The sequence below is a fragment of the Triplophysa rosa genome, linkage group LG11, assembly GCF_024868665.1.
Source record: "Triplophysa rosa linkage group LG11, Trosa_1v2, whole genome shotgun sequence".
Lineage (NCBI taxonomy): Eukaryota > Metazoa > Chordata > Actinopteri > Cypriniformes > Nemacheilidae > Triplophysa > Triplophysa rosa.
In genome coordinates, this window is record NC_079900.1 from 12,481,607 (window position 1) to 12,622,549 (window position 140,943).

Below are 140,943 nucleotides of genomic sequence, written 5' to 3' on the forward strand. Positions count from 1 at the left end.
TTTGTGCTCCGGGGGGTGTTAAGAATGAAGAAATTTGACATATTTTCTGTTCTCAAACAGCTCATTGTGATAATTTGATATTCAGGTTTTTACATGGACCATTGCTTATGATAATAATAGTAAAAATTATGATGAAGATGACGTTTGGGAGACATTCGTTCCTGTCCCACTTGTTTGTTTGGATGCAGGTATAGTTTGTTGCTATTAGATCACCGGACAATGGACATCAAACTCCTTGTTTGTAGTGTTGCTGGGTAAACGATTCATAGCTGAGGTTTAAATTGATAAATCTTGTCAAATCCTTTGCTCCGATGAAGGATAATTGATATCATCGGTGGTGTTCTGGTTCTTCTGGTGATTATTTGCATTGTTACAGACAAGGAGTAAGAACACTTCCATGTGGATAGACTCCTGACCCTCCTACTATTGCAGCTGGACCTCAGGAATTCCACTAGTGATGTGAGAACCGGGGCTGAATATACCTGTTTTTATTTGTTGTGCAGATGGTCTATGAGGGAGTCGTGTCTGGGGGATATCAGGGGACGGGGCTCGTCCCCACCCGTTCCATAGCATTTCTAAATAGTTTACTTAGGGCTGAGACTGCGTTCCATTCGAGGAAAGGAGACGAGTTTTATCCTTGCCAGACCCTTTTCTTTGCAGAACGCTTCCGCTACCCCCAATACTGCTCCCTTCTCCTCGATCCGCTCGCTCGCCGCGATCGCACCCGCCCTCCGAACGACGAGAGTTTTGACGGGTTGGTGTGCTAGGTGGGCGAGACGAAATCCCATTCTTCTCATCTGAGAACACAGGAAAGAAGCAGCAGGGGATGAAGTCTAAACATGCTACAGAATTTGAGCCATTATTGAAATTTCGTCACTCTGTGAAGGAATTGGTTTTGGCACCTGCAAGCGCTTGCACAGAGGGCTGGTCGTGCGTACTGAGAAGCTGAGCTTGAATGGTCTCCACCACCCTCTTAAACCTGCGACTTGGGCCTGCAAAACAGACACAACAGTGTTTTATTGTCAAAAAAAATTCCAGAATGACTCTCTCTCTCTCGCAAAATACCTGATAAGAGGGTGAAGGTGACACTGTAGATGCCAGTCTCCCTCCTTCCTTCTCTCTCTCTGTCTCTCTCTTTCTCCCTCTCTCGCTCTCTCTCTCCCTCAGAGAAGGCAATGTCGACCTGAAATTTGACAGGCTTCTGGAAGACGGACGGACCTCCGGAGGACTTATACTCTGCCCGGAAACTTGTCTGAGAGATGACACTGTGACTCAGGGAGGGAATCTGTGAGGAAGAGAGGCAGGCGGTCAAAGTCTGAATGTTCGTAACAGAATGAACATCATGCAAAGCGTGACGAAAGGAAATGAAAGGAAGGATACGAACTGATAAAAAGGCGTGGACAATATCAGCCTTGATAGAGCTCAACGGTTTGTCTCTAATCACAACAAAGATCTGCTCTTCCCTCTCCAGACTGATGAAGTTTCCAAACCAGGATTTCTTGGCCAGCCTACAGCAAAAAATAAAGAGGCTTAAAGGCATAGTTCACCTAAACATTTTGTCATGAATTACTCACTCTCTAGTTGTTCCAAACCTGTATAAATGTCTTTGTTTCGGTTGAACACAGAGAAATATATTTGGACGAATGCTTGTAACCAAACAGTTCTTGGACCCCATTGACTACCGGTTTGCTTTAACTTTTGTGAATGCACACACAGAGATTAAAAACGTCCTCAAATAATGGATTTCTACACCAAACCTATTTGTGTGGTTTCAGGACACTTGAAATATATGGCATGAGTCGTGTGGAGTCACTTTATAAAGTTTTTGCGTTCTTTTAAAGCTTGAGAAGATGATCCCTATTCACTTCCATTGTAACCAGAAAACACAAAACACCACTTTAAAAAAATCTGTGCTTTGGATCCAAAGATCAAGGAAAGCCATAGATGGTTTAAACATGAGTAAATAATGACAAAATGGTCATTAGAGTGCTCAGTGGTCTTCATAAAGACCACTTATTTAACGAGTAATAACTAATTTAGCTATATACAACTATACATATAAACAAATATACACTTTAAAAGGGCTGTTCTCTTTAAAAACACAGAAGCTTACTCTGCAAGCACACAAATGCTGTTTTACACATTCAGAGAAAAAAGGCTAAGAAATGCTGAAAAATCCAAAACAAGCACACTGGATCATAGGAGCAGGTTGTTGTTGTTATAAAGGCACAACACAGAACTTTTGGTACAACACGTAACATGAATAAAATGCTTTGCAATCTGCAACCTTTCTGATGTCGTATAAACATTTTGAGTATTTTAAAAAACTACAGTCACCGTGTGAGGTCACATGCATCTTTTACAGCTATTTTTCTCTCATCACTTACTCAGGGCTGGACTCTGGTGTTAAACTTGACATGTCCTCTGATGTAGGAACTATTGAAACACAAAACCAGTATATTTATTAATACATTTCACTTAACAACAACAAGTCCTGTCATTGGTTCATGCCTCTCTCACCCTGTAGCCTTCGGCGGTGGAAGCGCGGTGAACCCAGAAGGTTGTTCTTGAAGGAATTGAGGCGTGTCCTCCAGTGGGCGGAGCTACTGGAAGCCATTCCACCACTCCCCCCAGGGCTGGAGGGTGGAGTTAGGGAGAGGGAACCACCACCCACACCACCACCCCCTTCAGCTCGTGAGGAGGAAGAAGAGGAGGAGGAGGAGGGCGGGGTGGGAGGGGGGTGCTGGGGATGGTGCACAGGGGTCCCCAGAGGGGTGGGGAGTGGGGAGCCCTGTGGGGTAACCTGCGACACATGGGCAGAGTTAGGATAGATGGTCTTAGTGACAGACTTCAGGACAGAAGGAGTGGGGAAGAAGAAGCGAGGGATGGGGGACAGGAGTGGAGAAGGGGAGGGAGACGGAGGAGTTTGCAGGGGGAGGGACTTCATAGACTGCAGGTGGGGGCGCTCGGAGGGGGTTTTGGATGGTAGGGTCTGGGTCTTTTGGTCAGGCACGCGTTGGGACACCCGGGGCGTTGTGGAACTTCCTGCTTTGGGGTCTTTGGACTGGGTGGCGGAAGCAGATGTGACTTCAGTTTGGCTGAAGGTGAAAACTGGGCTCTGACAGGTTGGAAGAAAAGGGACAGAAGGATGGAGAGGAAAAAGAGGAGGTGGAGAGATGGAGAGATGGACACAGCAATGGTAATGAAAGTTAATGAAAGCTATGGTATATGATTATTAACAGTCGTATTAAACCGAGAGAGTTAGGAAAGTGATGCACAGCTCTTAGAGAAGCTCGTGAAATCTAGTGTATATTAGTAAGTTGTGTTAATCAGTAGGTTATACAGTGCAAACTGCAGGTTAAACACGTGACCATTAAATATATACAGTTAATGTGTATGTGTGTGAGAGAAATCTTTGGTGTGAATAATGACTCCGGTATGAAGACAGTATGAGGTAGATGAACATAAAGCACCTAAACCCATTTCAGCTTTGCTGTTCGTACAACAGTGACAAAAACAGGCATATTACTTAAATATAGTAGTGTATTTTTCCACTGGAGATATTGGAGTACAGTAAACTTGAAAATGAAGGGTGTGGAGAAACTTACTCTGGGGCTGCTGAGGGGACTGGACGAGAGGCCGGTTGAAGCTCCGCTAACCGATCGAGATCTAGCAGAACACCGGGACATGTTAGTCAACCATGTCTTCATGCTTCATGACATCATAGATGCACAATGCTTTTCATTATGTTAACTTAACTTTACTTGGATATTGTTACAGTTCATAAGTGTGACTACTAGCAGCCTATCAACATTTTGTAAGAAATTGTTAACAAAATGTTTATTTTATTGAAAAGGCAAACAGAGGAAAAGTGTGGTCTGGCTTTAAGATGAAATCATTTTAAACAATGTGCATGTACCTCTGGCTATGTGCAGAGGTATCCAGTGCTCTGCGTGGAGGTGTCGGAGAGCCCTGCTCTGTTACACTCAGTACCTCTAGACTTTTTCTCTCCGGCCGACAGCGCCCGTGACGGGTCAACATGGGCGAGTCCACTCGCTTGCGAGGAGGATCTGATCACACAACACATAAACACCCACTGTAACACAAACATCTAATGTGCCCTCCTGGAAAAAACAATAGAAACCTGATAGAAACCATCACAGGGTTTCCAATAAAATACCATTATGAGCCATTAACCATTATTCCAATAAAACCATTACAAAATTCCTTTTTTTGGGGGGCATTATTCCAATAGGATTAATCTGCCACATACTGTAACACCCCAGAATCCATCACATAACCAGTATACCATTTTAGTTTCTATTAAAACCAATATAATTCCCATAACAACAATTAAATCTATGTTTTAGGCAGGGTAGGGTAGTTTATGAGCATATTGCACATGAAGCCTAACTATATCCAAAAAGAAATCTAAGGTTTTGCTTTACACACAAAACAATTCAAATGTCAGCACTGCTGCCAGGCTGACAACCTTTGATCTATTTCCTCTGAATACATTGGCAGGTCCAACTCTGATCGAACCTGTACCACCTGTTCTTCCACTCGCTACACCATCCTATTAACAATGAAGATCAACTCCCCTGTCAAGATGACGAATCTCCACCTTGAAATCCCTTTTTAGCCCAGGTTTGGTCCTGATCTGTTTATTTTGGGGAACAAGTCCTCAATATGTTACATTTACAAATCACTGAAGTTTGCCTTAGAGGCACACTGGAACCCTTTAAGGAAACTGGCTTACTTTCAGGCTTATAGGAGCGAGATGGTTGCTAGGTAACCAACATTTCTCATGGTATTCGGCTGAACGTGACAGTAATGTGCACAGGCCTGAACCGCGAAAACTCACCAACATCGTTTCTGGCTGGAAGATGTTCATCTTCGTAGCTGGGGTAACGCTCCTTCCTGTCCAACAGAAGATATTAGATCAACTTCTCCTGGTTTTCTCTGAAATGACAAAAAGAAGTTAAAACAATGCAGCACGCTTTCGTAAAAAAGATAAGATCTTACGATTTCATACAAGCCGTTTTATGTACAAATGTTGTTTATGTGTACTGTTCTTTTCAAAATACATGCTGAAATTCTTTGACTCACTCTTCGCACTGCAGGTCTCTGGTGAGTTTAACACGGTCTCTGAAGCAGCCCAGGGAATGCATGCTCTCCAGAACATCAGGGTCCAGATCGGTAAGAGACAGAATTCTCTTTACGCACACGCGTCTCGGGGGCGGCTGCTCTGGACACGGCTCATTCCTGCCCCCTCTGAGACAGTAAGACACAAATCGATGTGAAGACATGTAAGCATTAAATGCAACAAAAACTACAATAAAAGGAATATAACTTTTTGTTACACAATAAAATGTACACCTTTATGATACAGTATGTGTTTAACATATAATTCAAGTTATTATACACTAAAATATTCCCATCCACTGTAAAACATGGCCACCAGAAATCTTTTTAGATATCAATACTATAAAAAAGCTAAAGATTGAATATTAATGATCATAATCTATAGATGCAACATTTCATTTGAAATCTATAGCAGACGGCGGGACTTTCAATAAATACTGACTCAAATTTCACTCTGTTCATCACAAAGATCCTGTGTAGATTTAGAAGACACAGCAGAAGTCATATGGACTTATTTTATGTTACTTATCATGATGTTTCTGAAGCTTGGCAGATGTGACCACTATAATGTACATCACTATAAATCGAGTTGTGTATATAGAATACATGCTTAAACTAACATGAGGGTAAGTAGATAGCAAAATTTTCATTTTTGAGTGAATTGAGTGATTATCTTTTTCATTAGTCTGTAACTATAACTAAGTATTTAATTACAAAGTACATCAAAGAATACTTACTGATACCAGGCGTGCTTTTGTATTTCTTCCAACTAAGAAATAAAATAAGCAAACAACAACAATTATCATAAACACATATGTGGAATAACTGTAACTATTATTATCTATAATGTTTATATAAGATATATATAATATATGGATACATTAGTAGTGTGTATACACTTTATGGACAAAAGTATTGGGGTGCTTCATTCCAATGAACATGTTTGACTACTTTAGTCATTTCTGTGAGCACAAATCTTAAAGCTACAGCACTGAATGATATTCTAGAGAATTGTGTGTTCTAATTTTATAGCATCAGTTTGGGCAGGGCCCTTTTTATTCCAACATGACAATGACCTCGTGCACAAAGCAAGATGAAAAGAAATGAATGATTCATATGAAGGTATTTTTGGTGCAAAACAACTGGGCGCCTGTGAGAGTGGAACTTGTAGTTGTAGAGGTCGGCCACACATGTGTATCAGTAAATTTGAAGTCAAAATTTGAAGTTGAAAACTTGTAGATTTTTTTCCTCTCCTGCAAACACAACACAACAGTTACGCCTTCTTGAATCCTTCAGTGCAAGTGCACAAATCCAGTTCTACAAATCACAAACTAAGATACTCATGCACTCACATCTTTTGCTACGATTGCTGCAGTAAACATGGTGCAAAACACATTCACACACCTGCACCAAAAGCAAGCGTTCACAGATGAGTTTATGTGAATTCATGCAGTGAGAGCTGAATGCTTGTCAAATATTTTCTCACAAATTAAAGGTTTTATTCTTGGACATCTTTCTAACACAAACACAAGAACATAACTACAACTGCTTGAATCTGCTGCTGCGAGTCTCTGACACAAGTTCGCACACTCTCTCATTTTGCACCACATATCTGTGTGATGTATAGAGCAAAAGTGATTTGTGCTAGGGGTGTTCGGTTCCGGGGTTGCGAACCCAACTTTATGGAGATGCAGATTTCATTTTCCAACAGGACTTGGCACCTGCACACAGTGCCAAAGCTACCAGTACCTGGTTTAAGGACCATGGTATCCCTGTTCTTAATTGGCCAGCAAACTCGCCTGACCTTAACCCCATAGAAAATCTATGGGGTATTGTGAAGAGGAAGATGCGATATGCCAGACCCAACAATGCAGAAGAGCTGAAGGCCACTATCAGAGCAACCTGGGCTCTCATAACACCTGAGCAGTGCCACAGACTGATCCACTCCATGCCACGCCGCATTGCTGCAGTAATTCAGGCAAAAGGAGCCCCAACTAAGTATTGAGTGCTGTACATGCTCATACTTTTCATGTTCATACTTTTCAGTTGGCCAAGATTTCTAAAAATCCTTTCTTTGTATTGGTCTTAAGTAATATTCTAATTTTCTGAGATACTGAATTTGGGATTTTCATTAGTTGTCAGTTATAATCATCAAATTAAAAGAAATAAACATTTGAAATATATCAGTCTGTGTGTAATGAATGAATATAATATACAAGTTTCACTTTTTGAATGGAATTAGTGAAATAAATCAACTATTGATGATATTCTAATTATATGACCAGCACCTGTAATTATGTTTTGCATTTATCTCTTGTAGAGACATCCAACGATTCAGCAAGGTAATTCTTTACCTGAGTTGCAGCAATGTACCAACTGTTGCAGGAATTACCACTGTCCTTTTTGCTCGGCCAGTGTGTTTAAGCCAGCCAAACTGGTCAAATAAAAAATTGTAATTTTTATAATTTGTTTTACAGTATGTATGTTTGATTTAAATGATGTTTCTTTTAAAATAATGCTGCAGTTTTTTTAACCATAAAACAATAAAACTAATACAATCATACAAAATGACCTCAAGTGTGAAACATTGTTATTTCTAACACCATCAACAGGAACACAATAAGCGAATACAATGAAACACATTCATTATACAATAATTCTACACAAGATTGATGTTTTAAATGGCTTTTTGTACCATACATTAATGTATTATTATAACTCACACATGTAAGATCTGAAAAGCAGCCTTATTTAAGAATATGACGTTTTCGCGTGTAACAATAGCAAATCACACTCCAAGACTCTAGGTGGCGCGACTTTGTCTAAGAATGAAAGCTATTGGAATTGGAACGCGCGGAACTGAGGAATAAAAGGTTAAGTTTCTTAATTGTTTACTTTCGTTATTAAATAGAAAAACGACCGATCGAACGATACGGATCATTCCTCTTGAAACAAGTACCGTGTTGCTCTCAGGTAACTCAGTGCTCATTGCTCATCTAAATAAAACCAATATAAAACAAACGTAAAATGGTTTTACACACCTGCGAAGACACCCTGATCTGTCATTTTTCTATAAAGTTAGGCAGAAGAAAATACAAGGAATAGTTTAATATGACGGTGTCATTTAATATGAGACGATTGAATAGCAAACTTATCAGAGCAGGCGCTAGCTACCTTTTGTGAAATAATAATACCTAATTCAGAAACACTGATCCATTACGAATTCTTTTTTTATAAAAGAGTAAAACCATGTTTTGTAGCACTATTGGCAAAACCATGGTTTTACTACAGCAATTGGTTTAACTATGGTTTTTGAAAATCAGTTATTTTGTGGTAACCGTGGTTTTACTACAGTAACCATATTTTCTTGTTTTAACTGTAAGAAAAACGTGTTTTTTGTTTGTTTAACTGTAGTAAAACCATGTTTAATTTTCGTAAGGGATTGTCAATGTAGCTGACCAGCATACTTATTTAAACTAAACCAATGTATTCTATGACGATTAGTGATTTCAGAAAAAAAGCAGCTCGGGATGATTCTCACGGACTTTTCCATCACTTGCGCGTTAGGGCGCCACCTGCTGGGCGTCAAAATTAGCTGGTTTGGCCTCTGCAAGTGCACAAATTAGGGATGGGTAGTCGACTCTAAAAGAGTCGATTCCTCGACTCTTAATGTCCCTAAAGTCAGAATCGACTCCAAGACAGGAGTCGACTCCATAATTTTTAATGTTGTCATTGACTCAAATCGGTTAAATTGTCTTTGTGATTGGCGCAAAGCAACGAATAACATTTAAAAACCAATCAGGTAAAAGTCATACCTCCACTCTCTCTGATTGTACACGTTTACATCCGATCCAAAACACTGCACGAGCGACGCCTACTGGTTCTCTCACAAAAGGGCACGCAATATTTCCCATTCATTCTTCACCTTCAATCCGATCACATTAAATTCTCAAATTCTTATTAAAAACTCTCCCATATTTCGTCTGTCACTCTTCAAGCTTTTATTTCTCTAAACGACTGTTAAGACTTTGTAAGTTGCTTTAAATGAAAGCGAGACTGTGCGCATAACTGGACACAAATTAAAATCAAGTTTGTGGAAACAAATTATAAAGCGTTTCATCAAGCTTAAAAACGTAAAAAATCAGCAACAGCCAGGAAGTCACAAATCATATATTAAGTTCTTGTTGCTGGGTTATTATTATAGCATATTTGTTGGATTTAAAATGAAATGTTGATATTTTTAAATACTTTTTATTGTTAAATGCCCAACACAGAAAGGCAATGAGTTACATTAAGAAAAGAACACAAGGTAGGCTCAACGCCTTTTTTTAAAATGTGTTGAACTTAGCCTAAACGAAAATAAATAAATAAATGTTTTAGGCTTGTTTAGCGCACATTTACGGAGCCTCAATTCAAAATGATGAAACGCGGTGTCTTTAAGTACAAAACATATTCATTTGTGTAACTGTAACTCTCCAAAATCGATGCAATAAAAAATGATAAAAATAATAAAGGAAACGAAATGTCTGAGCTTTACCATAAGTGTACAGCTATGGTTAGATCTGGACCTTCATGTCCTTGTGCTGCGTGCTCTTGGAAAACCACATCGGTTTAGGACCAGAAAGGAGTAACTGGTCTGGTGATGGTGTTCTTTTCACAAATGCATGAGTATTTGACTTTGGAGATTGGTTGCCAGCCCAAAGTTCCCAAGCTGAAGTTCATTCATTTATTTTATATTCGTATTCCTGAGCCCATTTTGAATGACAATAAATGGAGTCGATGTGTCGATTCCATCGACTCCAAAAGTGGGAGTCGAGAATCGGAGTCGACTCCAAAAAACCCGGAACCGAACACCCCTAGCACAAATCACTTTTGCTCTATACATCACACAGATATGTGGTGCAAAATGAGAGAGTGTGCGAACTTGTGTCAGAGACTCGCAGCAGCAGATTCAAGCAGTTGTAGTTATGTTCTTGTGTTTGTGTTAGAAAGATGTCCAAGAATAAAACCTTTAATTTGTGAGAAAATATTTGACAAGCATTCAGCTCTCACTGCATGAATTCACATAAACTCATCTGTGAACGCTTGCTTTTGGTGCAGGTGTGTGAATGTGTTTTGCACCATGTTTACTGCAGCAATCGTAGCAAAAGATGTGAGTGCATGAGTACCTTAGTTTGTGATTTGTAGAACTGGATTTGTGCACTTGCACTGAAGGATTCAAGAAGGCGTAACTGTTGTGTTGTGTTTGCGGGAGAGGAAAAAAATCTTCAAGTTTGCAACTTCAAATTTTGACTTCAAATTTACTGATACACATGTGTGGCCGACCTCTACAACTACAAGTTCCACTCTCACAGGCGCTCAGTTGTTTTGCACCAAAAATACCTTCATATGAATCAGTCTAGTGTGGAAGGACTTGACTGGTCTGCATAGAACCAGACTTGAACCCAGCTGAACACCTTTGCTATGACTACCCAACAGGGGTACAGTTTCTTAAATTTAAATTTCTTAAATATGGTATAACATTAATATTGGATTTGAGTGGAATTAATGGAATAGATACACATGTTTATTAGAAGGGGACATCTCAATACTTTTGTCCATATAGTTTAAGTTTGGTATGATGGTTATATTTGACTTGTACATATAGTGTATGGTTATAAATGCATATGCATACCGTCAGGCGTTTCTCAGGGTTGACCTCAATCATGCCACGGAGGAGAGCCTGACAGTCTGGAGGAATGAAGTGAGGCATGTGAAACACTCCACTCTTCACCTTCTCCAGCAGTTGCCGCAGGTTGTCGTGGTCAAAGGGTAGCGCTCCCTGTGAGGTAAGACATTACACACACATTTCTGAGTGCAAGAGGCTATCAAACCACTCCAGCTGGTTCAGAACACAGCAGCACGCCTCGTCTTCCAACAGCCCAAAAGGGCTCATGTGACACCCCTTTTCATCTCTCTCCACTGGCTACCGGTTGAAGCCCGTATCAGATTCAAGTCACTAATGCTTGCCTAAAGGACTATCACTGGATCTGCACTGGCATACTTTCACACCCTCCTACAACCCATCAAGAACCCTGCGTTCAGCAAACGAGCGGCATCTTGTATTGCCTTCTTAAAAGGGCTCATTCTCCTTCACAACTCCTTCCTGGTGGTACATTCTTCCTAACTCAGTCCCAAACCCATCTCTTCTGTGAATACTTGACAGACAAATGAGAAAAACAGGTTCATTCTCTCAACAGGTATTGTTCTGGCTTTTGTTGAAACTAGTAACTTGGTATTAGGACCTAATGTTTTATTGCTCCTGTATGACATATCGCTTTATTGCTCCCTGAACTCTCTGCAAGTCGCTTTGGATAAAAGGTGAATTCATTCAGGTAAGTCTCAAGACTTTAATATACAGTAGCTGCATGCAGTTTTGAGACATTACACATACTGTATGTGCACCTTTCTCTTTAGACACTACTTTTCTTTAAATAAAATTAAAAAGTACGTAAAGAAGATACTGACATAAAACAAAATGTCACGCTTACCACCAGAAGAGCGAAAAGGATTACTCCACAGCTCCACACATCTGCCCTGCGTCCATCATATTTCTCACCCTATGGAAACAGTACAGATAAATACAGAAACATTTGTTGTTTTTGTGAGATCTAGTGTATGAGATCTATACATTAAAGCATGTGGTGTTTATCCCATAAAAACATACAGTATCACTTACCCTGATGACCTCAGGACATGCATAATGAGGTGATCTGCAGATACACATCACGGATCATTAATACTTCAGTAACACAGTATTACACACACATGAACACATAAACTACTGACCCACAACTGGTCTCCAGAAGACTGTCCCCAACCTGTAGGGAAGCCATACCAAAGTCAGCAATTCTGATGTTATTCTTCTCATCCAGCAGGAGGTTTTCAGGTTTAAGATCTCTGTGGCTGAAAAAAGACAAGTAGAGTGTTTTCATATGTGTACTTGGGAGACAAGGAGAATAAACTAAAAAGCAAACCTGGAGACAATATTTGGTTCAAAAAATCCATCAGACGATCAGTCCTGAATAATTATATACAAAAAAGGACATTTTTACACATCTTAAAGTTGCAATACATAGTGATACACTTTTATGCTGACCACGCAAAAATATTAGGGGAAAAATACCTAGAAAAAAATCTGTGTATGCAGCACACTGAAAAAAAATCTAAAAAGAAACGTTTACCATATAGAGTGACTGTGACAGAAGTCCAGAGCAGATATGATTTGTCTGAAGAATTTCCGAGCCTCTTTAGGGGTCAATCTGCCTTTCTTTACCAGGTAGTCAAATAGCTCCCCACCAGACACATGCTCCAGTACTAAATACCTAAAAGACGGACAGTGAAATATATTTATGAAAACGTGCACAAAGATGATCACAAACTCACAGGCACATCTCCAGAGAAGGCAGGATGTAAGTCTATACAAGACAAGGCCAGGCATGCTTCAGATGTGTGGAGAAACAGAAGAGTACTTACAGATATTTGTTATTCTCGTACACATCATACAGTTTAAGGACATGAGGGTGTTCTATTAGTTTAAGAATAGCTATCTCTCTCTCCACCTGCAGAAATGGGGAGAGCGAGGAACATTGAAGGAAAGTTGAAAAGAGAAAAGGAATGACTTTCTTTTTTGCAAAGATGATGAAGACCAAAGATCATTTTGAATTTAGAGCGAGTTAATAGAATCAATATATAAACAACAACAGTCTGACAATCAACAGTAGACAAAAATGATTTAGAAAGGAAAGACTAGTGTTTCTTTTAGCACAGATCAGACAGCATAAACTGTGGTTAATAAAGCAGTTTGGGATGTGCAGCTGTGTTATAGGAAAGCTACTGTACGTAAAATGCAGTGAAAGCAGGAAATGATGGAAACAACACATTTTTAAGAAGATTCAGTACGTGTAGTTTTGTGTCAGTGAGTACGCAAAACTTACTTTCATAAGAACAGACTCTGAAAGCTTTTCTCTGTTAACTATCTTTATGGCCACCTTCTGTCCTGTAATACAGTGAACTCCTAACTTCACCAGACCTGCAATACAACATGTACAGTCTTCAATAGACATGTTCCGAATTAGGCAATGTTCATATTAAAATGTGTACTCTGACCATGTGTTATTTGATGAAGTCACATGCGTACTTTAAGTCTTTCCATACTGACGATTCATGAGCAATTTGCCTATTTTTTATATTTTCACCACAATGATTCCAGAAATAATGTGTTTGAGGCATGAAATCAAAACACTTTCACAAGATCTTACAGGTCCAGACAGGACTAGATAAGCCCAGATGGGCCTGCACCAAGCGAAAGTGGATGTCAGGTTTGCAACACATGCACCATTTACTGAAATCAAGGTCCATTTACAACTTCACCAGAAAATAAATTTACAGCAGTACTTAATACTCGGCATATGAAGAACACTACTCAATAATACACGAAAATAAAGGAAATAGTAAAAACACACTGTTCATACACAATAAAGTCAATTATTAATGCACTGTCTCTTATATATACTGTATCTGAATCACTCTTGTGCATATTCCAGTTACCATTTATTGACAAACAGGTTCTCTGTGATCTTTATTCCTGAACAAACAACACACCATACGTTCAGACTCAGGACAAATAAATCACAAACACACTTATGACATTAAACATGGCAACATTGCCATTATATTGTTATATCGTTGAATTACTACTTTAATTCCTCCGCACTCACATTAAAAGATTAAATTGTTGCCAACGAAATCTTTCAACAGACCAATTATTGAACGGGACGCGTGAAATAGAACAAAATGTATTTTAATGCACTAAGTGAACCCTACTATCCCAAACAGGATATGCTCTTACCTGTTTGGCCCTTTCCCAGCGTCTTTTCCAGTCGATAGGGCCCGACATACTGAGCTGCCTGACTCCCCGACAACTCCTTACTGGACATTTCGTTCAAATGCGATTTTATGTCACAATGTAAGTGGGAAAAATCAGCGTGTTTTCAAATATGTCCTGATCACATAACAGCTCCGCCGTACAGACATCACAGACGGTGAGCGATGACACAGGGATGCTGATGCGTGATGTCAATGCCGTGGCCTACTCCCAAACATCTGCCGTCTCCTTAAAGTTGATCGAAATGCATCGGTAACCTTTTCCGTTTGTAAATATATAAAAATAAAATAACTTGGGTATGTGTCCAGCCGAGGCTATATGCTAAAACTACAGTTGTTGTTGCGATTTAAACGACCCGGGATATGTATATGATGAGGGAACACGGTAAGATCTGTCAGTATATGGGCCGATACCGTATCAGAAAAGCGTTCCGAACAACAGCAAACTAATTCTTGTTATTATTAGGCTATATGATTATTTAAGACAGCGAGAATATTAGACAGATGGTAAAGTCATCAGTGCATTTGCCGGTATGTTTTCTGTTAAAATATATTCATTTAGCCTACCGGTATTGTCAAACTGGAAGTGGCCTATTTATTAAAAACTTAGCCATATCCATCCTGCGAAACAACCGCACATTTGGTTTATGATACATTTATGCATTCTTGCTCCGATCTGAATGTAGTTTTTTCCTCATTTGTCAAAGATGCATCAAAGCTCCGTTGCATGACGTGTTTCGTCTTATTTGAATCAAATTCAGGACGAGAAAAATGAGCGTCCCGTGCCTGCGATAAACTACGATTTATCCCAGGCCTCACATCCGGAAATACAGGAGAATTGTCAGGGAGAAAACAGCCACCCTATCGCGAAGGAGAGCCCCGGTGTCTTCAGTAACATCCACCAACGAATCCACGGTGCACGTCCCGTGTGTACATTGCACTATTGTGAGCTATAGTGTTTGTGCAAAAATCTCTCGCTTTATTTTTACAGAAGACATTCCTGGTCAAAAAACAAGCATCTTTAACTAGCGTAGGAGACTCCTCTCCCCCTCCCTCCCTCCCTCGCTCTCTCCCTCCCTCCCTCTCGCGCTGGCTATGTGCATATCACAGCATCTTCTCGCTCTCCTCCCGTCGCCTCGGCTACCGCGAGTGGTGTCATCCTTTTAATCTCGCTTTCGGGTTACAGTCGTCGCAATGGCTTGTTCGGCTTTGGTCCACTCGGGTCGGTTGCCTTACGACCAAAGATTCGGTTCTGTAGAATTTCGCTCTCACTGTCAGCAGGGCCTTTCTCTGTTTTCTAGCTCTCTATATTTCTTCTCCCCATCCGACACGAGCAGCATCAGCATCCGGGTTCTGCGGTACAAGCGTCCCCTCCCTTACGCGATTCCCATCGAACATGCTCGTCATACCCCCACCCCCATTTCCGCCCGAGAACACGTTCCTCACATTATTGAGCTCGTTCAGTGTACGTTATTGATATTGAGCAATGCAGACAAAATGTTTGAGTGACAAAGGTGCAGCATTTGTCGTTTTTTATATTAATTGACAACCATCGATTATTATTGATTGTTGTCAATTGATTTGTTTTCATAATATTAATTGACATTCGCACGATATTCTGTCATCAGAAAAGATACAACAGAACAACTGTACAAAAAAAGAACATTTCAAAATACTCAAAATAAATTTCTCACTATTTCTTATTTCCCCATGCTCTATTCCTTCAGTATAGTGCTTGAACACAAGATGGCAGTGGAGATGTAGTCTTTATTTATTGTAGTAAAGCAATAAGCCCCAAGAAGCAGTGGGTAAGGCCATGAACACACTTGACGTCTTTTTTGAAAAGAAAAAGTTGACAAGAGCGCTTTTTTAGTAAAATGAAAAGCTGGCAGCGTTTGTGCATGAAGGCAGCTCAGCACACAGGATTCATATAGGCAGGGTAACGGAAGTCTATTTGAATTATAAACAGAGACCGTCTTTGCAAAAACCAACCACATATTTTAAAACTACAGTACTAATTTCTCGCTAGAAATGCAATCGAAAGTTATTAAAGGTGAAAAATAAACTTTAATTCATATAAAAATGTGTTCAAAGCAGCGCTTCGGCCACCATTTTATTTTTTAGAGAAGGATCCTGCTCGACCAATCACCTTCCTCGCATGTTGTTATGGAAACGACAGGTCTCGCTACTCGCTTGTCATTGGTTAGCTGGGGAAAACGATCTTGACGTAGGGCGTTTTTTTTTCAGAAAAGTTGAACTTTTTTCAACTTAAAAGACGCCATGGGCTGCAGAAAAAGACGCCGGAGCTGGCGTTTAAAAAAACGCTCAGGACGTTTTTTAAAAACACGGTTTAGTCCATAGGATTAATGTAAAACAGACGCTAGAAGCTTCGAAAAAGAAGTCAGGTCTGAACACGGCCTTCGCTGTTATAAAATGCACTGTAACCCACTGCTTCGCGGGGCTTATTGGTTTTATAAAACGGTTATTCCATATGCGTAGCAAGGTATCATAAAATAAAGTAAATAAAGTGATATTCAGGCTATGTAAGGCAGTCAGCCGTTATAAATCGGGGTATTTTATAAGGGCTTAGAACTCGGCTCAGCCAATCAGAATCAAGGACCAGAACTGACTGTTTTATAATGCGCATTTTACCTAGCCTATCTCACATTTTAAATCTTTTACCTCTGGTGGCTGTACCATTAGTGTTTTGAGGGGGTGTTTTACCAGCACCAAGCTCATATTCATAAAGTTGTTTTGTTCAAAGGGATAGTTCCTCCAAAAATATTTTATTTATGTTGTTTAATGTTGTTCAAAATTTGTATATGAACACAAAAGAAAATGTTTTGAGAAGTGTCTTCTTTTGTGTTCTGCAAAAGACAAGAACTCATACAGGTTTGGAGTGACATGAGGGAGAGTACATGATGACAGAATTTCCATTTTGGGGTGAACCTGTGGCTCAGTGGTTAGAGCATGGCGCTAGTAATGTCAAGGTCATGGGTTTGATCCCAGGGGATTGCACATAGTTAGCAACACATTTAATGCAATGAAATTCGCTTTGGATAAAAGCATCTGCCAAATGCGTAAATGCAGTCTTGTATAAAGTACTTGAAAGCGATACTTGAGTAAAAGTACAAGTATCTTACCAGAAAATGACTTTGGTAGAAGTTAAAGTCACCCTTTAAAATATTACTTGAGTAAAAGTCTTAAAGTACCTGACATTTAGTGTACTTATTAAGTATCAAAAGTAATTGTCTGATATAAAATGTACTTAAGTATTAAAAGTAAAAGTAAAGGTATTTTAAAAAAAGTGAATGGTTAGAATTTTGAGGTAATTAAATCAAAGCAAATCTCAAGTTCAACAAAATGCACGGTGCTTTTGAAGACGTGAGTAATCCTGAACGCTCCTCTGTAACCTGCCATTAATTAGCCTAATGTGGTCTAAAAAAAATCCCTCCACCGGTGTAACGCTAATTTACCTAGGAAATATTCGGCCGCCACTTAGGCTATACCAGAAACCGTTATTAACCATTTCAGTATGATGGACATGTCTTCAAGAGTTTTGTGTTGAATTACTTAGGAGGGAAAATCATTGGTGTTGTTAAATATCTGCACATTGGTTAATCAGAAAAGTTAACTAGCACACGTTAGTCTGGCCATCACGTTAGCCAGATATCTGAACAGGCTTATGATAACTAATTCATGTTAAATAATGTTGATGTAACGTTCATGTAAAATTAATTTAACCTACCTCGATGTGCTTCTTCAGGTTGGACGGGGAGTTTTTTAATGCCAATATTTCAGTGACTCGGTAGGCATAACAAGCCGGGTTTCCATCCAAAGTTGCCAATTTAGCTTATGCGCAAAATTGTAATATCGCATAAAACATTTGCGAATAAGCACCGTTTCCATCCAACTAGTCAACCGTCACTTCCTGATAAACTGGCACTAAATATCAGTAAGAAAAGTAAGAGAAGCCACTGAATATAATAGTTTTTGTCACGGTCCTGCCTTCTTGGTTCTGTATTTCTAGTCATGTGGCAGGATCGGGACGGAGCCCTTAGGTTTTATGTGAGAGAGCCATGAGTTGTTTACGTTTTCTACATCTCATGTGCTTTCTCGTGTCTTGTCATTGGCCCCGCCCCTCTCATTTCATGTATTGCTTCCCTGCCGTGTCTAATGTTTCCCACCTGCCCTGTGTCATTATCCCTCGTTTGTCTTGCCTTTATATTGCCTTCTTGTTTCATTGTCTTGTTGCTAGGTCATTGTTTAAAGATGTCTTTGGTTACCCCTCGTCTTGCCTTGTCCACCCTTACCTTGCCTGTTGATTTTGACGTTGTGTCGTAAGTTTGTTTTGTTATTTTTTCTAATTTTGCCCCATCGAGGGAAGCCTTGTTTGAGCTTTTGTTTTGTTACTGTGTCCGTTTTTCCCCATTGTGGATTTTTTGGTTTGTTTCTTTGTTAAATAAAATCTGTTTTGCTAACCCCTTCATCCCTGCTGCCTGCAATTGGGTTCTTCCACTCCACACCCGACCGTGAGAAGTTTTCATATATAATAATACTTGCCCAAGCAGACGATTAGGAAACAAGTTCTAAGAGGCAATTACAGAAATACTTGACGACTTTGGCGTTTAAGAATGACCATCACAACATTTCTGATGCTGTGTCACAAGATCATTACTCTGGTTAGTCAGGTTATGCCATCTCCTGCAGTTACGTGACTTTTTGGAGGAATTTATTCAGCAAATGCTTTTCCATCTCCCATTATTCGCATTAACCCTTTTTCGCAAAAATGAAAAACCACAAGCGAGCGTAAAAACTTTTTTGCGAATTAAGGGTTTTTAATTCGAAATTTGGCATTTCCATCACTCGTTTCTGATGCGAAACTTCAAAATGCGAATAAAACCAGAGTGATGGAAACCCGCTTACAGGCACTTAATCCGGTAGAAAGAATTTTTCACTCCAATGTACGAAAATATTTCTTGCAAATACGGCCACGGGTGTGTAATGTTATCTTCGTCACCACCACGGAGTTCACCAAGTTCGCCACTGTAGTCGAGATGCTTGTCATCTGCTACCGGGGTGGTAACGTTAGCAGCAGAGCCTGCAGCAGGTGCTTCCATGATGGCATCAATAATGTGACATGCCCGGACAAGCAGGACTTCTTCTTCTTTGTGCTTGGCGGTTGACATGACAACAAACAGGCATTACGTCACCAACTCAAATTTCTTCTGAAAATTCTTTAATTTGTAGTAACGAGTAACGAAGATGGTTAGGAGAAATGTATCGGAGTAAAAGTACACATTTTATTTAGGAAATGTAGTGGAGTAAAAGTGAAAGTTGTCAGAAATATAAATAACGAAGTAAAGTACAGATATGTGAAAATTCTACTTAAGTACAGTAACGAAGTATTTGTACTTCGTTACATTACAACACTGCGTAAATGTAATGTAAACTATCCCTTTAAGAGAGACAGTAAATTTATTTGCTACGTATTTACTATTGTGTACTTTTATAAGCATATAATTATTGTCACAGATGCCTTATGTGTTTCATTGAGATTGACAGATAGAACTGATATTTGCCTGCACTTTATACATATACTTTCATAACCTCCCTCACGTGGGGCTTCTCAATGTCAAGCAGTTGCTTTTTAAGTCATACACAGCATTCATTGGCCTCAGTCCATAACCAAATACCTTATGAGTATTGGTAAATTTATCCCTTCTTCCTGGCAGATCTCCAAGCAGTAGCACACCATCACCTTGAAACATGCTGACATGCACTTGATAATATCTCCATTCACAACAGGTTTATGTAAAAGAGCGAAAGAGTGAAGTTCTTGCTTCGTTTTCATTTTCAGATAGTTTCAAAACATTTTCTCACAACTCTGCTTATGCAAGCCAGATGCAGACTTGCATGACAGGGCATTTGCCTTTTTAACAAGCATGCATTTTTGTTTTTTCCAAACACCCAACCAGCCTTGTACTGTTTACATGTGTGAGCATCATCCAAACCCTAAGGACATTTTTTCGTGTTACAGAACAAGTCTTCACACTTCTAGCTTCCAAGTTTGCTAATAGATGAGCTCAAGCAGAAGCTTAAGTTGTGATTGATTGGCTGATGAGATGGGTTGTGGATTTGAGGAAGCATATTTGTGTGCTTCTTAGTGAGTGGAGGTGAGGAGTTTAGTGTATTAGTGACATTTGAAGGCCTAATCTCCCGTAGTTCACCTAAACCCATTACTAAAGCCCACATAATCCTTGCCTAAAATCTATTTCAATGCAGCCACCTGAAAGTTTATAAGTTAACACTAATCAGTAGATAAAACTGACTATTTGGTAATTTAGGATCTGCTGATAACTGCGTAAGAGCTTGCAATGACAGACAACCTCTGCAAGTCTTTTTTATCTAAGGCTCTTTGCTTAAAACCAGGACAATTAATACAAACTACACAACGCAGGAAAGACAGTTACAAATGTCGAACCACTTTAAAATCTTTATTCCATTTTGTAAGCATCTGAGACACAATTTACATCTCTTAAACGGTCTACAGACCAGATCAATACAATCAGCCATAAAAGGGGAAGGTAGATTGGTGGTTGGAGGAATCCATTCAAGCTTCACACAGGGGGTAGTGAAAGGAAGAGACACAAATAGTCTCTGCTGTCAAACCCCATTTCAATCATTTAGTCCAGTGCCATGAGCCGCAGGGAATGCTGGGAAGGTGGAGGACTCAGTAAACCTCTGATAAAAGACATAAGCACAAGCATGATAAGACAATAAAAATGACAAAAAATGCGGTCAATAGAATCCATGACTACATTTTTGAACAATTAAAATAATTCACTTTGTGTGATGCTATATATGGTCAGATGGTTCCACATTTAAAAAACAAGGTTAACTTAAACATGGTACACCTGCTGAGATGACATTAATAAAATATTGTTCTAACAATGTAAAGGGTAATGAAGACAGCAGGTGGATGTGCCTTACCTTTTCTGCATGTTGAGCTCCTCATGACGCTTCAGCATTGCTCTTCACACAGGCAGCAAATGCCTCCATCAGCTCCTTGCACGCTTCCCCACCCTTCTCCTTTACACTGAAACACACAAAACAGACGGTTACTTTCTCCAGCACATGAATGTGTCCATGCAGACATTTTTTAAAATAAAAAATACTTTAAATGATAAGACCTGCAGGTCTGACGGTATAAACTTTCTATTTCATGCACGTTTTTAGGGGGGTCTATTTGAGAAATCAATTGAAAAATAATAAATATATAAAACAAAAATCTTAGTATTAATGATAAAATGCATCTACGCTGCACTCTTGTTTTTTTATTGTTCTATTTTTAGCTAAAAAGCATAATTAAATATTTAGAAAATAAATTTGCAGTCATTTAAGGACATTTGGTTGCGTGTCAAATCACTTTGGGTTTTTGCTACATCATACTGTATATCCATTGACTATTTAATGATTGGACTCAGGACTGCATGAAACATTACGCGTGTGTTTGTGTGAGCGAGTTTGTGAGAATCTCTCCACACAAAAGCAAACACTGACACACTGCATTAGAGTGAGCGAAAGCGAGGGTTGGAACGACAGCAAGAAGGGGGATAAAAAGAGACAGAATGCGAGAGATAATCCATGTGAACAGGGGCTCAGAATCACATGATCAGGCAACCAAGCAGCTGCTGCAGACAGGTAATGGATAAGAGGCATGACCGCTGATGGAAGAGGATGATGTCGTGACCTAAAATGAAGATAGCTCCTCCCCATTTCAGAAAGCAGTCTTGGTCTCTCCCTCCCCCATATATCATCTGCTGCATCTCCAGCGCTGACATAACAGCGCTTTCTCTCTTTTCAGCGAACGGTGACGTAACACACAGCTGGTCAATTTAAATAGAAAGAGGTTTGTGCAGGCTGGTTGTAATGAGCCACGTGATGAAAGATGTAGCGGGTGATGTGGGGGCACTGCACTTGCCAAGGGCATTTCCTCTTCACAGGCAACCATTTTAATAGTTTAGAGGGAAGACATGCATCGTGAAGGGGGATCCACTGCGAAATTTGTTCATGTCAACACAACACTAATCAATTGAAAGACAAGCTGGCTTTCATAAGAGCGTAAATATGTGTTCATTTCTGTTCATAAACCAGTTCAGGGCATCACTGGTCTGGAAGAATGTTCAGTTTTAAAGGGATAGTTCACCCCAAGTGGAAATCCTATTCTTCATAATTTACTCACCCTTTGGTCATTTTAAACGTGTATGACTTTCGTTCTTCTGTTGAACAAAAAGGAAGATATTTTAAAAAATGTTGGTACCCGAACAAAGGTGGTACCTATTGACTTGCATTGCTTTGTGTCCATACAATAGAAGTGAATGGGTACCACCATTGTTCGGTAATCAATATTCTTCAAAATATCTTCTTTTGTGTTCTGCAAAAAAAGAAAGTCATACATGTTTGAGATCACACGGGGGCGAGTAAATGATTTTCCTTTTTTCTTTTTGAATTTTTCTTTTTGGGTGAACTATTACTTTAAGAGGGAGACATTGGTTTATAAATGTTCACAATCCTTGCAAGATATATGAGGTCATTTGAATTTGAGAGTCAAGAATCAATTGAAGACAAAAGGTAACACCCAAACAATGATCATTGTCCCCAAATAAAGATTGAATAATTTACATTGTGGCCCTTCCTTCACATACATAATGCAAAAAGAAAGAGGGCACGGCCCAGGAGTGCTCTAATCTTATACAGGAGTAGTTAGAAAGACCTTTTTAAAAGACTCCTTGACTGCTGTAGTGTTCAACAACAGATATAAAATTAATTTTAAATGTCAAGACAAGTCAAATTTTTTTGTGCATTGTAATTGTCCGGCTTCTGAAAAACTGCAATTATACATTCCAAACACCACAAGAACAGGCATGCAAACAAACAAGAGGAAAAGTGTAAAAGATTAAAAGAGAGTTTGTGTCTCATTATCATACTTGGAAGGACACCCTATAGGACACACAACTGCTTACATGTTTAAAGGTCCAGTGTATGAAATTTAGCAGCATCTGGTGGGGTTGTAAATTGCAACCAATGGCTCACTCCACCCCTCCCTTTAAAGCACTATGGTGGCTGACACAGGGCTAAAATGTCGCCAAGTTTTTGCTTCTTTGCCTAATGGCTGGAATACACTACAAGACTTTTGAAATTTGAACAGATTTTTTAAAACTAGACATCATGCACTTGCAGACTTTTTGAAAGTTTCAGATAGAAACACACTAACTGATAAAATCTGTAGACAGGCACAGACTTTCTGCAACAAGTCCAGACTGAAAATCTGGGCAAAATCTGACCAGAAGTCTTGTAGTGAATTTTAGCCTTAAGGAGATAACGTATTTACGAAACGCGCTCTGTAGAGCAGTTTGTCCGTTAAGGGCTACTGTAGAAACAACATGGTGAATTCCATGTAAGGGGACCCACGGTGTATGTAGACAGAAAAAGCTCTTTTTAAGGTAATAAAACAATAATGCTTCATTATCTAAAGTCTTTATACACCTCTGAAGACATAGTTATGTATATTATATTGCATTTCTGTCAATAGATCCTCCAAAAAATTACACACAGCACCTTTAAATGCAGACCTCACTGTATGACTGCTACCTTCTGAAGTCGTAACCGAAACCCTTGTGATATCAGATGTGATGGCCATGGTGGCATGTTTAGACCAGGTGTCAAGTGTACTTTACACTTCTGAATTTGACCCAGTGTACTGAACATGTCACACGAATGTGATCAATGACACACAGGCATCTATACATATCTATGCTATATCGGTGGTCAGCTTAGTTGGCATCAGTGTTGTAATGTAACAAAGTAAAAGTACTTAAGTATTTTTTGGGAGTATTTGTACTTTACTTGAGTCTTTATACTTTTACTCCACTACATTTCCTGAACAAAATGTATATTTTTACTCTGACACAGTTCCCCTAAGCATGTTCGTTACTACAAAATAAAAGCATAGAAACAGAACTTAAACCGACAAGTCGGCGATCCGCTCACCATACGCCCTTTTCACATGACGTCACGCATCTTCCGTTCTGCCGCGAAGCAGTGTATCATTACTTCCGCTAGCACTCCAGTTCATAAGGTGGCGATAATGCACCTATAAGCTGGTTTGCCAACTGCCAGTAAAACTCAAGAAGAAGTTACTTCCGCTAGCGCCTCAGAACTAGCGCCCAGTACAACGTTGTGACAAGCAGAGTGGGAGGAGAGAGATGCTCGACAAGATCAAAGCTAGAGAAAGGATACAAATTCTTCGTTGAACAGTACCTGTTTGCTTATGAAGGTGTTTTCTTTTCTTTTTGTGTTAGCGAAGGTGCTAGGATAAGTAGGAATACGTTTCTGTCAGTTTTTTTCTCACTATTGTTAAATTCCAGCACGACGGCAAAACGGAAGTTCTTGTTGTTGTTGTTGTTGTTGTTGTTTGTTGCAAGACGGATGTTATGATACACTGCTTTGCGAAAAGGCGGAAGTTAAGTGACGTCCTTGTGAAAAGGGCTTATTACGATGCTGAACCAATCATTGGTTAAAGCTCAATGTGCAAGTGCAAAAAGGTGCTCACCGCGGTTAATTTCAACACGAGGTTTTAATGTGCTGCTTCTTTTAAAGATAAACAGCAACATTTTCAGTTTCAATGAATTATCAAATGACTGGGTTGTTACTCTAAAGCAGGGCTAGTCAACCCGCGGGCCAAATACGGCCCGCCAATCATCTTTTCCTGGCCCGCCTTAACATTTCAAATAAGTGGAGACTTTAAGAACGGTGTGCTTTAATTGCACGTCCTCCTGAGACGCCACATCTTTAAAAGTCCAAAACGCTGCTACATACAAAACGAAAGTAATTCCCGCGGCTCATAATGTTTTACGTCTTATAAAGCGATTTGATCGGTCAGTCCAAGAAACTTAATGTTATTTACAACGTTATAATCAGCAATGCATTGCACAGCCACAGGTAATCGGTTTGCACACGCGATAGGTCGTGTTCTAAAACGCGTTTTGTGCCCTTGAAAGTAGGCTAACTGTAGGAAGGGTACACCACGTGAACGGTTGTCTCAGATAAGGGAAAACGGTGTTGTTTTTATTACTGCATTCATTATGTATAACGGCTATATTTACGAAAAACAGCTGTTCATCTCCCACAGAACTCGCACTATACAAAGGCTGAGGCTCTGCCCTATAAGTGCGTGGGGCACATGAATGCGATTGGATTCACCCGAAGATGTGATAATAGCGTTCAGTTTCTTGCACAGATCAATCGACTCGCTTTATAAGACGCTAATTTAACGTCACAAGGGGCAGGGATTACTTTTGTGTTGAATGTATTTGCGTTTTTTACTTTTATTGATTTAACTTTAATTAATTCAACCAAATATCCTCAGAAATATCTTCTTGAAAAAACAATGCCACCCACATCTCGATGTACTGGAGGACTGTGGGTGAATAAATTAGTAGCAATTTTTGGGTAAAGTAATGCATTAAGGAATATAAAATACAGTTAAAAAGACAATATCCCTTTTAATTTAATATCATGAAAAGGCACAAATACTGGATGCAATATTTGTGTGCATGTTTTAATCATGGCCTAAAGTAACAGCAAAAAAAACAGTATAAAAGGAACAAAATGCAATAAATAACAGAAGAAATGAGAATATGGTAAAAAACTGGCCCGCATCCTATTTATACTTTTGGAAGCTGGCCCTCAAAGAAAAGTAGTTGAAGACCCCTGCTCTAAGGGAAATGCAAGGAAAGAAACAAGTAAGGGCCAGACAGATTTGTTCTGATTTTGTTCCAAGTTGTTCTCTTAGAGGGATAATATTGGGGGTGGGAGGGAACTGTCCTTTTATGAAGTTATAAGTTATAAAGTAAAGTTATAAAGATGTGGTTTCTGAACTTGTCTTTTTATAGTTTAGCAATCTGGCAACATGTTTTTCTAGATAAAACTACTGAGCTTGAGACAGGGCTTTTTCAAAGTTGTAAATTTCTATGTAAGCACCATTTTTTATCTATATGCTAAAAATATAAACATTTTATCAACGTTTGCTTCAACTTTACTTTAAATACTTAAGTAGATTTCATATAAAAAAGGCCTTTTGATACTTAAGTACAATAGTTATCTGTTACTTTAAGACTTTTACTCGAGTCATATTCTAAAAGGCTACTTTGTCATTTTCTGGCAAGATATTTGTACTTTTACTCAAGTATTGCTTTTGGGTACTTTATACATCACTGGTTGGGATGTTAAACATCTAGCTAGTCAGCAGCACCGAGAATGCAGGTCTTCAGCCAGAACCTTCTCGAATGATCATATACAGGTCAAACTGGTCTTACAGTTTTATGCTTTCATGCATTTCATGCATATTATGCATTATTTAAACGTGCTGTCCAGGGTAAATTCTTTAACCCACACCCCTCCTATCTGGTCCTCACATACCAAAGGTCAGGGTATGTGCAACCTTATCTGGTTTCGCATACGGCCCAGACTTGTCTACACTACAAACACCAGAGGCAGCAAAAAGGCCCTTTTGGGTGTGTGGGTGTGGGGATTGTGCTCAAAATACTTCTTGAGTAATGGAGGTTGTCAATGGTCAGAAGAGTGCACTAGTACAGTGAAAAAGTGTAATTCAGAAATCCCAATATGAATTTGCGTGATATAAAATCTAAGCTAAATCCGCTAATGCGGAAAAGATTGGTGCGAGGGGAGGGAATAATGGAGGAAAGAGAAGGGAAAAGCATGATGTAGGCACATTCTCAACAGCCAATCAGCCGTGAGGAGGAATTGAAGTTGAAGAAATCCCAGAATCCCCTAAATGAGCGGCTTCGCTGATGCTGCCAACATGAATCAAACGGACACCAATCAAAGCATTTAAAAAACACACAAAACTTAATTGTATTAGAAAAAGACATCGCTGCAGAACCCTGGTCTTCCTCTCTACTCCCTCCATTTTGGATAGCCAACACAATGTGCCATTCAGATCCCATACTTTAACTTTAGCAAACATTATCCATGCAGAATGGATGGGAATAGGCTACATAGAATACACAGAATACTTTGTGTAATAAAATAATTTAACAAATCTTTATCAGATCCATACACCGCTTTAACAGTACATACTCCAATCACTTACCATTTGTCCAAATCTGCCTTGATGGCCACACAGGGTGCTGGGACGGGGGTCTCGGTAGAAGCTGCAGTCTCAGAGTCCGACATGGCGTTGGTGTGTATGTGTGAGCTTGAATTGTGTAGCCTATCTGCTACTGTGCATGTGCAAGTATACAAGGGAAAAAGAGAGAATGGAGAGTTACACTTTGCAAGTGGGAGGAGGAGTGTACATAGTACACAGGGGAGGGGGGAATGTGAGAGGGCACACATGTGTACATGAGCAAGAGATCAAAAGGTGCCCAGGTTCATCTTAACCTAGCATAGAAACCATTGCATTTCTCTTTTTATTTAAAGAGTATTGCTTCACATGAAAAACTCACCAGAGTCAAATTACTGTGGTACTTTGACATTTAGGCACATAATGAAGCACACTAGAGTAGAGCATACATGATTAGAAACTTGAAAAAGTGACAATTTTTCGTCGTGTTTTGTCATGGACTGTAAACGTGCGCCACCTACTGGCAGCGTGTTTTCATGACCTTTATTTGCAGGACTTTACTCGCGTATTTCAGTTGTGAGTTGCTTGCAAAATATATTAAGACCTATTGTTGTTTTTCCTTTGTTTTAAGTATAAATATAACAAAATTCGTGAGGTTAAAACAATGAAACAACTGTCATTAGGATCAAAATAATTCATTTTCTATAATCGTACAGAATTTTGCTTAAGTAGCTAGACTATATTTTGTTTGAATTAATTTTTAAATGCTTCCTCTTCAATATGTCCAGAAAGTATTTCAGTAAATTCACTAAATTTACTCGATCCCCCCAACATATTGTTATCATTTACTGACCCTCAAGTTGTTCCAAACCTGTATAAATTTCTTTGTTCTGATGAATACAAAGAAAGGTATTTGGAAAAATGTAAGCAACTGACATTTTGGGACATCATTGACTACCATAGTATGAAAAAATATTGTATTGTTTTTGTTGTTGTTCTGTTGAACACAAAATGAGATGTTTTGAAGAATTAAGGGAAGAAGGATATGAAGAATTTAATTTGATTACCATTATAATTTTTTCTACTATGGTGGTCAATGATGTCCCAAAATTGTCAGTTGTATGCAAGAAATGCATACAGGTTTGGAACAACTTAGTGGGAGTAATTCATGACACAATTTTCATTTTTGAATTTTACAATTGCGTTGTGTGTTCGTGAGGAAAAAACGAGATACAAAATATAGTTAAGTCTACAAAATTCCCGACTTGGGGATTCATGGAGCCTTCAGATAGTTCCAGGAAGTTATGTTTTCTCTTTAAATGCTTTATTTCTTTCATTTTTTATTCATTAAATGGCTTTCGTCTTTAAATGGTTAGAAGTTTACCTCAGTTGGTCTGTTTAGTCGCAGCTCCATGCTTAACTTCCGGGAACTATTGAGAGCCTCCATTGCTGTGAAAAAACTGTTCCATTGGAGTCAACGAAGTTGACGCGACTCTCTCTCTCAATGGCTCTGGTCAAGACTAAAGTCACATATGCTTTCAGCTATTAAGATTGTGTCTCTGTGTCTGACTTAATCAAAAGAGTAGCCTATGATGTAAACACTTTTTTTTCTTTGAACAAAAAAAATCAATTTATCTCTAATTGATGGTTGCACTTAAGTGTGACCTTTGAGGACTTGAGAACATCTTGTCTGGTGGTGAGCAAGCAATTTATTTGTACATTCATATGCATGTACACCGCCAACGAGCTAAAGTCCTTTTAATTAAATCAGCATGCATGTAATGTCGACAAAAAACTTACCTGGTTCTGCAGTCGTGACGTGACGCTGTCTGGATCTAGAGCTTTAAACTACTGTTCATTCAAGTTCCACTCCTCTTTCACCGGAGGCCTGGGGTGAATGTCCCTATGCAGTCAACACTTGTGCAATGGACATTGTAGTGTAGGGTGATTATTTGAAAGGGGTTATTTATTTATTGGCTTACTTGTTATTTAATACAGACGACTACAGGTATCTGTGAAACACTGATACACTAATTTGTCTGTGTTAATTTTACTGGTCAGTGTGTGAAATGTTTCATTTCTTTAAAACATTTGTTTTGAAAAAAGAAACAGTATAAAAGAATTGATATGATATTTCAGTCCTGTATGGTTTTCAAACAGTGTAACTCTGTGAATGAAATAAAAAATAAATGTTCAACATTAATAATAGTAATTGTTAGGTCGGGGTTTAAATCCTAGGAGAGCTAGAGGTGAGACTTTCTTAAGCAAGGGGAAATGAAATACGAGCTTTGCAGCAAACATTCAAGGGGTTTCTTTGTGTGTGTGTTCTGAACAAACGGTATTTAGGACCAGGTATTGACAAAGGAATTTCCTGACATCTGAATATATAGCACAAAGAGCAGGGTTTTTTTTACTACGGTTTGTAAACACGTTCAGAAATACTCTTTGATTTTACATCCCCATTTTCTTTGGCTTAAAACATTTGTCTCCTAAAATTGTATCAGGTACATGCACAGATCATCAAGCACAACTACATGAGCTCCATATTCAAACCAGTTTGACCCTCGGGTTGGTATGGAAAAGATGTTTAAATGGCACTTCCTCTGAGTGACCTCACATGGCCCTTGTGTATCTGGTCAAGCAGCTTAGCACTATTGACTAACCAAACCCTCAAAACAATGTTTTTCATTAGATTCAGGACTGAACTAGTTTAGGCGCAAAACACACCTGGAGTGTAAGACTGACTGCATATCCAAATGCAAGAATGAGGGAGACTATATAATGACAAGGAAACGAATGAGAGTGCAAGAGAGGAAAGCTGAAAGCGAAGATTTACGCAAGAGAAAAAAAGAAAAAAGTTCAAATGGAACGTCAAGGGTCTAAACTGTATTTTGCAGGTAAGTGTGCGTTGTGTATTGGTGGTGTATATTCAGATTGCCAGTGGTTTCACACTATTTATTTTTTACTTTCTGTTCATGTTTCATTTCTTTCTCCCTATTTGATAACGTTTTTTTATTGCTATTTGTTCTCTTTGTTTCTTTTCAGTGACTGTTTTGATGTGTGTCTTTGTCTCCATCAATGCTGTTGGTTTAAATGATTTACTGGAAAGAGCCTCTCAGCTTTCAGACAAGCTACACTCCCTCAGCACTTCTCTCACCAATGACCTGGTCAGTACCGAATGTTCTCTTTAATATGTAATTTCAGATTAATGTAAATATGCATTTATTCCTTAAAGGGATAGTTCGCCCAAAAATGAAAATTCTGTCATCATTTACTCACCCTCAGATTGTCCAAACCTGTATACATTTTTTTGTTCTGCTAAACACAAAGGAAGATATTCGGAAGAATGTCAGTAACTAAGCAGATCTCATCCCCCATTGACTGCCATAGTATTTATTTTCCCTACTATGGCAGTCAATCAGTTTGGTTACTGACATTCTTCCAAATATATTTCTCTGTGTTCATCAGAACAAAGAAATGTTTAAAGATTTGGAACAACTCGAGGGTAAATAAATTAACTTTCATTTTTGGGTGAACTGTCCCTTTAACATGAGATTGGTGTCTGAATGCAAGATTATTCCCTGGAAATATTGACTGGTTCTTGTTATTGATGCTGACACCTACAAATGTCTGTTTTCTTCCCAGGATTCTCATTTTCCTCCTGTTGGAAGGATGATGATGCCGCGTCCGTCCATGTGTCACACATCCTCCCTCCAAATTCCCAACGATAAAGATCAAGCCCTAAGAATTCCGGTACAAACACACTTTACTACAGTACACCTACTTTTCTATTTTTGCTTGTCCACAAACAGTGCATTTTATCATGTTTGTTATTGCGATCTAGTGGTCACTTTTGTGGTTACAGACCCAACAGAGGATACAAAAATTACAGAAAGTAGGCTAATACGGCAGGCTAGAAACATTATATCTACATTGTGAATTTAGCAAACACTGGGAATGATGTTTAATGTTTTGAATTGATAATCTTATAATCTTACATATAAAGGCATAGATGGTTTCATTTATAAGCTTTATGTTCTTGTTTCTGCAGGAGGACGAGTTATTGTCTTTGGCTCGCTCTCTACTGCTGGCGTGGTCCGATCCCCTCGCTCTTCTCTCTTCTGAGGCATCCAGCCTGGCACACCCAGAACGCAACACTATTAACAGCAAGACCCAAGAGCTGCAGGATAACATCAGAAGTCTGGGAACAGGTTTGGAGCATCTCGTTCATAAGGTGGGTCTCAATATATTCATACACATTCAATATCAAAAGAGGACAACATAAAGCAAATTTGAACAATAAAAAAATCAAATTTTATTTAAAAAAGGCTGATCTGATTTTCTTCCTAGATGTTCATCTTTCCTATTGTCCCTGTTTTCTTTCTCTTCAGATGGGCTCATCTTCAGATGACCTGCCCGATCTCCCTTTTTACACAAACAGTCTCGGTCAGGATAAAACCTCTCAGCTTGTGAACTTCCATTTCTTACTGTCCTGCTTCCGCAGGGACTCGCACAAAATTGACAGTTTCCTTAAAGTTCTTCGCTGCCGGGCAGCTAAGAGACCTGAGATGTGCTAAAGAGGCAGGCGCTGCACTGTCTCTGCCAGTCTCTTTCCATTATAAAGAGCCATCTGGAATGTTCTTTATCATGTACCAAAGCGGCACCTCTGTTTGTTTCTAAGCTGTAGATACTTGAATAACGTTCCTATATACTTGAATAAATAACCAGGCCAGTGGGAATGAAGATTTTTGTGTCCCTAAAGATTAAAAAACTAAATAAAGGCATTCAGATGAGTTAGATAGGAAGGACTTCAGGGATGCTGTATAAAAAAATATACAGAGAAACATCTCAGATAAGCATCTATGTTGAAATGTTTGACTATAGTTTGATGGGACATTTTTATATTGGGTAATGAAAATGTATTTATTGAGGATGTATTGAAAAGATGTAGGATCTTTCACAAGTTTATTTTAACATTTTAACTCTTCTGCAATGCAATATTTAAGCGTTTATTTTTTGCACCAACGTCAATAAATTTCTATCACGCAGATTTATGTTGTTTTATGAATACCCAATTTGACACACAATTCATGAACACCTTTCAATAACCGATATTATTTATAGTTTTGTCAGTTATTGCAGCACACGCACTCCGTGCAACAAAACTGTCTTGTAATAAGAAACAAGAATTTTATACTACTGTAGCAACATGGCCTTTTTACCGATAGCGACTACGCCACCCCAATGCAATGGAAAACAAGGAAAGGCAAGAGAGACGCGAGTTATCGTACAAACATAAATTGTTTTATTAGGCTGACATAATCTAGCCAAAATCTTTAAAAACTCACCAAATGACCACATCAACGGTGATTGGTGAAAACATGCATTACAAAAACAAGGAAAGGAAAAAGGAGGCTGGGGCTTCCTACACCAGGAGCAGGCTTGTAAAGTGACACCAATTTTACAAAGGTAAACCACCATCAAGGTCACGCAAAGTGCACAGCAATAAAAAGCCCTCAATAAAGGACCAAGCCCGTTTCTGAGGGTCCATGTAACGCTTTGCAGTTCTTTTTTCTATTTTCACCATCAAAATTAATCAAATGAAAATTGGTTTCAAACTTTCATTTTCAATTTTCACGAGTACATCACAAATGGATAATTATCTCTCAGTTTCATTTGTAATTATACGTGTTTGGGTAATTGCTTCAGAATTTCTGATTTTCGAACAAACACAAAAATTACTTGTTTTTCTAATTTTACATGTGCTTGCGCTTGCAGCTGGATCGTACCATTATCGCCGGTGGTAGGGGTGTAGTCTACAGCCGCCCACGGACCCACAGCGCTGTCGCGTTATGAAAGGCCTACGGTTAATCTAATCATATTTATCTCCCTTATGTATAACACATGTATTAAATATATTTTTACTAACACTACTGTCTGGTCTGTAATCATTCATCTATTCGACATCGGTTGCCGTTTTGGTTATAGTCAGTAGATGGCAATGCTGCGGACGTTGGGAACGGCCGGGCAGCAAGTGCAGTGAGTGCACACACAAAAAGTAGAAGTGATGGATAACTTGCATCAGTCGCAGCCCGAGTTATTACGTACGGTGGCGTTTGCTGCCACATACATTTTATTTTTCCACTCAATTGTCATAATAACGAGATCATATGTCGTTAAAACAATATATTTTCTCGTTTTGAACGAGTCCTTATTAAACAAAAAAAGTAATAAATCACGCGTTGCGCGTTTCTTCCCCACAGAAGTCCATTATAAGGAAACAGCTTTAACATAGCCTACCGAAACAACGACCACGTAAAACAGGTTTCTATTCGATTCAAATCAAAACCACGTGATTGAAAACAATCTTTCAGTGATGTTTTTTTAGAGTGTGCACGCGACGCGCGCATCGAAACAGGCAGACTCTCTGTGACACGAACGGGATTTTGAAAAGTGAGGGGGACATACATATGTCACCGCTGTCCCCAGTGGAAATGACGTCCCTGGGATAATATGGCATTTAAATGATATATTTTCTTGTTATAAAGGGATAATATGACGTCTCATAATAATTACACATTAACCGTGAAAGCGACATGTTTTCTAGATGGACATTCTACCAACCGACGGATCACACTTTATATGAATCAAGCGCACTCCACTCTCTCATTGTCCGGAGTCCAGACAATGTGGTTAACGTGCAAAGGTAACGGTGATCTGATATAAACACTAGTACGCACTGTAAACCCCTACCACCGGCGATAATGGTACGATCCAGCTGCAAGCGCAAGCACATAAATGTAAAATTAGAAAAACAAGTAATTTTTATGTTTGTTCGAAAATCAGAAATTCTGAAGCAATTACCCAAACACGTATAATTGAAAATGAAACTGAGAGACAATTATCCATTTGTGATGTACCCATGAAAATTGAAAATGAAAGTTTAAACCGATTTTCATTTGATTAATTTTGATGGTGAAAATTGAAAAAAGAACTGCAAAGCGTTACACGGATCTTCTGAGGGTCCGTGTACCTTCGGATAATTCATTTATTCGTTTTTGTTTTCAAAACAGAAAAACGAATAAACCGTTCATTTTTTACATATTCCACCGTATACGAGACTAATTTTTGGGTTGTTTTCCTCAATATTTCTTTAAGTGCATCAAATTAATATACAACAAAACCAAAACGAAACATCAAGTATTTTTCTTAACAAANGCGCATTTTAGTCCACCGGAAGTTCAGCTGCACTGCGCCTCTGGCGACGAGAGGTGGTAGCACAAGACCACTCTCTGAATTATACATGTTAGTGGTGTGTGCCACTAAATCCGTAAACACCATACAGACACATAGGTAGACATTTCTGTGCAATGTAGAAGTATACACGCAGTTAATGAAATAAAGAATGGACCTATATGGACGCGCACGCGCATGCGTCAATGCTCGTGGCAGCGATGTATCTGACAGCGGGGGAGGTCACCATAGCCACCGTTAAAATGGATAGTGAGAGAGGCGCGTCTTGCACTTTAATGTGTTCAAAAATTGCACTTAGTTTGCACTTTGTATGTAGAATGTTTTGTCTTTTATTTACTTTTTATGAACAGTGAAACATAAGTGCAATTTTATAAAATAAGATGAGTTAATAAAAAACCTGTACTTTTCATTGCACGTTACATTCTATTACAAAAACTCCGCCCAAAACACAATAGAAAATGTAATGGGTTTCCTTGTAAGTACCATTATGAACCTTTGGGTTTTTATGCATTAAAACCAAAACTAAATTCCTATTATAACTAATAAATCCATTACATTTTCTATTGTGTTTTGGGTAGGGTTCTATTGTTTTTTTATTCTTAATAAAATGTAGTGAGTGGTGTGTATGAGACATTACATGTTGATCAAGCAGACTGTATATTATAAAAACTATTTCTTCACTTTACTTCTTCTTTTATCATGGGTCACTATGACCGGTTAACCTTTACATTCGCATACCTGAATATGAATGAATGAATAGCTTTTATTGTCATTGCAGGCAAAGCAAACAACGAAATTCTTAGAGCACCGGTAACACAAAACATAAATAAATATTTGTAATATAATACACAAAAATGCCCTCTGGCCGGCGCTTCAGAGCACCAAACACCAGGACTTCCAGACACAGAAGCAGCTTCTACAGATAACTGCTCCTTAAGAGCAATATTCCACTTCCACTACTCCTATAGTGTGCACTATTGTGCCTTATTATATGTACATTTCATTTATACATGTATATAACATTACCTCTACTTACTACATGATCCATTTGCACAAGTGTACATACAATCTGTTAATATGTATATTCTACTATATACTACCCTGTACAATGTCTCTTATATGTTATTATCCCACATTTTCTGTACAATAGTCTTTATTTTATATATGCATATTTTAGAATCTTTTACACTGTAAATCTTATTATATTTGTATTGTCATTGTGTTGAATGTCTGTAGCTTCCAACATCAAAGAAAATTCCCTGTGTGTGAAAGCACACTTGGCAATAAATCTCTTCTGATTCTGATTCTGAAAAAAGTGCAAAAAATTGGAAAAACAGCATTTTGACTAATCACTGTAAAATGAGCAACAAGGTAATAGACCAGATAAGGGAGATCTTAAAGTGCAGTGAGATAGCAGAGTCACATTTGAACATTTACTGTAGATAACTGTTTAGGATATGTATTGTCCTGGGATAGAAACTGTCTCTAAATCGGCTAGTGTGTGTTTTGGCTGATCTGTAACGCCTGCCAGATGGCAACAGTTCAAACAGACCGTGACCAGAGTGAGAGCAGTCTCTGGTGATTCTCATTCCTACCAAACCTTTATTTTAGACACTCACTTTGCTTATTTGTACAATCTCTTAGTAGTTATAACTTTTTACCAAACTCAGCTAGCCTATAATGTAATATGCAATGATAAGGACAGGTTTTGATTAACTCAGCTTATTTTTGTAAACAGCTATCATACATGTAGAGTTGTATAGAAATGTTTAGTCTTTTATGTTTAACATTTTCATGAACTTAACATTTGACAACTTTCACATTTTTAGTGCAAACAAAGGTGCAAAATTGTTTCAGACGTGCAAAACGAGCTGCTCTCACTATGAATTTAAATGGGGGCTATGGTTAAACCTCCCTTGCTGTCAGCTTTGCAAGCATGTATGCGCCCGCGCACGCACACACACATTCTTTATTTTATCAGAATCAGTCGCAGTTTTAAGTGTTTTAACTGTTCACTTCCAGTTCACGCTTTAACTTGTCAATTTCATGCTTATGCGGAAACTGGCAACATTCTGTTATCAGAATCAGAAAGAGCTTTATTGCCAAGTATGTTTGCACTACAAGGAATTTGTTTTGGTGACAGGAGCATCCAGAACACAGAAACAGCAACAACAGTACACAGAGACCATAACACAATAGAATACAGTACACAATGATTAAATAAGGGCCTATGGGTATAAAAAATTTAAGAAATACAATTCAATAAACATAAGATAAAGCTATAGAGAGTAAAGCTATGCGTGTATGTAAATATGTACAAGTAAAAAATAAAAATAGACTATTATAGTACAAGGTATGTGCTATATACAGCAGAATGAATGAAATATAATTTACATGAAAAGTTGTATAAAAATAGATAGTGTATTATCTGGAGGATATAATTATTAATTGCACGTAAAACACCGTTTCATTAACTGCGTGTATACTTCTACATTGCACAGAAATGTCTACCTATGTGTCTGTATGGTTGTTTACGGATTTAGTGGCACACACCAACATATGTATAATTCAGAGAGTGGTCTTGTGCTACCACCTCTCGTCGCCAGAGGCGGCAGTGCAGCGAACTTCCGGTGGACTAAAATGCCTATTGTTAAGAAAAATACTTGATGTTTCGTTTTGTTTTGTTGTATATTAATTTGATGCACTTAAAGAAATATTGAGGAAAACAACCCAAAATTAGTCTCGTATACGGTGGAATATGTAAAAAATGAACGGTTTATTCGTTTTTCTGTTTTGAAAACAAAAACGAATAAATGAATTATCCGAAGGTACACGGACCTTCTGAGGCACCCAGCTCCTACAACAAAAAAACACAAGAAAAACAAAGCTATTCGATTAAACAAATACTAAAACAAACCAAAATGAAATCAAACAATACAAACAAAAGAAACAATTTCACTGTCACTGAAATATACTTAATATACAGAAGTCATAATTGCAAAATGACTAATCACAGGAACTGCGTATGATCAATACCATTAATAAACACTATCTTATCAGAGATCATCATATACCCCCATTACGTCTCAACCCATCATCACACGTCATGCTGCAATCCTTAAGGGTACAGCGTTTCGAGGACGTTGGCACATTTACGTGTTACACATCAATCGGGCCCCATATCCACTCCATTGCTATTAGCGATCCAGGAAGGGGTGGGTTTGCAAATCTGATTGGTTACATAGTTAATGCCTATAATCAAGCACTGCTACACTATTATAAATACATAACAAGGCTATATTATTTAACATCAATTTTGAATTAGTCCCCCAAAACTAGTTTTATTTCATTGGGATATTGGGGTGCTTTCACACAATTTGAAAATACAACTAGGAAACGACTACACTGTAAAAAAATTCCACAATTACAGCTGCCTTAAATCTTTAAAGAAATAAAATTAGCTTCGAGTCAATTTAACTTAATTATATTGAACAGACTTACATACAATTTTTTTTAAGTCTGTTCAATATAATTTAAGTAAAGCGGTTTAACTTAAGTTTTTTTTACAGTGTAGGAAATCCAAATAAAACAACTATATAAGCCACAAGCCTATAGAAAGCTTTACATGCATTTAGTGCCATGCCATGGACATTTTTATCTTTTTACTCCACCAGGTGGGACTAGAATTCAAATATTGGAACAAAGAATTTAAACTAGTCTTAAGCATGTTATGGTTACAAATCTGGACATTGGGTAGTAGACCAGCTAACAACTGTAGAGGACACAGTAGAGCACTTTTTCGATTCATAAAAATAATACAAAGGAAACCGGACAGCACATTCTGGGCACACAAGTTTCCCCACTATTAATGAAAAAGGACGAAAACTATCCCAAACACTGTGATCATCTGGAACATGTTCACATTTTAATAAAAACAAACCATGAACATTCAGATTTATTGTTTTTATTTCAAAAAAGAAAATTACATTACCTAGTGGACAAATGCCTGACTGGTAATAACCCGTGCTAAACACAACATGTGATCTTAAAAAAAAAACACTATAGTACACAGAAACATGAAAAAGAAGGAATGACATTGGCCAATGTTAAGTTACTCAAACAGCGAAAGTTACATCATTCACCTAAAGGGTAATTTTATTCTGCAGATTTTCTAAGTGGATCTGATTCGTGGACGCACGGAACGCATTTTGAGTGCGCACACGCTCACTGAGCGAGAGGAGAGAAAATTCATAAGAGAGCAGCGTATAGTTGAAAGCGCGCGTCCAGTTTTGTGCACGAGCAAAGGAAATCGGCGTGCGAGCGGAGAGATTCGCGCGCTCGTATGACAAGAATGCGCTCTCGCCTTGTAATAATGCGCTCGCGACATTTGTCATTATAATAACGCCATAGGGGGTGTAGTCTACAGCCGCCCACGGACCCACAGCGCTCTCGCGTTATGAAAGGCCTACGGTTAATCTAATCATATTTATCTCCCTTATGTATAACACATGTATTAAATATATTTTTACTAACACTACTGTCTGGTCTGTAATCATTCATCTATTCGACATCGGTTGCCGTTTTGGTTATAGTCAGTAGATGGCAATGCTGCGGATTGGGAACGGCCGGGCAGCAAGTGCAGTGAGTGCACGCACAAAAAGTAGAAGTGATGGATAACTTGCATCAGTCGCAGCCCGAGTTATTACGTACGGTGGCGTTTGCTGCCACATACATTTTATTTTTCCACTCAATTGTCATAATAACGAGATCATATGTCGTTAAAACAATATATTTTCTCGTTTTGACGGGATAATACAAGGGTGTAACTTTGGTTTGAGAAGTGGAGGGGGGACAAAATGGGAGAAATGTTTTTTATTTGAATCCTATCACAAATTCAAAATACCTATGTTTTTGATTGTTCAAATTGATTAAACCAAAATGTGTTTTTATTGTGTAGCAAAAGTGGATGTTCATGAAGGGGGAAATGCGAGTATTGACTGAGAAACGGAGGAAAACTGGGCTTGTAAACCTGAATCTGCGGTCGAAAGGAGACGAGGATGACTTTCTAAAATGCTTAACGAGGTTTAACGTACCTAAACAACGACCAGGGAAGCCCACGTTTCTGTCAATTGTCATAAACACTAACTGCTGTTAAAAGAACGAGTCCTTATTAAACAAAAAAAGTAATAAATCACGCGTTGCGCGTTTCTTCCCCACAGAAGTCCATTATAAGGAAACAGCTTTAACATAGCCTACCGAAACAACGACCACGTAAAACAGGTTTCTATTCAATTCAAATCAAAACCACGTGATTGAAAACAATCTTTCAGTGATGTTTTTTTAGAGTGTGCACGCGACGCGCGCATCGACACAGGCAGACTCTCTGTGACACGAACGGGATTTTGAAAAGTGAGGGGGACATACATATGTCACCGCTGTCCCCAGTGGAAATGACGTCCCTGTGATAATATGGCATTTAAATGATATATTTTCTTGTTATAAAGGGATAATATGACGTCTCATAATAATTACACATTAACCGTGAAAGCGACATATTTTCTAGATGGACATTCTACCAACCGACGGATCACACTTTCATATGAATCAAGCGCACTCCACTCTCTCATTGTCCAGACAATGTGGTTAACGTGCAAAGGTAACGGTGATCTGATATAAACACTAGTACGCACTGTAAACCCCTACCACCGGCGATAATGGTACGATCCAGCTGCAAGCACAAGCACATAAATGTAAAATTAGAAAAACAAGTAATTTTTATGTTTGTTCGAAAATCAGAAATTCTGAAGCAATTACCCAAACACGTATAATTGAAAATGAAACTGAGAGACAATTATCCATTTGTGATGTACCCATGAAAATTGAAAATGAAAGTTTAAACCGATTTTCATTTGATTAATTTTGATGGTGAAAATTGAAAAAAGAACTGCAAAGCGTTACACGGATCTTCTGAGGCACCCAGCTCCTACAACAAAAAAACACAAGAAAAACAAAGCTATTCGATTAAACAAATACTAAAACAAACCAAAATGAAATCAAACAATACAAACATAAGAAACAATTTCACTGTCACTGAAATATACTTAATATACAGAAGTCATAATTGCAAAATGACTAATCACAGGAACTGCGTATGATCAATACCATTAATAAACACTATCTTATCAGAGATCATCATATACCCCCATTACGTCTCAACCCATCATCACACGTCATGCTGCAATCCAAGCCTTAAGGGTACAGCGTTTCGAGGACGTTGGCACATTTACGTGTTACACATCAATCGGGCCCCATATCCACTCCATTGCTATTAGCGATCCAGGAAGGGGTGGGTTTGCAAATCTGATTGGTTACATAGTTAATGCCTATAATCAAGCACTGCTACACTATTATAAATATATAACAAGGCTATATTATTTAACATCAATTTTGAATTAGTCCCCCAAAACTAGTTTTATTTCATTGGGATATTGGGGTGCTTTCACACAATTTGAAAATACAACTAGGAAACGACTACACTGTAAAAAAATTCCACAATTACAGCTGCCTTAAATCTTTAAAGAAATAAAATTAGCTTCGAGTCAATTTAACTTAATTATATTGAACAGACTTACATACAATTTTTTTTAAGTCTGTTCAATATAATTTAAGTAAAGCGGTTTAACTTAAGTTTTTTTTACAGTGTAGGAAATCCAAATAAAACAACTATATAAGCCACAAGCCTATAGAAAGCTTTACATGCATTTAGTGCCATGCCATGGACATTTTTTTCTTTTTACTCCACCAGGTGGGACTAGAATTCAAATATTGGAACAAAGAATTTAAACTAGTCTTAAGCATGTTATGGTTACAAATCTGGACATTGGGTAGTAGACCAGCTAACAACTGTAGAGGACACAGTAGAGCACTTTTTCGATTCATAAAAATAATACAAAGGAAACCGGACAGCACATTCTGGGCACACAAGTTTCCCCACTATTAATGAAAAAGGACGAAAACTATCCCAAACACTGTGATCATCTGGAACATGTTCACATTTTAATAAAAACAAACCATGAACATTCAGATTTATTGTTTTTATTTCAAAAAAGAAAATTACATTACCTAGTGGACAAATGCCTGACTGGTAATAACCCGTGCTAAACACAACATGTGATCTTAAAAAAAAAACACTATAGTACACAGAAACATGAAAAAGAAGGAATGACATTGGCCAATGTTAAGTTACTCAAACAGCGAAAGTTACATCATTCACCTAAAGGGTAATTTTATTCTGCAGATTTTCTAAGTGGATCTGGGTCTGAGCAACTTGGTTCTAGGTGCTTACAGTGCAAAAGAGCAGCAGATAAGCTTCAACCAAACAAGTAATTGATTGAAAAGTTGTGATATTAAAAAGGTCATCAGATTTAAAACAGTGCTCATTAACATCACCTATACAAGAGGTTACTAGGCTTCCTCATCCATAATACAGTTTTATGATCATGACAAGGTATGATCATATCACTGCCACTGATGTATAAAAAAATGCATGTATATAAATGGAACAGATGAGGACACAGAAGCAATTGCCGAATTAAAACATTACTCCACAAAAGACAAAAACAGTGATTTATGAAGGTGTCCTCAACTGACGGTCTAAAAGAACGGTTTCAGTATTCTCCACAACTGATGCAAATGTACACACCAGAACTACAAAATGATATGGGCCCATTCAAATAAACCAAAGGGCTTCTATTCACAGAAAAAAAACAAGATACATACAAGATGCTGGCTTCAACAGATGGAATTACAAAAACAAACACCTTTACATATATCTTACATTGACAAACACAGAACACATGTTCGCATAGCAGGGAAACTGACACAGCAGACATTTGTGATTCATATGACATGGAGAAAAAACCTGCACACACAGAACTTGGATGGCATGTCATCATACACGCACAACTTAGACGCTGACCTGGGACAGACAGACAGGCAAAAGAGAGCAGCTGTATGTGTGCGTACTGACGGAGCATATCCAAGACAAATTGCACACCTAAAATTTGGAAAAAGGGCCAAGACTGTGCAAATAAAAAAAAATTGCACAATAAAAAATTGCCATGGTGAGTCACCACTGGTGCATTCATAGCATACAAAAAATTAAGGTTTATTAAAAAAATGGTCAAGAACTCAGAAATACTCCACCTCAGACAATTCCACAAAATAGACGATCTGTCGTGGAAAACAGTCCTGGTCACCCACAAACATCAGCTGCTCTCAAAGTTGCCTCAAAACCACAAATGGATGTAAATTAAATCTAACGCATTCGGTATTCTGATGTCTTGGACACCTCACAGAGCTGACCCTTGAAGTCAATGTCGACATTAAAGTCAAGGTCCCTCTGAAAAACAAAACGAAACCAAATCATGAATTATGGTTAGGAATATGGACCATTTGAAGGCAGCAAACCACCACAAACCCTTTTCCTAAATGCAGAAAATTGTAAGCATAAATTAATAAAACATCTCTGCTTGGACAAGGAGCACAAAACTCAAATGTAGGAATATCAAAAATCGATATGGAATACTGAACTAATATACTGAATATTGAATTCAATAAGTTAAGACCAAAACACATGTATGTCTTACATTATTCTTGACATTGGGTTTCATGCTGATGGTACCAAAGATCTCCTCTCCGGTTTTCACCGTCAGATAGTCATTAAGGTAGAACACAGTCTGCTTCCAATGAGTGTAAGGAGACTCTGGGCCTACGAGAAAACTAGTTCACTCTCTTGTTCAACTGGACTATTTGTATGCAAATGAAATATGCGAGGCAAGCAAAGACACTGAACTAAAAAGTAAAAGAGACTCACTAGTGGAGAAGCCAGTCCTCTTGTGGCAGCGAGTGAACTCAATGTTGAAGTAAGTTACCAGAGCGTGAATGTAGTCATTCCTTTTCACCTGGAGGCAAAAGGGGGACGTAAAGGACAGGTCGTCTATCTTCACCGTGTAGATGTCCACCTCCTAATGCAAAAAATGGGTTTAATGAAAAATCAGGGGGTTATGTGACAATTTACATTTATTCATTTGGCAGACGCTTTTATCCAAAGCGACTTTCAAGTAGGGTGCAGTGGGCAGTTATCACTGCAGAGCAAATGGGGTAAGGTGCCTTGCTCAAGGGCACTTCAGTCATTTCCTGGTGGCACTGAGAATTGAACCAGCGACCTTCTGGCTACGAGTCCAACTCTCTAACCACTAGGCCCTATATCAGACCCCAATTGATTCTTAAATTGACATGCACCAAAACATTGACTTACAAATATATATATAAAAGACAGAAAACAAACCTTGATGAGGCAGGCAGTACTAACAAGTTGTTTGGGGTCAACAACATCCACTAGTGGCTCCTTAATGGCCACTTCCTTTATACATGACATGTCAAAGCCATAAACATTCTCCCACCCTGGAACAAAACAAAAAACATTAGGGGAAGAAAACAAATAGTCATGTCAGAAACATCTACAGAGGCTTTGAGCATGTAATGTAGGAATCGTTCACATGTACAGTGAATTTTGTAGTCCTTGTATTGTCTGTCCTCGATAGCAGTGACATAAAGTGTGGCTCTGTCAGGGAAAATCAGACCATCGGGTTTCTGAAAGAGAGTCACCAAGCAACATTCAGAACTACAGCTGAATGAAGGTCGTAATGTGCAATGTTAAGATTACATCGATACCCAAGATTTCAAAACATTAGCAAACACCCACCAGCCATTTGTCCCTTGCGTAAATGACGGTGTTAAGCATGGACTCGTAGAACAGACAATAGCCCATCCACTCAGAGATGATAATGTCTACATTCTCCACTGGAAGCTCAACCTCCTCCACCTTTCCTTTAATGATGGTAACAACTGGACAGAAAAAGAGGTTTATGGTTCATGCCGTGCAATACAACAAATTAAGATACTTTACTAGCAAATCAAAATTTCCCCATGTTTTACTCAGCCTCAAGGCATCCTAACTGAATATGGTTTTCTTCTTAAATAATAATGCAGTCGGAGTTATAATACCACGTATCATTTTTACTTCTAAGCGGTATAATGGGAGTGAATGGGTGTTGACTTTTTGAAGCTCCAAAAAGTGCATCCATCAATCAAAGACCTGCTCGACAAGGCCCCGTGGTCTTAACAAAGGTCTTCTGAAGCGAATCAATGCGTTTGTTTAAGAGAAATATCCATATTGACAGCGCTATTAATGTTTGTCTAGCTTCAGTCATCTCTCGAATGCGCGTGAACCAGTTCTTTGATCGATGGATGCAGTTTTTGGAGCTTCAAAAAGTCATCACCCATTCTACCGCATGGAAGTAACTCCAACTGCATTATTCTTCAAGAAAATATTCAGTTAGGATGCCCTGAGGGTGAGTTAAACATGGGGAAATTTTTGATTTGCTAGTGAAGTATCCCTTTAAAGACTAGCTAAATCAGTCCAGCTAATAAAACAGATGAGATGCTTTTGTATGCTTGTGTTAATGACCCCCCCAACAATCTGGAAGGAGTTTCTTACTGTGATCCAACTTGTTGGCCTTCACGATCTTCACAGCATAGTCTGATATACTGCTGCACTCAATCTGAAAAGAAAATGACCAAAATGAATCTAAATTGCAGGGAATATTACAAAAGCCCAGCATGATCAGGTATGGGCAGGTACCTCATTCACACCAAACGATCTATTATCCATATGAAAACTCAACTGTGGTTTAGGACAAAGGGCTGACATTTACATGCACATAATGCCCACACTCACCCCAATGACTTTCTTTGCTCCAGCTTTGGCTGCAAACATACAAAGGATGCCAGTTCCACTTCCCACATCCAGTACTACCTTATCCTTGAAGAGATGCTTGTTATGGAACATGGAGTTTCTATATGTCAGAGTACGAACTTCATCCTTCAGCATCTCCTGTGGTCACAAAGTGTTTTCATAGTTATAAAGTGAACTCAACTCAAACCTCTCACAAAAATTGTAGGGTGAGCAATATTCATTGGGCACAACTATCCAAAAAAGCTGTACCTCATGAATACCGAAGTGTGCATAGGAATCAAAGTAGTAGTCTTTGGATGTCATGTCTTCTGCTGCAGGTTTCACTGAGCTTTCTCCCTGGGACACCTTTAGAGGGAAAGAGAGAGAGGGGGGAAAGAGAGAGAGAGGGGGGAAAGAGAGAGAGAGAGAGAGAGAGGGGGGAAAGAGAGAGAGAGGGAGGGAAAAAGACAAGTGAGCACAATAAAAGAAGCCCGAAATAAGCCAATATTATTGTGTTGTTTTAACAAACCTGTTTTCCTACTAAGTTACATATGCAGTTTTGGCATTTCCAGGATTAATTTGCATTTTATTTTAATTTACTTATTAACACCCAACGATTCACCACCCCAATAAAAACCCTACTCCGACTAATGTCAAATTAAAACTAGGCCTAACATATTTGGGCAGCAAATCAAACTTTTTTTTTAAACTACATTGGTCAACAAAAAGTTCACACTGCTTGGGTCTGTAAGTTACCAGAACAGTATTGCCCTCAAACCAGTTATAAAATCTGTAAGACTTTTGTTTAATAGGATATTAAAACAGTAACAACAACAACAACATTTATTAACACTCTAAACCAGCTCAAAGACTCTATAATGTGGTAGCACGAGGAAATGTGGCTATAATGTGGTAGCACGAGGAAAAAAACTTGGCCATACCGCCAAATCAAGCAAGCAGTATTATGGCAAATAATTGATTAAGCTAAATGTGTTGGGTTTGCTAAACTGTAACAACTAAGAAAAGACTAGTCTATTTCCATGAATGTGCGATGTGGTGTTCAGTCCCATGCGGTCTCTAACAATAAGTCATTCAATCCCAATTATTTTATCACTCAGCCAGCGTGCTTTCTTAATGACCCTCGTGGAAACTTATCATGGAGCTAACGTTACCTAACATGATTTAGACAATACGATCCTATACCGAATGTTAAAACTAACATTTATAACTCCCAACTAATTTCCTTTTAGCCGTTTAGCACTAGCACACACGTGGTTAAGAATGAATGAATTATCAGCGGCAGGCTAAAATGGATGCTCAAGTTGAGTCTGCGACTGTGCGCACATTTTTGCCACTTGACTATAACTGCGTACGCAGCAAGCAAATCAGTTCAACGCATTCAAGTCTCATAACCAGGACCTCACAAACAAATTCGCCTTACGATTCCCCGCATATAACTCGTCTATTGATGGTTGCGCTATCATGGGCCAAATAGTCTTGTATTGCGCCAGCTTACCTCCATTCTGTCCGTGGTCTCCGCCATTTCGACGATAAACTAGATTCCGCACGACTGCAGCACGTCTCATGTAAAACACGCTTGTTGTGTTCCCGCCTCTTTTGTGCTGCTTGATTATCTGATTGGGCCACAATCACGTGGTTTTTAAGGCACCGCCCTTCTCATGAAACTCTCCGTTATAGGCTTAACTTTACTGCATTTTAACACTGTTTTGAAACGTGACTTTCATTGGACAAAAATATTACATGTTAAACGTTTAATAATAGGGACGCTCAAATATGACGTATTTTTGTATGCAAAACCCGGAAGTGAGTTAGCATTTTTTTGAATGGGTTTTTGGTAAATCGCCCGAAATACGGGCTGTGGTAAACAAAACCTCTAAATATTTCCACGTTTTATTCTATGACATAAAACACCAAATATAACTCGCTTGTGATTTTTTAAAGCCTTGTTGTGTCTTGAAAATGGCGGTTGCTAACAAGTTGCTAAAAGTGACTACTTACTTTGGCGGCGACCTTAGACGTCATTGCTCATATAAAGCTCACAAATAATGCAACATGGGTTGATATCTATCCATCTGGAGAGTTTCTAAGGATTAGATTTAATCTTGAAACGATATATTGTAATTTTTGTTATTTACTACCAGAAAATACAGAACATATTTTCTTTAAATGCAAATATTCTAGTGCATTCTGGGAAAATTTTCAATTATGGTTAAAGGAGAAAATGTGGTTGAAGTGAGTCTTTCTTTTATGGATATTAAGTATGGAAACTATGAAGAAGATGGTCAAAAATGTTTTTTGATTAACAATTTACTTTTGCTAGCAAAAAAATGTTATTCACAAATGTAGGTTTTTTAAATCCCCCCCCCGTTTGTTGTATTTAAAAATTATTTAAGACAATACATAAAATATCTGCCAAAAACAAAGAATAAAAAAGCTTCATTCACGGAGTAATTCCTTTCCAGGGAACACATTTTTAATAAAGTTTGAAAGAGTTGTTGGAGGCTTAGTGGTGGTGACGTTGATATCGAGCGACCTTGAGTGTAATCTGTTTATAGCATCGTGTTAGCTTTTTACTTCTGCCGATTGTATTTCGGCTTCAAAAGTAACAAATGTGGTGTTCATTTGTAAAGATTATTTTGATAGACAAAACGTGTAAACATCATAAACCGTTGTTAATCACAGAGCTTATTTTTTGCGATCTTCCAAAAGTCTTTGGAAAAAATGCACAAGCTGTGTCCCAAATGACATACTATGCACTATGCACTTAAAATGCACTATGCACTCAACCATGTAGTGTATGAAGTTTAGAAGGGTAGTATCGTCCCAAATGGAATACTAAACGGTTTTATACTAACCGGAAGCATAACCCCCAACCCAATCACAACACGAGGGTAGCAAAATTCTATGGGTAGCATAAATTGACAGAACACCGGCCCAAGGCATAAGCGAACTAAGCGGCTGCTTAGGGCCCTCGTGGCCACCAGGGGGCCCCCAAGACTCTAAAAAATAAAAACAATGTGATTTCATGTACTCTTGGGCAATTGCTTGACATCGTTTTTTACATATATATATATAAACACAATAGGCTTAGCCTAGTTAGCAAACTATATTGCAAGCTAAAGTTAGCTGGCTAGTTAATTAAGCAAGCAAGAGAGTATGTTTAATTAAACATCCGCAAATAGCTTTGCAATCTTAATATATTATAATACACAACATATTACTTAGCTGGTTTTAAAAATAACTTTCCTGGATTATATTTCTGTAATCCATGGCTCAAGAAAGACTGACTGGAATTGCACTAAGTATTAATAACAAAATTGCCCGTCAGATATCTTATAGTGATATCATAAACGACTTTGCCTCCAGAAAAGCCAGGAAACACAAATTCTAAGGAGGAAAGTGGAATATTGAGGTGGTATATAAAGTTGAGTAAGTTTGTCTAAAATAAAGTGTTTATTTTAGAAACCTTTTTTCATTGTAATTGTATTTATTTTTCATATAAGAAGATCCTGTTTGTATTTGATTTTATTTGTAGATGATTGGTATTCAGCTTTATATTTTATTCTTGAACCACCTTGTTACAGATTCATCTGATCTGTTCGATTTGTTATTATTTTATTATTTAGTTTAATATTGTCCATTTAAATTAAATTTTTTATATAAAAAGATACCATTTATCTTAAGTAATTTTAATTGTAGTTGATTGTATTGCACTATTTGCACGTTGCTAATTTTTCTAACCAAAAGTAATTGAAGTGGTTAACATGTTTACAGTAAATGCATTGTCTACATTACACTTTACATTCATGCATTTGGCAGAGGCTTTTATCCAAAGCGACTTACATTGCATTGTATTATACATTTTTGTTTCTGACTATGTGCAATCCCCTGGGATCAAACCCATGGCCTTGGCATTGCTAGTGCCATGCTCTAACCACTGAGCCACAGGAAAGTCTACTGGTTTATTTAGCTAATTTTCAGTACACCACATTAAGTATGCCAATTGGTACTACAAGACTTTGAATGTTAAAGTGCAAATGAACACCTGACCACTCCTGTGGGTTTGCTACTGTTACATGTAAAATCTGTAGAAGGGTAAAAACATTGGTATGATGTAAGCAAGCTACAACAAATAAAATTGACAATGGGTGTTTTAGATTTATAGTGTCCGAATAATCAAGGATTGACAATAATTAGTCATATTGGTGGCACAGAGGGGATCTCCCAAATAAAATTCTGCTTAGGCCCCCTGAAGGCTTGGGCCAGCCCTGGGTTTCCCAGATGAGTGCAAATGACGTCAATCGCACGGCACAATGCGTGTGAATAAAAATCAACTTGAACATTGTACAACTAATGTAGTTTTCATCTGTTTTGCCCAGCATTACTTTAGTCATCATCAGATTGAAGCGTTATCACTCTGCAGGAGAGTTTTGCTCGAGCAGCGTCTGATAGCCCCGCCTCCCTTCCGCTACGTAAGCGAAACTGCGACTGGTTGAGTGCGTGAAGTGTCCACAGTTCCACACTTAATATTTTCGGTTGAAAAGTGCATCATCCGGGTACTTAAAGTGCACTTATTTTTTGAGGATTTTAAATGTGAACGCACTACTCACACTATTTATACTACAAAATGGCATAGAATAGTGCACAAGTGTGCGATTTGGGACGCACCTATAGGCTTTTGCTCGAGGGAACCAGCGCGGCGCTTACTTCCGGGTTAGCCCATAAAATAAGGCATTCTGAGGTACTGGATTGTTAATTGTTAAAATAAACTAATTTCGGTACTATACATATTTATCATACTTAAATATGAAATTACTATTTTATGCAAACAAATCTAAATGTTAAGTTGTAACATGCAAATTAAACAAGTATTTAAGAAAACTAAAGATGCACTGTCTGTAAATATCCCTTGGTCCTCAGTTATATGTCCTAAGTATTTAACCACGTCACATACTTTAAGGACAGTACCAGAAGGAGAGAAATCGGGAAATAACAATTTCCCATCCTCTTTAGTTTTAACATTCATAATAAAGTGCCTTTCATATATTTCTGAACTTGGACGGCTGTTTAAAGCTGTTGACAGTTATTAAAGATCTATTTTCGACAGGCAAATGAAACACCTCGTCTGTATTATAAACTGCGAATAAACTCTCGCTCGTGTTAAAATCAATGAAACGCCCACCGTTCTCGTGATCTGGCAGATTAATGCTTTTGGAATTATGCCCAAAACACTACAATTTTGTAATGGTTTTAATGCAAAAAGCTAATGGTTCACAATGGTATTTTAATGGAAACCATTAATTTCTGTGATGGTTTATTTTGGGTTTCTTTTGTTTTTATCAGCAGGGTTGTTACATTTATAATCTGATCTCTTGAGATCAATCTGTCATATACAGGTTTTTACACATTATCTTATCTATCCTCAATACAGTATGGGGTGGTGGAGCGGGGGCGCCAGTTCTTTAAATGGGTATACATCCTCTATTATTTAACTTGTAAAACAGTTTTTCATGATTTACACGATCAGAGGCTTTGGAAGCATCAATAAAACACATAAAAATTGTGGAATTATGCCTGTTATACAAATCTACCATCCCCTTTAAACAAAAATACACAAATCTGTGCCATGTTTCGGCTTAAAACCAAACTGGTTATCAAAAGTCAGGACAAACTGTTGTAACATATTCAATAACGTCCTCTCAATAACCTTGGATAAAATACTGGTAATTGTCCATACTGTTCATTTCACCAGCTCTGTGTTTAATAATAGGCACCAACATAACAGATAAAATAGCATCAGGTAAAATACCATGGACTAAAAACCCAGTAAAACAAATAGCAAGCAAAAGACAAAGTTTTCTACTTGCAAATGTTAAATGTTCACCAGTTTGCTTTGAACTGGTGTCTTAAAATTATCTCCTCTCCTTTGATTTTAAACCTAACTGCACTTTTATACTTTCAACGTTGTCGATCTTGTTTTTAAGCCAATTAAATTTGTTATAAAATGCAACTGTCGTATAAATGAACAAATTATATAGTAAATGGCGAAGACAGACGTGCAAGTTCCCAATCAGATTAGGAGAAATGGGCAGAAGGCGGGTCATGTTGGGAGGAAGCGCTAGAACGTGCCAGTGCAGTTCTGTCACGAGCTCCGTCCGGCTACACCGACCGAACGTAAAGTCTCGTACGCTATTGACGACTTTATATAACAAATAGTTATATTTTCTCGAGAAACAGATCTGTCAGTTTGGCTCGTCAGCAAGCAGGATTTCCTGTTGTGGCCATTTGGGTGATGTATTCTAACATTTGATAGAGCTAGCCAGCTCGCTAGCTGTTTGGCTAGCTTGCCGTGCGTGACTCGCAGTCAGAGAGATATCAATTTCTATTTTAACGCAGTCGACATTTAGGTGTTTAACCATATATTACCACAAATACGTACTTTTTTATTTAGTGCCGCAACTAAAGCGTATGACTGTCCCTCCCATTGAAGAGAGTTGATGGGATTGAATGAATTAGCGAGCGGAAACACCAATCGTTCTGACTAACGTTACCGAGCTTCACTCTTCACCACTGCATTCAACGCTCATATTATAACCACACAAATTTGCTAAATTATTAGCGTTAAAACTCAAAACTAAATTCATAGCTTTGCCAGCTAGTGTCCGTGTTAGTTAGCCCGCTAGCTCGGTGTGTTTGAACTCTCCCACCGCCTAATAAACCTGCACCTCTGACCATCTGCAAGTAATTTGTTTCGTGTTGAGGCCGGTTTGAAGAAAAAACCCTGCAAACATGCCGGCTGTGTCGAAGGGAGACGGAATGCGAGGATTAGCGGTGTTCATTTCGGACATCCGAAATTGTAAGTATCCTTTCCCCATCACTAAATCACGTTAGTAATTTTCTTACGCGAAAAGCCATCTTCATACGCCACCAACTGAACGATAGATACACATCTATTCGGAATTGATCTGTGCTTGGTTGAAAGCAAAATATGGGGTACATCTCGCAAGCACTTAAGTCAGATCAGTGGCGGCTCTTGATCTGAAGAAGGGGGGGTCATTTGGCTGCAAGTGATCGCGCCGTTTCCTCCCCGTGGCAGCCGATCAGGCCCCGTTAGCTTTAGCGCTGTTGATGGAGTGTTGCCCGCTAGGCCGCCGCCGAAGATCGTGTGTTTCAGTGCAGACAATCTATCCTGAATGTCTTGTCTCTGTAGCGCTCGTTACTTTCACTTGCTGGGAAGCGGTTGCTATCGCTTCTTGCCATAAGGTCACGATTCAGATGTGTTTTTCACGATAATCCAGTTATCAAGCTGTCGCCTTGAGCAAGCGTTGTAGGAGGGACATTTTGTTAGGATGTGTCTTTACTTTTCTGTGTCTGCCTCTAAATCGTTACTCCAGAATTGTTTCGTTAAAAAGGACATTGCAATATAAGGTACCTTGTTTAATAATGTTATTGTGATTTATTTTTCCAGAACCTCCAATTGCATTTGTTTTCATTCATTGTTTTCATGTTCAATGCATTAACATTCTTTAAGATCTATATATTAAAGCACACAACAACGAATGCATAGAAATGTCAATAGGGAAATGTATACTACCATGTGAATGGTGCAGGTATTTTCTAATGCATGTATCCAAGATGAGAGTGAATTGGTACACATGCAAGTTAGGCGACTCTGATGTTATCTTGACCAGAATATTGTAGTTTGTCTTATCATTGGGCACTACATAGATAGTTCCAGGTATGCCAAGAGAAGCTCTTTTTTCTGGCATAGTAACATACTGTTATATCAGTACATAAATTCTCATAACCACATATTATTCTTGGTCTTGGATGCACAAACTGTGTCCACAAACATCTATGAAGAAGTTGACCCGTGTCACCTTTGTTATATGCTCTCCTACTTGTAAGTCGCTTTGGATAAAAGCGTCTGCCAAATGAATAAATGTAAGCTTTTATGCAGTGACTCTAACAGTAGTGATTGTTGCTATTTTTATTGCCTTTCTCTGTCCAAGAGTTTGGACATACCAAGTGATTGGTATTGGTTTTCATTACACACAGCCTGTTGATCCACAGTTAAATAAAATAATGGGTTGACCCATGTCACCTTTGTCAGCTTTGTTGCTTTACTTTCGTGGAATGAGATTCGCCTCTGATGATGAAAGCTTTTTCTGCTGTCTGCAGTGTTGCCATTGAAAACAGAAGAAACCGTAACACGAGAATCACAATATATTAAACTGCTGATTGCTGCAAATGATATTTCGCTCGAAATGCTATTTCATCTTTTTCCTTTGCCACTGCATTCGCCAAAACTGTTGTCAGTAGAAGTGTGCGCGTGTTCAAAAGTTTGCGTGACCTTGTGCATAGGAAATTAAAGGCTGTTTTGTTTGTTCATGACATATGAGGCTCCTGTTATTGGATCAGGATACTCATCAGGATGATGCCACTACCAGAAAAGAATACCAGGAGCGCAGTGTCACAAACACCAATACTGCGCCAGTAGACCAATATCAATACTAGTATACACAGTTTTATGTTCCTTGTTGTCAATATAACGATATAACATTTGGTAGCAGTTGGGGTTCTGATGTCATCAGATCTTTTCTTGAATTGTTCAAGGCCAAGTAAATTTATCCATTGTACACAAGTAGCATGATGCGAATAACACCATGTTTTGTTTGCTCATGAGTAGATGGTGAACAGGCACGTTGATGATCTAGTATTGGTAGACTAGATTAAGGTGGGGTAGTGTTAAATGGACTGTAAGCTATAAAACGCATGGCAAGTCTTTCTTGGAGCAACATGTTGTTGATCAAGAACATGAGCACTTAAATGCATGTGATTTAAAAGTGCAAATCATGTGAAAAGGTGTGGCTGATGTTATGTGGAAGCTGCAACTTGTACATCTCACTTTCACCTAATCTTTGCTAAAACATTATCCTGTTGAACTCTATAGCCTCCCACACATTTGTAGCCACTTCCTGTCTTTCCTGGTTTCCTGTCCCCTTTATTTACCACTAGGTCATCTGCTCTTTTGGAGTCCCTCTTATTTCAATACACCAACTGGCATATGATTGGTGATCATACAGTCTTATCTTTTTGTACACCTGACAGGGATTCATGGTAATCGAGAAAGCCATTCAATGTGATGTCTTTTTCTCATTTAAATGTAGTATTTTACATGTAAATACATTAAGATTACATTGCAGTGATCTACTAAATTTAACTAAGCTGGAAACAATTCAATTCGATTTTGTTTATATAGCGCTTTTCACAATGTGCATTGTTCCAAGGCTGCTTTACAGGAGAAAATAAGAAAAACACAAAAATGGTAAAACACAGCACAGTGCATGGTGTTTATAGATCAAGCAAGATCATTCTAGTAAATAATATATCTAATAAATGCAGTCTCCCGGTGGTTTATTTAGCATATTATGCATTAAGTGAATGCTTGGCTGAAAAGACATGTCTTTAATCTAGATTTAAATTGGGATAGTGTGTCTGACCCTCGAATAGTATCGGGAAGGCTATTCCAGAGTTTAGGTGCTACGTATGAGAAAGCTCCACCCCCTTTGGTGGATTTAGTTATTCTAGGTGTTATCAAAAGTCTGGAGTTTTGAGATCTTAGAGAGCGTGATGGGTTGTAGTGTGGTATAAGCTCTGTTATGTAGGTAGGGGCTAAACCGTTTAGGGCTTTATAAGTAGTTAAAAGAACTTTAAAGTCAATACGATACTTAATGGGTAACCAGTGAAGGGTTGATAACATTGGGGTTATGTGATTGTATTTTCTGGACCTGGTTAGAACTCTGGCAGCTGCATTCTGAATTAACTGTAGTTTGTTTATTGATGATGCAGGACAACCAATAAGCAGTGCATTACAGTAGTCAAGTCTTGAGGTCACAAATGCACGAATAAGCTTTACTGCATCAACAACACATAGAATATTTCGTAATTTGGCAACATGTTTTTGAAACATCCTCAATTGAAATTTCTGATTCTCTGTTTCTCTCCTCAGGTAAGAGTAAGGAAGCTGAGATCAAGCGCATAAATAAAGAGTTAGCCAACATCCGCTCAAAGTTTAAAGGGGACAAAGCTTTGGATGGATACAGCAAGAAGAAATATGTGTGCAAGCTGCTCTTCATCTTCCTCCTGGGCCATGACATTGACTTCGGCCACATGGAGGCTGTCAACCTGCTCAGCTCCAACAAGTACACAGAGAAACAGATTGTGAGTGGAACCGTCTCAATATCTCTTGCGCTTACTTTGTGGTGACTGTTTTATTGGCCTTTCTTGTACACTCAAAAAATAAGTTGTTGGATTAACTTAATTTTATTATGACACCCATTTCCACACAATTTAATTGGTTTATCTGAATTTAAACTGGGTGAATTGTACAGACATGTAAATCTTAATTTCATCTACTTATTTAATTTAATTTCAGAAGAATGTAATTCATTTGTGTTCAGCCAAATAAATGTGAGTGCTTCAGTGTGATACTTTTTTAAAAATAAACATATTTTTACCACATGTAAGGTATGGTGCTAACAGGGAGCACCAGAGGGTTTACTGCATTTGCAGAGTATTTATTCACTGAGTAAAGCTGGATACATGCAGTAATGGCATAAATGTGCTCGTCCCCAACCTAAGTAAAACCTTTACTCTTCACCACTATGGTAACCCCCCAAAAAAATCACAGACAACAGAAAATCTTCTGAATTTTAACATTACAGAACAGTAAACACTAACAAGTGTCCTCATCTGCACAAAAACACAAATACAATAGCACTTTAACTATTTTAAAATCTAAATCCAGTCATAAGAGCAAAGCATGCTGGGAACTCAATCCGCTGTGTAGTTGTCCTGTTAGTCAATGAGAATGATTCATGTTGTCCCAACACAAATGGACTGTTATGTCAAAGAGTTGCCTATTTATGTCACTATTACACAAATTGAAATTGTGCTTGAACAAGAAACCAATACAAATGTGTTATCAAACTATATTGATTAAGTAAAACAAACAACCTTTAAAAAACATTTTTTTGAGTGTATGGTGATATGTGTTTTTAATGTTAAAATACTTTTCGTCCCACTTAAAGATGACTGGTAAACTGTTTGTAGATTTTTTTCTCATGTATAACAAACACTGTGGCACTATCAAAAACTGATCTGCTTGTTTGAGAGTTCAGGCCAGTACAACGCCAATTCTTTGAATTCATTTTTACAAATAAATAATTCTTATGCTGGTAGGGGAACTCGGATTAGAAACTTGGGGTGTGCATCTGTGTGTGTGTGTTTGGCAAGTTACCGTACTTCACACTTTACTGCTTCATTGCTGCGTTTTGACCAATTAAGTGGTCAAAGGTACAAAGTCATGTCTAATATGACAACTGGACGGGAAATACTGACGCATATCTTTTGTCACGTTATTTTTGCTTGACAATACAATGAAAAATGTACACTTGTAATACAAGAATGCATAGTTTACATATAAACATAGTTTATGTTAACGCAGTTTAGTAAGTTATTAACAGTGCAGTGCATGGTTATGAAGTTGGTGATCTTATTGAACGTTTGTTTGCTGTCATCAGACCGAGATCGGATGTTCCTCTATATTATTTTAGGAAGATCTATCAAATTTACGGGAAAGCGTGAATCTATTAATTAATTCATTGTTGTTTTCAGTACTGCTTGAGAGAGTGCTATAATTTGAGTGAGTGTGCATACTGTCTAATGATCGGGGCTCGAATCGAGTAAGAGTTATCAGCCGATGTGTTTTTAGCTTGTCAGAGAGGCTTAGTGACCGTCTGTGCCATGTAGACCCACCGTGAGGTCTAATTATCTCCTGCCGATCCAACACCCATGTTTGTAGCCGCATTCCCATCAGCTAAGCACCTCTCCACAGGCTAACACTGACAGAAGCCAGTTCTGGGCATCAGAGAACATTTCGGTACAGAAGAACAACTGACTGAGTCGGCTTATCTATTTCCTTGAAAGGGAGGGACAATGAAATGACATTTACAATGCAAACTAGATCATGTTTTTGTCACCAAACTACAAGGCATTTGTTGTTAGATGATACTGTATACATTCAAATGGAGGATATTTACATGCCATTATTGAAGTGGAGAGATTGCTAAACACACAGTATTTTTTGTTCTGACAAGAAATAAGATCTCAAATGAGGAAATTAAAGCTCAAATATCTTGGTAGTATTGTGTAGAAGGCCTTTTCACTGCAAGACGTATAGTGTAATGCTGAGGAATGTGATGATGTCATCATGTTTTGAGCTACTCCTCCCATGTGAGTCAAATAGATTCAATACCCATTTCCCAAGTGGCCAGACCAAAAAGTCAGCTATGCATGAAAAATTCAAACCAGTTCACTACAACTGTGGTCCTCAAAATAAGACTTATAAGCACATTAAAACGTTGGATTCCAAACCTGATTTACGTCGCCAAGCTGTCTGCTGTGTAGTAAGATTTGGTGTTCCAAACCGTGCAATGAGTCAGTCTCTCTAACTAACCATTTCAACACTGTAAAACACAGCCACTCTTCTGATACATGATCTTTAATTCAGCCAATACTTCTTGGGTGCACGTCTTGATAAATTCAATGCAACCTTTTTGCATTACACAGAAATTTTGGGGTTTTTTTTGCAGATAGTCAGTGGAGCAAATGATTGAATCTTGGTAGGTGTAAATTGTGTGATTCAGATGAGCTAATCCTGGTTTTATATACAATATATTCCTCTACACCTGACAGTCATTTCCATATATACCGACTTTACGTTTTTACGGGGATAAAAGATCACGATTCAAGTGTGCTTTAGCCAGTGAGCGAGGCGCATTAGCTCAGTGGGGAGGAAAATCTCTCTCTCGTGGTTAAGTTCTTATCCGCAGAGCTTTCAGGACTGCCCCTCGAAGCCTGTTTGAAGATGACAATCCCTCAGAAATGTTGGCTTCATTGAAACTGTACACTCGCTCACCCCTGGATTGAATGATGCTTCACAGATGTCTGACTTTTTTATGTGTGCGTGCAGAACAGGGAAAGCACTTGTGTGTACAGCCGTCAGCATATTTCTGTTTCTTCCCTTTTCATTCCCTTCCTCTTTGTCTGTACTCCAGGGTTATCTGTTCATCTCTGTGCTGGTGAACAGCAACAGCGAACTGATTCGGCTGATTAACAATGCCATCAAGAATGACCTGTCCAGCAGAAACCCCACCTTCATGTGTCTGGCTCTGCACTGTATCGCCAACGTGGGCAGCAGAGAGATGGCTGAGGCCTTCGCCGGAGAGATCCCACGCATCCTTGTGGCTGGGTGAGTGCCATGGACCCTGAAGGGTGGAGCTAGAGAAGAGACAGACGAAAAATTAGACACTTGAGCAGAGAGATGTAGAGTAAAAATGCCACATTGAAGAAACTGAACAACAAAACCAGGAAATTGTTTGTGTTGTCCAGTGTAAGACAAATGAAATGAAAGGTTATTTAGGATTATTAATAAGATTATTGGTAACACTTTACAATAGCATGTAGCAAGGTTCATTTAACGGTCCATTTTTGTCATTTTTTTAGAGGATCTATTGACAGAAATGCAATATAATACACAACTGTGTTCAGAGGTGTATAAAGACCTTACACGATGAAGCGTTATGTTTTTCTTACCTTAGAATGAGCTATTTCTACACCTGTCCCTTTACATGAAATTCACCATGTTGTTTCTACAGTAGCCCTAAACTGACAAACAGCTCTACAGAGCGCGTTTCGTAAATACGTTATCTCCTTCAACAAAGCAGTGAAAACGTGACGACATCTTAGTCCTGTGTCAGCCACCGTAGTGTTTCGAAGGGGAGAAGTGGAGTGAGCCGTTGGTTGCAATTCGCAACCTCACCACTAGATGCTGCTTAATTTCATACACTGGACCTTCAAAGTGTTACCATATTATTTTGTGATTTTAATTTTGTAATAATGCATTGTTTTATTAGATTTTACTTGTTAAGTATTCTAGATGGTTAATTAAATGGCCTAATATTTCCTAATGACAGGGACACAATGGATAGCGTGAAGCAGTCGGCAGCTCTGTGTCTGCTCCGCCTGTATAAGACCTCCCCAGATCTTGTGCTCATGGGAGAATGGACCTCTAGAGTTGTGCACCTGCTGAACGACCAGCACATGGTGAGTCTGACACACGGACAACCACATGAATCATCACTTTGTCAAGGGATTCTCATTTTTCTGCTTTTCCTCCCTCAGGGTGTGGTCACTGCTGCAATCTCCTTGATCACCTGTCTCAGCCAGAAGAACCCTGATGAGTTCAAGACCTGCGTGTCACTCGCTGTGTCTCGTCTCAGCAGGGTGAGTGTGCTTCTAGAACATACAGATTGTCTGATTAATTCAATGTTTATACACTTGATATTTCAACTTTTGGTAACACGTGCTTCTCCTGTCTCAGATTGTGTCCTCAGCCTCCACTGACCTGCAGGACTACACCTATTACTTTGTTCCTGCACCGTGGTTGTCCTGCAAGCTGCTTCGGCTGCTGCAGTGCTACCCGCCACCCGAGGATGGCGCTGTGAAGGGACGACTTGTGGAGTGTTTGGAGACCATCCTTAACAAAGCCCAAGAGCCACCTAAGTCCAAGAAGGTTCAGCACTCCAACGCCAAGAACGCCATCCTGTTTGAAGCCATCTCTCTCATCATTCACTATGACAGGTGTGAATAGTTTTCACATTTTTTGTTGTTTTATCTGTTTTAACTGTTTTTATATCGACTAGGGGTGTAACGATACACTCAGCTCATGATTCGGTACATATGTCGATGCTGGGTTCACGATACGATACACATCTCAATATTTTGAACAAAATTAAAAATTCAAATAACATTAATTTTCAAAATATTAACAATTTCAGTAACTTATTTTGTTGCACATACAACTTAATAAAGAATTTTAAGTCTTAACTGAAATTAGAAATCTACATTATATTAGTCTACTAAAATCTATCTGGATTAACTCATTTAATTGCTGTAATTAAATGTTCCATACAAATATTTAACTGTTTCGACATAATTTACTTTACCTTGGAATTAAATTAAACCAGGTCATTACCTTTATTTTTCAGAAAAGTTGAGTAACTACTGGATATGCATTGTTGTAACACAGAGAATATTAGACCATGAACGACATGTAGCAGTTCATTCAGTCTCATTTTGACTCAATTGACTTGTTCGTTCAGTGAAGGGCGTGTTCATTCAGTACATTCAACCAATGAAACGCTGTGACAGCGCTCACGCTCAAGCGCTATTGGCTCGTGTCTCTTTGAAGCTGCGCTGTCTTTGCTTGAGACAGTAATGAATGAGAAAAATCTTTCAAAAAGACATATTACATAAACTGTATTACATTTCTTCAATCATGCAGATCACATACTTGTTTTTTAGCATGTCATTCAATCTTTTAATATACAGTACGACTCACTTCATCGCTTCTCTGATCGGAACAGTGCTGGTTTCTTTTGGCTTACTTTATGTTGCATATCACGTTATGCAGCAGCTCACGTTAGCGGATAAACTAACATTGGCATTTAAAAACGTTTGTGCTGCCTTTGTAATGAGTTTCGGGGGGTGACTCGCCTGCAGTCACGCTTTACGTTTGCTGTGTTTTAACGGCGATTGTGAAGGAAAATATGACGCTTTGTAAACCACTTGGAGACACAGATTATGTCTTGTGCTTCCCCTTCTCACAGAGACTTCTCTCTCTACCGCATGTGAGATAAGCATACGTGATGGGCTGGCGCAGAGTAGGTAGCGTCTTGACCGCTCAACGAATAGAATTTAACATATCATAAAATATCCCCATCTCTCTACGATGCGCATCGTAACATTTTTGCATCGCAAAATATCGCAATACGAAGTATCGTTACACCCCTAATATCGACCAAATGATACTCGATTGGTTTTGTCTGTAGTTAAAGTGATAGTTCAACCAAAAATGAAAAGTCTGTCTGCATTTACTCACCCTCTTGTCATTTCATACCTGTATGACTTTCTTTCGTCTGAAGAACACAAAAGAGCATATTTTGAATAACTTGCTGTAATTGTCCATGCAATAGAAGTGAATGGGTGCTGGCGCTGTTCGGTTAATAACTTTCTTCAAAATATCTTCTTTTGTGTTCTGCATAAGAAAGTCATACAGGTTTGAAATGACAAGAGAGTGAGGAAATGTTGACGGTATTTTTGGGTGAACTGTCCCTTTAAGGGCTTATCTAAATTTTTTTACCAACGTTTCTCTACAGTGAGCCGAATCTTCTTGTGCGGGCGTGTAATCAGCTGGGGCAGTTCTTACAGCACAGAGAGACTAACCTGCGCTACCTGGCCTTGGAAAGCATGTGCACACTTGCCAGCTCTGAGTTTTCCCATGAGGCAGTCAAAACACACATTGAGACAGTCATTAATGCTTTGAAGGTAAATCCATAGATTCTTTGCATTTCTTCATTTATAGAGCAACTCCATTCTTCTTTCCAACTGCGATTCCAAATGTCAATTTATAACCATTTATTCATTCGGCAGACTGAGAGAGACGTCAGCGTGCGCCAGAGAGCTGCTGACCTCCTCTATGCCATGTGCGACCGCAGCAACGCCAAGCAGATCGTGGCAGAGATGCTGAGTTACCTGGATACGGCTGACTACTCTATTAGGGAGGAGATGGTGTGTGTCTACCTCTCTGAGAGCAAATTGTAATCTTTTTAAGTCACAGGTTTTTGTGATAACTGATGACTGCTGTGTATGCAGGTGCTGAAAGTTGCAATCTTGGCAGAGAAATATGCAGTAGACTATTCCTGGTATGTGGACACCATTCTGAACCTAATCCGCATTGCTGGGGATTACGTCAGCGAAGAAGTGTGGTACCGTGTCATCCAGATTGTCATCAACCGCGATGATGTGCAGGGCTATGCCGCCAAGACAGTCTTTGAGGTACATGATGTCATATATTCCAGTCATCGGACTTTCCAAACCTGCTGATGAACCTCCTTTGTGTTTTTGTTTAACGCTAACTGACACTGTTACTATAGGCTTTGCAGGCTCCGGCGTGTCATGAAAATATGGTGAAAGTTGGAGGATACATCCTGGGAGAATTTGGTAACCTGATTGCTGGAGATCCTCGTTCCAGGTGGGTTCATTTGCCATTCACATTTGCAATTTATTGCTGTGTTTTAAAATCATGTTGCTGTACTAAAATTGTCCTCCTGTTCTTTTCCGTCTCTTTATTCCATTTTTCAACCTTTTTATTCTCTTGCTCCCACTCCCCTTCCATCTTAATAGTCCTCTGGTTCAGTTTAACCTGCTCCACTCCAAGTTTCACCTGTGTTCCGTTCCCACGCGTGCCCTGCTGCTTTCTGCCTATATTAAGTTCATTAATCTGTTCCCGGAGACCAAAAGCACCATTCAGGAAGTGCTGCGCTCTGACAGCCAGATCAGGAACAGTGATGTGGAGCTACAACAGAGAGCTGTGGAGTATCTCAAGCTGTCCTCTATCGCCAGCACCGACGTACTGGTGAGACCACATGCATTAGGACACGCTTTTGCATTCACAGCCATTACCAGTCATGTCGTATGATCTCATGTGTATGTCTGTGCTTAGGCCACAGTGCTGGAGGAGATGCCTCCATTCCCAGAGAGAGAGTCGTCCATTCTAGCCAAGCTGAAAAAGAAAAAGGGTCCAGGGGCTGTTTCTGTGAATGAGCTGGAGGAGGGAAAAAGAGAGGGAGGAGAACTCAATGGAGGGGGAGAGAGAGGCGGAGACAACTCTGCTATTGCCGCATCGAATGCTGTGAGAATGCTGATCATATTGACACATAAATAAATGCTTATGCCTTGATATTATCCTTTAAAATCTTTAACATTTTTACATAAGGCGTGAGTTCGTGTTCACTTTTTAGCTTTTTCTTGCCAAGAACCCCCACCTAGACATAACTACTTGTGGATCTGTTTATCTAAAATAGTTGAACTTGATTAATGAGTAGATTAGTCAAATAATTGCAAAGCAGCATCAGGCTGTTACTGGCGGTGTTTACATTAGCCTGTTGTCTGATGCTGTTTTGGAACGAAAACGATCCTTGTTTATACTGCCGTTTCAACATGTGTTTAAAAAAATCTGCGTTTACATTACACTACTGAAAACGCATGTCACATTCAGACACGCTGGGCATGCGCAAACAAATGTAAACAGTTGTATGGGCATACAAAAGTTGGAGTTGGTTGTTGATGACAGATGGTTACTAGTCACAGACCGACCAGTACAAAATTTACATGATGGCGAGGAAAAGCAAGGCTGGTCATTGTCCTCTTCAGGTAGCGTAATGGCTCATATGACAGGGGCTTTACGAATCAGGGAAGCAAACGCAATGATACCGATGACCCAATCAGTAAGCGAACGTGGTCAACCGTGCCTGCGTATTCTAAAGTCTCCGTTTTTGCCCGTTTACATAGACACACATCCCCAGAGTTTTCAAACTGAAACGGGGTCTGCAGCATTTCCAAAAGTCTCCGTTTTCGGGGGTCGAAAACTCCTGAGTAGTGTAAACGCCAGGCGTAACCGTAGCAAGAGTTTTGCGTTTTTAAAGGAAAACGCAGTAGTATAAACGCTGCAAAACGTACACATTTTTGCCATCGCTAGTTTCATACACATGAAACATCATACACATAAAAGCATATATTTAAGAAAAATATAAACATTTATATATAATTTAAATTATTTGTAAAAAGTGTTGTTTATGTTTCCTTAATATGAATACATGTATGTGTTTATAAATGCACAAACTTGTCTTGTATATTGTGAACACACACATTGTTTCTAGATAGATTATTGCATTGCCCACTTTTTTGCAATATCCATCATGTGGTCGATGAATGAACTGTGGGTGGTCCATGGGTGTGTCATGTGAAGCTGAGAGTAATACACACAGGTACAGTCAAACACATGCTTGTTTGCATTGTACAGGGACGCGAGTCAGCACTTATAAAACTATCCCTGCAAAACAAACACACCCAATATACACATACTCATTCAAATACTGTTTCCTGTGAGTGACTTTTGTATTACACACAACAAGACCTACAGGTACAGTGCATGCACTAAACTCAGAAAACATGGGAAGTTTTTCACACTCCCTGCCACTTATGTTTGTCAATATTTTGACTGATTTGAGCATTTTTTCAAAACGGCCAAAGTAAATCAAAGTCTAGTTGACTTGGAATTAGGGCTGCTCGATTATGACAAAAATCATAATCACGATTATTTGGGCCAATATTGAGATCCCGATTATTTAACACGATTACTCACTAAGTTTTAAAACAACATAGAAAAATAAAAAAACTTGGCTTTTAAACTGTGAATTCAACTGAAAAATAAATGTAAAGAAATAGCACAGCTGAACCACTGTAAAGGAAAGGGGTGCGCTGTGGATTTATACCACAAGAAAAGAGATGATCCTTGCAAAATGGAATGCGGCACAATAATCGTTTTACGTCGATTATTTTGTTTTTGTAATTGTTGAAGGCCAAAATTGACGATTACAATTATTTTCGATTAATTGCACAGCCCTACTTGGAATTCAAATGTTTCATGATGATCTTTCTTTCTCTCAGTCCACTCCGTCCCCATCTGCCGATCTTCTGGGGCTCCGCACGGGTCTACCTGTGAGTGCTGCTCCTCCCAGTGCTGGCAGCTTATTGGTCGATGTTTTCTCAGAGGCCGGCGTCAATGATGACGGTTTCCTGAGGTAAGAAAGAATCTCGTGATTGACTTGGCACACTGTTTTCAGTCTGCTGCACGTGCTTTAATTAACCTAAGTGAAGATCACTAATATTTTAACTTGGAGGTCGTATCTGTCCGTCAGGCTTTCTGCTCTTCTGTCTTGTCGCGTATGTGACTGTCTTTCTCTTTTCTTGCTTTTTCTCTTTCCCTCCCCTTTCATCTCCCTCATCTGGGGTGTGTATGCGCTCTCGTTTGTCTGTTGCGTGAACGTGTGTGCGTCTCACGTCCTTGCTTTTCGTTGGACGATGGCAGAGATCTGGAACCTCCCACTGAAAGCTCTGACTCCCTATTGGCTGAGGGTCCTGGTGACTCTGAGTAAGGAGCCAGTGGTAGACTACAGTGTCAACAAAACATTTCGCCTCGATAGTTACACACAAACACTTTTAATTGTTTATAGATGTTGTTGTGTGTAAATGTGTTCTTTGCTGTTTGTGTTTGGTGTAGTTTATATTTGTAAGCTGAGGTGTGCTGTGATGTCTGATGGTAATGTGAAGAACTAGTATAGGTGCTGTTTTGTTTGCCTGCAGATGTAATGGCATTACTAACCTCTGCTTTTTCTCTCTCTCCTCTGTCTTGCTTCCTTGCTTTGGCTTCACTCGAAACCTCTTTCTTCTCTTTTTACTGGCTCACCACTTACTCTAACAATCTATTTGAACCACCTTAATGCTTTACACCCCTCTCTTCATCTCGGGGTCTCTGCATCCTTCCGTCTCTCAGCTCTACACCTCCTCCTCCCCCTTCTGTGGTGTCTGAAGAACCTGCTCCTCCTCTGCCTGAGTCAGATGAACTGCTCAACAAGTAAGCGCTCACTCGATCCCTGAACTCTCTTCATCGGTCACCAGACCAGTTCCCAACGTCCTCACTCATGTTGTGCCCCCCTCTCCAATTTGGAAGCATAATACAAACTGATTCAAGTGATCCATTCTAGATAAATGTATTTAAACCACGATGGGAGACTGATGCATCACAACCTGATACCTGATTGACTGCATGATAAGCTACATTTTTGAACTAATCCAGGTGCCTTAGCATGTACAGAACTAATTGTATCTTATTAATGCATGGGGTGGGTTTAAATGTGAATCCTCCAGGCATCAAAACCAATACCACTGTTGGCTCACGGCAGCACTGTGAATGATTTATTCAAAAGTCAGATGATCCTGCTTGTTTCTCCTCCTCATTCTAGTCTCTTGCCCTTAGGTTTGTGTGCAAGAACAATGGAGTTCTGTTTGAGAATCAGTTGCTACAGATCGGCATTAAGTCTGAATATCGCCAGAACCTGGGTGAGTCATAACATCTGCGCATTGGAGATTGCATCATATGGAAGTGGATGTCAGCTGACTTATGGACTGTGTCTTCAGGTTTATTGGAGTTTATCCCGCGTTTACAAGAGACTGCAGTTTGAACGCCTTTCTTTTTGTGTTAACACTGTAACTTGAGAGTGATAATGTGGCTGGGTTGATATTGGATTTATTATTCAAATGCTTGTGTTGGCTCTCCTCGCAGGGCGGATGTATCTGTTCTACGGCAATAAGACATCAGTGCAGTTTTTGACATTCACTACCACAGTAACCTGCCCTGGAGAGCTACAGTCTCATATCCTTCACATTTACACATGCATTATACAAGTTGAAATTTTGTTATAGATGAGAGTGAGTTAAATAATCCGTTTAAATATCAAGATTGTATGTGGCACGTGCTGATTTGTTGGTTTGTAGCTCCTTAACTGATCCCACAGCTCAATGTTCAGGCTAAACCCGTGGAGCCTCTCATAGAAGGAGGTGCTCAGGTGCAGCAGGTCATCAACATCGAGAGTCTAACGGACTTCTGTGATGCACCGCTCCTCAACATCAAGTTCAGGTGACAGATACAAGCATTCATACACTTTAAAACGCAGCGTTTGTGGTGTTACTTGTGAAGTTTACTTGGCTGTTGCTCTTACTCAGGTATGGTGGAGCTCTCCAGAATCTCACTCTCAAGTTGCCGGTTACCATAAACAAGTTCTTCCAGCCCACAGAGATGGCATCACATGACTTCTTTCAGCGCTGGAAACAGCTCAGCCAGTGAGTCTGACAATTTGATAAATTACCATATACGTTGATCATAAACAGTGTGAGTGAGTGAGTAATTTTGTCCGTTTACAAAAATGTTTTATTCCTCTCACAGGCCTCAGCAAGAAGCACAGAAGATCTTCAAGGCCAACAATGCCATGGACACCGAAGTACTCAAAGCTAAGGTGTGTGTTTTCACTCAAAGCATATATATGCAAGAATAGTTAGGTTAGTATGGATATTAGAGGTACACCGATTGACCGGCCAGAGGCCGGAATCGGACGGTTTTTCTTATGATCGGCCGGACTGGTGACCGGCCGGTCAGTCTCACGTCTCGCCGATTCCAAGCCGATCTTCTGTTGCCCGTGATGCGGGCAAGAACGTCACAGCCGTCAGTACACTCAAAGCCGCGAGTAAACATGTAAACGTGCGTGCGCACAGCCTGTCTTTCACCGCTCATTTATACAGTACTCGCATGTGTGTCCACTGGACCGCGAGTCTCTGCTGACTGACGCGCATCTCTCATGTCTGCTGACTGCATGCGCGTGCACACGCATCATGTACTGTACAGACAAAAAGGTGCACTGTAGTTCATCTCTTGCTGCTCCGTCTACATGGGGTATGTATGCTAACAGTGATGCTAAACTCTGACACATGCTAAACTCATGTAGAAGTCGTTCACTCTGTGTAAAACAAACGTAAATTCCATTCAACCTGATTGCTTGTCGTACGTTAAAACTGGTAATTTCACCTAGGTAAAATGACATTCAACACGACTTCTACTTGTTTTTAAAAATATTAAAAAAATGAATAAATCACCCAATATATGTGATTGAGTTCTTTACTAACACAAAACACTGCAAATACATATGTCTTAAGAGTAGAATTCACTCGAGATTTTTAACTTTTTTATTTAAGTTGTAGCAAAAATCAACCCACTTCTTTTAATACTACAGACCCAAGATAAAGACAATTTATTTTACATTTCAGAAAAAATGAAATAAAGCAATGTTAGTTTCATAAACAGAAACAGACGAGAATAAAGTTGAAGTATTTTATTGTTATCTTAGACTTTTGTGAGATGAGTACAAAAATTAAAAAGGTAAATTAAGTGGCATGTTTAGTTATATTTTATTATTTGTACTTCTTTTCAGTCACAGAGTGCTTCAATAGAGTTGTTTGGGAAAGAGAAGATTCTGTAATTTATTGCAGCTTGGAGAACTGCATTTGGGGAAATTGTAATGTTCAATCATTTATGTAATGAAAATAAAACAAAATGTGCATTGAAGAAAAGTTAATATGGTTTTATATACAGTATACTGTCAATTATAGTTTGTGGATAGAAAATGCTTCTGAACATATAATTTCAGTTTGGGGTGATATTATTCAGAGATTTCCGTGACAGATGTTCATTGATAAACTGCTGAAGATTTTATCTATCTTTGGTAGTTGCTGGGATTGGGCATGGCTCTCTTGGAGAACGTAGATCCAAACCCGGAGAACTTTGTGTGTGCTGGAGTGATCCAATCCAAGGCCCAGCAAGTTGGTTCCCTGCTGAGACTCGAGCCCAATGCACATGCTCAGGTATGAACAAAAGCACTCACCCAGTCATGAACATTCAAACGCAATGCGCACATCGTTACAAACGTGTATCCATATTACACACCTTGACGAAAGGTTAACAAAAGAAAGAAATGCCACAATCATCAAAGGTCTCTGCAAGGCTATAGAAGTGTTGCTGCATTGGCATCTCTTGTAAAAACCAACACAGTTCAATCTCAGAGTCCCACTATGGTGCACTAGCCACCGTTTTTGTTGCAACTTACTGTTGTCTGTGTGTCTCTGTTGCCTGCTGATGCGACTCAAGTCTGGGGAGCAGGTAACACATTCACCCTGAGCCCACAGCCATATTAACCCAAATATATCTCCCTCTCTGTTTTGTTGTTCACTTGATGTCTGGTAGTAAAACTCAGTCCTCTATGTATCTTTGTTTTCTTGTGGAATTTCCTCTGTTCATCATGCAAGTTGTCATTTAGTCTGTGTATTGACGTAAGAATCAGACACATTCGGACAGCAGAATGAGCATCTACCTGCAGAGTTAAAGGAACAGTTCACCTAAAAATGAAAGTTGTCTTATTTACTCACCCTCAAGTTGTTCCAAATCTGTATACATTTCTTTATTCTGATGAACACAAAGGTATTTGGAAAAATGCTTGTATCCAAAATGTTCTTGGCTACCATTGACTACCATAAAATTGCTTTGTAAATTTATTTGTTCTGTTGAACACAAAAGAAGATATTTTGAAGAATGTAGGAAAGCAAACAGTTCTGGGGCACTTTTGACTACCCATTGCCATTTTTCCTACTATGGTAGTCAATGGTGACCAAGAACTGTTTGGTTACAGGCATTCTTCCAAATATCAAAGACATTTATACAGATTTGGAACAACTCGAGGGTGAGTAAAATGTGAGAATTTGTATTTTTGGGTGAACTGTCCCTTTAATGTGTCTTCTCTGTTGTGTCCGCACGTGTGTTTACGTTTCATAACTTTCTCTGGGCTTTCTCTCAGATGTACCGGTTGACCGTGCGCAGCAGTAAGGACACAGTCTCCAAGCGTCTTTGTGAGCTGCTGGCGGAACAGTTCTAGAAAATGAGACCGGCGCCATCTAGAACCGACACCCAGACCAGCGTTTCACTCAAAAGACCCCAGAATAAAGATTCAACGAAAGCATTCATGCATAAGGGAAAAAGTAGCTGTCAGCCTTTGGCAGCCCTATTACTGTCCTTCTGATCAATATTATTACTGTTGTTATCATCAGCGCTGCCCTTGTTTTTAATTGGTGTTTACCTGTGTGTAAGCAGTGGAATGAAAGGAAGCGCGTGTGTGTTTTTTCGTACGTGTGTGTGAAAGTGTCATGGTGATAGTTCTGTTCTCTGTCCTGCCTGTTAAACGATCAGTTCCTGTGCTTGTGTTGACAGCTGGTATGTGTTGTGGGGTACAGAAGATGATAGAAGTGGAGAAAGTCTTCCCTCTCTCCTGTTTTATCCATGAAATTTCAACCCTGAGGCATTCGTAAAAATTAGTCTGCACATTAGCTGTTTCTTTGGAACATTCCCTGTTAGCCAGTTATTGAGTGTACTGCGTAAGGCTATTAGCAGGACAGAAAAACACAATCTTAAATACACTAAAGCAGTGGCACTTCCTTAAGAGGCCAGAATCACTAATCCCTTCCCTTTAGCTGTCATGTTCCTCTACTAAAATTAGTCAGATCCTGTAATCCAAAGCCATTGGTGTACATAGAAAAATAAAAGAATATATTTCAGAAGTATCCAACAAGCATTTCCAATGTATTCCACCAAGTTTCTTCTGATGGCCAGTGCACTTTAAGAGGCTTTGAGAGGAAAGGCTTTTATAGTCCCAACCCTGCCCCCTTTCTTGTTCTTGTCCTATGTATTCAGTACTCGTCCTGACCCCGGAGACAATGTTTATTGAAAAAATCTCTCTATATATAAATATATATATAAACAATGTAAATGATTACCCTTAATGGTTGCATTTGTATGTCTCTTTATTGTTTTTGATAGTAGTATATTTTCAGTGTGTTTGTATGCTTAAGAGTTTGTGCTCTTATTTTTTTGGACATTCCATTCTGTGCTATGAGTGAGTGGGCTTAATGTTTCAGGTTTGTCGTGCAGTGTTAAATAAGGTGGGAACTAGAATAAGAGAGAAAGTGAGGCAGGGGGTCTGCAGGTGTGCGTGTATGTGTATCTGCACATGAAGAGTGCAACATCAGTGGATCTACATTTACATGCATTTTTTGTAATATCTTAAAATGTGTAAAAAGTCCTCCAATACAGTTATTGACTGAATTGAATATTAGATGGTGGTTACCTCATTACTAAATCCTTTCACAATACACACAACTAACTTGTTGAGTGGTGTGTGGCCACCACTGGAGATCCATGTTTCTTTTCGCAGCAATTAAACCTGGGAAAGCACTTGGTTTGTGAGACAGAGAAATTTGTCGCATGCACACAGTTGTACACACACCCACACATTTTTAGGCTTAAGAGGACGGGGGCTTAGGGGCTCAATGGACCAAAGCAGCTGCCAACTGTCAATCACATACAGGGATCTTAATGATTTTGGTCAGCATTGTTTGGTGAGCGAATGTGTGATCCATGTAAAAAATATGAAATTTATGGGACACTGTCATTAGATATGGGGTCATGCTGCCCTCAGTGCAGTATGGGGACATTGTCGTTGTAGTTGAGTAGAGTCAGTCATGGTGTGTGTGTTTCTCTGTGGGAGCGTGTGTGTATATGCAATATCCGCTAGCTAATGCAGCCCCAGTGTATCGCTGTTCAACCTGTCAGATACCCGTGTTAGATTCAATTTACTCTGTACTGAATAATGTGAAAGTAAAATTATGCCATATACTCGAACCAGGTGTTTTCATTGTGTGTGTTACTTGGGCACTGAGATCAAGTGGACTGGCAGATATAAAGCACAAATTAACAACTTGTGTAAAATGTAAGTTATTGTACACTGTATAAAATAATGCAACGTTTTAAATAACCTGTATTGGATGAACAATGTAAAAAGTGTAGGGTCAATGCATTGTGCACTTTTTTGCAGCTAAAAAGTGAAGTAAAAATGTGCATTTGGATCAGCTAACCATACAACCAAATACAATAAATTAACAAAAATGTATACAATGTAATTATAATACTGGTTTTCATCGCAAAGTACATGTAGCCTAATTCAATATTGCACACAAATGAACTACGCGTTTTGAATCATATATTTTGCTTACGAGTGAAAGAAATGGGACATTTGATGGACGTCTATAGAATTAATGGGAAGTCTCATCTGCATTGCACTCTGTTTGCAATCGTTGCATGTTTATCTGTCTGAAGAGCCACAGAGAGATGACGGCTCGCTGAATTAAAACACGATGCATCACAATAAAAATGCCGAGGTCTTCAAGACAAATTGATGATGGCGAACAAATAGAGCGTGCCCGCGCGCGCGTCACAGCGCAACCCTGCACGCCGATTGGCTGAAAATGACATCACACAGAATTGTACTATTCTTAGCTTGTGGAAACGGGATGACCTCATCTTTTTCCTCCCTCGCGCAGGTATAGACATACAACAACAAATAATGTTAGAGGCGCAGACACAGCGGAGATGAACACTGGAGCACAGCTCGGACGAGGAGAGATAAATTAACTATTTATAATTGAATATATGTAGATTTCTCAATACGTGCGTTGTTTCACTTCTCTTTTGTGCTGTTTACACATTCGTCCAACCGCTTCGTGGGACTTTTACAAAAAAAATATTATTTCTGCGGACTCTGCTGATTGAATACATTATCAGTGTATCTGGTGAGTATGCGCTTATAGTTTACTTTAAGCTTGGCATTGTGAAATGTTCCATCAAAACAAACGTTGAAGTAAAATTAATGCACTACTTTAAAGATCCTGAATGTGATTGTTAAATACGTCAATCACTTAGACATGTTTTTGTGTTCTTTCACTGTAGGTTTTCAGATTCATCAAACCGAATAAAGAAAAACAATAAGGAGATGGTGTACTACAGGAATAGTGAGTCCGAGCGACCACCGGTGTCGCGTATTCTGCCGCATCTCTACCTTGGTGCAGAGACTGACGTAACGCAGGTAGCCTATTTTATTTTTCTCATTATTTATCTGCATTCCTCATCAACCCTTCTTAAAATGATATGCCAAATGTGTGTAATCTATGTTTCCTGTTCATTATGTTGTTTTCTCACATTTTATAACAGGATGGATTATCGGACCGAGGCATCTCATACGTACTAAGCGTAAGCCGATGTTGTCCACAGCCTTCATTTCTACCCCAGTCCCAGTACCTCCGTATCCCAATAGACGACTCCCTCAGGGATGACCTGCTTCCATGGATCCCTCGGGCGTTGCACTTCATTGGTAAGGAACACGGAATCCCAGTGCTTACATCATCTTACATTTGCATCGCAAACGCATTGCATCATTAATACGAACATGTACCCTATAGAAAAAGCTTTGATTGGTTTGTTGCATGAGATTATGTTCTGAGTTAAATTAAAACATTATGCTGCACAAGTAGTTTTTAAATAAGACATACAATATATTTGCATTAAATAAATGAACTGTTTCAGATGGGGCGATGTCACTTGGCTGCTCAGTCCTGGTCCACTGTGCAGCAGGAATCTCTCGGTCTCCAGCGCTCGCTGTTGCATATGTTATGTATAGCATGAAAATGGACCTTGATCACGCATACAGGTAATGCATTTATGTTGTTTTTTGTCACAATTATATTATTTCCTATCTAGTATGCAGAGGGCTTTTGCGTTAAAATAAAAATAACCGTGAAAGAACTAAAATGATGACATTTGTGACATTAATTTAATCTTATCAACATAAATGCCACGATTTACTTGATCTCGAAAGGAGTAAATTATCCCTATATGATCAATCCTAATGATCTCTGCTTCGCTTCCTCTCTGTAGGTTTGTAAAAGAACGTAGACCTACAATTTCACCGAACTTTAATTTCCTGGGACAGCTGCAGTTGTTCCAGGAAACACTTCCTTTGAAGAACAACACAAACTTCACTCAGCAGTCAGCGAAACCTTTGGATAATTGCCTACAGGCCACCAACGAAGAAAACCTGAACAGTTCTGCAGCACCACTGTTAACCAACTTGAACCTTCAAAGCAACAACTGCATCATTTATAGACAGACTGACGATGTGAACTGTGAGAATAGGAACAACCAATTAGAAAATATTCACAGCCAACACCATGAAATGATAAAGCCAGAGTTGACCTTATCTCTTTCCGACAAACTTGGATCTCTCACTCTCCACACAAATTCTGATGAAGTACAAAGACCAATCATCCCATGTCAGACACAGCAGGGAGCACCAAAGTCCATCCCACCAAAACCCACCTGCTTACAAATTCCGTCTGCTCGCATTTCTCTAGCAGAGAAACGCAAATGTCTCACTCTTTCCCTGACACCAGTGAGTGCGGGTCCTCAGGCTCACCACAAGGTGTCAACAGCAAACAGTAGTGATCTGAAGCAGAGCTCGACATGCAGTTCTTCTTTTGATCAAAAGGGGGCGTTTGGCGGCCTGGGTAGAGCCAACAAGGAGCGGCCTGCTGCAGAAACAAGAACAGAACCAAAGGAAGCAAACAAGAGCCGCAGGGAGGCCTCAGCTAGACACAGCTGCTCAAGATCGCATAAGAAAAAGAGTAAATTAAACGGCAGCAGAGCTAAGGAGGAGCTACCAAAAGCAAAAACAAACCTATTGAAACCCGAGGACATTTCAAGCACCAGATCACAAAGGCAGATCCAGGGGGGCGTCACGACTCCCCCTCAGGAGGTTTTAGAGAGGGAAGTGACTGGTGGTGTAGAAGCAGTGGAGAGTATGGATGGAAACCAGAGCCCCTTGTCTCCAGTCAGCCTAACGGTCAACAAAATCCTAGACTGGGGTGAGCGAATGCTGCTCGGTGTCCTGCTTGGTCCCCGTATTAAAATGGGACAGGCTGCTTTGCCGTACAGATGTTGAGGAAGGACTGGTTGTATGCAATGCGCTGTTTAAAGATACAGAACTGTGGAACTGTTCTGTACCTTTGAGCAAAAGGGAACTTAAATGAAGAAGTTGACATTATAGCTGAAAAAGCATATATAAGTTATTTATTTGATTAAATCGCATGTTCATTCACTACATGACAGACACAGACGAGCTGATCTGTCAGCTTGACTCTTCAGTGATGTGTTTAGTTACCAAATGACTTGCAGTTTGTTCTGTTACAATGCACAGCTTGCTGTGAATTTATTTATTAAAATACATTGAATCTTGCTATTTATAAAGGAGTATTTTGTGGATGGAATTTTAACACGATGTATTGACAACAAGTGTTCATTAAAGGCTATTTTACTTTCTCCATGTGTCTTTGAGTTTTCTCAATTCAAATTTTTTCTCACAATTTAAAGCCTTAAAAATGTTTATTCTGTCTAATAAACGAGATAAATTGAACATTCAACAAAACATGTGGGACAAATAAACCTCAAACTAACAATAAAGATGAATCTCTCTTATGCTATGTTATATTATAAATATAAATACTAATAATATATTAATTAATACATATGAATACATTTTTGCTGTCATAGCATAGGACACATGGTATAGTTTATTTGTCAACAACCCATGTCCAGCACCATGATGTAATAACATAACTTTGGTGTTTTGCTTATGTGGATTTGAGAGCCAGTTATTTTATTCGTTTCTTTCTTTCATAAAACAGTATTAGTTAGCAGTATTGGCTTATTTTTTTCCATTAGATATGCTACTTTTAGACTGCATATAGACACTTAAACCACAACATTTCAACTTATGGTGTTCCTATTTCACCATTTTTGCCCTTTTTGTATCGTTCAAACTGGCTCCGGGATTAAAAACGGACAAACAATACCTAACTAACAGTCTGTCTAAACACTTACTGTAACGCAGACAAACCAGGCCTTTGGCCAAATATGGGAAAGACGACACACCTCTTATACATTTATCATGTAGACTTCTATTGCGGAAATGCAAACGCAACATTGGCGTAGTAACAGTAGAATCGTTCATCGAATAATTCGCCTCAGCCAATGAGAGACCTCGAAGACTCACCGATTCGTTCGGTGAGAAAAACAACGACACGCCCATTTTAGACGTACGTAAGAGACTGGAGACGAAAAAAGTTGCCTCTGGTCATGAAAAGAAGGCTATCGGAAGCTGGGATCTAGAAATCACCAAGAAAACCACAGAGCGGGTGTTCATTTAAGTCTGTGATTCGCTTTTTATTTTCTCAAGCAAGATGATTTTGTCGTTTGTACAACGGCAGTATTTGTGAGCTAAATCTCGCGGCTAAAATCAATTGAAGCGTTCGTTGCTTTTGCGGTGGACTAAGTTGTCTGACTTTCGAGGCACAAACTTGGCACCAGTAAATTAGGCTAATTTACCAAAGGCGGCTGCGGAAGAAAGGTAATCCACCTCCAATGCTAACATGAGAACGGCATTTCTGTTTCCTTTTTACATTCATCCATCTGTAAATGTTGTTGTTTTAGATACTAAACAATAGGGATTGGATAATAAAACACACTTTCCCTGAAACTGCAACATTGTGTTGTAGAGGTTTATAAAATATGCCAGGCCCTAGAGAGGCGAATGATCTTGGCCTTAAATCTTCTCGATGGATCGATACATTTCCGACTTTTTAAGCACTAGATTTAGAGGACGTGGGGGTTTTTTTAGTTTTGTTTTTAACCTTTTGATTCGTATTTGTAGGACCATGTCAACGGAAGAAAGATATAAGTTAGTGGTCGTGGGCGGTGGAGGTGTTGGGAAAAGCGCACTCACTATTCAGTTCATTCAGGTAAGTGTAAGAAAAGTTTTCGAGTAGTTTGAGTGTACATTGTTTGACCTAAATATTTTTTCTTCGCGTATGGGTCAAGTATAGTTTTATAACTGTTCCTGTGGGTGTGATGTTTAGGCTACAGTGGGGGTTTTCTCTGCATGTTCTTTCTTGTCAAAGCCCAAACGTTGCCAGTCAGAAAACATTCAATCTAACCAGTCCTCTCTTTCTTTTCTTTGACAGTCATACTTTGTGTCTGACTATGACCCAACCATTGAAGACTCGTACACTAAAATCTGCACAGTGGATGGAAAGGAGACACGATTAGACAGTATGTTGATAATACTATAAACTTGCTTAGATGGAACGAATGAGTGTTCAAAGTCTTCATAGGTTCCCTGAGCAGGGAGATTTTTGTTAAAATATTGCATCATTATGATTCATTGTTGACCACGGGTTCCTGCCCAGATTTTGTTTTGACTTGCTGTGTCACTAATACATCCTAACAGATGTGTTTAAAGCAATATTTGTGCGCTTGAATTACAAGCATACGTGTTTTTGAAAATATATTTTTGTCAAAATTAACAATGTAACTGTTACATTTTTAGTACTCGACACAGCAGGACAAGAAGAGTTTGGCGCAATGAGAGAGCAATACATGCGCTCTGGAGAGGGTTTCTTACTGGTGTTCGCTTTAAATGACAGTGGCAGGTAAGTGTTGTCCTGAGTGGGTTTGTGTCTGTCTATGACAAAAAATGGAACAGATGATTTTCATTTCTAGCCTTTTTGTATGAATGCTGAGACAGGAACAGGCAGTGTGTTTGTGTCTGTGTGTTTTAAGGTGAAATTCACACAAAAGAAACGAAAGGGAAGAATATGAGTGTTCATGCTACCAGGTGCAAAGAGCTTAATTGAATCAATTGAGCCTATTTGTGTATTTTAAATATAGAGGTTTCACATATAGAAAAATAATCCTCACAGATGTCATGTGGACTTGTTTACCACGTGCTTAGTCAACATTATGTTTCAACTATCAGAATAAGAGCTCATAGGATTTCCCAAGCAACAATAAGCAGTTCTAATTAACTTTTGTCATCTCTCTTTCAGTTATAATGAAATTCAGAAATTTCACACTCAGATTTTGCGGGTAAAGGATCGAGATGACTTTCCCATGGTTCTTGTTGCCAACAAATCCGATCTTGAGCAGCAGAGAGCGGTAATGTTACCATGTTACACTAATGCATTCATTTTACTGACAAATCCTAAATGGGCTTGCGTTTGTTGAGACGGGTATATTTTTGTAGGTCTCAAAGGAGGACGCCATTGCATTTGCCTGAGAAAACAGAATTCACTATATGGAATCGTCAGCAAAGAACCGCCACAATGTGGATGAAGCCTTCCTGGAGGTTGTGCGAGCAATAAGGTATTTCAAATAAAGAGAAGCATGCTGATCACATTGAAAATGTAGCATGTTGTCATGACCTTGCATTACCTCATTCTAGAAAGTTTCAGGAGACTGAGAGTCCACCGCTCCCCACTAATCATGCTGGGAAGCAGAAGAGTGGTGGCTGTCCCTGCACCCTACTCTGACTGCCCCTTTGCACTGTTGCCTAGGAGACTGAAGCCCTTTCTCTCATTCCTGGTGCCTTATGTGTCTACACAGTGTGCGTGTGCGTGTGTGTTTTGTGTCGTGGATGTGTGTGCGTGGCTGTATGCATCAGTGTTCAGTGGCTTTTGCAGTGTATGTGTATAAATGGGTTTCTAAAGAGAAACTATATCAAATTAGAGAGATTTTCTTGGATAGGGAGACCTTGGTTTTCATTTCAATCCACACATTTCTAGTGAATTGTACAATTTGAGGTCTCTCTTGGTTTTAGGTTTAAGCACAGTATTTGTTAATTTCCAGCCTATAGTATAAGGTTTCCAAAAGATGGAGTGCCAAGAAAGAGGGAGCAATGAACATAAATAATGTATGAATATCCCAACACATACGTGATCATGGTTTAAACATTTTTAATGAGTTGGGTTAAAGTATTAGGTTATTTACTCGAAAAAGCAGAAAACATTGTATTGACTCAGACCTTTGTCCAGTCTGTGCCATCCCTGTGTGTTCATTTAAGACAGTGTGGTGACACAAAAATGGCTGCTCTGGTGTCTGCCTTGTTTTCTCTCTTGAACCATCATTGACAAGAATTTTGTTTTAGAGAATTTTTTTTTTATTCATCTCACCTGATTAAAATAATTGGGGAGACTGTAGAGATGAGGATGGTTTTATAACATGATGTGGTTTTAAAAAAAAAATGTATTTCTTTATGAAAGATAGTTCGCAGTACCATTACAACAGTGGGTCCAGTATTTGTGTAATGCTTATATTCATACAAACCAAAGGCCATGCTGTATATGTTTGCACACCTTTGTATTTGTGAATTATGTAGTTTAACACTAAAATGGTTTCATTTGGGGGGATGTTTGGATCTGTTTTTGTTTTTATCCAAAGAAGTTTCATTTTGATGTTTCGAAGGTACTTTTTGTTGGTCATATGCAGAATAAGTCTGTCACCAGATTCACATGCTATTGTATATGATTTACTTCATATTTTTCACCTTCATTAGTAGAGGGCAATAAAAAAGTGATCCAGAAAAGTGCAAAAATGAATTAACTAACAAAATATGATATTAATTAGTGTTGAGAGGGAATTAGTTATTTTGTCTGTACACATGTGAAAGGCATTCGGGTGGGTTGAGAATGAGGAAAAATGAAACTGTGCTTTTCCTTGTCATGCTACAGTTTTGAAATTTTACACAAGGGAGTGCTACGCTCATTTTATGAGAGACTTTTTAATCCAAACTTTGTAATAGCCCTGGTTTACCAGCTGCAGATAAAGAACAAAGCACTATACTTTTTTAGAATGTAAGGTGGAAAATATGCAATACACATTGTAATATTATCAGTCATGCCATGATGTTTTAAGTCTTTCAGTCATTTTAATTTAAGATGTTTTCTTAATTGCTCTGAGATGACAAGCAATTTGTCTTCCATGGAAAAAGTTTAAATTTGTATACATCAAACAATATTCTTTTGTACACAATTAAAATGTTTACTTAAGCTGTTGTTTAAGATTCCTGATTTATAGGTAAGCAGTATGTTGTTTCAGGTGTTTCACTTGAATGCTACACTCCTAAATAGGTGCTACAGAAGGCATACGAATGCCATAGAAGAATAGATTTTTGTTCCCCCAAAGAACCATTTAGTCGAAGGTTTTTATGAAAACTGTCTTTTTTATAATACAAATAATCTTTTGTAAAACAGAAGGTTCTTCCGATGTTAAAGGTTCTTTATGGAACCATTTAACAGAAAATGATTCTATGGCATCATGAAGTGTGTAATTCACAGTTTTCACATATACTATACAGGTACATCTAAAAAAATTTGAATATCATGAAAAGGTCAATATTTTTTGTCACTCATTTCAGTGAAACCCATATAGATTCATTACAGTGATATTTCAAGCCTTTATTTCTTGAAATTTTGATGATTATGGCTTACAGATAATGAAAACCCAAAATTCAGTGTCTCAGAAAATTAGAATATTACATAAGATCAATAAAAAAGGATATTTTAAACAGAAATGTCAGGCTTCTGAAAAGTATGTTCATTTCTAGCACAGTACCACCATAGTCATTGAACCAGCTTTTGGTACCTTTGGCAGTGTGGGCAGGTGCCAAGTCCTGCTGGAAAATGAAATCAGCATCTCCATAAAGCTTGTCAGCAGAAGGAAGCATGAAGTGCTCTAAAATGTCCTGGTAGATGGCTGCGTTGACTGTGGACTTCAGAAAACACAGTGGACCAACACCAGCAGATGACATGGCAGCCCAAATCATCACTGACTGTGGAAACTTCACACTGGACTTCACGCAACATGGATTCTGTGCCTCACCACTCTCCAGACTCTGGGACCTTGATTTCCAAATGAAATGCAAAATTTACTTTCAGTAAGAGGACTTTGGTCCACTGTGTTTTCTGAAGTCCAGTCAACACAGCCATCTACCAGGAAATGTTAGAGCACTTCATGCTTTCTTCTGCTGACAAACTTTATGGAGATGCTGATTTCATTTTCCAGCAGGACTTGGCACCTGCCCACACTGCCAAAGGTACCAAAAGCTGGTTCAATGACTATGGTGGTACTGTGCTTGATTGGCCAGCAAACCCGCCTGACCTGAACCCCATAGATTGTATTGTCAAGAGGAAGATGAGAGACACCAGACCCAACAATGCAGATGACCTGAAGGCCGCTATCAAAGCAACCTGGGCTTCCATTACACCTGAGCAGTGCCACAGGCTGATTGCCTCCATACCACGCCACATTGATGCAGTAATGCATGCAAAAGGAGTCATGCATGCAATGATGCAGTAATGCATGCAAAAGGAGGCCCAACCAAATATTGAGTGCATAGATTAAAGAAAAGCCTGACATTTCTGTTTAAAATATCCTTTTTTTATTGATCTTATGTAATATTCTAATTTTCTGAGACACTGAATTTTGGGTTTTCATTATCTGTTAGCCATAATCATCAAAATTTCAAGAAATAAAGGCTTGAAATATTTCACTCTATGTGTAATGAATCTATAGAATATAAGGGTTTCACTTTCTGATATGAGTGACGAAAAATAATTGACCTTTTTCCACGATATTCAATTTTTTTTAGATGTACCTGTAGCCTATAGCTTGTACATTGGGGAAATGCACAAGTGACCTCATTTATGTATTAAAATAAAAGGGTGAATTAAATTTAGGTTCAAAGGTGATCCAGTCTAACTAAAAGAATCCCACGTTTACTTATTTGGATCATTTTTACTGGTCCACAGTTTTTAGTATAGCTAAAACAGATCTAGTTTAAATGGATCCACACGTGACGATTGGATCCGAAAAACGGCCTTTTCATAACTTAAAGTGAGCTTGATCCAATCAGGACAATCGTCTATCGAAACCGGAAGCTGTCAAATATAAAAATAGGCGTTTTTGTTCTGTTTGTTTTGATGACGGGTGATGGATTTTATTGTTGAGGCGACCTTATTCTAATACTATTTTTTACAGTAATAATTTTTAGTTTATATTTTGTAATTAACTTGACAAATTCTTCGGCACTTTATTTATGTTCAGGTAAGTCCTCGAAACTAGCCACTCCCATAAGCGCTCGAGGCCGTGAGGCATGTTGTCAAACTGGTATGTCTCGTACGTGATGATGAGCCAGCGTACGTACTTTTTGCTGTAACACAGGTGATTATGAGTGCATTTTCAGCGCAGTATGAAGTTTTCGAATATGTAATTGGTTTGTTTCTCTGTTGGTAGTTTAGTCATTATAATTTACAGCAACAGGAGAGGACATCCACGGAGAAATTTGAAAGCGTTTTTCCATGTAAAACAGTTTCCTTGTACGGCACACAATAGCGCGTGGAGGTGAGCGTGCGTCTACCTTTTTTAGTTCTTAAGATCCAAGTGGTTTTACTTTCTTTTCTGCTTTCATTCTGTAGCCACTGCGTTTTGTTATAAGTTGCATCTTGTTTTCATCTGCACTGTATGGTTATTTACCAAACAAAATGTAAATACAATTTCCCATTATTGCCACTCCTCCTTTGTCATTTTATCGGTGTTTTGCTGCAGTATTACAAGTAGAATCATGCTAGTTAATTTACTTTAAGGTTTAAAATGAAAAGTTTCCTTATAAATACGTGTAATGACCGATAGAGGACGACATTGTAAAATTCTTTTTCGTCTAATTGTTGAGCATATAGCATTTTTTTTGTGACACTCTTTACGGTGAGATAGAGGTCCCCCAGGGGTCTCGTTTTGTTATGGCCTTATAAAAATAAAACGTATTAACCAACGGATATTTTAATTTGATCAGGTACAATGCCAGGCTATAAGGAGATATGCTTCAGCGTGCTATCCCTGCTGTATCTTGTTAAGGGCAGAATAATCAACAATGGAAATGATGGTAATAATTAAAACATGAACACCTCTTTATTAGTCCAATGCAGATCTTTTATAGTTTATTACTGCTAGTGACTATTTGAAGTACACTGTGTTTTTGTTTTTCTAGTTCTTATCTCATTTGCACTATATTCACATGTATGCACTTGGCAGACTTCAACCAAAAGTGACCAGGGCATTTTAAGCTACACTTTCTTTTTAAGTACATGCATTGCAATTGAACTACACAACAACTTTACTGACTTAGATGTACCACATCTAAATCAATGTTTGTTGTAACTGATTTCTAATATGGTTTATATTCTCGTGTTATTCAGTGTTCTTAGAAGAGAAGGCAGCAGGCTCGTTTCTCTCTCGTACACTGCTGTATAACAGTTGGGACTTAGAGCTAGTGGTGCCTGGCAATCTAGAGAGAGAATGCCTTGAGGAATTGTGCTCGTATGAAGAGGCAAGAGAGGTGTATGAAGATGACACAAAGACGGTAAGAAATAGTTTTTTATTTACATATGAGAGCACGATATAACACAAAGCATGATAAAACGGGCCAAAAAAAGTTGATACAAAAATTTGTTTTTGCATCGTGTCAGTTAGTGCTGTTCTTTTGTCCCCCAAACAGGCTGCTTTTTGGAAGGACTATGTCAACAGTCATGGTAAAAAAATTTAGGGATGGTTTGATATTTAATAGATGTTTTTGAAGATTTGCTCATTGAAGGTACTTAAGGTGCAAATGGAAAAAGTTTACTTATAAATTAAAGTAAGAAATAATTTTGGTGAAAAATATATAATTAACTTCATCCAAATGGCCAATGGATTTGATTCTGCTGGCCCTATGCTGTCAACAAACAATTTTAAGTTGTATTTATTGACATTGCTATATGGATTGATTTCAGAGTCTTTTACCCGAGTGGATGTGTCCGGTCTGGTGGCCGGCATTTTGGCTATTGTAATAACAGCAATTATAGCCACTGTGCTTGGCATTTATTGCTACAAAAACAGAGGAAAAACTCAGAGAAGAGGGGGCAGGTATGTGTGTAACTGTATTATTTTAACTGTTGTAAGCCTTTTATGTGGTATCCCTCTAATGGACGTTACAATTTTACAGTGTTCCTGTACGAATGCCAGTCGATGGACGTTCAGCGCCTGAATCTGTTCCCTTGACTAATATCGCGGCCCCGGGTCTCCCCTCTTACAATGAGGCTCTGGCCCACAGTGGCCAGCATGACGCACCACCACCTCCTTACTCAGGGTAGGCAGTCTATTGTTAGAGCTTGTTTGTATATGTGAAATCATTTTCTTTAACACTTTCATGCATAGAGATCACTACAGTGGACAGCTATAAAATGCTTTTTCTTGCTTTTGCATGGGTTTTGATGGCATAGTTGTGCACCAACCACTCCAGTGGACACTGTTATTTCTTACAATGTCCTCTCAAGTGGAAAATAAAAATGAAAGTGTTAAAGTGTTTCTCGCCTTTAAAGCAATAAATATACAGAAAACTATTCCTGGCTAAGGTTATCTTAATTTATGCATGATATGGTTGAAAATAACTATTACAGCATCAGCTTTCATAATTTCAAGTTGCATTGTTATGTTTCTTACTCTGATTTTTCCCTTTAATTTCTCTTTCTTTACAGTGGGGGTCCATCTGAGCAACCAAATACTCAAGATGCATAGTGATTAGATTCTGTTGCTTTGAAACTGGGGAATAAGGAATTGCAAGCTGGTGATGGTCATGTGTCATGGAGAAAGAAAGGGCTGTCAACAGCCAAGTTTAGTTTATTAATTAGGTAATTTATTATATTAATGCCAACACAATTTGTGTGTTAGTGTTTTATTATTTTTAAATATTTTGCCAATATTATGGAGTATAATCCTGTATAAGGTAATTTATTATATTAATGCCAACACAATATGTGTGTTAGCGTTTTATTATTTTTAAATATTTTGCCAATATTATGGAGTATAATCCTGTATTAGCGTAAACTGTCAATATTTTTGTAAATCAGTCTTTTTTAAGAGTTTGTCATTGTTCAACTGAATTTAAACTGAGTTGTTTTATCAAAGTTTCATTAATAAAACATGACTAATTTGAATATGTTTTCATTTGGCGCCAGCGCAAAACAACCAGAATGTGCTGGAAGCCTTAACGTTTTGCCATTACACGCTGTTGTCACTCATCATCGCCTATATAAATGTCCTAATATCAGTGCGCACCGCCACAGAGCTTAAGTAGAGAAGTGGTCGACACCGTCCAATCCTCGGCAGTGCCTCTGTGCTGTAACAAGGCGGCAGTACGCACGAGACTTCTAGACAGACTGCGTATGTGTGAGAGAGTGTGACAAGCGAGTCGGCAGAGCAGAGGGGGAGTGTTTGTGAGCGCGCGCTTGCGTGTATGAGCGAGCCTTTGAGTCCTTTCTTGAAAATGGCGTCGTCTTGACTAAATAACTGGAAATATTCGGTTTTTTTTATCGCGAGCGTTTTTAGCGTTTATGCAAAGATTTGAGGCGTTGCGTTAGACCGTTACGTGTTTTTTAAGGAACTTTACGAATTTTAAAAGCCAACAACCACTTTTGTTTCTGGCGAGGATGTTACACCCTATGTTTTTATGCGTTTTCGGGACGCAACAGCTGACTAAAACCAAGCGCTTCGTAGACTGCTATTTATAGATTCCTACTATCTCACCTTTTTGTGGCAATGCAGTACGTGAACAGAACGTGAAGAGGAAACGGTACAATCAGCACGTGTCGTATGTCTCATGGGTGTAATAGGGAAAGGCATCAGAATTCGACGTGCAGTGTGTCTACGAGCATAAGCCTCGTTGCTGTTTCTGCTACGAAGGACAATAGACATCGAGAGAGATATATATATAAGAGGGCAAAAGAGGGGAGGGGAGGAAGAAACCGGATTTTTTTGTGGTGGCGGTGGTTGGTGTAATACTTCACCCCCCTCCATATCTACCCCCGCCTCCCCTCTGTATCCTCCATCTCCCCCTCCTCCTTCTCCTCCCTCCTCCTTCTCCTCCCTCCATTCCTCTCCCCCTCTGTGCTGGTCCTATTCTTGAGGACTTGCTTGTGAAACGGGAGAGATAAACAGACATTGAGCGCAGAGGAAAGGACACGGGGAGAGATAGTGTGTTAGAATTTAGAAAATACCTCCCTCCCCTTTCCCCTGTCTATCTCTCCATCTTCATCCCTTGTCTCTTCTTTAATGGATAGAAATTATCCTGGCACAGGATTCGGTGATCTGGGCGCTGGAACGGGATGGAGTTACGAGAGATCGGCGAAGGCAAGGTAAGGCGCCCCTGCACGTATACTTCCATAGATGCATAAATATGCTTAGCTGGCTGTAACAATGCCCGTGCCGACGGACGCAACGCAGTGCATGTTTCCACTCTCGCTCCCTGTGCCGTGTTCATTCAAATACATTTATTATATTGTCGGCGGTTCCACGTATAGCCATCAGTTTTGTCATTTCGGAGGGAGGAGGGGGTGTCTTGAAAATGCAAGGAATGCGATTGAGAGTTAATGCGTGATACGGAAGGTAGACCAAGACTGAAAAAAGGGGGAGAGGGGCGAAAAGAGGGGGATGGGATGATGTTGCTTGCTAGCTAGCTTGCTAGCGTATTATCAAAAATGAAAAATCAAGCCTTGTACCTTAGAGCGCACCAAATCGAACGTTGCATGCTAGCGTTATATACATGCTAATTCGACGTAGTGAGTAATACATGACACAAAATGCACGTTGACAAAGCGTTATTCTGGAGGCAACCAATTACAAGCAATCCCATAAATTCAGGAATGAAATGGTTGCTAGCTACTGTATGCAGCTTGTCGTTGTGGCTAACGCTATTGGTCTGCAGAATGAAACGGGCTTTTTCCTGAACATTTTGCGTGGCGATACCTTTTGTGGCCCAAAGATTAAGAAAAGGAAAACCTTTATGCGAATGTTAGACGGCTAAATGCCTAGTTGTAGATCTTTACATCCATGTTTTAATCCGTTACAAATGTCACACCATTGGCTATATTTTAACGCTATGTGAACAACCACGACTGGCCACTAATCTCATGCCTAGCCTCATGCATATTTTTAAATTTTAAAATAAATACAAACTTTGCATATCATGCTTGTAAGTGTTAGGTAAAATACATTCTCTGATGGTTGCACAGTAGTATGTTAAACGTACTATAGTTTTAGTGGTCACCTGGCAACGTACCAAAATTGCGTGTAATGTCCCTTAGTGGAATTACAGCGTGACCGAGATGTGCAGGCTGTAAACATAAACGTAATACGCAGACCAAACGTATTTTCAACTATAAACACTTTACATACAGAAATATGCGTTTTAATGCTCATTTTATTGTATCAATAGAAAAGAGACTATACAAGAGGATTAGGAGGGGTAAACTAAATAATAAAATGACTAGTATTTTTTTGTTTTAAATCTGACTACCCGTTACAGCTCTGCAGCAAAATTAAGGCAAGCTCGAAAGTTAAAAATATCGGATAGGTTCGGTTAAAGCGTCTTTATAACGTAAGAATAGCGTAAAACTGTCTATTTTGACCGGGAAACGTGACTATGCTAATGGTGTGGTGTCGCTGTGTTCAAGCGCGTTCAACTGTGCCCGTGTGTTCCACTATTTTCGCGGCCTACTTACAGTTCAAAGGCGCCCGGCTACTTACATTATCAGTCGCTGTGACAACCAAATCAATTTTAGCAGCTTACAGCGTGCGCATACAATCATTCTTGGTGGCGTTAATGTCTCGCATTGCATGTAGGGAGTGAGCCGTTTACTTGGGTGCATACATGCAGCATACCTTAACCTTTTGTTGCTGGTGCACGAGTAAAAACGCAATGATTAATAATTTGGCATGATTCTGATTATAATGTAGGTGTATTCTGAACATGCCAAACAAAGCTATTCATTGGCTGTGCATACTTTATATTTTTCATTTAATTTATCATGCATCTCACCTTGTGGTAGTTTTTTATTCAGACAGGCACAATCACAACACCTGGAGTCATCATGCATCCCATAATGTGTTAAAAAGACTCGCCGTTTGTGCATTGTAACAAATGTTACATTTGGAGTGGGTCCTTTTTTACGTGACAGCATAACAATAGGGCTATTTTTTAGGGGCTATCATCTTTTGATGTTCGAATGTCCCTTGTGTACATTCGGGATAGTACGAATCGGGAATTCCATTCAAATTAAGCAGACCTTTAAGGTTATGAATAAGTATTTGTATTTCATTGTAAACCCTGAGGTTGATGTTTCAGGTAGCGAACCCATAATGTTCTGTCATGTGAACGTGTCCCGTCATTTCTCATAGCAGGTCTCTCCTGTGCCATCTTATCGGTCGCCAATAAGAATGGCTGTCTTGCTGTTGGATTCTTGTATTTTTGATTTGAGAACATCTCTGTAGTCTCATAGGCAGATTGATAGAATCCAGAATCTTAATGAGGAATTCAGGCTTATGATGATGGACAAGCTTCAGTGCTGCTGTGGAGCCCGAAAGCATTCTCTGGATTAGATGAAATGAAATGCCTTGTTTTGAATCTTGTCTATTTTAGTTAAAAATTGCTTTGGCTTTTGAATGAATATTAGATAGCAAGGGTACTGTTTTGGGATTTTGGAAGCAAACCCGTTATGCAGTGATGAAACGCAGAGTATTAAATTAGGATAAAATAAAACTAAATAAAAACAGGGTCTGTGTAGGACACTATGTTCAACATTATTCTATTCATGATTCTAATAATAAAATATTTTGTTTCATGTGCTCAAAATAATTGTAGTGAGAATAGATAAAATGACCACCCTAATGCCTGGTAGGCCATCTTGGATATGAAGCCATGAGGTACTACTCTTTGAAGGCAGGACCTTGTGTTCTTATGGCACTGCCACATGCTAACACCTCTGCACGGTTCTAATGGAGATTAATGATCATTACTCAGTTTCCCATCAGCCTGTAAACATTTTGCACCTGTTGGGAGGGACTATGGTGAATTGCTTCCTATATAATTAGGACCAGTCCTGTAAAGTGGATTTAATAGAGCTTCCTAAATTAACATTTCCTTTTGTGTGTTTCGCTTTCACATATTTTCTCTATTCAATTATTTTTTACTTTTTCGGTTTTCTCTGTTACTCATCTCTTACAATGGCGGAAGTGTAACAGATTGGATTGAGTGGCTTGAAGGTGTTAGCCAAACAAGGAACAAGAGTAAGAGAAGAAAGATTAATAATACAAGAATAACAAAAGGTAGGTTGTAGAGTATATATATATAAGAACCCTAATTCCCTTGTTCTGATGTTGGTTATCTGTGCCCAATTGTCTCTGAACTGCTTCTTTGGGATTAAGAACCAATTATGGTTTAATTCATATCAAACCTTACATCAATCTAACTAAATCTGATTACATGACAACCCTTTTTCTCACCTAAAAGTGAAACTCATGCTTTGGTTGTAGGGAGAAGTTATTGTTTCAATATGGATACCCACGTTTATGAGAATGTACTGACATTATGATGCATTATTTATTTAAGTGAAGCCATTCCTTCACAGGAGGAACATCTACCTGATCTTGTTGTCTGTTGTGCTTATGTTAAAATGGTGATTCACAGCCAGTTTATCAACCAAAAACTTTAATCAGATGCTATTTCTTTTTCTTTATTTATTGATGCTTCTCCCTTGCATGGCACCATGACTAATACGTTTTTGAAGCAGTGACTCAGCTTCTCTTTTCTCTTTGCTTGCCTTATTCTATGCAAGCTGATCACAAATTGTACATTAAACATATCTAGCAATGTATCAAAACATCATGAGGACATTTTTGTCATGGCACAGTGAGTTTCGTATCATGCCAGAGGTGCAGACAGTGAGGCGGTTGGCAGCAGAGAAGTGCGCTGTCACTCGTGCATTTAAATGTTTAGCCCAGTTCATTAGAGCCTTTTTTTCCAATTAATTACTTGTCCTCTGCCTTCAAAATTCGTGTGTTTTTGAAAGAAATGGGTGCACTCCGATGGAACCCTCTCTGGATGGACCCTTCCAGGATGGACAACAAATCTTGTCATACATATTTCACCCAAAAATGAAAATTCCTTCATCATTTACTCAGCCTTATGTCATTCCAAACCTGTGTGAATTTTGTTCTTCTGCAGAACACAAAAGAAGATATTTTTAAGAATGTGGTAACCAAACCACATCAGCCTTCCATTGATTTTTATTGTATGAACAAAAATTCCATTGTATGTGTTACAATGTCTTACACGTATATGAGGGTGAATAAATGATGACAGATTTTTTTATGTGTACTATCCCTTTAAGGTCTGTTGGCGGACATCTTATAACAGTGACCATATTGAACCCATGAGTCTGTTTGATGGCAAAAGACAATACACTCAATTTAGATGCAATTACACTAACAAGTGTATTGGTTATTCATTGAATGCTACACTAGTAGACATACATTTGAATTATGTCCTTATTTAATAGATTTCAAAATAGATTTTCTGATCTACTTCAATGCTTCTGTTGAATGACACCCACCCCCTCACCACGCGCTCACTCAGTATGTGGTGTCTGTGGCTTCCCACTCTGGTCTCGGAGCGAGAGGGATCTAGACTATCTGAGCTTTACGCACACTAAGAGCCTGTTGAGGATGCAGGGGAGGGGGGTAACCAAGGCAATTCAGTCAGTGGAGAGCTTTTATCAATGAGCGCTCTGTGTCTTACCTCAGCAACATCCTAACCGCCATTGTCAACTGAACTGGCCACTCTCTATGAAAGAGAACAACAGAGACTATCTGCGAAGACTGCAAAAGACAGTTGATTGGCTGGCAACAGCTGGTGTAGCCAATCAGAATGTTGAGTGACACTCAGTTTCATTGCACATCAAGGAGCATAGCAATATTAAAAATATATATAAATATTGATACGTACAAATTTAGAAAAACACTACATATTATTATCATTAGTATTTATTAGTCACCAGTTTTGCCAATTTTTATGTAGAGCGGGTAATATAGGTAGCTGTAGCACATTTTCTACCAATAATTTATTAATATTAATTAATATATACCGGGATGTGAGAATATAAATGGTTGAAGGTAGATCCTGGAAATGATTTGGAGGGAGGGAGGGAGGGAGGGAGGATGTGGAAGTGAGTAGGCTGATTAAAGAGCTAATCTTTGTGTGTAGCAGTGGTGTGAGAAGGATAATGCCAAGCTGGGTCAACTGAAGGGATTTAGTATACGTCTGGAGCCCAAAAGACCTCCTCACTGTCCTAGAAGGGTGGTGCATGAAAACCAATGTCACATTGCAGGTTTTATCGTCACCTTGTTTGAAGTGCAAGTGTACTTAAATGAGCATTTAAAAAGTTTGAGAAAAGATAAAGAAAATATTGTTTACATTAATTCATTAACCAAAGTGACCGTGCATTCAAGCTATATATTTCATTTATTAGTATGTGTGTTTTCTGACATTGAACCCATGATCATTGCATTGCTAATATAATGGTCTACCTCTTTCATGAGAAAAGCATTAAAATATTTGATAATGTCTGATCCATTTAATAGTAAATAAATTGAGTTGTTAAGAGGTTTTGTGTGTATGTGTGCTTTATTGTTTTGAAGCAATTAATGGTTCGTTTTGTTAATGATTGTTAATATATATTGTGCAAAGAAAATGATTCAACCATAGAAATTTGTATTCATTTTTGTTTTCTTTTTTTTAATTTCAAACAGAAAGAATCTTCCCAAACACCATATTACAGTTTTAGTCTTTGAACACTGATTGGTGCACTAAACTAATTTTTTATTAATAGTTTAATTAATTATCTATCTCTATTATTTTTTTGCAAACAATAATTATTATTCTGCACGTGGCTGTATCATTTCCTCTCTCGATCTTGTTTTTTAGTTTGGTTTATGGGAGCTCCAGATCCTCCCATCCAGACTCAGAACTCCTCCACCGGCAACCTTACGCCACACCGCACCCCCTGCAGGGATATGCAACAAATCATCATCCTGGAAGTTCTGGACAGGGTGGGGCATGGGGTGCAGGAAGGAGCTTAGGTAAGGTCTATAAAATTTGTTTGTCAAATTGCAGAGTCCTTGAGTGTGTATTATGGTGACATTGAAATGAAATATATACCGAGATGTTTTTAGAAATTATTTATCAGTTATATGACCTTTCAGTTTTCAGATCAGATTCAATTCAATTTAACTTTTATTGTCAGGATAGCCTCTCATGACATACTCTGTCTCACATACAGTATATACACCACAATCAACCTCAAAACCACACAAATACATAAAACATGCATAGATTCCCAATTACATAGATCTACAATACATTATTGTGACAGTCCTTTGACCTTTCTTAGCCCTTGAGGCCTACTTTGACCCCCAGCTCTGATTTAATAATTTAACAGCAACTGGTTTGATATATATGCATATGCAATTCTTCTATTAGAGGTCAAAAACTAAAATTTCTCATATCCCTATTACCTGTATACTGTAGAAAAGAACCTGTAAACAGGTTGTACATTTTGTCATAACAATTATCATCTCTTTTAGGGCTCTCAGGCTTGTTTGATACTGGGCTACATCATGCCAGTCCCTCAGGACCAGATGCTTCAGTTATGAATTTGATCTCTGCTTTGGAGTCCCGAGGTGCTCAGCCACCTCCCTCTGCCTCCTCCCTTCTCTCCCAGTTTCGCACCCCCTCATGGCAAACTGGTAATTATTGTGGGTTATTAAATATAGAATGATCTTATGTTGAACACTGAAATATATCATAAAAATAAGGACAATGAATTGTGAGAACCATATTATTAACTGCTGAATTATTTTTATCTTTTGCGTTTTTCTTGTAGCAATGCATACTCCAGCCCCTGCAGAGCTATTCATTTCTGGTGCATTACCTGGCTCTGGCTCATTTCCCTCTTCCTCTGCTCTGTCGGCATATCAGCACCCTGCATCCTTCTCGGGGCGCTCCTTCCCTGGAGTGACCCCATCGTTATCTCTGCAGGACACACCTACCTTCAGTCCTACTTCTAATGGTCTCCTGTCACCCCATGATCCGTTGCTACACATCAAGACCCCTTCACAGTCAAGTCTTGGCTTTGACCGTCTTTTGTCCTCACAGAGTGGGGCTGCTTCTTATAGAGGGTCACAAGAGCCTAGTGGTCCCCCACCACAGGCACCTGCATCCTCTTCGACACGCCATTTACCACCCCCTCAGTTTAACTTGCTTTCCTCACAGCTTCAAGATCAATCCTCCCAGCTCTATAATTCCTCTGTATTTTCTTCCGCACCCCCACAACCTCCACAGTCCCAGGAAAGAGCAATTCCCAGGCAAGACAGTGTAATCAAGCATTACCAGCGACCTTCTGCACAATCTCAACTTTCTTCTTCCACACCTCATCCGCTACAGCATTACCTTAGTTGCAGTGCATCAGGATACCAGCAGATAGCCCATCATCGGCATGCAGGAGTAAACTGTAGCCCACTGGGTGAGCAGAGTCCATCGGCTGACCCCAAACCCTCTCCCAGATCAGAACAAATTTACCGACCTATCATCCAGCCCCCGTACACCTCGTCCTCAGTGTCCTCAGCTGTTTCAGGTGGTGGTATTGGGAAAACCGGAAAGAGTTCCAGCTCAAGTAGCGGCTATTCTTCCTCCAGCTCTTCCTCATCAAGAACCCCTCACACTCCACCTTCAGCTTCTTCTACATCCTCTTCCTCGTCCTCAGCTTCTAATGCTAATGTCTCATCCAGTACCTCCTCAGCACCCTCAAGGCAGCAGCCACCGCCTCAGTCAGCACCTCCACCCCCGCCACCTCCACCACCCGCAGTGTCATCCTCTGCTACACAGCAGCAGCCACCCAAACCTTGCTTATCTGCATATGGTTCTCCTGTTCCTCCTGTTAAACCAACAGCTGGACTTTCTGGTCAAACTCCACCACAACAACAGTCCTATTCACCAAGCCAACCACCCCCTTCTCACCTGCCCCAGCCATATGGAGGATTCAGTTCTCCACAGGCCCAGGATCTTGGTTCCAGCCTTGGGGGATCTGGAAAAGCGTATGGCAGTCTTGGAGCAACAGGGCGTTCATTTTCAGCAGAGGTTGTCTATGGCTCTGATTCAGGATATGGCTCTTTGCCACCATCTCTTGGAGGGGCAGGAAGTCCTTCACTAGGCTATGGTGGGACAGGACATTCACCCGCACTAATGGTTTCTGTAGGTGGTACCGGTACAACAAGCAGTACCACTGGTTCAGGGACGGGTAGTTCTGGGAGTGTGGGTGGTGGTTCAGGGGGTGGTGGTGGTGGAGGTAGTAGTAGTGTACCAAGTGGTGGTGGAGCATCATACCACCTCCCAGATTCCAGCCCTTCGCCCTCAAGTAATTCTGGAATAATCCGCCCAGGACTGCACTCCCCTGCCCCGACTCGTCCTGCACAATCACCTGGAGGAAATGGTGGGAACAAGTACCTATCCTCAGTTCTCTCCCCAGCATTCCTGGCTTCTCCACAAGGATACTCAGACACGAGGGTACCACCCCAACAGCAATCACAGTCTTATCATACAACACCACCAAAACCCAAGTCTGATTCTGATATGCTTGGGGTAGAACGACCTCAAGAGGAAGATGAAGAAGATGAAGATGATTTTTTGATCCAGCACTTACTGCACTCACAGAGTCCAGCCCCGAACCCCTCGCAGCACCATTCTCAACAATCTCAGCAGGTAACTGCACAACAACAGCAGTCTCAGTCCATTCCTCAGAGTAGAGATGGAGGAAAGGGTCTATCCGCCTATGAACTGAAGGCATCTGAAGAACGATACCATCTGCAGAGTGTAATTCGAACCAATAATACCACTAACAACGTGGCTTCAGTTGCTGCCGCCTCTTGTGGTCCAGGCACAGGTTTGGAAAACCAGTTAGAGATGTCTCTGAAAAAACAGCAACAGACTAAGACTGACAGAGTGCACTCTGGAGCTGGTGCAAGTGGTGGTCGAAGTGCAGTTGAGTCACTGTCACACACTCACTCACACAGTCAACACCCAAACCAACATGACTCCCTTAGTTCAGTTGTCCATTATGGTAGAGGAGATCATTACACTCATCAGACACATCAACATCACCCTTCACACCCATCACACTCACAACATCCTCAACATTCCCAGCACCCTCATCCCCATCCAATGTCTCACTCGCATATGGATCTTAAGAAAGCTCAGGATCCTTCAGAATTAGCCTACATGCGAAAGACACCAGACTTGCAGCAGAGACAGACCCAGTCCTCTCTTGGTTTAATGGATTCTCCACCTGACCAGTCTCAGCAAACCTCTCAAGCTCACCTTCTCCAATCTGTCCTTTCTCATACCACTCGAAACAAAATGGACAACCAACAGGCTTCTTCACAGCAACAACAACAACACTCAATGAGTCAACAGGCAATGATTGGAGCAACTGGAGGATTAGGTGCGGGCGGCTCTGGGGCAGTAGACACTCAGCCACAGACCTCTCAGCTTCAACTCCAGCTCCAGTCCCAAACTATGGATGCCCACTATGGACGAGAGTCTCAGCGAAACCAAAACCAGACAAGTCAGAATTCGGTTTCACCTCTAGACATGCTAGAGAGAACTCTCTCCAGGACAAATAGTCGAGAAGGGGCGGCGTCTTCTGAGAGAGTTGGTGGTGGAGATGGGAGCACTAATGATCATCACAGACAACAACAACATAGGATGTCCTCACACCATCAGCCTCACCACCCTCAACAATCAGCACCAGAGCTTCATGACTTCTTGTCTGAGCCTGATATGAGCATGTCAACCCCCTCTCATTTGCACCATATGAGCTCACACCATCCACCCCCTCATGCCCACCATCAGCCTCACCACCAACATCCTCACCAGCACTCCCACCACATGCAACCATCTTCTGGACCTTCACAGTCCCAGACCCAGCCTAGGGAACAAGAACCACAGCTGGATCAACTTAAAGATCATCAATTTGACACAAGCAGTCCTGTGGGCAAAACGGCTCAGAACCAAGGGCAGAGCCAAGAGCAGCAACAGCGGTTTGTGCCACTGACCTCCATTTGTTTCCCAGATTCTCTACTCCAAGATGAAGATCGATCCTTTTTCCCAGGAATGGAGGATATGTTTTGTTCTGAAGATTATAAGACGAGCTGCGCTGGAGGAGGTGGAAGTTCAGCTCAAGGAGGTCAGGAAGGTGTGTCAGAGCAACGTGGATCTGTACAAGATGGAATGGATGCAGTTAAAACTACAGGTGGTGGAGGAGGTTCTTATGATATTATGGGTCACCATGGTGATCAGGGTTATGGGCAGTATTGTCACAATTTGTCTGAATCTGGCAATGGTACTATGCACTTAGATCTGGACCCCTTGAAATCCCACGAGCTCCCTTCCACTGTAAACACAGAACAGCTGGGCTTAATCCAGTCTCAGGGTCCAGGTCTTGGAATGGCCAGCACGGGACATGGCGTGGATGGAACTGGGAACAAAATGATGGGATCTGTGGGGGCAAGTGGTGGTCCTGGAGCAGGCGGACTCACCTCACCCATATTTTGCTCCTCTAGACCTAAAAAGCTCTTGAAGACGAGCTCATTTCACCTCCTTAAACAGCGTAAAGATCCTAATGCCCAGTCACAGGCTAAGAAGAATTATGCCCAGGAGTACGAGTTTGAGGATGATGAGGATAAAGCAGATGTTCCAGCCGACATCCGCCTAAACAGCAGACGTCTCCCCGACCTGCTTCCTGATCTTGTGTCCAGCTGCAGAAAGTCTGGAGGTGGTTCAGGAGTTGGAGGTTTGAGCCCATTAATGGGCGATTTAGATTTCTGCCACCCATCAGGGTACCAATCCCTTGGACCTCCACCACAGCTTCTCCCTCACGATGGCCCAAAGAAAAGAGGGAGGAAACCCACCAAACCTAAACGTGAGGGTCCACCAAGACCCAGGGGTAGACCCCGAATTCGGCCTCTGCCTGAGCCTCCATATTGCAGGAACGTGATGGTACCTGCAGGAGAGAGTAAGAGGGGCCGTGGTCGAGGAAGAGGGCGTGGAAGAAAAGATGATCCTATGCTTGAGATGCACAGAGACATGAACAAGGGGCAGAACTATCAACAAGCATCGCATCTCCAGCATCAACCACAGATGCAACAGCATATGCACCACCATCTACAACAGCAGCAGCACCAACCACAGCCACAACACATGCAGCACCAACAACAGCACCTACACGTTCAACAACTGCAACAGCAACACCATCAACAGCAACATCAACAACTCACACAACATCAGCCTCAATATCAAGAGCCGATCAAACCAATTAAGGTAAACGAAGACTTGAGTGACGTGTGTTTAATTCATGTAATGCATTTTATGTAAATACATAATTATTTTTCTCCTAGATCAAGCTTCCTATTCCTTCCATGCCCTCGTCTGACTCCCTCCTGAGGACAGACTCCCTGTCTAGTACAGATCCAGTTTTGTCTGATGGTTCGGTAGGATCTGCACCATCTATTGGTTTGAGCCCAGGGCCCACTACCAGTGCGGATATGAACAGAATTGACATAAATCGAAATGACATGAACTGTGGTCAGGAAAAGATGAAGCAAAAATCCCAAGAGGTGAGTCTAAGATACCTTCTCAGTTTGCAGATGTTGAAATCAAAAAGAAAATGTTTAAATGAAACCAGATGTTCATATATAATAATGTAGTGCTTTGCTCAATCTAGAGCAAATGGCAATTATGGTTTTGCATTTTAAAAAGCACAAAAAATAGGATTGCTATTTCATAACCTTTTGAAATGTATTATAAATACAACTTCTTACATTTGAAACTGATTAAAGCTTTCAAAAATCACAAAAGAAACATGGGATTATTAATTTAAGTGTTGTAATAAAACATGGCCAACTATTCACTAGTTCATGTTTGGTGTGGTACTGATGTCCTCAAATGACCTACAGATTTATTGTGCAGTTTATTGGAGGTAATTTGTTTTATGGGGGTCAATTTTACAAGAAACAGATTGCTTAAAATGTACTTTTTAATTTTGCATTAAACAAATTTAGAGAGGTTGATAGTAAACCTGTGCAGTAATTTTAGACCGTAGTATTCAACATGAGATATTTTATGTGCAGAATAGCATAAGAAATCAATTAGGATTTATGCAAATGAAAAAGGAAAGTCGCGCAGTGAGCTGTGACCATTCTCACTATGATAAGATGAACCATATCCTACTACTTAGGATCTTAGCAAATACAAAAAAAATTTGATTATTAAAAGCAAAGATTTCATAACCTGTACATTTTCAAACATGCAGATGTTATGTAAATGTGAGTGGTAAATGCCTCTTCATAAAATCACATTTTTGGCAGACTAAATCCATATTCCAAAGCCCAAAGATATATAACTCGCCAATATTTTGCCACCTTACTGAAATGATGCCCTCCTGCATATGTTTAAATTGCACTTATGAAATGTCCTCTGTTGCCTCAGCAACAGGTAACCTCTGGAAAGCAGGGCAAGAAGAGTCAGTCTAGGGTGTTATGTGTGTGTATGTGTGAATACCTATGTACAATGTGTATTTTTGAATTTTCCAGATGTCTTGGGAGGGAGAAATGGATGAACAAATGACCCCAGAGGCATGGGCCACCATGCAGAAACTCTCCAGCCCAGTAAGACATAAGATATTAATTCCATTTTCAATATATAATTCTGTTAGAAGACAATAAGTCACCTTATATTTACACAAAAGGCTTGATCTTAAAATATAATGAATTTGGATTCACTTCTCATTGTTCTCAGTGTATGTATGCACTTTGCCACTGGGGGGAGTAGGACACATAGACTTAAAATGATTGGCAGGCCACCATGATGACTGTGTTCTTTAAAAATGCAGTAAAAGAAGGCAGAGAGCTGTTGCTAGGGTGGCTGTTGCTAAGGTTACAGATTCATATAACTGTTATTTACCATCCTGCTGTTCAGTAAGGTGTATTACTTCCCCTAATGTAAGAGAGTGGGGCTATAATAATGATATAACATAAACACATATAATAGTAAAACGTATTGTTTGTCTCTTCCTTTGCATTTACCATCTTCCTCCCTCCCATTTCTTCCTCTCAGACGGAGGAGAAGCCTTCAGAGCTAAAGTCTGGTTTCATAAGTTCCTTTTTGGATTTCTTGAAAACTGGAAAGAAGCAGTCAGGCCCCGAAGCTCCATCCGGGCCGAACCCTGTGGACGGATGCACCTCGACAGATACCTCCTCAGTCAAGGGAGGCCTTCACCCATTATCTCCCCAACCTCCTCCTCCACCGCCCCCACCTCCACCCTTCGGGGAGAACGAAGGTGAAGGAAGCCTGGGTCTCAGTAACTGTCCGTCCCCCTGCAAACGACTCGATGAGGAGCTGAAGAGGAACCTGGAGACCCTGCCGTCTTTCTCCTCAGATGAGGAAGACTCCGTCAGTAAAAACCAGGACCTACAGAAGAGCATATCATCAGCCATTTCTGCCCTCTATGACACGCCCCATAGTCTTGCTGCGGTTCCACCTCCGCCCACACCGTCACCACCCACTCCACGGGAAGACACTCTTAACACGCCCCTGCCGCCCCCTCAACCCGAATCTGTCTGTGAACCTGAGACGGATGCACGCGGGTCACAGGAGCTGGATTTACACTCACGACCTGGCTCGCGCGAAGAGACGCATGTTCCTGGTGAAGATGAGGACGATCAGGAGGTGCGTAGAAAAATGCAGCAGAAGGAAGAGCCAGAGACGAAACGTGCTCAGGAAGACAATGAGTCGGAGGAGGAGAGGTCCAGAGAAAAAGAGAAATCAGATCAGATAGAGGAGAAAATGAAGATAGAGTCTGAGTATGAAATGCTGGATGCTCCCAAGGTTGATGGTGAGTGTATTAACTCGCATATTAAAATCACTGCAACATTAATGCTTCCATAATGTAATATTTTTTCATTTCCCACTTTTAGAATCCCCATCCGAACCTGCTCCTGCACCTCCTTCTCCTCCATCCCTTTCTCCATCTCCCCCAACCTCCTCCTCACCGTCCCCTCTGCCTCCTCCTCCTCTTTCCCTCCCCTCGCCTCTTCCATCTCAAGAAGACGAGGAGAGTCTACAGCAGCAGCAACAACAGCCACTGCTTCACAATTCCCTCCCCCTTAGTCCCTCTCCACCCACTCTCCCGTCTCCCTCCCCGCCTCCGCCCACACTGCCCCCCTCCACCACACCCCCACCGTCATCCTCTCCTCCTCCCTCGGAAGAGCTGCCCCAGCCCTCCCCAGCCTCTCCCCCCACCCCCGAAGATGCTCCCACCCCCCAGATCACTTCATTGCACCTAGCGAAGAAGCAGTCCAACGCGGCCATCGTGGGAGAGAGTGAGGATGAAGATAGTGAGAGTGGAGGGGAGGGGATTTTCAGAGAGAGAGATGAATTTGTGGTGCGCACCGAAGATATCGGTACACTTAAGGTAACCAGTGTCTTTCACTTGTGTTTCATATTTTTTTAGAAATCGTGTATAGTTTGGGAGACGCTTACGCTTTATTTCTCGTGTCTTCTCAGCTGGCTCTGCAGACAGGGCGAGAACCTCCGCCAATCTGGAGGGTCCAGAAAGCTCTGTTGCAAAAATTTGCTCCTGAAATCAAAGACGGACAACGACAGTTTTGTGCTACCAGTAATGTGAGTGTGTTTTTACAGTATGTTATAAGCAAGCCCACACAAAATCTGTTTCCCACAAAAAGTTTTTCATATCTTATTTCAATATGCCCAATGATTTTACTTCCATTAAACACATTTGACAATATCTAAATTCATTTCAAAGATTTCCGTAAAATCAAACTAGGAAATGCGACAGCCATGACCATGGACCACATTCAAATTGAATACACCACCATAAACTCAATCTCTGTTATTCTCCTGCAGTATCTGGGCTACTTCGGAGACGCAAAGATGCGCTACCAGCGCTTGTATGTTAAATTCTTGGAGAACGTGAATAAAAAAGATTACGTCAGAGTGTGCTCACGGAAACCCTGGCATCGACCCAGCCTCACGCTGAGGTAATTTCACCCGAAATGACCTTCTGCTGTGTTCCTGTGATATATCACGGTTCATAGAGAAGTTATCATCATTAATCAGCGCGTTATCACTGTGTACAGGAATGCTGAGATGAATGTATTTCTTCCCATCAGGCGCCAGTCTCTTCCAAAGCCACAACCTGTACGCAGCCTGACCCCACCCCGCGTGGAGCGAGAAGACAGAGAGAGGCAACGAGAGAAAGAACAACGGGAGAAGGAGAGAGAGAGGGAGCAGATGGAGAAATCTAGGAGAGAAAGGGAAAGAGAAATCGAAAAGCAAAAAGAAAGGGAGAAAGAGAAACAAAGAGATAGGGAAAGGGAAAAGGAGAAACAAAAGGAGAAGGAGAGGGAAAGAGAGAGACAAAAAGAGAAAGAGAAGGAAAAGCAACGGGAGAAGGAGAAGAAGCTTCAGGAGAGACAGGTTCAGGAGAAGTCAGAGAAGAGAGCTGCAGTCGTGGCGCGTGGGAGAGTCAAAGAGGAGAAGAGAGTTGGAGAGAAGAGGACTGATAGGACCAGAAGCAAACCTGTGAAAGTGAAGGCAGAACCTCCACCCAAAAAGAGGAAGAAGTGGCTTAAAGATGTGCCCTCCTCCTCTGATTCAGACTCATCTCCTGACCCGCCCAGTGAGGATGAAGGTGTGCTTGACTCTGTTGTACATTTATTGTGTGTCCATTTGCAGAAATATATTTTAATATAATTTATCACATAGCAACTGCAGAATCTGTCAAACAGTGACAATAATATTAGGTATACAACATTGTATATAAACAGATGTCTGTGTTTTGGGAAAAGCATTAAAACTGATTGAATATTCTGTCAAGCTGTCCAGGTACCAAAATAATTGTCAGAATCATTAAAGCTATACAATCTGTCATTCACAGTGTCCATTCGCAGTGGGATGAATAGTCGGGCCATGAGAGAAATGTTTCGTAGTTATGTAGAGATGCTGGTCAGCACTGCTCTGGACCCTGACATGATCCAAGCTCTGGAGGACACCAATGGTGAGAGGACATCATTTGGTTATGGATTAACATTTATTCATGAGGTGAACAACAAAAGCCATCATAAGTAGTCAGAATAAGAAACAAAAATAATTAAGTGGTAAGATTATTGAGTCAGGTGTTGGCAAAAATGATTCAGCTGTAGCCAATTCTTGAAGATGGCTAAAGATTTAGATGCTGTGGTTGAGATAGACAGATCATTCCACAGCGGGGAACAGTCAAGAAAATGGTTATGGAAAAAGTCAACAAAGTGACAATTGGGGTAAAGTGATTTAAAGGAATGAAGGATTGAAAGAGTAATTCAAAAGAAGTTAAGTGGGGGAGCTTGAGAGAAAGATTAGAATAATGGATCACTACAGTGAGTTATAAAGGATTTAAAATGAGTTTTATTACATATACACTACCGGTCAAAAGTTTGGGATCACTCGTCAAAAATGTTTCTCATGCGCTTAAAAATCTTTTAATCTGGAGGTGTATGTTTCATGTTTGAAATGACTTGTGTGGACATAATATAATTGTGCCAACATATTAATTTCTTTCTACAAAACTACATTTTTATTTTAAAAAAAAAGCATTACTTGGACAAAATAATGAATAAACAGCAGCCAATAAGAGTTTGAACGCTTTTAGTCACAACATAATTCCCACAGTTACAACTGTATTATTCCATGGTTTTGATGAGTTTACTATTCTAAAATGTGAAAAAATATAAAGAATGAGTGATTGATCCCAAACTTTAATTCTTAGGTAACACAGAAACTAATGTAGTCACTTTGGAGCATCTCCCTAATGTAAGTGCAATTATTTACATATTTTAACATTTTATTAAATGAAAAATCACCCCTCCCCTTTTACTTTTAGACGAGCTTTATCTCCCACCCATGAGGAAGATTGACAGTATTCTCAATGAACAGAAGCGAAGACTGCTCCGCAGGGTCAACATGAGTGTCCAGCATCAGGTGACTGCCTATGACTGCAATTATTTGCATGCTTAGTTAGATTGAATCATTCCCAATAAATGAAATCCAACCACAATGTTTATACATAGCCTAAATTCTGCAATTCACTGAAAATATCTATTTACATTCCACCCAAAAGTGAAGAGCGGCATTTAGTGTCAGCGTCGCCATAGCAACAAGAAGTTGTGAGCACGCTTGTGAGAAAAGGTGACCGAGTATGGCTCCGCAATCTGTAATAGGCATGGGTGACATATTTAAAAATATGTCACAACAGCTTTGTTCTTATGTTACTGCATTTTAAAATAAAAGAACAGACCTCCCCAAATTTAGTTCACTTCCAAAAAACAGACATTTCTTAATGGATTACATAATATCTGTTTTAGACAAAGAAAGTTAATTTTGCTCAAGCTCGGATCATTTTTTCTCACTAGATGGTTTTCATGCTGATTTTGCTTGAGGTTGGATTATTAACTAATTATTCCTGTACATGTATCTATGGCTCTCTCATTTTCTCCCCTCATCTTCTGTCTCATGCAGGAGGCCCTCCACATGTTCCCTCAGATGACAGCAGACCCGCTGGACTCTGGAGTAGTGAAGGTGCACCTGGGCGGTGAGAGTTACAACCGCAAAACCCTCAACCGAGTCAAAAAGAGCCTTCCAAAACAACAGGCATGTTCTACATAGTCAATCTTTCATGATTAACTGTTTAACTGTAAAGCGATCCGTTAGGATGGATATGTTACAGCGAGACTTGCCATACTCTCTTTGCGTGTAACACCTCATTTGTTTCTTACCGTCAGGACCTGAAGCTGTCGAGAGAAAACCTTCGAATATACAGCCTCTATCACTCTCTCCATCACTACAAATATCATACCTTTCTGCACTGTAAAAAGGAGGTATGGGGAAACAACAGAGATCATTCATTTCTCAACGCAGTGTAGTAGCTCATGTTTTATGAAACTCTTTTGTCTTCCTCAGACGGACAGTATCGAGCAGGCAGCAGAAGACCCAGGTCAGGAGGAGGTGGTTCAGCAGTGCATGGCTAACCAAGGCTGGCTAGAGACTCTATTCAACTCCTTCCTCGAACTGCTGACGCTCAGCACCAAGGCTTAAGACTCAGCGGTCAAAGCTCCAAGTGCGTGTCCCATTTGGAGAGAGGAGGACTCTAAACAAAACCAGTGCAGAGCTCCGGGTTGCGGAAAAATGAGATTTTCCTTTGCAGAATGTTTAAGAGCCAGTGGCGGATGAAGATGTTGCGTTTTAACATAACAAATGTTTTTGTAAAGCTTTTCATTTCTCTCTCGTTCATTATGCGATTGCTCCCCGCTATGGGAACCACGGGGGGATGACACGAAAACAAAAGTGAGAATGTGTGAAGACTTTTGTCTGCACAGAGACAAGTAAAGATAGTGCCAAAGGGAACAGGGTTGAAATCTCACAGGTCAGTGTTTTGACGGAAGTGAGTTTTGAATGCTATGTTCCATGCACACTCTTATATATAAATATGTATTATGAACAATTATGATTTGTATTATTTATACATGGACATTTATACATGGTTATCTCCCAAAGCTGGGGCAGTTTGCTTTTATTATTTTGAATAATAATGCTCATGTTTTATGAGGGTGTATATGAAATGGGCCACCCACGGTCTCCGATTCTTCCTGTTCCTAATACTGAAGGACCAGCGGACAGGATATGTACACAACAATGGGGTCAGCAGTGTGTAGTTCCTTTTCGTCAAAAAAAAATAGAGCAAATGAAAATGTATTTAAACTAAAATAATGTGTTCTTTCTGTTGTTCTTTAAAAGAAAATGCGGAAAAGGAGGCGTGTTCGTTCGTTTTCTCAAAGAAAACATGGTGGAGAGGGATGTAATAGTTTTTCAAGTGTAAAACGTCTGTGTTTACTGTTTGTTTTTTTATCTGTTGGTTGTTTACTATGATAATTATTGTTATTATTATTATTTTGGAGGTTTGCTTATTTCTCTCTTCTGTAAATATTGTACAGTTGCTGCAGTCTCTACCTGTCCCTCATCTGTACATGAATCCTCCTGTATTTGACAAGCGCAAATAAAAGAAAAGAAAATGGAATTTATGAAAATGACGCATTTTCACATGAAACTGCCGTGGTTCTTTTTGTTCTTCTTCTACGTGGGGAGGAACAGATTTATAATAAAAGGAGTACAGCAAAACAACCTGCTCTCACATTCCCCTAACTATGCGGGCATGTTCGTTTCCAGTGCTAAGTGTTCTGGAAATAAAAACGCATCGTTGAGAATTTACATAATTTTTATTTATCTCATTGCAGAATACTTGCAAATACAGTATTACATGTCGGTCTCTGCAGTTCTAGTCTTCAAGGTAAACATTCCATTCCTGCTAGAGCAAAAAAACTAGAACTGCATTTCCTGTTGTTACCATGGTAACATAACCATGGCAACACCAGCAGCATTTTCCAGGAGTGTTTGTCTGTCTTTGGTGTGATGGCTGTCTCTCTCTCGCTCTCTCTCTTTGTTTCTTTGTAGCTTCTAAATGTAACTGCTTCTAAATCATATTATTGATACAATTTTCAGCTTCACAAAATGTATTATAAGAAATTACAACCTCTGCTGTGTCATGCTCATAAAATACATTTCTGCTTTCTATTTTTCCTTTCCTTGCAGTGCTCCTTATTACATCTTTTTATACAAATGTACTGCATTATTTTAACATCCTAACCCAACAAGTCATTAAGAATAACTTGTTTCCTTATTTTAAGTGATTTTATTTAAGACTTTTCTATTATTCTTGCACTGTTGTTGTTAATAATGTTTATTGCCATAGCAGTCATTAGTAAAAAATGATCCAGAATTTCCACCTGTCTCATTAATCATAATTTCTTCCCTTTGCTTTCATTACTGATCTGCCTCGCTGTCTTCTCCCTCCTCTTCCTCCTCCTCCTCCTCCTCCTCCACTTCCACAGTGCTGTGCCTCATCTGGTCACACAGCGGCGCCAGTTTTCCATCTGTGGTCACCCGCACTGGCTGAATGATATTGTCCCTGAGTGGGGTGCGGTAAGGGGATTAAAAAGATTAGCAAAAGAAAGCAGTGAATTTTAAGGATAACATATATCATCAGGATATAATCTTGACATACACTTTAGCCTTTTGGGGGTCTTTGAAAAAGAAAAACAAGGGTGCTTTTACAACCAATATATATTGTGTGATAGGATGGATGGTATATGCTGATACTATGGCATAATTGTTTTTACATTTGGGTACTTCTGCCATAATGCCAGCTCGAACAATTGTTTTTATCGCATAATTATGAAGTAAAAGGAAATATGATGTCTGTAACACAAATGTAAACGAGGGCATCATTTTCATTACCCTATCAGATACCCTGTGAGTCTCTTTCTCAATCTCACACACACATGCTGTAACACACATGTACCGTGACAGCTTGTTGAACATATTTATGAGTCTGAGCGCCTCTTCCTCTTTCTCCTCCTCAGTCATCCCTTCCATGGGATCAGGCTGTTCCTCCTCCACCCGTCCTGTCACAGGGTTAATTCTGTCCTTGACCTGTCTGTACTCCTCTGTGTCTGAATCTGAATCGCTGGAGTACTGTGGCTGAGGAGAGGAGCCACGGCCATTCAGCAGACCTCGGGCAGCCAGCAGTCCTGCTGCGTTACCATAGCCGGTGTACTTCACAAATCTGCTCACTGTGAGATGCAGACAACAGTCACATAAATGTATTATACCAAGGATTTACTGACAAAAAGCACTACAGTTTTTTTTTATATCCACACCATTTGATACCACTGACATAATACTTGAAGTTAAAGGAAGAAGTTCAGAAGCAGATTCGTTTAAATACCGTTTTCTTTGCAGAGTACAAAGAGAAGCTCAGCTGCGCAGTGTTTGATGTCAGTGTCCACATTAGTCATCAGTCGCACCAGTTTGCTCCTCAGCGTGTTTCCCTGTTCAGGCCTCAGTTCAACATCCCTCAGTGGAGGCAGGATCTGGTTAAAACAGATACATAGACAATATTTTGAAAAGGTAAATAGACAACAATAGAGTCAACATTAAATGTGCACTGATTTTTGTTTATGTTGCACTGTCATGCAAATCTATTGTTACTCATGCCATTGTAGAAATATACTATTCAAAGTCAGCCACTATTTATTTATTCTGTGTGAAAGTGTCAAAAGTAGGCACTATTAACTAATCCTAATGTCATAAGCCCCATGACATGTGTAAAGACTTATTTTCAAAAGCACCAGTCAGTTCTTCGTGTAAAGCGCTTTCCTTGGGAGAAAACAAACCAAGTGCGCGGGTAATGTATTTGTGTGTATGGATTGTGCTGACACTAATATTGATACTCAACTCAACTCAACTTTATTTATATAGTGCTTTTTACAATTTTCATTGTTACAAAGCAGCTGTACATAAGACATATTGACTATAAGCAAAACAATTAAAGTTGTACCTGCAAAAACAAGAAAAATACTAATACTTGAGCATTACGTGGCGAATATGTAACACTTGTGAATTTTGAGGGGAATTTTATTTTACCTGGTGTCTCAGATAGTGTCTGGTTTCTCTGTGTGACCTGCTGCTTTCAGTCAGTAAGTTCAATACAGGAGTCAACTTTTCCTTTAGCATGTGATTCTGTACAATATACAAAATCAGAAAAATCATTTATTTATCATCAACATTTAAGATGAAATTTATCTAAATAAATAAACAAATTATATATAATTAGTAATTAATATAATTATATGTAATTAGTAACATAAATAGTGTCTTGTGAACCTTCATAGCGTTGTCACACTAAAACCTATAAATGAATAGTAACCTAAATTGAAATTGAATGTTTTTATTACTGACCTGAATAGACTACTATAGGCCACACCAACAGTGAATTAAAGGGATAGTTCACCCATTAAAATTCTGTCATAATTTACTCACTCTCTTTGTTCCAAACCTGTATAAATTTCTTTGGTTGAACACAGAGAAAGTTATTTGGATGTATGCTTGTAACCAAACCGTTCTTGGACCCAGTGACTACCATAGTAGGAAAAATTACCATGGTAGTCAAAAGTGCCCCACGATTATTTGCTGTCCTACATTCTTCAAAATATCTTCTTTTGTGTTCAACAGAACAAAAAAAATCCTACTATAGTCAATGGGGTCCAAGAACTGTTTGGTTATAAGCATTCTTCCAAATATCTTTCTCTGTGTTCATCAGAACAAAGAAATTTATACAGATTTGGAACAACTCGAAGGTGAGTAAATGACAGAATTTTTATTTTTGGGTGAACTGTCCCTTTAATGGGTGGGTTAGAAAAGAGTAAACAGTTCAAGGTAACAAGTGCAGGTTAACACTTGTGAATACCTTACTATCACATGTATAATTTATGGGGCAGTCGTGGCTAGAGAGTCGGACTCGTGACCAGAAGGTTGCCGGTTCGATTCCCAGGGCCGGCGGGTAACTACTGAGGTGCCCTTGAGCAAGGCACCTTACCTCTACTTGCTCCCCGGGTGCTGCAGTGATAGCTGCCCACTGCTCCGGGTGTACGTGTGTTCACCACTTGCTGTGAGTGTGTTCACTACTCTCTGGATGGGTTAAATGCAGAGGTCACATTTCTGGTATGGGTCACCATACCTGACAAATAGGTCACTTTCACTTTCATACACCTTAACCCCCATTTGTCTTTCTCACTCTGTCTAATCTCTTCTCCATGAAGAGCAGCAAAGTGTGCACACAGTCCATGTTGACTCCGCTGGACTCATTCGAACCCTCAGACAGACGAACAGCGAGCAGAACATCCAGACACTGCAGTGGTAGAGTTGAGAGCACATTCACTGTGTGTCTGTGAAATGCAGCACAAGAGCACATATGTTCTCAGTAGCTGAGGCCTCTTAACATCATGATGGTTGTTTTCTGGGTATTTCTGAATTCTCACCCCTGCAGCTCCTCTTGTCTGTCCTCTCCCTCACAGGGCACTACGAGGCAGTGATGCAGGACTGCAGCTAGCTGACGATACAAAGCACTTGCCTCCTGTGGCAGGAGATGGAGACAAAAAATGTTGAATGGAAAAACTGATGTGTCATTCCTATGTACTGCAATTTCATGTACCCATCATCATACATAAATCTTAAAGGGACAGTCCACCCAGAAAATGAAAGATTTGGCATCATTTATTTACCCTGATGTCATTCAAAACATGTATGTGACTTTTCTTCTATGGAACACAAACAAAGATATTTTGAGAAACGTCTCAGTGGTTTTGTGTTCATACAATGGAAGTCAATGGGGCCAATGTTGGTTAATAACGTTTTTGATCAAATATATTTTGTGTTCTGCAGAAGAAAGTCAGGTTTGGAATGACATGAGGATGAGTAAATGGAGTGAAGTCTGGTCAATTATTTTAATGTAGCCTAATATGAATATATTTGATACAATATAAAAATCATTATATTAAATTACATTAAAGAAATTTAGCGGCATCTAGCTGTAAGATTGCGAATTGTAACCAACTGCTCACTCCCCGCTCACCCCTCCCTTTCAAAGCACTATGGTGGCTAACATATTTACGAAACGCACTCTGTAGAACAGTTTGTCCGTTTAGGGCTACTGTAGAAACAACATGGTGAATTCCATGCAAGGGGACTCGCGGTGTACGTAGATAGAAATAGCTCATTCTAAGATATCAAAAACATATCGCTTCATTATGTAAGGTCTTTATACACGTCTGAAAACATGTATATTATATTGCATTACTGTCAATAGATCCTCCAAAAAATTACACATTGGACCGTTAACCCAGATGCTCTTACTAACAGAAATAGCCAGAAAAACAACATTTACCTCATCTAGTTCCTGTCTGTGGAGAGTATAGGTAATGTTAAACAGGGTCTTCAGAATCTCAAGGGCACGTTGAGAGACCTCCTTATTGACAGGGGGCGCTGTCAGATCCGTCAGCACCTCGTATCCTTCACCCCAGCGCACTTCTAAACACCGTTCAAGAGCTGCAGTCAACAGGGACACACCACGCTCCTGACAAAAATATATTGAAAATTAATGCGTTGTGATCCAAGATATGATCCAGCTTAGTTGTCTCAAGATATAAAACGTTACCTGCCGGAGCTGCACCCTAAGCTCGGGCCGTAGAGCAGTCAACAGAAAAAGAAGTCGCAGTTCATAAAATTGACAACTTGGAGGGCATATAAGCCCCTCCTTAAGTCTCTCTGATAGGCCTTGGAGCAACCTGGGGATGAAATCAAAGCATTAGAAAATGAAGCCGAGTGAGTGCATGGGAGTTTACTTTATTGGAATAAATTATATGTGAGCAGAAATTTAGTGAACAAGTCATTAATGCAAAATACCCCCCTACACTGTTATTATGACCCTGACACTAGGCGGAGGAGTCTTGCTTCAAAATCAAGAATTTCAGAGACTCGCGCAATACGGGAATATTGGATCACACTGTAATTGGCAGATGTTTTGAATGTGACATTTTGACGTTGACTTGGAAAGAAAAGTCTCACCTCAGACTTCTGGCTCTCTCTTGTGCTTTCGGACTGTTGTAGATGACATTGCACAGGGCCTTTAAGGCCTCTTTACTCCACACCTCTCCATCATCTCCCTCCTCATCCTTCTCTCCTCTGGCATCCCTCTTTCCTGTAGTCAACACTCTGTGGGCCACATCGTTCTTTGGGTTTTCTTCATGGTGCTTAGTCTGTATTTCGACTGTAACTGAATCCCAGTTAGTTGTATTTAAATGGCTGATAGGAATCCAGGGGCATTGCAACCCTCTCTCACTGACCAATGAATCAACACAGGCCGAGGCAGCCTGTGAATCTGTCTCGCTGTATGTTATTTGGCATTGGGTGTTGCTGCCAGTAATATCTAGATCCGCCTCTGTTTCGCTCGGTGCGTGTGCCCCAAGAATGATGTCATTATCGGGGGAGCCCGATTGAGCTTCAGTCTCCTCTTCTTCAGAACAGACAGGCAGGGTAGAGATCCCCCCAAGTCGAGCAAGAGTTAGAATGGCAGACTCTGTGATCAGAGGGTCCAAGGCCTTACGATCCCTTGAGATAATTCTCAGAGTTCGCAGACACTCCCTTAGAACACATGGCTGCAGCTGCATACGAATAAACCAGATCAGAGCTGCAGCAAGCCTCTAGTGCAGAAACAGACGAATGTGAGTGGTAGACGTTATGATTTTAGGTTGAGAATGATGTGGACATCAAATATATTTCACGGCAAATGTTTGGTGACACTTTCTTTAAATAAACAGTTTTGACTTGTCCTCTTAAAGAGATAGTGCACCCATGAACATTCTTTCATCATGAACATACCCTCAAGTCATTTTAAATCTGTATAACTTTCTTTTCTCTGCAGAATACAAAAGAAGATATTTTGAAGAATGTTGCAAACCAAACAGCACTGGCCTCCATTGACTTCCACTGTATGGACACAAAACCACTGAGACATTTCTCAAAATATCTTCTTTTATGTTCCACAGAAATTACATGAGAATTTTCATTTTTGGGTGAACTATTCCTATTCCTATTGTGGACAACATAACACCAAAGAATTTGTGTTTTACTCACCCTCCGCAAAGCCAGATCTGCATCATCATTTTCATCACAGTCAAAATCTGAGTCAGAGTCTGGAACAAACTCTCTCACTTTATTCCTCCGGAACTGAGAAAGGGGAAGAAAGAAGATATACTCAGCTCTGCAGATTAAAGTGAAAGGTTTATTTTGTGGGGACAGGCATGATGAACAGAGGTAAATGGCTTTGTGGATGTTCAAGAGCAGAATTAATTATCTCTTGCACAAATGGTATAATAATTGGTGCTCAGTAACAACTCAATAATTAAATTTCAAGAGTTTCTAGGCCCATCAGGTGCAGACACTGGCGGATGACAGCATATACAGGTGCTGCGGGCTGAGATAGACTGAGTATATTAGCAACAGATTACCTACCTCCCTATTATTATTCTCGCACTCGTAGAAGTCTCTCTCACTTTACTATGTATATACAGCAAAATTACACTCTTCTCTTTTGAAGTTTGTAGTATTACATTTGATACTATTTCATACTATAAGAATATTGTAATTGAACATTTATAGTACATTTAATGTATTTTTGTAATATTTGGTGTTCTCCCTTTTTGTTTAATTACACAACATACACTCAAATATGATAAAGGTTGATCACAGGATGATTTGTGAGGATGTTACTTTCCAGGGATAGTTCACACAAAAATAAATTCTGTCATCATTCATTCATTCACCCTCTTGTTGTTCAAAACCTGTATATGACTTCTGTGAAACACAAAAAGATATTTTGAAAATGTCTTAGTGGTATTGTGTCCATATAATGACAGTCAATAGAACCAATGTTGTTTCGTTAGAATGACATAAGGGTGAATAAAAGTTGAAAGAATGTTTATTTTAGGATGAACTATCCCTTTAACATTGTTAGTCCCACTGTTTATCCGTTTCTTTCATAACTGTCGTACACTAGAATCGGTTATAATTTTATTTTGGTTATGCACCACGTGAAAGTCTTACCTCTTCCAGCTCCCTTTGCTGTTTTAGATCATCCATGTAGAGCAGAATTAGTGGGTAAAGGGACACATAAAAATTATATTAACATCAGGCATCCTGACATTACGCTCACCAATACACTAAAACACTGAAAGTGAAAGAAACTGATGGAAAGATAATCTGCTAATAACAAGTGTGGTATAGAGATAAGTGAAGGTGGATGAGTGAGATTAATCCAGGGTTAATCCTCAGCATATGTGCTCAGATTGAGGACAGAGGGATAAACGCACAAAGACGTATAGGACATAGAAATGTACCTTTCTTCTTTCTCTTTCTTCCACGTTGACAAAGAAACATTGGGAGTTCTGCAAGCAATAGATTGAGAATTGAAAGGAGCAAAATAGAAAGCGCAGCGGAATCATAGGAAGACATAGGAAAACTTCACTGCACCATATAAATGTTAACATGAATGGATAAGTAATAAAAGGAACACCCTTTAGGTTTACCCCACTTCTGTTGTCATGGAAACTGCTAATATCTGAATGTTGTAGAAGTAGTGGATTCTAACTCCGTTTTTATACATTGTACAGTAATTAATTTACTAAGCACAGAACTCATGTGCAATACATCAATATACATTTGCATTTTGTTCGAAATTGTATTTACCTCTGTGTTGTAATCATCCAGATGTATCTGAACATTGTCCTGATCACCCTGTTTGATATACTGAATGATCCTTTCCACGTCCACAGGCATTCTGTATTAATCGAATAATAAATTATAATAATGTATTATCTCATAATGTGATATCTCATATATTGTTTAAGATACAAGTAGCCTCTTGCACTTACCTTGTGTGGTTTCTTGATACGTTCCGCGTAAAGAGACAATTTTAGTGCGTGTATGTCCTCATGGGTCTGTCTGTAATCTGACAGGCCTCAGATGTTGCTGAGTTTTTCTAAACTAATCCCACCCAACCTCTCTCACTCATTCATAACACAGCACGGGTGTCTTAGAGAAAAACATTTCTAAATTGATTGTGCAACTGGACCCGTCTATGTCGGGTCATCCCAAAAAGGGAAAAAATCACTCTCGCGTACCTTCTCTGGATCTGCCCTCTGCTACAAGATCAGCAGATTCTGTAGCCATATCTTTAAGAATCGCTGAAAACACATCCCTTCAGTCAGCACCTGACCGATTAGTTCTGACTTCTATTTCTTTTCTAGTCTTTCTATCCTTAAAAAAAACACTTAGCTTTGTATACTGTTAGGCTTTATGAGACCAGTTTTACTGCACTTATGCTTTTTGTTGTCCTTATGTTGTTCCAGTTGCTTCTATTGTTTACCTCTTTTGTAAGTCGCTTTGGAAAAAAGCGTCTGCTAAATTACAAAAATGTCACTTGCACGGTTATGGCATATTGCTTTATTGGGTATTATATTATTACAGCTTGTTGTATACTATCTTTTTATAGTTGCATTGAAATTTGGCCCAGAAAATCTGATAAACAATAACTTACTGCAAGAGTTATCCTCAAAACAGGGGTGCTAATTAGTGAGAAAGCCAATAGGGACAAACAACAGAAACAGAAAAAAATGGATGAGCAGCTATGCTGGCACTCAGACAGCAGTGAGGGAAAGATGGATTGTAGAGAAAGCGCGACAGATAGACAGACAGAGAGAAATAGAGAGATGAAAGCAACAGCACAGGTTTATATGAGACTTAATAGGGGTAATTAAACAAAGTGAGGTTCAAAACCAGAAAGGCAGCCATGACTGGAGTGAGCTGATAGGGGTAATTATTTCTACTGATTGAAGGTGATTAATTGGGTCTAGTTGTTCAGATCCAGCTTATTGATGGACCCTCATAAAAGCAGACTGTATAAGGACAGAACAGACTGGAAAATAGAGAGAATAATCCCAGCACTGGTGGGCTGGGATGAGTTGAGGCACATTCATTCATTACAGGACACAGACAATCTGACCGGACAGACCACCGTTTATCTGTTAATTGCATGATCTGGTGAGTTTTATCTGCAGGAAAATGCTCAAATCTGAAATTCTTCTTTTGTCACTGTGTGCCGGCTCTCTGGTGACACATAGTGGTGCTTTCGGTAACAGAAGGCTATGTGGCATGCAGCTAGTGGAAGCGCTGCTGCTCGTCTGTGGTAAAAAGGGTGTTTTCTACCAGCCCGGGAGGCGTGTCAGAGAACACAACACTCGTAAGTCAACTCTTCATGAGCATATCTTTACCTAACGTATATCTCTTTATGTCTATGAGGGTAACAGAGTAGGCTAATATTTGTTTTTGCACGTTTATTCAGGTAATACTTTGTATGTTTGAAGGTCTATTTGGGTCTTAAAGAAAGGGAAACTTTGTAAAAAAAAGTTAAAGAAACAGTTTCCTAGTCATGCAAAATAACAAAGTATACGTATATATTTTTTAAAGTTTCAACTTCTCGTTGCTCTGTTCTGTAACAGGCGTCATGATGAGGAAAAGCGCCCTCTTCCGGCGACACGCTGCAGTGGCTGTGCAGAGAGGAGACACGTATGCCAGTAGAGACGTTTCAAAGAGAGGCATTGTAGAGCAGTGCTGTCTTCTTTACTGTGATTACTATGATCTGGAGAATTACTGCAATACATAGAAAGTCTGCAACACATGTTGCTAAAATAAATATAGAAACCTTTGCATTATTTAAGTAGCCTGTACTGCAGGGTTAAGAGACAGTGGCACTTAGTACCATTAGTGTACGGGATTGAATGAAGGAGTACATCAAATGGCAGATATTTTGCATGTTTTAAAAAGATGTATTAAAAAAAAAATTGCATGCATAAAAATACGTGTAGTTGTTTAATTTGAGCTGTTTTCTGGGAAAACAGGGGGTTGCATAAGTCAAGTCATATTATTACCGCTTGTTGTATACTATTGTTTATCTGAAAAAATAAACAGAAATCTGGTTTTGTATAAATGAGATTTGTGACTCAGACAGTGGCCAGAGATTCACTGTTTCCAGTAATGCTCTTCCTAAAATGAGATTTTTGATACTCTCTTAAAGAGATTAAACATTTTGTTTGGTTTGGGTTTGAAATTGAAACATGAAATATAAATCTGTAAATTGATTTAAGTAAATATTACTGAAGAGTAAATATTAAAAATATATTTATTTAATAATATATGTAAATAGGTTCAATTTTCTAGACAGATGATAAAGTGATATTTGGGTAGTTGACAAATAGGTGTGTATAAATAGCAAAATGTAAAAACAATATTATTAATATTTAAATTTATAACATAAAATAGGGGGGTTTACAACGCCCTTAGCTGTTATAAAATGCACTGTAACCCACTGCTTCGCGGGGCTTATTGCTTTATAAAACTGTTATTCATATGCGTAGCAAGGTATCATAAAATAAAGTAAATAAAGTGATATTTAGGCTATGTAATCCGGTCAGCCGTTATAAATCGGGGCATTTTATAACGGCTTAGAACTCGGCTCAACCAATCAGAATCAAGGACCAGAACTGACTGTTTTATAAACAACCATACCAAATTAATAGGATTGACGTTACAAAGGAATAATGCTAAAATGTTTATGCTGAAATTTAAGGGGTCAAACAGATGTTTCAAATAAGTCTTATTTTATGTCAAACGCTGCTGTTACAGTCGTTTTAATGAAAAAAACAACATTTCCCATAAACCCAAGCCGGCAGAATCGCAGAAGGGAAAGCAAAATGGCGGAATCGGATGGGATGGGCCTCTTATTGTGTTCATAATAGGAAAATGTTTCATCTCTACGTGCTGTTTCAAAGTTAACAAAAACACCTCAAAGGCTTCTAGCGGGTTTTCAGATTTGGGATTTACCAGTCGGCTCATCTTTTCACTTTGAAGGTAAACCATCATAATTGCTTGTTTACGTTAGCCAGCCAGCTAACATCCATGGACGAGAAATTGTATGCAATAGATTATAGCAGTTAGAGCAAACAGGTTGAAAAAATAGCTGCTAGCAATATAAAATGCACTCAGCACGAGGCCGTGTATCGTTTTAAAATGGCCGTATTTTCATGACAGTTTACAAATGAGCAAACAGGTAGGCAAGCACTGCAGTGGAGCACAAGCACCGATTGCATCCATGTCTGTAGCATCTCATAGTAGTTTCATCCACTGCCCACTATAAGTGTTGTCACGGTGTGTAAAATTAAAGTTATAGGCCCGGTTTCACAGACACGGTTTAGCTTAAACCAGGACTATGCCTTATTTGAATTAAGATATTTATGTTGCTTTTATGAAAATGCCTCAGAAGAATACATTACTGGTGAGCATCTTGAGACAAAACAATGGCACTGATATATTTTAAGATATTTCTGGGCAAGTTATATTCAGTTAAGACAGGTCACACATTCCTTTTAGTCTGAGACTAGCCTTAAGCCTTGTCTGTGAAACCGGGCCATAGTGTTATGAATTAAGAGTCTGTAAGAGGTGTTTAGGTTATGGACAGATAATTGTTGCAGAAGTAGTTTCCAAAAATCCTTAAGATTGCCTAGAGCAGTTGCCACATCTGGTATTATTGATCAACAAATGTTGAAATGTGTTGTGTTGTCCAGATGGAAACAGATGGACAGACTCGCAAGGATGAAGAAGTTGTGCAGGCTAAGGTAAGTGATCTGTAGGAGCAAATTGAAGTCAGTGCCAATAGACAGTAGTTGTTAAGATTCAGTAGCAGTGCTTTTCTAAATATTATATGTCTTGTATCTCCTGTAATGTTGTAGTCACAGAATGAACAATGTTCAGATGAAAAGGAGGAAAAGGAGTCTAAGGCAGAAAGAAAGACAGCTGGCTTAAGATGTTTCCAGGGAAACAGAGAGACCTCAGAGGATGAACCCAGTGAACTGGTACAGTACAATAATTTATGTATTTGAGGCTCATTGCTTGTAATATAATTACTGTCTCATTATGTATTTTACATATTTGTAATTTACCCATTCTGAACCCGGTGAACTCAGCTGACCCTTAGTCCATATGACTTTCTTTATAGGGGGCTGCTGTTGTGACTGCTTCTGAACCTGTATGTTTTGTGCCTCAGCTCATCTCCCAACCTCAGTACCTGGACTGGTAGGTGCTTGACAATAAGATCATAGTTGGACTTGCCTCCTTATGCAGTTGCCAACATACCTTTGTCTGACCATGTTAAATGTATAGACCTTAAGTTAAAAAACAGCACAGAAATGCAGGGGCTTGTCTCTTGTGTTGTCCTGACAACCACAGTGTGTCTTGTTTTTTGTCGCCTGTGCACAAAAATAAATGCAGAATGTTTTGATAAAATTGTAATTTTCAAGCATTTAAAAGCGTTTACCTGGGGTTGTTATGTCTGTGTAAATGCATGAATGTTTTCAATTAAAGTATTGGATTAGTTAGGAACTTTTTTGTTCCATTGAAATCATGCTTCATAGTGCTGCCTTTGTAAAAGGGCAGGAAGCTCAGGGAGATGTAGGTTTTTGTTATGTATTTAAAGATGACATAACACGCAGTTTCTGCCAATCTCATATTAATCTTGAGTACCTACAGCATGAGCACATAATACATCATCGCATTATACCTGCATAACTGTTGGCTATAAGTTTGTGTTGTGTACCTTAGGGACGTACGCGCCTATTGCCAACAAAATGCAGACATACCTATGACTTTATATCACTTACCATGTGCGGTTCATGACCGGCAGCTTTTAGCGCTGGGACCGCTCCATCTATCAGTTTCAAACGATCTGCAAATCCAGCGTTATATCCACCGCTTATATAACATTCCTCACCGAAATGCAGTGAACAAACAAACACAACTGAACTTCGCAAACGCAGTGCTCTCTCTTTTTCTCCAGCTGGTTGATGTGTGCTCCCTGGTTGACATGTGGGCATGCTCTTTCATCTTGCTCTTGCGGGTTTACGTGTGGGCGTGCTTTTCCATGAGAATTGTCCAATAAGAGACTAAGAAAAGTTGGGAGATTTCATGTTCGAAAAAACCTTTCCGAAACCTATACGGATGCTGGGGGAGTGTATTATGCATAGAAATACTACGACATAAGTCCAATTTGTTTTTTGAGAAGTTGACCATGTCAAGCATGAGAAGCCAGCACGTTTAACATTGTAAAGAAGTCAGAATGCATGAAACACTGTGGCACCTCCCCTTTAAGAACTTTTGCCTGTCATATGTCTTGTATGGAATTAAATAGTTATATATATAGTACAGTTAGTAATGCATACAATTTTTGTGTCCTTAAAAAAGATGTTTGATTTGTTTTTTATATATGGACATCGTAAATTATAATTGTTTTCCATCCCCTTTAGCGACTTTGTGGAATTAACAGCAGAAGCGAGGGTAGAGGATGGCTCATCTCTTGCTTTGTTGACATCTGTTACCCCCAGTGTTGGACGCCAGAAACCAGGTAGGTTCTGATCCTTAGCTTGTCTTTGATTATGTATGTCTACATATTGTACCATTTCTTGATTTTCGAATTTGTTTGCCTTTGTTAGGATCCTTTCTGAATGGACATTTTCTTCTGCGGCCACCTTTAAGCGATAAGAAAGGTTCTGTAAACTGTTTTTTGCCTTCAGGCCTTAATCCCGAATGGTGTTCAGATGTAATTCAAGCCTGGGGGAAGATGCAACTGCACTCTTCTTTCAAAACCTCTGAGAGACTCATAGAAACGGCCAAAAGCCCTCTTCCTTCCTCACCCTCCAATTCGCCATCCTCTCCATCGTCAGCTCCCTCTTCCCCCTCCTCCTCCCCATCATCATCCTCTCCTGGTACAAACTACCATGTGGATGAAGACAGAGGCTGTGCTGAAGACAACAGGGCCAGCAAAGGCACAGGAGACTTTGTGTCATCCACTTCATCCTCTCTGATGCCATCATCATTTTCTGTGCAACCTTCTAATCCTCCACTTCACACATCCTCATCATCCAAACGCCCTTGCACCGATAGACAGAAGGAGGGTGTAGACAATGACATATACGACCCCTTTCACCCAACCGAGGGGGAGGGCGAGAGGGAACAAGCGTCCTCTGAAGACGAGGAGGAAGAGGTTGATAAGTATGATCCTTTTGAACCTACTGGATCCCCAGCTTCAGAAACCGAGGAAGAGAAAAGATGCATGCATGAGGAAAATGAACGAAAAAGAAGCATTATTAGTGATGGGAATATAATGAAAGGTGATAGAAAATTGGAAATCGATCCAGCTGCTCAAACAGAGGCAGGGCCTCCAGATTCAACAGAAACTGTTGCTTCATCTTCCCTGTTTAATAATGTACCTTTAGAGTCTAACAGCAAACGATCCATCAAGGATAGAGCGAGACAACTGGGAGCGAACCTAAGAGAAATTGGCACAGACTCTGAGCACTCTGAGATAGAAGAAGGAGAGATAGTGGGGGCCAATGAAAGAGGAAGAGAACAAGTGATAGAGAGAAGAAGGGAAGTATTGCTTCCAGTCTCAAGCAGTCCCTCCTACCTTCAGGGCAGCGGCCCAAAACCTGAGAGGATCTTGCGGGTCTTAGAGGGTGATGGGTTTGTGTCTGTTCGTGCTGATGAAGAATGGGAGAGAGAACCAGTGGCTTCTGTGGGTTTGGGAGATCTGAGACGAAAACTGACAAGCAGGCGGAAAGAAAGATTCAGATCTTGTCCCTCCTCTGCATCCATATCACCTTCACCTGCTCCGGTTTTGCCCTTGTCTTTGCCCTCTCCACCTTTACCCACTTCTCCACCCCTATCCGCTGACAAACGGAGGAATCGTAAAACCTCCAAAAGTTCAAAAGACTGGGATAGACACAAGCGTAAAGAGGGACGAGGAGAAAAGGAAAAGAAAAAGAAAAGGAAGGATTCTAAGGAGTCAGCTGACAGGAGTAGAGACGGCAATGAGAAGGATCGTGGAAGAGAGGACAACAAAGACAACAATAGGGACAGGGAGAGAAGTAGCAGAAGTGATAGTCGCAAAAGGAAAAAAAGTTCTCCAGAACACTCCTCTCGCTCCCACTCTCAAAATGCCTCCCGTCAAACTCACAGGCGTAGGTCATGGTCCAGCCACTCTGAGGACCACCACAAAGATCGTGACCGAGCTAGAGAGAGGGAGAAAGATAGAGACAGGAACCACGAAAGAGACAGGGATAGGGACAGATGGGGAGATGATAGACACACAGAGAGAGGCAGAGACTCAAAAAGAAGGGATGAACAAAGGAGAGATAGAAATGAAGATAGTAGGAAGTCAAGCAGTAGAGAAAGACAAAGTAGAAAAAGAAGCAGAAGCAGTGACAGGAGAGATCGAAGGAACGAAATTGTGAGGGGGGATAGAGACAGAGACAGGAGAAGAGATAGCAGAACTGTTGTACCCCCGTCCATTCAAGATCTCAGTGGCTCTGATCTTTTTGCAATCAAACGTACTATCACTGTTACCACCACTACAACCACCACCACAGTTCCAAGTTCACCTCCCAGTAGCCAGCGGCGTTCCAGCAGCCGATCCCACAGCTCAGACAAACACCATAAGAGGAAGAAGAAACGAAGACGACAATCAGATGACGAGGAGAGAAAAGAAGAGGAGCACAGGAGCAGGTCTCGTCCCACCTCCCTCACCCCTCCACATTATCATGAATATGAATCAGACCGTCCTGATGTAGATATGCTTTCTTTGGACGGGGAAGCACTGGATTCAGACTACCCTTCACTTGAGGACTCACCACTGCTTCCCCCGCCTCCTGAACCCCGTGTTCCCAGCCCCCAAATTAAATCTGCTGCACCCAAGGCCAGCCGACATAATCTGAAGAAGAAATCCAGATCTGGCAAGAGAGCTGGACTGTCTGAATCAACCTCCTCTTCATCTTCTCATAGACCAAAAGCCAAAAGTAAAAACATCCTGCCATCTCTCTCACCACTTCTTTCTGCATCCTCAGGCAACAACACTTCCCTTCAACCCACGGCATCCTCATCCATATCTAAACGGGGACGGAAAACCGGTAAAGATAAAGCAGGGAAGAAGGATGTTGGGCGTTCTGGCAGGTCCAAAAAGCTTAGTGGTGTTAGCAGAAAGGCTAAGCTCCAGTCTAAAGTGTCTGTTCTGGTGCGTGAGGGTGTCAGCAGCACCACAGGGAACTCTGGGAAGTTGGGTATTGACCTTCTTGGACCTAGTGGAGCTTCAGGGCCATCAGTAGTTGGTGGATCTATAGCTGTGGTGTTCCGCCGGGACAATGAGAGCCGGTCCCCCTTTCTTAAGCCCTGCTCAGAGACCATGGCTCTTCCAGGGAGAAGCAAAGACTTGAGCAAAACTGTAAAACAGCGTAATATCCTTGGGCCCCCTTCTTCAACCAACTCTGGTGGACTGAAGTCAAAAAAATCCAAGCCCAGCTCTGCTACATCCACATCCTCATCCGCCTCTTCCCCTACATCTTCATTGGCAGCAAAACGTAGGAGAAGGCCTGGAAAGAAGCCCAGAGAGAAAGGACTAACTGTGGATGGAAGTGATGCTAAAAATCCAAATAGTAATTGTAGCACGGTGGGTGGTGGTTGGGTGGGGGTATCTTCAGAAATGCAGCCGTTGGTTGGGGTTGGATCCAAGCCGTCAAGTCCTCCTTCAGCTCTCCCTGGCCCTACTCCATCGTCCTCTTCCTCATCTTCCTCTTCCTCATCAGCAAGTGTACTTCCTCCATCCTCGTCGCCACCGCACACATCTCCGTTGTCTTTGCCCCCATCTCGAGAGACAAGGGAGTCATCGCCAGACTCTCAAACCGTTGACAGTAGCTGTAAGACACCAGAGCCTTCATTCCTCTCAGAGGAGTGCCCCAGTCAGTCCAAACCCTCATCTCTCACGCCCTCAAAGTCCCCTTCTAGCCCTCCAAGCCTGTTGTCCTCCCAGATCAGGGGGGAAAACATAGCACAGTCCACTTCCAATGCTAAAACTCTGCCACCAGATGATCAGAAGGCATCACCACCGTGCTCCACTTCATCAGCTTTAGCGTCGGCCTCCCTCTCTCATTCTGGTGCTCCTCTTGCAAATGACCCTTCCTCTTCATCCTTGTCTTCAGTGTCCTCATCTTCAGTAAACAAACCACCGCCGCCTCCCCCTCCACCCCCTTCAGCTCCTCCGTTACCCTGGAGTCTGCAAACCGGAGTGGACTGCACTGCTGGAGGTGTTTTAGCATGTAAGTATATACTTTTTTTCTAATAGCAGTGCATTTAGTTTAACACACGTTGGTTTGAGAGCAGTTAGCCCAGTTAACAGTTAAAGTGATCGTTCACCCAAATATGAAAATTCTGTCATCATTTACTCATACTCCTGTCATGTCAAACCTTTATGACTTATTTTATTCCTCAGAACACAAAAGATGATGTTTTGAAGACAGTTGGTAACCAAACAGCGCCGACACCCATTTACTTCTGTTGTATAGACACAAAACCAATGCAAGTGAATGGGGGCCAGTTAACAACATTCTTCAAAATATCTTCTTTTGTGTTCTGTGGAAGAAAGAAAAGTCACACCGGTTTGAAATGACAAGAGAGCGAGTAAATGATAACAGAATGTTTATATTTGGGTGAACTGTCACTTTAAAGGGGTCACATGGCGGAAGTATGTGTTTTTCTGTGTTTTTGGTGCGTTATAAGTTGCCCATGCATGTATTAGACACGTAAAATTGCACAAATGAAAGTGTGGGAGCGAAAAATGCATTCTATCTAAAAGCGAATGCTCAACCAGACTTGCCTGAAACGCCTCGTGTAACCACAACCCGGCGAATCTACGTAACTTCGTAACATGATTTGACTAAAACCGCCCAAATCTACACGTAGTTAAGGTGGGCGTAATTGTAAATCTCATTGTATCGCCTGTCAGTACAATTGCTTTGGAACCTGATGTTCCGAATATGGTAAGAGGCGTCACATTTCTGTGAAATGCTTGCATGTTTGCAAAAATCAGTGGGTTTCAGAGAGGCGGGGCAAAGAGGAGATACAAACATGCACGGTATGTGGAAAATACAACGTCTTTTAAACTTTAAATGGTGTATACACATTGCGTTACATCTAAAACAAACAATAATATTCGTTTTAGCCGTGCAATATGACTCCTTTAAGTTACATTGTGTAGACGTGTTTGGACCAAACCACATTCATTGCACATACCAAATAATGTTCGAGCAACTTAACTTTGTGATTCCCATATTTGTAAAAACCAGACCCACAAACAGTGAACACAGATTTATGCTTGTTTTATTTACATTTATTGTGTTGTCACAAAGTAACATAATGCAGCCCACATGACAAGTGACTGCCGACGCCATCAGAATGCACCGTGTTTGTTGGGATGTGTCACTTGCTGAACTTGTATTACAATTAAACGTAATATTGTCCAGCCGATAAATGAGTGACTATTAAACTTTTTTCAGTGACAGCCCTCCTCTTCAAAATGGAGGAGGCCAATATAGCCAGCAGAGCCAAGGCACAAGAGTTCATCCAGGCCACAAGTCAGGTAAAATCGGTTGCATCATATAGGATTATAAAATAAACATGAATAATATATGTTTTTTGTTTGTTGCAAAATTGATTCTGAATGTGTAATCATTTTGGAATAATTTCTTCAGTTTTAGATATTACCAACTCTACCAGACACATTAAGATTATTAATTGTGTGCTTTAATTTGTTAATTTCCCTTTTATTATTACTATTTTATTATATTATTATTATGCACAGATTCTTTCTCAGGCTAATCAGACCCAATCACAGCCACACCCTCCTTCATCTTCCTCATCTGTGTCATCGCAAGTACCGCCTCCTCCATCACATGCCCCGCCTCCTGGACCAACTCCTGCGCAGTTTATTCTTCATAGCTCTGTCCCATTGGTTGGCTGCACCAAAACTCCTCCCCTCCACTTGCTTCCTGGACTCTCAATGGGTGGAGGCTTTGCTCAAACTCCCCCTCCACCATTGCCAACAGGGGTGTCAGGGGGTTCCAGTGAAACGGGCTGGGACAATGAAAGTAAAGACCCTGACAAGGTATCTACACAAATCTTTCCATCTTCTATTATAAACTGTTCCTGCTTTTTTATTTGTATAACATCTAAAATAAAATTATTAATAATTAACTTTTGCTTAGTACCTGAAAAAGCTGCACACCCAGGAGAGGGCAGTAGAGGAAGTCAAATTGGCCATAAAGCCATACTACCAACGCAAAGACATAAACAAAGACGATTACAAGGACATCTTAAGGAAAGCTGTGCACAAGGTAAAGATTGCTTCAACCACCACACAGTGCTAATAAATATTCAAGAATGTTCTCAAGTATGTTTGGAATGACACGGTAAGTCAGAATGACTAAATCTAATTTGTACCTCACAGATTTGTCACAGCCGAACAGGTGAGATCAATCCAGTTAAAGTGAGTAACCTGGTCAAGCTTTATGTCCAGAGGTACAAGTATTTCAGAAAGCACGGTCGCAAGATGGACGAGGAGGAAAAAGAGGACAGAGAGTCTGCCTCCATGCATTCCTCGACATGATTGGACAAAGACCTCTTATCTGGTCGAACCAGTTTGCAAATCTCCACCCTTGCACGTGTTTAGGCCCACCGTGGCTATCAAGTGACAGTCGTTTGTTAAACTGCTCTGTTTCCCCGTGTGTGTTGACTTCATGTAAACGTCTGTACTCCACCCTCCTTCCCCGCTCTCTTTCTTGTCTTGCTATAAATATGTATGGATGTAGAAGTATACAGAAAGTGTTCTAAAAGTGTATACACTCGAGAGAGAGAGATAAAGACGGCACACTATTTTTTTCTTACACTTAATGTTTAACCTGTATATACTTATAAGCACACTACACAGGTGTTCTTTCCTCCTCTCCATTTCTGAGAGGGATGCACATTTAAATATTCAGCTAGAATACGCATTTATTATTAAGAGTTTGTGCGTGAGAGTGAAGAATAAGAATAGAATGTTATCTTTACCCCATCTGCTTTTCTTTTGGCATTTGCGAGCGTGATTTTCTCTCATTGCGTCAAAGAGCATTTACATGTAGGGGTACTTAGACACATGACACAATCTTTCACCTACACAAGTTTTGAGGTATCTGTGGAATGGAAGGTATGTTCCACTTCTCAAAGAACAGTGAATGTATATAGAGATGGAACAGGTTGACAGATTTTTTTTACGTAAATTTTAGGCAACTGATTTTAAACTGATCTGTTCTCATCAGTAAAAAATATGTTTCCCCAGTCAAAGTCATCTAATATAATTAAGTCAGCAAGCAACATTTGAAAAGAACAAGTGTGTATTTGAATGGTTGCCCCAAGAAGCATGTGTTTTGGGTTTTATTTGTACTGAAGAAAACTGTAGTGATTTTGAGGGTCACTTGAGAGATAAACTTGTGTCCTAACCTCAATATGAAGAAGTCTTGACTCTTTTCTTAAACATTACAATTTTCAGTTTTTAGAACATTTAGGAGTTGGATAGGATTGGATTTATTAGACAAAGTAGTAAAATACTCACATTTGTCAAGGATAAACACAAAAAGTTTAAATAAAACTTGTGGTCCTTGATGTAATGCACAACTTCACTACTAACTGTGGTGACAGGTTACCTTGGTGAAATACAATAATACAAATTCACCCAACATCCTAATACACATACAGTGGCTTGCAAAAGTATTCATCCCCCTTCATTTTATTCACATTTTGTTATGCTGCTGCCTTATCTTAAACTACTTTAAATGATTATTTTTTTACATTAATCTACACTCCATGCACAATAATGACAAAACAAAAAACTGATTTTTGACAGCTTTGCAAATTTATTAAAAATAAAAAACAAAAATAAGTACATTGCATAAGTATTCATACCCTCAACTCAGAAAATGGTTAAAGCGCCTTTACAGACTCAAATCTTTTTGGGTATGATGTGAAAAGCTTTACACATCTGCATTTGGCAATTTTCTGTCATTCTTCTCCTCAGATCCTTTCAAACTCTGTCAGGTTGGATGGAGATCATCAGTAGACAGACATTTTCAGGTTTCTACAGAGATGTTCAGTTGGGTTCAAGCACTAGCTGGGCCACTCAAGGACATAGACAGAGTTGTCCATAAGCCACTCTTGCATTGTTTTAGTTGTGTGCTTAGGATCATTGTCATGTTGGAGAATGAACCTTCTGCCCTGTCCGAGGTTCTGAATGTTCTGGGCTAGGTTTTCATGATCATTATCTCCGTATTTTGTGTACAGTACCTGAAGCTGAAAAACACCCCCACATCATGATGCTGTTTCCACTACACTTTACTGTTAAGACGGTATTGTACAGGTGTTGAGCAGTGCTTGTTTTTCTCCAGACATGATGCATGAATCTGAGATTCATCAGACCAGAATATCTTGTTTCTGACAGTTTGAAAGATTCGTTGAAGTACGTTTTTGCATATTTCAAGTTTCCATGTGTCTTCACTGAGCAAAGGCTTGAGTCTGGCCACTAAGCCATAAAGCCCAGATTGGTGGAGTGTTGCAGTGATGTTTGTCCTTCTGTAAGTTTCTCCCATCTCCATATATGATCATGGAGCTCAACCAGAGTAATCATCAGCTTCTTGGTCACCGCTCTAACCAAGACCCTTCCTCATCGATGGCTCAGTTTGGACAGGAGGTCAGCTCAAGTAAGAGATCTGGTGGTTCCAAACCTCTTTCATTGAGGATAAATGGAGGCTACATGCTTCTGTGAACCTTCAATACAGCAGATTTTTTTCAGAAGTCTTCCCCAGATCTGTGCCTTGATACAATCCTGTCTCAAAGCTCTACTGGCAGTTCTTTTGACCTCATGTCTTGGCTTTTACTTTGATATGCATTTTCAGCTGTTGCACCCTTTATAGAGAGGTATGTGCCGCTCCAAATCATACTTATTCAATTGAATTTGGCACAGGTTAACTCCACTCGAAGTGTATAAAGATCAACAAGCAAAACTAATGTTTCTGAGCTAAATTTCAAGTGTCCCAGAAAAGGGTATGAATACTTATGCAATGTACTTATTTTTGTTTTTTATTTTTAATAAATTTGCAAAGCTGTCAAAAATTAGTTTTTTGTTTTGTCATTATTGTGCATGGAGTGTAGATTCATGTAAAAAAATAATCATTTAAAGTAGTTTAAAGATAAGGCAGCAGCATAACAAAATGTGAATAAAATGAAGGGGGATGAATACTTTTGCAAGCCACTGTACATCTATACACATACATTTATACATCATTCTAATAACCAGCTTTTAACTTTTGAGCTCAAATCAACTGCAACTTATTCCACTCTTTAGCACCTGAATATTCAAAAGACCTACGACCATTTTAAAACAACATAATGTAATATCCATCAGACTCTGCCTAGTATTATAAGTATGTATCTCATTAACCCTAGAGAAATAGGAACTAAAGGAGCTCTTTTATTCAATATGTTATGTACCTATTTAAGTTTAAGGTGAACTACTCGACTCAATAGGTAACCAATTAAGATATTTAAAATGACATATATCAACAAGTGTAAAACTAAGGCCAATAACTATCCTTATCAATTTATTTTGAGACCTTTGTAATTTATCTGTCCAAGCACGAGACAAATTAGACATCCATGAAATACACACATATTCAAAATGACATTGCACAAGACATGTTGCTAGTAGTTTAACACTTGTTTATCTAAAAAAAACTAATATATCTGGCTAGACATTTTATCCTGGCATTCACCTTACCCAAAGTTTTTAAAGCCATACTTCACTCAAATCATTATCAAGGACACAACCCAGATAATTAACAGAGGTTCTATCTGCTATTACACAGTCACCTACCCTAACAGACATATTACATGATTTACTCAAATTTCTTTTAGACCCAAATAATATTGATTCTGTTTTTCCTAAATGTAATGGCAGTTTATTTTCAGAGAGCCAGTCTCTCACCTTACATAACTCCTCACCTAACAACAGTTGTATCTTACCAACATCCTTATCTGTAACCAGTAGAGCAGAGTCATCAGCATATAGAAATAAATTACTCTTACAAACAGCCTGCATATCATTTATATATAAAAGGGGACCCAAAACGCTTCCCTGAGGAACTCCATTTGTAATAATTGTATCCTCAGAGAACATCCCATCAACTTCAACCCTTTGAGCTCTCTCAGTTTGATATGACCTCAACCAGGCTATCACCATTTTTGAAAAACCCATGACACTTAGTTTTTCTAATAGTGTTGTATGATTAACAGTGTCAAAAGCTTTTTGGAGATCTAAAAGAACCATTCCACACATTTTACCCTTCTCAATCTGCTTTCGTATGAAGTCTGTCAAATAAAGTAAAGAAGTATCGGTCGAATAGGACCTTCTAAAACCTGACTGACACTCATAAATTAAACTGTGCTCACACACATATTGATACATCTGCTTATATGACCCTTTCTAAAATTTTAGAAGCCACACTAAGTATGGAGACTGGACGGTAGATCCAGGATCCATTCTATTTCCTTTCTTTCTTTTAGCTAATTTCATGTCAGATGGGACTATACCTTTTTCTAGAGAAAGATTCACAATGTACACTGGGTTCCAAATTATTATGCAAATGATATCTTTCTCTGGTTTTCCTAATTTGTCGATGCAAATGACAGTCAGTATAATTTTCAAGTAATCAACAGTTAGGGTACATTTGGAATTTTATTGAACAAACCTCCCACTGACAACAGTATTTATTTAAAAAATGAAAAACTCAAAATGCACTGTTCCAAATTATTATGCACAACAGAGTTTGAAAACATTTCATAGGTTGTAAAAAACTGAAAATGGTCATTTGTTGAATTTGCAGCATTAGGAGGTCATATTTACTGAAATCAAAAGCTATTTCAATCAAAAACATCCTAACAGGGCAAGTTACATGTTAACATAGGACCCCTTCTTTGATATCACCTTCACAATTCTTGCATCCATTGAACTTGTGAGTTTTTGGATAGTTTCTGATTGAATTTCTTTGCAGGATGTCAGAATAGCCTCCCAGAGCTGCTGTTTTGATGCTAACTGCCTCCCACCATCATAGATCTTTCGCTTGAGGATGCTCCAAAGGTTCTCAATAGGGTTGAGGTCAGGGGAGGATGGTGGCCACACCATGAGTTTCTCTCCTTTTATGCCCATAGCAGCCAATGACACAGAGGTATTCTTTGCAGCATGAGATGGTGCATTGTCATGCATGAAGATGATTTTGCTACGGAAGGCATGGTTCTTCTTTTTGTACCATGGAAGAAAGTGCTCAGTCAGAAACTCTACATACCTTGCAGAGTTCATTTTCACACCTTCAGGGACCCTAAAGGGGCCCACCAGCTGTCTCCCCATGATTCCAGCCCAAAACATGACTCCGCCACCTCCTTGCTGACGTCGCAGCCTTGTTGGGACATGGTGGCCATCCACCAACCATCCACTACTCCATCCATCTGGACCATCCAGGGTTGCACGGCACTCATCAGTAAACAAGACTGTTTGAAAATTAGTCTTCATGTATGTGTGGGCCCACTGCAACCGTTTCTGCTTGTGAGCATTGGTTAGGGGTGGCCGAATAGTAGGTTTATGCACAACTGCAAGCATCTGGAGGATCCTACACCTTGAGGTTTTCGGGACTCCCGAGGCACCAGCAGCTTCAAATACCTGTTTGCTGCTTTGCAATGGCATTTTTGCAGCTGCTCTCTTAATCCGATGAATTTGTCTGGAAGAAACCTTCCTCATTCTGCCTTTATCTGCACGAACCCTTCTGTGCTCTGAATCAGCCACAAATCTCTTCACAGTACGATGATCTCGCTTAAGTTTTCGTGAAATATCTAATGTTTTCATACCTTGTCCAAGACATTGCACTATTTGACGCTTTTCGGCAGCAGACAGATCCTTTTTCTTTCCCATATTGCTTGAAACCTGTGGCCTGCTTAATAATGTGGAACGTCCTTCTTAAGTAGTTTTCCTTTAATTGGGCTCACCTGGCAAACTACTTATCACAGGTGTCTGAGATTGATTTCAGTGATCCAAAGAGCACTGAGACACAATACCATCCATAAGTTTAATTGAACAATATAAAATTAAATGTTTACGACACTTAAATCCAATTTGCATAATAATTTGGAACGCAGTGTAGTTAACTACTGGGGCAATAATATCCCCAGCATCTCTTAGAAATCTTGCTGGAATGCCATCTAATCCTATTGCCTTAGACACCTGAAGATCTTCTAACATCTTAAAAATGTCATCTAGTGCAGTGGTTCCCAAACTTTTTACAATGGCGTAACCCCCCCCAGGGGCTTAACATCATTCTGCGTACCCCCTTTCTTACAGTCACAATTGTGGTCTCAAACATCTTTTTATTTGCATTTTAAATACATGTAATTTTCTTTTATCAAACAATAAATGATATATGACTCATATATAAATAAATGACTCACTGTTTAATGAGATGGATGTGCTTGAAATGACTTGCATAACTCTGTGATGTTTGGTTGTATCGGTGAAAGTCTGAGTCTCAAATCATTCTCTATGCAGAGTCTGTGTCAATATTTGTTCTTTATGTGGGCAAGTGCTGAAAACCCACTCTCGCAAAGATACGTTGTGGAGAAGGGCAGTAATGTTTTCGAAGCGCGATCGGCTAAGGCAGGATACTCTGCTTGCAAAGCTATCCAGAAGTCTGTCAGTAATTTTTGTGCGAAGTCACATGTGGTACGTAAAGAAGTGCGCTTATGCATGAGTGGACGCATATTTTTTGATTGGATGTCGTGAATTTGACCTTTTATGGCACTACGTAACTACGTTTTTGCTGTGTGTACACTAGAGGGAGCACGTCTTTATATTCAGCTTGTGAGAAAAACATGCCTTGATTGTCAGGTGCTTTATAATTAAGTAAACAGTAGATTTCAGGATTTTGTTCGCCCACCCCCTCCGTCACCTGGCGTACCCCCGGGGGTACGCGTACCCCAGTTTGGGAACCACTGATCTACTGTAACCTTGTGTGATGGAGAGGGTACTGATCATTGTCTATGATGGTTAACAGTTTATTCAGCATAATCCTCTCCACCTCGGACTCAAAAGACCCCAGTCCGAGACCAAGTACAGAGCCAGCCTTCTTGATGATTTTATCAAGTCTGTTGGAATCGCTGGCTCTGATGCTGCTGCCCCAACACACAGCAGAAAAAAAGATGGCACTGTAAACAACAGACTGGTTGAAGATCTCCAATATCTTGCTGCACACGTTGAAGGATCTCAGCTTCCTCAAGAAATAGAGTCTGCTCATCCCCTTCTTGTACACAGCCTCGGTGTTAGATTTCCAGTCCAGTCTGTTGTCGATCACCACTGCCAAGTATTTGTACTCCTCCACCTCCTCCACCACCTCTCCCCTGATCTGTATCCGTAGTGGCTGTGAAGGCATCCTCTTCCTCCTACCGAAGTCTATCACCATCTCTCTGGTCTTATTGACATTCAGACTCAGGTGATTCTGTTCGGACCACTCTACAAAGCTGTCTACCAGTATCCTGTACTCCCCCTCATCTCCCCCTCTTATACATGCCTCAGAGTTGTTCTGAAAGTCAGTGGTGTATAAGGTGAAGAGGAAGGGAGAAAGCACAGTTCCCTGTGGAGCTCCTGTATCACTGACCACCACATCAGACAGGACACTGCCCAGATGGACAAACTGTGGCCTGCCTGTCAAGTAGTCAGTAATCCAGGAGATCATAGTGTCTTCAACACCCACCACCCACAGCTTCTCATCCATTAGCAGAGGCTGAATGGTGTTGTAAGCACTGGAGAAATCAAAGAATGTGATCCTCACAGTGCCTCCACCACCATCCAGATGCATATGGGCTCGTTGCAACAGGTAGATGATGGCATCATCGACTCCTAAATGTGGCTGATAGGCAAATTGCAAAGGGTCCAAAAACATCCTCACCTGTGGCCTCAGCTGGGCTAAGTCTCTCCAGGACCTTCATCACATGCGATGTTAGGGCGACTGGTCTATAGTCTGCCGGGTCAGATGGCCTCGACTTCTTTGGGACTGGGACCAAGCAGGAGGTCTTCCACAGCAACGGGACTTTCTCCTGGCTCAGGCTCAGGTTTTAAAGATGTCCCAGTATCGGAGACAGCTGGCTAGCACAGGTCTTCAGGATCCTGGGTGAGATGCCATCCGGGCCTGCAGCCTTTCGCTGATGCAGTCTTTCCAGCTGCCTCTTTACCTGGCCTGTAGTCACCGTTGGGCGGGAGCTAGGGCAGATGTCATCCATGTAGTAGGAGGAGGGGGTGGGGGGGAATGAGGGGGGGCAGATGATGTCGTCAGTGGAGGCGGAGGAGGAAGTGGGGGGGGAGAGGTATTTGACTGTATATGTATACATATACAGTCAAACCAGTATAACAGGCCAGGCAAAATGTTTTAAAAGCTGATAGAATTACAAAAACAATTGCGTCCCTGAAAGCCCTGCGGACAAACAAAAGACAAACAGAAACCAGCACAGAAATTCTGTGAATTAAATGGCTACAATGGGAGTTGTGTTGGTTTTAACGAAAACTATTATCATCTCTGTGGGATGTTATCTGGCGGATGGGAACCAATAAAACTTTATTAAATGATACTGGAATTAGGTCCAAAACACACTACATATTGCTAGCCTACAAAGGAATTTTGTAATAATGGTATAAAAGCCGGAAACAAATAGTATTGTTTGTTTTGAGCAGATTTTGTAAATAATTAATATCGCCGGAGGGGTTTGCGAAGTTTAGATGTTTTTGTTTCGGTGAAAAACAGGATGAATTAGCCAATCAAATATGTAATCGCCGATAATACTAGTTAGACTAGTTGTGTCGTTTAAAAACAGAGTAATCTTATCTCCACTGCACGGATATTTGTTTTTCCACACGTGTTTGGCTATGTTTCAACTAGTTTGTACCTGTCCTGTTATCTTGAAAGGCCATCGTAATCTCGTGCTGGAATGCATCCTGGGGAGCGCGCGTCTGACGTATGCGTGAGGGCGGAGTTATAAAAATACTGCTCCGCTCTTGAAAGTTGTATTAAATTTGGTAATCCGGTTATGGCAAATTTAAACATTAAAACAAGAGTCTCAGTTTAAATCAACCTTAAGGAAACAGAATTGCAAAACGCGCAGGAGTTCGAAATGAAGAAAATTGAGAAAGAGAAGGAAGGTGGTGGTGGAGGAGAGAGGAAATCTGAAAAAGACCAGGTTTGCTTAAAACATTACTATTATTATCGCGGGTAAATCAAACTCTAAATTTTAGATTTTTGTATAATGAAGTGATGAAGCAGGATGGCGACAATATGGCTACAGATTATTTTTCATGCTTTGTCGAGATGTAGGCCTATGCTACCTGTTACTGTTTGAATGCAGGAAAGCATGCGACGACAGGTGACAGCAAGCTTTTCATGAATAGTTGGTGGCAACTCTTAAAACGTCATTAAAAACAAAATAGGCTAATGTACAGTATAAGTACATTACAAACAATACTATATACAATTTATTTATTTGAAAATATATGTCCATTTTTATTATGTAAATGTATGTATGCCTATATTTTGAAAGGATATATGACTTAATTGGACAAGAAGTGATTTTGGAAGAAAATGTTTATCTTTCAACTACAAGAACTTTCTTTTTTGTGGTCTTTTTACACCACAATTCTTTGTTGTCTCATCACATTCTACACCAACTTTGGGTCGGGAGGGGATGCCACGTATAGGAATTGAATGACAAAGCTTATATTTAAGCTATTCAATGTTTCCATGTGACACAGTAATACTAAATATTAACGCTTATGTAAGTGTCATGACCTTGTGAATGGTTTGAATTGTCTTTGGGATTAACCAGCTCTTTCACAATTTATAGCCTCACATTAGTTATTATTATACTACAATTGAGAGCTTTCAAAGCAAGCACATTATATAATGTGTGTACATGCTCACTGTAAGATTCTGTGATAGATGTTGTTGTCATTCATTCATTCATTCATTCATTCATTCATTCATTCATTCATTTCCTGGTTGCATTTCAACACATTTCACTGGTATTGCTTATTCATGCGCAGCGTACAGTATATAAACGTTCGTCTCGGTCACTGACTATGAAAGAAAAGAAACCGGACCCGCATGTGAAAGCTCTGACTCACTCTTTGCTGTGTAACTCTTGTTTTTGCAGAGTTGGATCCCAAAGATGATCAAAAAGAGAGTGTGCACCACCTTTGTGGAGGACTCTAGGTACAACAGCCTCTTTCCCATGTACTGAGATTAACGTATTCTGCAGGCTATTCATGCCTTCAAAAACGCTTGTATTATGATTAGGTTTTGGCCTTTGATTTGCTAATGGAGGGTGGGTCAACAAACATGCCACTTTTCTGGAATAAGGGTTAACAGCTTCTCATTTGTCAATGCAGCATTGTTTCCCTGTGCTTTTTCAAATTTTGGGTGTTGTGTGTGTTATATGATAGGTTTGGATCACAGCTGGGTGGTAGTGGTACAGTTAATTTATTCATTCAAGTAAACCTGCTGTCTACATTATGTGTGACCTGTAGGAATTGAATTTCAGCTATACTTAGTTTTAACTTCCTCATTGACTGAATTAAACGTGATGCACTACAACTTGGTTGTGCATTAATTGTTACTTTAACCACAGTTTTGATGTGCATAAAGAAATGAAGCTTATAATTCTCAGATCAGTCTCTACATTCATACCTTGCATTAGAATTTAGAATCCACCAAAACCTGTTGTGACTGTAACAAGTTTTGTTTTTCTGACTGGTATAGAAATAGTGCTTTGTGTCAGTGTGGTGGAGCACGGGAAAATCATATCGGTATAACAACCGGTGATTGTACGGTCGGCAAGTGGGACAGTTTGCAACACACGTCTGAATACCCCACTGATGCCTTTGGCGATCTGGAGTTTGCTGGAGCTGGACGTCGACACAATCCAGTGGGTATCTAATTTGTTTTACCCATGCTCAAATGCACACAATTATAGTTACTTTTACCCAGAAAATGTAGTTTTGAGAATGCAAAGTTGAGTATGGTATACTATTAATTTTATAATATTTTTTCTTTGACACTTTCAGTTGAAATGCATTAATTTTCCCCATGTTATTTCCATTCACTCAGTTCCCATAATTTTCCCAAAATGTAATGTAAAATGTATGTATGAAGTTTAAGCGTAAATTTATTACACTTATCTAAATCAACTCAATGCACAATATGTTTTCCTGGGATTCAAACATATGACCCTTCCATGGTTTTCCAGTCTGTTAAATAGTGTTATATTGCCTTGACAGACAGGGCCTAAATCTATTCTTTAGTCTCTGCCTTTGGGCACAAAATCCTGTTAAACATATGAACAACTATACACCTCATGCATGTTTGTACATGTGTGAAATGAGTCTGTCAGCAGCCTTTGTACCTCCGTTTAGGATAAATAATATCCCACTCATATCAAAAAAGTTTTTTCAGTTAATTCAGGTTTGTGCACTTATTGTATGTCACTCTTATTGTTGTCTCTTTAAGTTTCTGCGCCTGTCATATGACACACCTCCTGACCATGTGTACTCACTGATGACCACTCAGTGGGGTCTGCCAGTGCCCAATCTGGTGGTGTCAGTGGTGGGGGGAGAGGGAAAGGAGAAGGCGAAGCCCTGGGTACGAGAGGTGATCAGACAGGGCATTGTCCGGGCTGCACAGAGCACAGGTAATCCCTGACATTTTGCTTTTTTATTTGCACAACTGTTATGACTGTAATGTCAAGTACTTGTAAAATATACACAGTATGTACTGTGGACCCTCGGTCCCACCCTAAAAATAAAAATGTAACATGTAACAAGACTGAAATAAAATAATGAAAAATAATTAACTAAAATATAAAAATAAAAAATAGTGGTTAAAAAGAATAAACATAAAAACAAAAGGATTCTCCATAGTTTAGATGCAACCCTAGCAATCTTTGTTGATTTTTCAAATAATTTCTTCCCCAACTATAATCTTTTATAAAAAATAAAATGGAAACTTAAAAAAAAATGTTAAACCATTTTTGAAATAACAAACTAAACAGAAATGTAAAATAATGACAATCATTTTAGGATAATTTAAAAAATACATTTAATTCTTGCGTCTTTATATCTCCAAAGTATACATATCCAAGCAGATGAACTTTAGAAAAGTTTTAGTACAATTGCGCATTTTTAGGACTTCTGCAGAACCTTTAAAGCAATTAAATATTTTAGCTCTCAGAATGCTGAAGCTCATAATTGTCCCAGTCTAGGCTTTTCAGAAATAACTGTTAATAACTGTTTTCATGTTCCCAGTAATTAATGACTAGACGGATGTCATCCAAAGTCTTAAGGTTTAGAGTTAGACAGGAAAAACTAGTCTTACTCAAGAGCTGTGTTTCCTAATATGGAAATAAGGCTTACTGTAAATGCAGAAGTGTTGTGCGGTGGTTATGTTACAAAATTTGTTTATCATTGATGATGTTTGTGACAGTAATTGTGTTTGTGTGTTAAAATAATTCAGGGGCTTGGCTCTTGACGGCAGGTCTGAAGGAGGGAATTAGTCGCTGTGTAGGTGAGGCAGTACGGGATCATTGTGCAACAGCTTCATCTCTTTCCCAGGCCAAAGTTATAGCTGTGGGTGTCGCGCCCTGGGGCTTGATTCACCAACGACAACAACTCGTGAATCCACAGGTAATATGAGTCAATTGTGAAAAAAGTTTGTACTGTCAGGGCAGGGTTGCGGGGGACTGGATAGAAGGCAGGGCACTCACTATAATATACTATTAGCCACGCCTAAAGATTTATGAATGCCATAGCACTCTTTGAGTCATGAGTCACAGCATATCACTGAACAACTGTTGTGGGACTTTGTGCAGCTCCCTTTGTAAAACCTCACTTTTGTCTTCTCTTCACAAGGGCAGTTTTCCGGCTCGGTACTATGCACAAAAAATGCCACCTGCATCCAGCTGCCTGGATAATAACCACCAGGCCTTCCTCTTAGTGGACGATGGAAGTGTAGGTCACAGAGGGTGTGAGACACTGTTCAGAGCCAACCTGGAGGATTTCATATCTCATCAGCGCACTGGCATCTGGGGTGAGAGAGAGAGAGATGTTTTAACTGAAAAACACTATTATAATGTCACACACATACAGAGCACAACAGCCAAATTAAGCCCTTTCATTAGAGACAGGAAGCAAAGAAACTGACAACTGACACATACCTGGAACTATATGTGCTTCCTTTTATTTATTCTTTTAAATAACAGAGCGAGAGGAAACTAATCCACAGTGTACAGTTAAATAATAAACAATAGTAGTATTTTGTCACTTAATATTGAAGAAGTTATTTGTTTGTGCTTCTGTGTTATTCGGGTAGCAGCTCAACTTTGAAACTATGTTTGTACAATGTAAATATGCAGATTAATTATGCAAATAATTTAGAGATGTGTAATGTGAAATGTTAAAACCTAAATACCCAGTATTGGGCGGTTCCAACATTATAAGTTTGACATTCCCAGTCAAAACACTCAGAGAATGTATTTATTACCAATATAGTAAATCATTTGTTTATGGGTACTTGACAGACTAATATGCAAATTTGTCCTATGGTATGACAGCAAACATGTAGAAAAAACAATGAAGATAAGTTTCTCTTGCTTTTTCATATGATAAAAAGAAATAATACAAAACAATGAAATATTAACAGTTTAAACACAATGAAATTTTGCTATGTCACACTATAGAACACATGTACAATGTATTCGTCAATTACACTTATATTTACCTAAACCCCTGTTGAGTCCAGACATAAGAAAAATATCAATCTACTCTATATACTTTTTCTGTTTAAGATTAGGGAAATAAACATGCGTTACGGATGTGACAAAAAAGGACACACGTGTTTGAGAGACAACATACTTTGTGAGATTCATTTGAATTAAAATTGAGAAACCAGTAGCAATATTACCCAACAAACATCACATATTTATTATATTTAACTTCTTAGCAAGAACTTATAAAAAACTTTAAGATCTCATGTGAGTATATAACCAACCAAATATTGACATCTGCGCTATCAGTATAGTGAAAACCTTTATTACAAACTTTGCATGGAAAAGCCCTATTGATTACTTAACTGAAGTCAAGTATAAACATAGTGAAACATTAAACAAACAGTGTTCATCATTTAAAATCCTGAAAAGTATACGGCAAAGGAATCATAAGGGGGTTGCACTGCTCTCTAGTGGAGAAGGCAGAGAATGTAGTCCTAAAACAAAATGGAAACTAAAGACAGTAGGAAAAACTTGCTTATGACCAATTGTATTCAAAAACTGTTGTTCTCATATTTTCAACAGGAAGTGGAAGCATCGAGATTCCTGTTTTGTGTGTTCTAATCGCAGGAGATGCTGCAATGCTAGAGGTCACAAATAAATACTGTAATTTATGCTTAACTTACAGTATCTATTAAATGTGTTACAGATTTAAATCTAGTACATTCAGTCTCTTTTAAGCATTGAAAATGATTTATTATTAATTAATGAAGATTTTGGAATATATCTCTCTTTTTTATTTCACTCCAGAGAGTTGATTTATCTCTGAAAAATGCCACTCCATGGTTGGTGCTGGCAGGTTCGGGCCCAGCAGCAGACCTGATAGCAGGAATACTGCGGGATGTCAGTACACCCATGACTCCACCCGTGAGTCCCACTTTGCCGCCTGCCAACAAAGAAGCTAGCACAAGCAACAGCACTGAGCTCACGGAACGAGTGAGAGAGAGAATCAAGAAACAGTTCCCGTATGAGACTGAAATAGATAAACTCGTGGATCAGGTGAATAATTGAAGCAAGACTAAAAGATTAAAAATAAAAGCTTAAGTTTAAATTCAGAACATGGGTAGAAGAGAAATATTCTTTCACTTTTGGTTTTTATGACTTTCTTCTTCAGGCCCGCAGTATCTGTCAAAACAAAGATCTGATCACTGTGTTTCGTGATGACCAGGAGGGCAAAGAGGACTTTGACACCCTCATTCTGAAAGCTCTTGTAAGAGGTGAGCTGCAGAATTCAACAGCGAAAGCTCAACATGTTTACAGTGTAGATGTGATTTCACTGTTTGTGTGTGTTTTGCGTTTAGCTGCTAAAAGAGACTCTAATGATGCTAGTGAGTACACTGAGGAACTGAAGCTGGCCGTGGCCTGGAATAGAGTGGACATTGCCAAGAGTGAACTGTTTAACAGCGACATCCAGTGGAGGGTGGGTCTAATAGCAGTGCCCTAATAATAACATGGAGCATTTATGTGTTTTGTGTACAATGTTTAAAATCATAGTTTGCTTTTAAACTCATTTATATCCAGTATTTATTTGCCTGCTTAACCCTCTGCTACTCCTTTGGGGATCACACTCATACTCATGGTCAAAAGTGACCGAACACCTCAAATGTACCTTTTACTTTTTAAAGTGAAATGAATTTAATATATTTAAGTTCAATAATATTTTTTCAATAAGGGAATTTTATGGCTGTATGTAATATTTATGCAGTAATTATTTTTCAATTCAATGTAATACAGTATGTTTATAAATAATATTTCCATTCATTTCATATGTGCCTTTTCAAAGTCAACAAGTTTTATATCATATACATATTTTTTACACATACATGCATTTATTTTTGACCGGAATCACAAGTTTGACTATTTTTAGGATCATTTAACCATGTCCATTCATTTTTGTGTACACAGTGCGACAAAAGCCCCCAAGTTTTGTACCTTTTTGTTAAAGTGAAAGAAGTTCGAAACATAAAATATGTAAAACGTTTTGGTATAAAATTGACCGAAAAATACCAGAGGGTTAAATAACTGATCACAACAAGCAAAAGGCATTTGTAATGCCAGTGAAATGTGGGATATATCCAATTATTTCATGTTGTTTCTATGTGAATCCAAAGTATCTGTGTTGTTTTAACACATCGGATACTCTCTTGTTGTCAGTATGATGACCTGGAGGAATCAATGACGGATGCGCTGGTGAACGACAAGCCTCAGTTTGTTCGTCTGTTCGTAGAAAGCGGCCTGAACATTCTGGACTACCTGACGTTCCAACGTTTAGAGGAACTGTACAGCTCGCTGTCTGACTGCACTCTGGTCTACTCGTTCCTCCAGAGAAGACTGCAGGAGCGCATGGACATAGCTGCCTCACAAAACAGATTATCGTCCTCACCTAATGATACTTCATCTTTCAAGCATTCCATGAACGGCCCAATCCCTGCTGCTGTACAAGAACTCACCCTATATGAGGTAAAAGAGGTTACCATGAAAGAGGATGTATGATATACTAGATACAACAGACAGAACATATGGATTAAGATTTCTTTATCTTCCAGGTCTCAAGGGTGTTATCTGAAATCATGGAGGACGTGTGTCAGCCGTTTTACTATGGCCCTCTGGGTCTAGATCAGGGAGTGACCTCGAGAAAAGCAATGAAGGTCAGTTTTACTAGTCAAAGATGTTTATGATTAAATACTATTGTTAATAAACTACATACGAACATGCAGACGTTTGTGTCTCTGTCTTTCAGCATGTGAATAATTTGCTGCTAGGGGAGAGTCCGTACCGAAAGCAGCGCTGTACGTATCCCTGGGTCGCTCTCTTCATATGGGCTGTTCTGCAGAATCGACGAGAAATGTCCATCTACTTCTGGGAAATGGTAAAACTGTCTTTATATTTTTAAGCATGTTATC

General features: G+C 39.6%; 11 protein-coding genes and 1 long non-coding RNA gene across 18 annotated transcripts in view; 8 read left to right on the forward strand and 4 right to left on the reverse strand.

The window, feature by feature from the left end:
* Window positions 1–15,434, reverse strand: part of brsk1b (BR serine/threonine kinase 1b) — an 18,033-nt gene extending 2,599 nt beyond the window's left edge. The window contains 19 exon segments of the mRNA XM_057345752.1: window positions 1–797; window positions 903–992; window positions 1,066–1,285; window positions 1,385–1,508; window positions 2,388–2,436; window positions 2,521–3,118; window positions 3,609–3,669; window positions 3,920–4,070; window positions 4,865–4,962; window positions 5,110–5,274; window positions 5,883–5,914; window positions 10,820–10,966; window positions 11,676–11,744; window positions 11,864–11,897; window positions 11,974–12,090; window positions 12,369–12,509; window positions 12,661–12,746; window positions 13,122–13,216; window positions 14,036–15,434. The exon segment at window positions 1–797 is cut by the window's left edge and continues 2,599 nt beyond it. Of these exon segments, the coding sequence (XP_057201735.1) occupies window positions 589–797; window positions 903–992; window positions 1,066–1,285; window positions 1,385–1,508; window positions 2,388–2,436; window positions 2,521–3,118; window positions 3,609–3,669; window positions 3,920–4,070; window positions 4,865–4,962; window positions 5,110–5,274; window positions 5,883–5,914; window positions 10,820–10,966; window positions 11,676–11,744; window positions 11,864–11,897; window positions 11,974–12,090; window positions 12,369–12,509; window positions 12,661–12,746; window positions 13,122–13,216; window positions 14,036–14,123 (2,574 nt within the window). The 5' untranslated portion in view covers window positions 14,124–15,434 and the 3' untranslated portion in view covers window positions 1–588.
* Window positions 15,435–20,546: 5,112 nt separating this feature from the next.
* LOC130561954 (uncharacterized) lies at window positions 20,547–27,415 on the reverse strand. The gene is made up of 3 exons (XR_008963879.1): window positions 27,248–27,415; window positions 21,064–21,169; window positions 20,547–20,814 (listed from the first exon to the last, which is right to left on the reverse strand). It is a non-coding gene; the product is annotated as an uncharacterized LOC130561954 (long non-coding RNA).
* Window positions 27,416–30,006: 2,591 nt separating this feature from the next.
* On the forward strand, window positions 30,007–32,264 carry prl (prolactin). Its single transcript, XM_057346047.1, has 5 exons — window positions 30,007–30,117; window positions 30,266–30,387; window positions 30,866–30,973; window positions 31,272–31,454; window positions 31,612–32,264. Exons 1-5 carry the CDS (start codon window positions 30,084–30,086, stop codon window positions 31,795–31,797), a joined length of 633 nt encoding a protein of 210 aa, XP_057202030.1. The 5' UTR covers window positions 30,007–30,083; the 3' UTR covers window positions 31,798–32,264.
* Window positions 32,265–41,553: 9,289 nt separating this feature from the next.
* prmt1 (protein arginine methyltransferase 1) lies at window positions 41,554–46,914 on the reverse strand. Its single transcript, XM_057347087.1, has 10 exons — window positions 46,789–46,914; window positions 45,543–45,638; window positions 45,276–45,431; window positions 45,036–45,099; window positions 44,241–44,383; window positions 44,041–44,128; window positions 43,824–43,939; window positions 43,350–43,500; window positions 43,123–43,244; window positions 41,554–42,875 (listed from the first exon to the last, which is right to left on the reverse strand). The coding sequence occupies exons 1-10, from the start codon at window positions 46,813–46,815 to the stop codon at window positions 42,792–42,794; spliced, it is 1,047 nt and encodes a 348-aa protein (XP_057203070.1). The 5' UTR covers window positions 46,816–46,914; the 3' UTR covers window positions 41,554–42,791.
* Window positions 46,915–51,401: 4,487 nt separating this feature from the next.
* Window positions 51,402–75,123, forward strand: ap2a1 (adaptor related protein complex 2 subunit alpha 1). Of its 3 annotated transcripts, XM_057345126.1 has the most exons (26): window positions 51,402–52,149; window positions 55,306–55,517; window positions 58,415–58,608; window positions 59,333–59,462; window positions 59,541–59,642; window positions 59,740–59,999; window positions 61,577–61,745; window positions 61,851–61,988; window positions 62,073–62,255; window positions 62,354–62,451; window positions 62,604–62,835; window positions 62,923–63,111; window positions 64,929–65,062; window positions 65,350–65,412; window positions 65,815–65,895; window positions 66,298–66,380; window positions 66,604–66,692; window positions 66,833–66,957; window positions 67,044–67,160; window positions 67,264–67,333; window positions 68,598–68,732; window positions 69,719–72,542; window positions 72,700–72,835; window positions 72,961–73,120; window positions 73,333–73,456; window positions 73,684–75,123. In XM_057345126.1, the coding sequence occupies exons 1-22, from the start codon at window positions 52,083–52,085 to the stop codon at window positions 69,794–69,796; spliced, it is 2,949 nt and encodes a 982-aa protein (XP_057201109.1). In that variant the 5' UTR covers window positions 51,402–52,082; the 3' UTR covers window positions 69,797–72,542; window positions 72,700–72,835; window positions 72,961–73,120; window positions 73,333–73,456; window positions 73,684–75,123. The 3 variants fall into 3 exon arrangements, with proteins under 3 accessions (XP_057201109.1, XP_057201110.1, XP_057201112.1); XM_057345127.1 differs by lacking the exon at window positions 65,350–65,412 and having other exon boundaries at window positions 51,403–52,149; XM_057345129.1 differs by lacking the exons at window positions 65,350–65,412; window positions 65,815–65,895 and having other exon boundaries at window positions 51,403–52,149.
* A 794-nt stretch (window positions 75,124–75,917) lies between these two features.
* Window positions 75,918–79,679, forward strand: rras (RAS related). Its single transcript, XM_057345130.1, has 7 exons — window positions 75,918–76,210; window positions 76,514–76,601; window positions 76,824–76,911; window positions 77,189–77,291; window positions 77,688–77,796; window positions 77,885–78,003; window positions 78,083–79,679. Exons 2-6 carry the CDS (start codon window positions 76,518–76,520, stop codon window positions 77,915–77,917), a joined length of 417 nt encoding a protein of 138 aa, XP_057201113.1. The 5' UTR covers window positions 75,918–76,210; window positions 76,514–76,517; the 3' UTR covers window positions 77,918–78,003; window positions 78,083–79,679.
* A 1,945-nt stretch (window positions 79,680–81,624) lies between these two features.
* Window positions 81,625–84,642, forward strand: prrg2 (proline rich Gla (G-carboxyglutamic acid) 2). Of its 3 annotated transcripts, none has more exons than XM_057346295.1 (8): window positions 81,625–81,741; window positions 81,931–82,038; window positions 82,487–82,576; window positions 82,890–83,053; window positions 83,189–83,222; window positions 83,463–83,595; window positions 83,675–83,818; window positions 84,207–84,642. In XM_057346295.1, the coding sequence occupies exons 3-8, from the start codon at window positions 82,492–82,494 to the stop codon at window positions 84,244–84,246; spliced, it is 600 nt and encodes a 199-aa protein (XP_057202278.1). In that variant the 5' UTR covers window positions 81,625–81,741; window positions 81,931–82,038; window positions 82,487–82,491; the 3' UTR covers window positions 84,247–84,642. The 3 variants fall into 3 exon arrangements, with proteins under 3 accessions (XP_057202278.1, XP_057202276.1, XP_057202277.1); XM_057346293.1 differs by having other exon boundaries at window positions 81,629–81,833; XM_057346294.1 differs by lacking the exon at window positions 81,625–81,741 and adding an exon at window positions 81,771–81,858.
* Window positions 84,643–84,902: 260 nt separating this feature from the next.
* On the forward strand, window positions 84,903–104,741 carry prr12b (proline rich 12b). Its single transcript, XM_057345149.1, has 16 exons — window positions 84,903–85,862; window positions 91,487–91,641; window positions 92,146–92,307; window positions 92,445–96,934; window positions 97,012–97,230; window positions 98,206–98,280; window positions 98,729–99,506; window positions 99,589–100,085; window positions 100,178–100,294; window positions 100,538–100,671; window positions 100,804–101,324; window positions 101,571–101,690; window positions 102,552–102,649; window positions 103,187–103,318; window positions 103,450–103,545; window positions 103,628–104,741. Exons 1-16 carry the CDS (start codon window positions 85,780–85,782, stop codon window positions 103,760–103,762), a joined length of 7,812 nt encoding a protein of 2,603 aa, XP_057201132.1. The 5' UTR covers window positions 84,903–85,779; the 3' UTR covers window positions 103,763–104,741.
* Window positions 104,742–104,856: 115 nt separating this feature from the next.
* Window positions 104,857–113,147, reverse strand: si:ch211-195b15.7 (synembryn-A). Its single transcript, XM_057345150.1, has 14 exons — window positions 113,050–113,147; window positions 112,865–112,955; window positions 112,516–112,563; window positions 112,223–112,240; window positions 111,254–111,346; window positions 110,186–110,820; window positions 109,776–109,905; window positions 109,506–109,694; window positions 108,601–108,695; window positions 108,357–108,507; window positions 107,207–107,302; window positions 106,509–106,653; window positions 106,083–106,353; window positions 104,857–105,689 (listed from the first exon to the last, which is right to left on the reverse strand). The coding sequence occupies exons 2-14, from the start codon at window positions 112,952–112,954 to the stop codon at window positions 105,545–105,547; spliced, it is 2,106 nt and encodes a 701-aa protein (XP_057201133.1). The 5' UTR covers window position 112,955; window positions 113,050–113,147; the 3' UTR covers window positions 104,857–105,544.
* Window positions 113,148–114,166: 1,019 nt separating this feature from the next.
* On the forward strand, window positions 114,167–114,981 carry LOC130561055 (insulin). Its single transcript, XM_057345151.1, has 2 exons — window positions 114,167–114,416; window positions 114,676–114,981. The coding sequence occupies exons 1-2, from the start codon at window positions 114,239–114,241 to the stop codon at window positions 114,837–114,839; spliced, it is 342 nt and encodes a 113-aa protein (XP_057201134.1). The 5' UTR covers window positions 114,167–114,238; the 3' UTR covers window positions 114,840–114,981.
* Window positions 114,982–115,911: 930 nt separating this feature from the next.
* Window positions 115,912–125,592, forward strand: scaf1 (SR-related CTD-associated factor 1). Of its 2 annotated transcripts, none has more exons than XM_057346285.1 (10): window positions 115,912–116,083; window positions 116,797–116,847; window positions 116,962–117,084; window positions 117,228–117,304; window positions 118,531–118,628; window positions 118,717–122,370; window positions 123,607–123,689; window positions 123,912–124,214; window positions 124,315–124,443; window positions 124,557–125,592. In XM_057346285.1, exons 2-10 carry the CDS (start codon window positions 116,797–116,799, stop codon window positions 124,713–124,715), a joined length of 4,677 nt encoding a protein of 1,558 aa, XP_057202268.1. In that variant the 5' UTR covers window positions 115,912–116,083; the 3' UTR covers window positions 124,716–125,592. The 2 variants fall into 2 exon arrangements, with proteins under 2 accessions (XP_057202268.1, XP_057202269.1); XM_057346286.1 differs by having other exon boundaries at window positions 123,924–124,214.
* A 7,058-nt stretch (window positions 125,593–132,650) lies between these two features.
* The window catches only part of trpm4a (transient receptor potential cation channel, subfamily M, member 4a), a 13,997-nt gene continuing 5,704 nt past the window's right edge, over window positions 132,651–140,943 (forward strand). The window contains exons 1-13 of one of the 2 annotated variants that reach the window (XM_057346526.1): window positions 132,651–133,408; window positions 134,378–134,436; window positions 134,983–135,148; window positions 135,730–135,910; window positions 136,732–136,901; window positions 137,127–137,304; window positions 138,566–138,630; window positions 138,791–139,039; window positions 139,155–139,257; window positions 139,342–139,460; window positions 140,195–140,500; window positions 140,587–140,688; window positions 140,781–140,909. In XM_057346526.1, the coding sequence (XP_057202509.1) occupies window positions 133,343–133,408; window positions 134,378–134,436; window positions 134,983–135,148; window positions 135,730–135,910; window positions 136,732–136,901; window positions 137,127–137,304; window positions 138,566–138,630; window positions 138,791–139,039; window positions 139,155–139,257; window positions 139,342–139,460; window positions 140,195–140,500; window positions 140,587–140,688; window positions 140,781–140,909 (1,893 nt within the window). In that variant the 5' untranslated portion in view covers window positions 132,651–133,342. The remainder of the gene's footprint in view (window positions 133,409–134,377; window positions 134,437–134,982; window positions 135,149–135,729; window positions 135,911–136,731; window positions 136,902–137,126; window positions 137,305–138,565; window positions 138,631–138,790; window positions 139,040–139,154; window positions 139,258–139,341; window positions 139,461–140,194; window positions 140,501–140,586; window positions 140,689–140,780; window positions 140,910–140,943) is intronic. The other variant, XM_057346525.1, reaches the window with a different exon arrangement.

Bases quoted from the DNA above. Each gene is read 5' to 3' on its own strand.
- prl (XM_057346047.1), top strand. From the start codon at position 30,084: ATGGAACGTCAAGGGTCTAAACTGTATTTTGCAG. The intron at 30,974-31,271 runs GTACAAACACAC...TTGTTTCTGCAG, and splicing joins ATCAAGCCCTAAGAATTCCG to GAGGACGAGTTATTGTCTTT. The intron at 31,455-31,611 runs GTGGGTCTCAAT...CTTTCTCTTCAG, and splicing joins TGGAGCATCTCGTTCATAAG to ATGGGCTCATCTTCAGATGA.
- prmt1 (XM_057347087.1), bottom strand. From the start codon at position 46,815: ATGGCGGAGACCACGGACAGAATGGAG. The intron at 45,639-46,788 runs GTAAGCTGGCGC...TTCCCTCTAAAG, and splicing joins AGACCACGGACAGAATGGAG to GTGTCCCAGGGAGAAAGCTC. The intron at 42,876-43,122 runs GTAAGACATACA...TTTGTTTTTCAG, and splicing joins AACCCAATGTCAAGAATAAT to AGGGACCTTGACTTTAATGT.
- ap2a1 (XM_057345126.1), top strand. From the start codon at position 52,083: ATGCCGGCTGTGTCGAAGGGAGACGGAATGCGAGGATTAGCGGTGTTC. The intron at 61,746-61,850 runs GTAAATCCATAG...TTCATTCGGCAG, and splicing joins CAGTCATTAATGCTTTGAAG to ACTGAGAGAGACGTCAGCGT. The intron at 66,958-67,043 runs GTGACAGATACA...GCTCTTACTCAG, and splicing joins CTCCTCAACATCAAGTTCAG to GTATGGTGGAGCTCTCCAGA.
- rras (XM_057345130.1), top strand. From the start codon at position 76,518: ATGTCAACGGAAGAAAGATATAAGTTAGTGGTCGTGGGCGGTGGAGGT. The intron at 76,602-76,823 runs GTAAGTGTAAGA...TTTCTTTGACAG, and splicing joins TCACTATTCAGTTCATTCAG to TCATACTTTGTGTCTGACTA. The intron at 77,797-77,884 runs GTAATGTTACCA...ATATTTTTGTAG, and splicing joins ATCTTGAGCAGCAGAGAGCG to GTCTCAAAGGAGGACGCCAT.
- prrg2 (XM_057346295.1), top strand. From the start codon at position 82,492: ATGCCAGGCTATAAGGAGATATGCTTCAGCGTGCTATCCCTGCTGTAT. The intron at 82,577-82,889 runs GTAATAATTAAA...CGTGTTATTCAG, and splicing joins AATCAACAATGGAAATGATG to TGTTCTTAGAAGAGAAGGCA. The intron at 83,223-83,462 runs GTAAAAAAATTT...GATTGATTTCAG, and splicing joins GGACTATGTCAACAGTCATG to AGTCTTTTACCCGAGTGGAT.
- prr12b (XM_057345149.1), top strand. From the start codon at position 85,780: ATGGATAGAAATTATCCTGGCACAGGATTCGGTGATCTGGGCGCTGGA. The intron at 99,507-99,588 runs GTGAGTGTATTA...TCCCACTTTTAG, and splicing joins GGATGCTCCCAAGGTTGATG to AATCCCCATCCGAACCTGCT. The intron at 101,325-101,570 runs GTGTGCTTGACT...TGTCATTCACAG, and splicing joins CCCGCCCAGTGAGGATGAAG to TGTCCATTCGCAGTGGGATG.
- si:ch211-195b15.7 (XM_057345150.1), bottom strand. From the start codon at position 112,954: ATGCCTGTGGACGTGGAAAGGATCATTCAGTATATCAAACAGGGTGAT. The intron at 108,508-108,600 runs GTGAGAATTCAG...TGCATTTCACAG, and splicing joins AGACAAGAGGAGCTGCAGGG to ACACACAGTGAATGTGCTCT. The intron at 106,354-106,508 runs GTATTTAAACGA...TGCATCTCACAG, and splicing joins TGTACTCTGCAAAGAAAACG to TGAGCAGATTTGTGAAGTAC.
- LOC130561055 (XM_057345151.1), top strand. From the start codon at position 114,239: ATGCTCAAATCTGAAATTCTTCTTTTGTCACTGTGTGCCGGCTCTCTG. The intron at 114,417-114,675 runs GTAAGTCAACTC...GTTCTGTAACAG, and splicing joins TGTCAGAGAACACAACACTC to GCGTCATGATGAGGAAAAGC.
- scaf1 (XM_057346285.1), top strand. From the start codon at position 116,797: ATGGAAACAGATGGACAGACTCGCAAGGATGAAGAAGTTGTGCAGGCT. The intron at 124,215-124,314 runs GTATCTACACAA...ACTTTTGCTTAG, and splicing joins AAAGTAAAGACCCTGACAAG to TACCTGAAAAAGCTGCACAC. The intron at 124,444-124,556 runs GTAAAGATTGCT...TGTACCTCACAG, and splicing joins TAAGGAAAGCTGTGCACAAG to ATTTGTCACAGCCGAACAGG.